Source organism: Bombina bombina, chromosome 4 (assembly GCF_027579735.1).
Source record: "Bombina bombina isolate aBomBom1 chromosome 4, aBomBom1.pri, whole genome shotgun sequence".
Lineage (NCBI taxonomy): Eukaryota > Metazoa > Chordata > Amphibia > Anura > Bombinatoridae > Bombina > Bombina bombina.
The window spans coordinates 1,003,690,806-1,003,834,984 of NC_069502.1; the positions used below are offsets into that span (position 1 = coordinate 1,003,690,806).

At 38.8% G+C, this 144,179-nt stretch overlaps 1 protein-coding gene across 1 annotated transcript; it reads right to left on the reverse strand.

Moving 5' to 3' along the window:
- Positions 1–33,263: 33,263 nt before the first annotated feature.
- Positions 33,264–118,919, reverse strand: SERTAD2 (SERTA domain containing 2). Its single transcript, XM_053712090.1, has 2 exons — positions 118,684–118,919; positions 33,264–35,001 (listed from the first exon to the last, which is right to left on the reverse strand). The coding sequence occupies exon 2, from the start codon at positions 34,995–34,997 to the stop codon at positions 34,047–34,049; it is 951 nt and encodes a 316-aa protein (XP_053568065.1). The 5' UTR covers positions 34,998–35,001; positions 118,684–118,919; the 3' UTR covers positions 33,264–34,046.
- Positions 118,920–144,179: the final 25,260 nt, after the last annotated feature.

Genomic DNA, 144,179 nt, shown 5'->3' on the forward strand with positions numbered 1-144,179 from the left:
TTAGCTTCCTGTTGTCTATCTCCGATGTGATTACTAATCAAATCTGACTCACTTTCTGAATTTGTACCTTCCTCATAAGAGGTAGAAAAATTAGACAGGGAGTCATCATCTGTACTCACATTTCCATTATCCTTAAAAGATATTTTTTTCTGGTTCTTATTCTTTTTCCTCCACTTTCTACGTTTATTACCCTTATTACCTTCACTGCTCAAAGTATCTGGTACCTGATCATCTCTCTGGTTAAATGGTAATGCTCTGCGTCTGTGTACTCTATACCATAAAAAGACATTCCCTGTGGAATAGTCCTTTTGATCACGCAAAAATTTCACATGTTTGGCCTGTATAATTTCACTTTTGTTAGTTTCAATAACCTCCTGCAACATTTTATCATATTCACCATATCCAGCATCTAATTGGTGACCATTTAACTCCTGTTGTAACTGAATAATTTCATTTCTAACAGTAGCCAATTGTTCAGATTTAAATTTAACCAGCATCACCATAAGCCTAATTGAACACTCAGATAGAATACTGTTCCATTCCTTAATAAAATCTTGGTCATGGACCTCAAATGTTGGAAATTTCTTAACTCTTAGGCCCCTCGGTATCATATTTAAAGAAACATATTTGTTCATTATCCATGTGTCAAGTTTGAGTCTCAATTCTTTAAGACGTAAAAGTTCCAAGGAGTGAAAAAGATCACTCAGTTTAGTGTTGGTACAATCCAATGAAAAGAAATCTTCAAATTCTAGTCCCACTAGGTCTTGGTCATCCACAGTAGCCAAATAAAAATAATAATTATGTGATAGTTCCCCTGATGCCTCCATGTTTAAGAAATAATAACGATATAAAGTTCACCAGCCAAAAGGTTGCTTCACTCACAACACATGGATGAAGAGATAATGTGAAAAAAACATACGTGCAAAGTCCCTGTGTGTGATTAAGCAACTGGAAATCGATATGTCCCAAATGTTCTGTATAATCAGATAGTGGCAAAACAATAAATTAAGAACTATGCAGAGTGTACACAGCAAAAAGAACAGAAGCGTCAATACCAGTTCTGACTCACCACTCCAAGGAAGGCTCTCCGGTATCCACCCGACAAGGTAAGTGGGCACACAACCTCCACTCAATCCTTCACAATCGGGGAACGTTCCGCTCACCTCTATGGTGTATATCTGCTCCGTTGCAAAACACCTCTTCACAAAGTCTGAGCGGACTCTTCTCCTCAGCGTCTCCACCCAGCGTGTATTCCTTCAGCACTTCCGGGTGACGTCAGACGCTGCACCAATACAGCTAACATACGTAACGCTTCAAATGCTGTGTATAGCAATAGAACTCACTTTGCCTCTATTCGTCAGGACCAAACTCCAAAGCTGGGAAAGAACTTGTTCCAACAAGGAATAGGAGGGCTCCTCTCCCTCCCAAAACAGTAGAAAAAATGATCCAAGGAACAAAAAGATATATATTAAAAAGTCAATTCTTTATTAAAAGTTAAAACACATGGGCATCAAAGAAATTACACTTACCTTGTCGGGTGGATACCGGAGAGCCTTCCTCGGAGTGGTGAGTCTTAACTGGTATTGACGCTTCTGTTCTTTTTGCTGTGTACACTCTGCATAGTTCTTAATTTATTGTTTTGCCACTATCTGATTATACAGAACATTTGGGACATATCGATTTCCAGTTGCTTAATCACACACAGGGACTTTGCACGTATGTTTTTTTTCACATTATCTCTTCATCCATGTGTTGTGAGTGAAGCAACCTTTTGGCTGGTGAACTTTATATCGTTATTATTTCTTAAACATGGAGGCATCAGGGGAACTATCACATAATTATTATTTTTCTTTGGCTACTGTGGATGACCAAGACCTAGTGGGACTAGAATTGGAAGATTTCTTTTCATTGGATTGTACCAACACTAAACTGAGTGATTTTTTTTCACTCCTTGGAACTTTTACGTCTTAAAGAATTGAGACTCAAACTTGACACATGGATAATGAACAAATATGTTTCTTTAAATATGATACAAGGTACTAAGTAGAAATCCTACGTTATGTTTTCAAAATCAGTTAAGAGATCTTTTGGATGATGCTCTACACCTTGGTATTATTGATAAAGATACATTTGAGTTCTTGTATATTTCAGACCCTGTTACTCCTATTTTCCACCACCTGCCCAAGACTCACAAGAGTGTAGTTAATATTAAATATGAGCTGGCTTACAGTAGATGTGGTGGCTTTGTACACCTCAATACCCCACACTTTGGGCCTGGAAGCTGTGGCTTTTTTTCTGAATTTGCTTACTAACTATTCTAATGAAACTAAAGAATTTATCATTAGATCTATCCGTTTTCTCTTGGAGCGTAACTACTTCTTGTTTGAGGGATCATACTATGTCCAACTAAGAGGTACAGCCATGGGGGCAGAATTCGCCCCCTCATATGCTAATTTATTTATGGGCTGGTTCGAGTATAAATACCTCTTTGGACATGATGTTGATCCATCCAGGGGAGTTATTTGCTACAAAAGATTTATAGATGATCTTATTTTCCTAACTGAATTCAATTCCTCTGAGGCCAAGGGATTTGTTGAATATTTGAACTCTTGTATCCCTGATATTCAGTTCACCTATGAATGGCAAAAAAACAAAATACATTTTTTGGATGTGGAATTAGTAATGGATTGGCAATCTGGGAAAATTGAGACTCAATTATTTCGTAAACCCATTGCTGGAAACTCAATTTTACATTCATCTAGTTCCCACCCGAAACATGTATTTCAGGGTATAGCAAAGGGACAATTTTTGAGGACTAGAAGAATTTGCTCTAATGAACAAGTCTTTAATTCTGAATGTAAAAACTTGGGTGCTAGACTCCGTAAACGGGGCTATTGTAATAAGGTTATTAAACAAGCCCAGGAACAAGCAGCAGAGAGTGACATGAGTAGTCTCCTTCAGGGAGCTGGAAAATCTAGTGGTAGAAATACTAAATTTGGTAATAAACCCAATTTTATTACTAGGTATTCTAACCAATATTACCAAATTTGTAATATAGTCAAAAAGTATTTACCGATCTTGTATGGAGATGATGTTCTAAAAGATGTGGTCAAAGGAGGATGTAGGTTCACCTACAGAAAGAACCTTACACTTGGTAATTTGATTTCACCTAGCCAGCTACGTAAACCTGTTAGCCAAAGTTCCTGGCTAAGACATAATGGAACCTATAGATGTAAAGCCTGTGAATATGTCAAGATAGGTAGTTCCTTTAGTTCTTATGTCACGAACCAGGTGTTTGATACTAGAGGATGTATTAATTGCTCTTCTTCGTTCGTGGTATACCTCATTGGTTGCACGGATCATAAAATACAGTACGTGGGTATGACTACCCGTGACATTCGTACACGTATACGTGAACACCTGGGGTACATCAGGAATGAGTATCACTGCTCGGATCTTGCAAGTCATTTTATTGATATCCATCATGGCAATGTGTGCAGTTTTGAATGGAATGCCATAGAAATTATTAATAAAAACCCTAGAGGTGGGGATAAATAGCCTATTTTGGCTCGACAGGAGGTCTATTGGATCCATAAATTATGCACACTGAAACCTGATGGGTTCAATTCTGAAAATGATCTTATTAATTTTTGGGAGAACTAACTATGAATTTCTTGCAAATTGATCTTTTGATATATATGTTTATAACATTGAGTGAAGTATCTTGGTGTGAGGTATTGAGCCATTTGTGTTTGTTTATTTGTATATATATATTTTGATACCTTACATGAGTCGTAGTGATTTTCCTGCTCATCTATTCAAAATGCTTATTATACTTTAGAACTTTTTACGCAAATGAAATGTTTAGTACTAATTTACTATCCGTCTATTTCTTCCAATTATATCAGTATGTATATATGTATTTATTTAGAATAAGTTGTTTATATTCCCACGTATAGCCATTGAGTAATGGGTGTTAAAATGCCTAAAATATTTTTGTGTGGTGATCCCTTTAACTATAGAAATGGTGTCTAGAAGGCGTGTGATTTTTTAACCAATGGGTAATTTGTGTAAGATATATAAACTTGTATCACCTGTGAGCGTGTATGGTCTATGATTACGGCTGAACCCTGCCGAAACGCGTAAGACCAGCTCTTTGCTTCTCTACGCTATTTCTTTGATGCCCATGTGTTTTAACTTTTAATAAAGAATTGACTTTTTAATATATATCTTTTTGTTCCTTGGATCATTTTTTCTACTAGCAGACTGATGTTTCACAGTCAAAAAAGTTTTTTTTTTTTTTTATTTACACTACTGTTACACCAGATATGAGTGGTGGCACTGTGCAAGTGGCTTGGCAGGCAGGCAACTGCAATTAGATTACACAGGAAAAAAAAATAAAAATAAAAAATGATGTTCTAGCCCTAAAAAGGGCTTTTTGGGGTGCTGTCCTTACAGCAGAGATCAGATGAGTCCTTCAGGACTGTAGTGGACACTAAATACACTAACCTAGCTATCAATATTTTCCCTATTAAATCACCAGCAGCTACACTGTCTCTCCTCTCACTAAGAATGCAGCTTCCAAATGAATCTAAAATGGATGCTGTCCAGGAGGTAGGAGGGTCTGGGAGGGAGTGTCTGCTGCTGATTGGCTGGAATGTGTCTGCAGACTGTGAAATACAGGGTCAAAGTTTACTCAATGATGACGAATAGGGGGCGGATCGAACATTGCATATGTTCGCCCGCCGCGGCGAACGCGAACATGCTATGTTTGCGGGGAACTATTCGCCGGCGAACTATTCGTGACATCACTAGTTATATGTAGGTAATTTATTTAATTAATTTAATGATAGTGTAGTGTAAGGTTTAATTGTAACTTAGGTTAGGATTTATTTTACAGGTAATTTTGTATTTCTTTTAGCTAAGTAGTTATTAAATAGTTAATAACTATTTAATAACTATTCTAACTAGCTAAAATAAATACAAAGTTACCTGTAAAATAAATATAAATCCTAAAATAGCTACAATGTAATTATTAATTACATTGTAGCTATCTTAGGGTTTATTTTACAGGTAAGTATTTAGTTTTAAATAGGAATAATTTAGTTAATGATAGTGTAGTGTTAGGTGTAATTGTAACTTAGGTTAGTTTTTATTTTACAGGTAAATTTCTCTTAATTTTAACTAGGTAGCTATTAAATAGTTATTAACTATTTAATAGCTATTGTACCTAGTTAAAATAAATTGAAATTTGCCTGTAAAATAAAAATAAATCCTAAAATAGCTACAATATAATTATTATTTATATTGTAGCTATATTAGGATTGCCTGTAAAATAAAAATAAATCCTAAAATAGCTACAATATAATTATTATTTATATTGTAGCTATATTAGGATTTATATTAAAGGTAAGTATTTATTTTTAAATAGGATTAATTTAGTTAATAAGAGTTATAATATTTAGATGTATTTAATTAATATTTAAGTTAGGGGGGTGTTAGGGTTAGACTTAGGTTTAGGGGTTAATAATTTTATTATAGTTGCGGCGGTGTAGAGGGGGCAGGATAGGGGTTAATAAATTTATTATAGGTGGCGACGGTGTAGGGGGGGCAGATTAGGGGTTAATACGTTTAATATAGGTGGCGGCGGGGTCCGGGAGCGGCGGTTTAGGGGTTAAACAATTTATTTAGTTGCGGCAGGGTAGGGGATCGGCAGGATAGGGGTTAATAAATTTATTATAGGTGGCAGCGGTATAGGGGGGCAGGATAGGGGTTAATAGGTATTATGTAGGTGGCCGCGGGGTCCGGTAGCTGCGGTTTTGGGGTTAATCAGTTTATTAGAGTGGCGGTGGGCTCCGGGAGCGGCGGTTTAGGGGTTAATACATTTATTATATTGCGGCGGTGTCCGGGAGCGGTGGTTTAGGGGTTAATAACTTTATTTAGTTATGGGGGGCTCCGGTATAGGGGGTAAAACAGTGTAGTTTAGTGTGGGTGCTTAGTGACAGCTTGTCAATAAAGCTGTAAAAAAGCCGAAGAGCAGCGAGATCGGATGAGTGATAACTATTACAGTCCGCTGCTCATCGCCCCGTACTTGGTGCGCGGCTTTTTGACAGATTTATTGATAACTTTGGAGAGCGTATTCAGGTCCGATGGTAGGCGAGCTTAGGCGGGCGTATTGGGGCCGGCGATGGCAGGTAGACATGTTGATAACTAGAGGCCAGGGTGTTTTAGGATGCGGTAAGATGTATAACTAGAAAAAATTGGGCAACAATATTATAGTTTATTAAATTATACTATAGCATAAGGTTAATCCTTAATATTAAATATAGGTGCAATATAATATCAACTAATATTTAAACAAAACATATCTATTTTCAAAATTAGATTAAAAGCCTAAATTTGATATTGTATACATCAGATAGGATCTAATCATCTATTGTTCTAAGGCAGAAGGCATGGTCTATGATTAAGGCACAACTGTTTAGCCGAAACGCGTAAGACTGTTGTTGTCTTGCACATGTATATTTTTTGTTTTATGTGAAGCCAATAAAGTGGATTGTTTTACAAGCAAAAGGATCGCCTATTTTTTTTTCTTCACTTTTTGTATTATACATATTGGAGGTGATCTCTGTAAAGTCTTTGGCACCAATGACGAATGGGAGGCGTTAAAAAGTCACCTCTGACACCCATCCAGTGCTTGGTTATTTTGAATGGAAACCCCAGCAATCATGTTCCTGGCCTGCTCTCCTGGTTTTGACTTTAGTACGTTCTGTCTTTTGTTACCTGTCTGACCTTTACCTGTTCTGCTACCTGAGTTCTGATCTACCTAGGAACTGTTCCTTGACTATTGATATTGGATTTGCGCCTTTTATTGTGATATCTGGCTGCTGACAAATTACCTTTTTTATGACCCCTGGCTTCTCTACTGACAACTAATTTATATAAGAATACCTGTGTGCATCTCTCTCTGCTCAATATTTGTTTTCTGCCTATGTTTGGTGCCTACAACACATCTGCTTCTGTGGGTCCAGTCATCCAATTAGATAATTACCTTATATAATAACCAAGCCCTGATTGAAGCAGTGATGGTGAATGTACCCTGTCCCAGCAACTTTTTACCCTGGCTCACACTATGCAAGAATCACAGACCTCTCAGTTAAACCTGCTGCAATGTGTGAAGAGTTTACAGGCCTAGTAACAGACTGCTGGTGCCACCCCTGAGTGTCTTCTGTTCTGGCTGCTGAGGAAGCTAGTTCACCATTCACTTCTGGTCAACAACAATCTGGTTACCTGACACGTTAAGCCACATTTTCCATTGCCAGAGAAGTTTAATTGGGACAGAAAGCAGTTCTGTACAGTACCTTCATCCCTACCTTCCAAACTCTATTTTCAGTAAAACCAGGAACTTATGCTAGACTGTATAAAGATTCACACTGCTATTGCCTTATCAGTAGGTGAACCTCAGTGTTGGGCTCATAAACTTATCCAGAGAAACAGTTATTTACCACTTGTGACTCTCTTGTATGATTATACTTGTTATCCAGATGAATATGTAAAAGATGTCAGGAAAGACTGGCTTCAAGTCTCTGGTTCCTCAAGTGTTTTCAGATAATGCATATTCTTCTGTTGCTGATCCCTTACCTTAGGATAAATCTATGCAAATTGCAGCTATTAAGGTGCTTATTTCTACTTCTGAACACTAAACATAAAGACTTTAATTTGTGCTTTTATTTCAACAAGTGGCCACTTTTGTCCTGTGAGACGTAGGACTTCTAGACAAGGTAATCAAGTTGCAACAGATGTGTTCCTGAATATCTCTACTGATAATGTGGCATCCTACTTATCTGTTTTCCTTTTGATCCAGTGGTCAACAAGGAGGATCAGAATTTATTTAATTATTTACTCTAGTGCTAGTGAATGTTTCATTGATTCTACTGTGGCTGCAGGCAAATAAAGGAACTTTCAGTGTGAAGTTTTTTATACACCATGACAAAGTCCCCTTTATTTGTAGCACTGGTAAATCCTAACATTTCAAAAATGCTAGGATTTACCATAACTTTAATTCTATATAATTTTGTCACTGTTTGATTTATATCAAAGGGCCAAAAAACAGAGCTTCCAGAAAACAGATGACCAGAAAACCAGCTCCAATGAAGGGGAAAAAACAGCACAGCAACCTCTACCCCATAAGGAAGAGGTATAGTCGCCAAGGATTCACAAAGGACAATCAAAGAAAAAGATTACCAATAGAGAAGATGAGAATTGCCACCTAAACTGGTACCACGGATATCCAAAGAGTCATCTGAACTTGCAACCCCATCGGGAAGAGAACTCTAGCTCCGAGGCCAAAGGACCTCAGGAACCCCCAGAGTAAGCCTTACCAGGATCCGACCACAGTATCCTCCCAACAATCAGGGAGAGGACATTAAGAATTAGGCCCAATCCCCTCTGATGCCCCACCTAAAGGAATAACGAGGACCAGCCTAACATCTAGGAATGAGCATATATCATATCAAGCAAAAACAAACTCCTCACCAGAGTGAGCCAACTCGGCACCCCAACCGGGCCAGCCAGTTATAATGGGCACCATGTGGTTGATATGGACATCAAGGAACAGAAAAACTAGTGCCCGAACAGGACCATCCTGATATATAGGGCACCTCGGAACTGTCCAAGGCCACAGAAAAGTCGAATCCCTAGTAGGGATAGACAAAACAAACGATAAACATTACAAATGTCCTAACACTAATGATCAAACTTCCACAGAAGTGCTACAGCGACCACAAAATCACTAGTATCAAATTCCAGAAAATAAATGTTTTCCAAAAGGAAAAACTATAACAGACATGAGCTTCTCAAAATTAAATATAAACATAATTATGCTTACCTGTTATTTTATTTCCATCGTGGGGAGTAGAGTCCACAGCTTCATTCATTACTTGTGGGAATTAAGAACCTGGCCACCAGGAGGAGGCAGATGCCCCAGCCAAAGGCTTAAATACCTTCCCCACTTCCCTCATCCCCCAGTCATTCTGCTGAGGGAACAAGGAACAGTAGGAAAAATATCAGGGTATAAATGGTGCCAGAAGAACAAATCTAAATTTAGGTCTGCCCACCAGAGCAACAGGCGGGAGCCATGGACTCTCCTCCCCATGATGGAAAGAAAATTATCAGGTAAGCATAATTTATGTTTTCCATCTAAAAGGGAGGAGAGTCCACGGCTTCATTCATTACTTGTGGGAACAAATACCCAAGCTCTAGAGGACACTGAATGAAAAATGGGGGGGGCAAAAAGAAGGCAGACCCTAATCTGAGGGCACCACAGCCTGTAAAACCTTTCTCCCAAAAACTGCTTTCTCTGAAGCAAAAACGTCAAATTTGTAAAATTTTGTAAAGGTATGTAAGGAGGACCAGGTAGCCACCTTACAAATCTGCTCCATAGAGGCCTCATTTTTGAAGGCCCAAGAAGCCACATCTCTAGTAGAATGAGCCGTGATCCTCTGAGGAGGCTTATGTCCCTCTTTTTCATAGGCTAAGCGAATCATGCTCCTTAACCAAAAGGACAAAGAAGTTGAAGAGACTTTCTGCCCCTTGCGCTTCCCTGCATACACCACGAAAAGATATGTAGATTGTCTGAAATCCCTTGCAGCCTGAAGATAAAACTTCAAGGCTTGAACCACGTCCAAATTATGAAGTAACCTCTCCTTAGGAGAAGAGGGGTTAGGACACAAAGAAGGAACTAATATTTCCTGATTGATGTTACGGTTAGACACAACTTTGGGAAGAAATCCCAAACCAGTGCGAAGAACAGCCTTATCAGCGTGAAAGACCAAATAATGAGACTCAAATTGCAAGGCCGCCAGCTCAGAGAATCTGCTAGCTGATGCAATAGCCAACAGAAAGAGAACATTCCAGGAAAGAATCTTAACGTCAATAGAGTGCATAGGTTCAAACGGAACCCTCTGCAACACCCTCAGAACCAAGTTCAAGCTCCATGGAGGAGCGGACTGTCTAAAAACAGGCCTGATTCTAGACAGGGCCTGAACAAAAAAGACTGAATATCCGGAAGCTCAGCAAGCCTCTTATGCAACAACACAGATAATGCCTAAATTTGTCCCTTCAAGGAACTGGCGGCAAGCCCCTTCTCCAGTCCATCCTGGAGAAAGTACAGAATCCTGGATACCTTAACCTTGTGCCAAGGATATCCATGCTTCTCATACCAGGACAAGTCCTCCACACCTTATGATAGATCTGACGAGTGACCGGCTTCCTAGCCTGAATGAGAGTATCAATCCCTCTCTCAGAAAACCCTCTCTTGGCCAAGAATAAGCGTTCAATCTCCACACAGTCAGCCTCAGAGAATTTAGATTTTGATGTTGAAAGGGACCCTGTATCAACAGAGACCTGCAACAGGGTAACCTCCATGGAGGAGAAGATGACATCCCCACCAGATCCGCAAACCACGTCCTCCGCGGCCACAACGGAGCAATCAGAATAACTGAAGCTTGCTCCTGCTTGATGCGGGCCATTACACGAGGTAGAAGTGGCAACTGTGGAAAAATTTAAACTAGGTTGAACCCCCAAGGCACCGCTTAGGCATCTATCAGCTCTGCCTGGGGATCCCTGGACCGCGACCCGTATCTGGGTAGCTTGCAATTGAGTCTGGATGCCAAGAGATCTAGCTCCTGCGTTCCCCATCTAGCATCAATATGTCGCAGGTCCGGATACCGCAGCTACTGTCGCCTGAAAAACCAACCCTGTGTGTTGCCACATTTTTCTTAACATGTTTTCCAACTTTTTATCCATGGGCTCTTTAAACGACAAACTATCCTCAAGAGGAATTATCATCCGCTTCGCAAGCGTAGAGATAGAACTATCCACTTTAGGGACAGTCCCCCATAGCTTGAGCTGAGAGTCCGGGATGGGGAACAGCTTCTTAAAGGAAGAAGGGGAAAAGGAAGAACCTAATATCTCCCATTCAATCTTAATAATGTTAGCCATCTTAACAGGAACCGGGAAGGTCTGAGCACCACCCTGTCCTCATATACTTTATCAAGCTTAGGAATTGAAGGTTCCTCCTGTAGTTTCAGTTCCTGTACTTCGAGAGTAGCAAGCACTTGCTTCATCAAAAAGTGCAAATTTTCCATCCTAAACCTAAAGTCAGACCCAGAAGAGACGGAGTTGCTGGAGTCAGCAGATAATCTTTCCGAAATATCCATTGGAGTATATGACCCCTGGGTTGGATCGCCATATCTTACCTTACGCTTGCGTTTAGAAGAACGTGGTAAGGCACTAATCACCTTAGACACCGCCGTTTGCAGTTGATCCGCAAAATCTGGTGGCCAACGTAGGGGAAATGGTCGTGCCCTGGGGCGCTGCATTTGTAATCGGAGATGAATGTAGGGAACACACCTCACGAGATGGGGAATCCTCAGAGGTGGACGGCTCAGTAGTACTAGACATCCTATTCTTTCTAGATGTCGTTACTTTATCAAGGCATGTGGAACATAGTGGAGCAGGCGGATCTAAGTTGTTCCGGACGGATCCACCAAGAGAGGGAGTCCCTTGTCCGATCGTCCAGAGAAATATGTTGGGATAGGTCTGTATAATTGCCATTCCACTGTCTCAACATGCACAACTGAAGAGGTCTGAGATGGAACCTAGCAAATGGAATGCACACCTGGTCAGAAGGAATGCCTCGCAGGACCGCCCCTGCACTAGAGAGAAAAACGCGCCAAATTGGCCGCGCAAATACTGTTGAAAATTAAACTAAAAGTCCACCCATTGCCAGAGCCTCATCTCACACATATCGCAGCAATGACACAAACAATATTATGTACAGAACCCCCCCTGTTCAATAATCCCCATACCAGGGATATTGACCCTTGATTCTATAAAGATAAAAGGTATCACACTGTGACCCTGTCTTCTGCGTTATCATTATGTGTATAAAAAATTAAATGATCTTAATAGAATCTATGCTGTGGAACAGGAACACGGCCTCTCAAGTGTGAGAGTGTAGTAGCATCGCTCCTGACATGGACTTGAGTGTAGAAAGCAGGCAGCGAAACTCGTCAATGTTGATTGCCTATGGAGCTGTTAAAATGAGTCGGGATGGTTTCGCAGAAAGACTCTCCCTGTATCTCCGTACTCTAAATTTCACCCAAGTTCTCACTGAGAGGTTGACAGGACTACTTAAAACTCCAGTCCCATTCCGGAGTACTACCCTCCATAACAGACTACTCCAAATCTTCTGACACTTCTATGCCAACCCCCTGTGACGAAAGGCAAAGAATAACTGGGGGATAAGGGAAGTGGGGGAGGTATTTAAGCCTTTGGCTGGGGTATCTTTGCCTCCTCCTGATGGCCAGGTTCTTAATTCCCACAAGTAATGAATGAAGCCGTAGACTCTCCTCCCCTTTAGATAGAAATACATCCTAACCGGATCAAAGTAAATGAAGGCAGCACCCACAGGTGAACTCCCAAGAAGAATGGACACACTAACAGGACCAGACAGAGGTCCAATTCTTCCAAAGCTCAGAACTGGAATAAGATACCCCAAAAAAAGAAAAATGGAGATGACAAGTATATTGACTTCATCCCCATGCGTCTAACCCAGCTTGCCATCCGGAATGGAAGACCGAGGATCCATCGACCCATTAGAACTGGAATCCTCCAGCACTGCCAAAATATGGCTCAGAAGGACAAGAACGCGCGCCAGTCTATAACAAAAGGCAAGACTTACCTCTGCCAGGGCAACTGATGACCCCGGCCCCGAGGGTTGGACCCCTGAAGCCTCAGAGGAAACCATTTCCCCAGAGGGCTGATCTGATCCAGACGATCCCATACCTGAGGAGCCCTGGTTAGCAGAACACGGACAATATCTTCCAGGAAGATGTAAATGCTCCATAAATATGGAGGAAACAAGCCGTCTTCCAGAGAAGGGGTAACTGCATTTGGGACACCTGCCTGCGTAGCAAAAGAAGGATCTAGGGCGCATGCTCCATGGGATATGGAATCCTCAGGGGCGGATGGCTCGGCGGACTCTAAGTTCCATGATTCGGGAGAAAAGAGCACTCTAAAGCGGCATTCGGAACATAACTGATGGGCATGAATTAACCTGGTCATTTCATATTTTTCGCAAGAAGTAGAATCTGAATCAGAGACATCTGTCTCCACAAAATCAGAATCCTCCATAACTTGGTGATTGAAATTATGGATAAAAAAAAATAAACGGCACCTTACACCCCATTGGCTGGGGCACTCCCCACCTCCTATGACCCAGACAACTAGCAAAACAGACTCTATCCTTCACCACACAGTCAGGAATATGAAAATGGAGAACAGAAACGTGACCACGCCCGGTCACAAGGTGCACCATGCAGGTCAAAGAAAAGTGCTCCAGTCCATAAAGACCGCGCAGTCTGATAAAAAAGGCCAGTATGTTCTGAAATAGCCACGAGCTCAAGCATAACTACACATTAGCAGACAGAATCACATAACAAACATGATTAAAGCCCTCCTGTTCAATAACCTCCCTGACTTAATATACATTACATACTTATATTAAAAGTAAAATGAAACAAACTTACCGGAATCTATGCCGTGGAACAGTAACATGGCCCTTCAAGTGTGACAGATAGTAGCGTCGCTTCTGACATGGACTTGAGCGAAGAAAGCAGGCAGCGAAACTTGTCAACGTTGATTGCCTATGGAGCTGTTAATATGAGTCAGGATGGTTTCACAGAAAGACTCTCCCTGCTTCTCCGGACTCTAACTTTCATCCATGCTCTCACTGACAGGCTGACAAGACTACTTAAAAATCCAGTTCCATTCCGAAGAGTACTACTCCCCATAATAGACTAACCTGAATCTCTGACACTTCTCTGCCAACCTCCTGTGACAAAAGGCAAAGAATGACTGGGGGATGAGGGAAGTGAGAGAGGTATTTAAGCCTTTGGCTGGGGTGTCTTTGCCTCCTCCTGGTGGCCAGGTTCTGTATTTCCCAAAAGTAATGAATGCAGCTGTGGACTCTCCCTGTTTAAGAAGAAAAACACCTTTTCCATGACTATTTTATTTATGCTGTATGATTGAGATATATATATATATATATATATATATATATACACACGTTTACAGTGTGTTTTAAGGGAGTGCAGAATTATTAGGCAAATGAGTATTTTGAACACATCATCCTCTTTATGCATGTTGTCTTACTCCAAGCTGTATAGGCTCAAAAGCCTACTACCAATTAAGCATATTAGGTGATGTGCATCTCTGTAATGAGAAGGGGTGTGGTCTAATGACATCAACACCCTATATCAGGTGTGCATAATTATTAGGCAACTTCCTTTCCTTTGGCAAAATGGGTCAAAAGAAGGACTTGACAGGCTCAGAAAAGTAAAAAATAGTGAGATATCTTGCAGAGGGATGCAGCACTCTTAAAATTGCAAAGCTTCTGAAGCGTGATCATCGAACAATCAAGCGTTTCATTCAAAATAGTCAACAGGGTCGCAAGAAGCGTGTGGAAAAACCAAGGCGCAAAATAACTGCCCATGAACTGAGAAAAGTCAAGCATGCAGCTGCCAAGATGCCACTTGCCACCAGTTTGGCCATATTTCAGAGCTGCAACATCACTGGAGTGCCCAAAAGCACAAGGTGTGCAATACTCAGAGACATGGCCAAGGTAAGAAAGGCTGAAAGACGACCACTACTGAACAAGACACACAAGCTGAAACGTCAAGACTGGGCCAAGAAATATGTAAAGACTGATTTTTCTAAGGTTTTATGGACTGATGAAATGAGAGTGAGTCTTGATGGGCTAGATGGATGGGCCCGTGGCTGGATTGGTAAAGGGCAGAGAGCTCCAGTCCGACTCGGACGCCAGCAAGGTGGAGTACTGGTTTGGGCTGGTATCATCAAAGATGAGCTTGTGGGGCCTTTTCGGGTTGAGGATGGAGTCAAGCTCAACTCCCAGTCCTACTGCCAGTTTCTGGAAGACACCTTCTTCAAGCAGTGGTACAGGAAGAAGTCTGCATCCTTCAAGAAAAACATGATTTTCATGCAGGACAATGCTCTATCACACGCGTCCAAGTACTCCACAGCGTGGCTGGCAAGAAAATCTAATGACATGGCCTCATTGTTCACCTGATCTGAACCCCATTGAGAACCTGTGGTCCATCATCAAATGTGAGATTTACAAGGAGGGAAAACAGTACACCTCTCTGAACAGTGTCTGGGAGGCTGTGGTTGCTGCTGCACGCAATGTTGATGGTGAACAGATCAAAACACTGACAGAATCCATGGATGGCAGGCTTTTGAGTGTCCTTTCAAAGAAAGGTGGCTATATTGGTCACTGATTTGTTTTTGAATGTCAGAAATGTATATTTGTGAATGTTGAGATGTTATATTGGTTTCACTGGTAAAGATAAATAATTGAAATGGGTATATATTTGTTTTTTGTTAAGTTGCCTAATAATTATGCACAGTAATAGTCACCTGCACACACAGATATCCCCCTAAAATAGCTATAAACTAAAAACAAACTAAAAACTACTTCCAAAACTATTCAGCTTTGATATTAATGAGTTTTTTGGGTTCATTGAGAACATGGTTGTTGTTCAATAATAAAATTAATCCTCAAAAATACAACTTGCCTAATAATTCTGCACTCCCTGTATTTCTATGTATAATTCCAAAAACAGAATTTATGCTTACCTGATATATTACTTTCTCCAACGGTGTGTCCGGTCCACGGCGTCATCCTTACTTGTGGGATATCTCTTCCCCAACAGGAAATGGCAAAGAGTCCCAGCAAAGCTGGCCATATAGTCCCTCCTAGGCTCCGCCCACCCCAGTCATTCGACCGACGGACAGGAGGAAATATATATAGGAGAAACCATATGGTACCGTGGTGACTGTAGTTACTGAAAATAATTCATCAGACCTGATTAAAAAACCAGGACGGGCCGTGGACCGGACACACCGTTGGAGAAAGTAATTTATCAGGTAAGCATAAATTCTGTTTTCTCCAACATTGGTGTGTCCGGTCCACAGCGTCATCCTTACTTGTGGGAACCAATACCAAAGCTTTAGGACACGGATGAAGGGAGGGAGCAAATCAGGTTACCTAAACGGAAGGCACCACAGCTTGCAAAACCTTTCTCCCAAAAATAGCCTCCGAAGAAGCAAAAGTATCAAATTTGTAAAATTTGGCAAAAGTGTGCAGTGAAGACCAAGTCGCTGCCTTACATATCTGGTCAACAGAAGCCTCGTTCTTGAAGGCCCATGTGGAAGCCACAGCCCTAGTGGAGTGAGCTGTGATTCTTTCAGGAGGCTGCCGTCCGGCAGTCTCATAAGCCAATCGGATGATGCTTTTAAGCCAAAAGGAAAGAGAGGTAGAAGTCGCTTTTTGACCTCTCCTTTTACCAGAATAAACAACAAACAAGGAAGAAGTTTGTCTGAAATCTTTTGTAGCCTCTAAATAGAATTTTAGAGCACGGACTACGTCCAAATTGTGTAACAAACGTTCCTTCTTTGAAACTGGATTCGGACATAAAGAAGGTACAACTATCTCCTGGTTAATATTTTTGTTAGAAAAAACCTTAGGAAGAAAACCAGGCTTAGTACGCAAAACCACCTTATCTGCATGGAACACCAGATAGGGCGGAGAACACTGCAGAGCAGATAACTCTGAAACTCTTCTAGCAGAAGAAATTGCAACCAAAAACAAAACTTTCCAAGATAGCAACTTAATATCTATGGAATGTAAAGGTTCAAACGGAACCCCTTGAAGAACTGAAAGAACTAGATTTAGACTCCAGGGAGGAGTCAAAGGTCTGTAAACAGGCTTGATCCTAACCAGAGCCTGAACAAATGCTTGAACATCTGGCACAGCTGCCAGTCTTTTGTGTAGTAAGACAGATAAAGCAGAGATCTGTCCCTTTAGAGAACTTGCAGATAATCCTTTCTCCAAACCTTCTTGTAGAAAGGAGAGAATCTTAGGAATTTTTATCTTATTCCATGGGAATCCTTTGGATTCACACCAACAGATATATCTTTTCCATATTTTATAGTAAATCTTTCTAGTTACCGGTTTTCTGGCCTGAACCAGAGTATCTATCACAGAATCTGAAAACCCACGCTTCGATAGAATCAAGCGTTCAATCTCCAAGCCGTCAGCTGGAGGGAGACCAGATTTGGATGTTCGAATGGACCCTGAACAAGAAGGTCCTGTCTCAAAGGTAGCTTCCATGGTGGAACCGATGACATATTCACCAGATCTGCATACCAAGTCCTGCGTGGCCACGCAGGAGCTATCAAGATCACAGAGGCCCTCTCCTGATTGATCCTGGCTACCAGCCTGGGAATGAGAGGAAACGGTGGAAATACATAAGCTAGGTTGAAGGTCCAAGGTGCTACTAGTGCATCTACTAGAGTCGCCTTGGGATCCCTGGATCTGGACCCGTAGCAAGGAACCTTGAAGTTCTGACGAGACGCCATCAGATCCATGTCTGGAATGCCCCATAATTGGGTTATTTGGGCAAAGATCTCCGGGTGGAGTTCCCACTCCCCCGGATGGAATGTCTGACGACTCAGAAAATCCGCCTCCCAGTTTTCCACACCTGGGATGTGGATCGCAGACAGGTGGCAGGAGTGATCCTCCGCCCATTGAATTATTTTGGTCACTTCTTTCATCGCCCTGGGAACTCCTTGTTCCCCCCTGATGATTGATATACGCAACGGTCGTCATGTTGTCTGATTGGAACCTTATGAATCTGGCCTTTGCTAGTTGAGGCCAAGCCCTGAGAGCATTGAATATCGCTCTCAGTTCCAGAATGTTTATCGGGAGAAGAGACTCTTCCCGAGACCATAGACCCTGAGCTTTCAGGGATTCCAAGACCGCGCCCCAGCCCACTAGACTGGCGTCGGTCGTGACAATGACCCACTCTGGTCTGCGGAAGCTCATTCCCTGGGACAGATGGTCCAGGGTCAGCCACCAACGGAGTGAATCTCTGGTCTTCTGATCTACTTGAATCATTGGAGACAAGTCTGTATAATCCCCATTCCACTGTTTGAGCATGCACAGTTGTAATGGTCTTAGATGAATTCGTGCAAAAGGAACTATGTCCATTGCTGCAACCATCAACCCTACTACTTCCATGCACTGCGCTATGGAAGGACGAGGAACAGAATGAAGAGCTTGACAAGAGCTTAGAAGTTTTGATTTTCTGACCTCTGTCAGAAAAATCCTCATATTTAAGGAATCTATTATTGTTCCCAAGAAGGGAACTCTTGTCGACGGAGACAGAGAACTTTTTTCTATGTTCACCTTCCATCCGTGTGATCTGAGAAAGGCCAGAACGATGTCTGTATGAGCCTTTGCTTTTGACAGGGACGACGCTTGTATTAGAATGTCGTCCAAGTAAGGTACTACTGCAATGCCCCTCGGTCTTAGAACCGCTAGAAGGGACCCTAGCACCTTTGTGAAAATCCTTGGAGCAGTGGCTAACCCGAATGGGAAGGCCACAAACTGGTAATGCTTGTCCAGAAAAGCGAACCTTAGGAACTGATGATGTTCTTTGTGGATAGGAATATGTAGGTACGCATCCTTTAGATCCACGGTAGTCATAAATTGACTTTCCTGGATAGTGGGTAGAATCGTTCGAATGGTTTCCACCTTGAACGATGGTACCCTGAGAAATTTGTTTAGGATCTTCAAATCCAAAATTGGTCTGAAAGTTTCCTCTTTTTTGGGAACTACGAACAGATTGGAATAAAATCCCATTCCTTGTTCCTTTATTGGAACTGGGTGTATCACTCCCATCTTTAACAGGTCTTCTACACAATGTAAGAATGCCTGTCTCTTTATTTGGTTTGAGGATAAGTGAGACATGTGGAACCTTCCCCTTGGGGGTAGTTCCTTGAATTCCAGGAGATAACCTTGAGAAACTATTTCTAGCGCCCAGGGATCCTGAACATCTCTTGCCCAAGCCTGAGCAAAGAGAGAGAGTCTGCCCCCCACTAGATCCGGTCCCGGATCGGGGGCTACTCCTTCATGCTGTTTTGTTAGCAGCGGCAGGCTTCTTGGCCTGCTTACCCTTGTTCCAGCCTTGCATCGGTTTCCAGGCTGGTTTGGGTTGTGAGGCATTACCCTCTTGCTTAGAGGATGCAGAATTAGAGGCCGGTCCGTTCCTGAAATTGCGAAAGGAACGAAAATTAGACTTATTTTTAGCCTTGAAAGACCTATCTTGTGGAAGGGCGTGGCCCTTTCCCCCAGTGATGTCTGAAATAATCTCTTTCAATTCTGGTCCAAATAGAGTTTTACCTTTGAAAGGGATGTTAAGCAATTTTGTCTTGGATGACACATCCGCTGACCAAGACTTTAGCCAAAGCGCTCTGCGCGCCACAATAGCAAACCCTGAATTTTTCGCCGCTAATCTAGCTAATTGCAAAGCGGCATCTAAAATAAAAGAGTTAGCCAATTTAAGTGCGTGAACTCTGTCCATAACCTCCTCATATGGAGTCTCTCTACTGAGCGACTTTTCTAGTTCCTCGAACCAGAACCACGCTGCTGCAGTGACAGGAACAATGCACGAAATGGGTTGTAGAAGGTAACCTTGCTGTACAAAAATCTTTTTAAGCAAACCTTCCAATTTTTTATCCATAGGATCTTTGAAAGCACAACTATCTTCGATAGGAATAGTAGTGCATTTGTTTAGAGTAGAAACTGCCCCCTCGACCTTAGGGACTGTCTGTCATAAGTCCTTTCTGGGGTCGAGCATAGGAAATAATTTCTTAAATATAGGGGGGGGGGGGGGAACAAAAGGTATGCCGGGCTTTTCCCACTCCTTATTTACTATGTCCGCCACCCGCTTGGGTATAGGAAAAGCGTCGGGGTGCACCGGAACCTCTAGGAACTTGTCCATCTTGCATAATTTCTCTGGAATGACCAAGTTGTCACAATCATCCAGAGTAGATAACACCTCCTTAAGCAGTGCGCGGAGATGTTCTAATTTAAATTTAAATGTCACAACATCAGGTTCAGCTTGTTGAGAAATTTTTCCTGAATCTGAAATTTCTCCATCACACAAAACCTCCCTCATGGCCCCTTCAGATTGGTGTGAGGGTATGACAGAACAATTATCATCAGCGCCCTCCTGCTCTTCAGTGTTTAAAACAGAGCAATCGCGCTTTCTCTGATAAGTAGGCATTTTGGATAAAATATTTGCTATGGAGTTATCCATTACAGCCGTTAATTGTTGCATGGTAATAAGTATTGGCGCACTAGATGTACTAGGGGCCTCCTGCGTGGGCAAAACTGGTGTAGACACAGTAGGAGATGATGTAGTATCATGTTTACTCCCCTCATCTGAGGAATCATCTTGGGCAATTTCATTATCTGTGGCAGTACTGTCCTTACTTTGTTTGGATGCTATGGCACAATTATCACATAAATTTAAATGGGGAGACACATTGGCTTTCATACATATAGAACATAGCTTATCTGAAGGTACAGACATGTTAAACAGGCTTAAACTTGTCAACAAAGCACAAAAAAAACGTTTTAAAACAAAACCGTTACTGTCTCTTTAAATTTTAAACAGAAAACACTTTATTACTGAATATGTGAAAAAGTATGAAGGAATTGTTCAAAAATTACCAAAATTTCACCACAGTGTCTTAAAGCATTAATAGTATTGCACACCAAATTTCAGAGCTTTAACCCTTAAAATAACGGAACAGGAGCCGTTGATAAATTTAACCCCTATACAGTCCCAGCTATAGTCTTTGCCGAGACCCAACCAAGCCCAGAGGGGAATACGATACCAATTGACGCCTCTAGAAGCTTTTCCAGCAATTTTTAGATCCTCACACATGCATCTGCATGCCCTGCTCTCAAAAAACAACTGCGCAGTAATGGCGCGAAAATGAGGCTCAGTCTACAACTAGGAAGGCCCCCTGACTGGAAAAGGTGTCTAACACAGTGCCTGCCGTTTAATAAATGTTCCCCAAGTTTATAAATGCAAATTGTCAGCATAAATATGAATAAAATGCCCAAATAAAGCAATTGATTTAGCCCATAAAAATGTCTACCAGTTTTTTTAGCCCATAATAAGCCCTTTATTCTGTTTGTTTGACTAAGAAAATGGCTTACCGGTCCCCATGAGGGGAAATGACAGCCTTCTAGCATTACATCGTCTTGTTAGAAATATGGCTAGTCATACCTTAAGCAGAAAAGTCTGCTAACTGCTTCCCCCAACTGAAGTTACTTCATCTCAACAGTCCTATGTGGAAACAGCAATCGATTTTAGTTACTGTCTGCTAAAATCATCTTCCTCTCACAAACAGAAATCTTCATCCTTTTCTGTTTCAGAGTAAATAGTACATACCAGCACTATTTTAAAATAACAAACACTTGATAGAAGAATAAAAACTACATTTAAACACCAAAAAACTCTTAACCATCTCCGTGGAGATGTTGCCTGTGCAACGGCAAAGAGAATGACTGGGGTGGGCGGAGCCTAGGAGGGACTATATGGCCAGCTTTGCTGGGACTCTTTGCCATTTCCTGTTGGGGAAGAGATATCCCACAAGTAAGGATGACGCCGTGGACCGGACACACCAATGTTGGAGAAACCAATGTTTTCTTTTACAGCAAAACCACTATGCAGGAAAGACACTGCAGATGTTAAAGTAGTAGCATTATCACAATCAGGGCCTGATGATCTAAAGTTCTTTGCTCAGGGGAGATGATCTTAGAAATTTCAACGGCAAAGTCCTCAACAAAATGTGGAAACTCAAATTTTACTTTGAAAGATGTTTATTTCACTACACAGGGATCTGCACATGAAAGAGAGACTTCTACTTTACAATATAAGGTCTTACATAAAATCACAAAGATTGTGTGTGATCTCTCTCCATGGTGACAAGTTTTTGACTATCGGGCCCTCAGAGAAAAGTTTGGCATTTAAGCAAGCATGGTCCTTGGGGTGGGAGACTGGAGGTCTCAACTCCTGTGGTAGTCTCTTCTTTAACGAAAGGCAGATAAAGGCAGTTTAGCTTGTACCTGCTACCCCTGAGGAGGAGGCCAATATGCCCTTTACTTGGATAATAACGTGTTGTTATTATGTAAATATTAGTAAAGAAATTTACTGTGTGATGTATACCAGATGTAAGCCCTCGTACTTTTATGATTGGGTACTTTAGAGAGGGGGGGGGGGTCAAATTTGAGTGAGCAATCTATGGGACCTGAAGCTCAAAAATTTGGTTTTGTTCTACATCTGCATAATCATTTTAAAAGATCTACTGATAAACCACATTTGTTCGGTTAAAAAAATATAAAAAACTAGTCTTTTGCAGGTTCTCTAGGACCTCTGGTTAGGAGCCACTCAAGACGGGGACTTCCCCCTGTCCTATTCTAATTTTTCCATGTAATATGTCCTTGCTTTCTATATTAGACCTATATTCCCCCACTTCAATATAGTCTTAATAACTTTTTAAATGTATGTGATTGTTAGGGTTGCCTGTCCTCAAAATATGTGACAATCTGTAAGTGACTGGGCAGGGTCACACAAAGCCCCCCAAAACCTCTACTTTGGCACCCACTCTTGATCCGATAATGCATATTTTTCATAACCAAGCAGTCATTTTACCCCTTGGCTGCCCTTAACATACAAATAAATAATTGTATCTCTTTGACTGACAGTGACACACGTAAATGTAATTTGACCCCTTTGACTACCCCACTGGACAGCCTGCTAAAATAATGGACTGTCCCGTTGAACACTGCACACCTGAAACCCTAGTGATTGCCACCATTACAAATATTTTAAAGATCATCATTTTTTGTTGACTGGTGAAACTCCAGTCTAATAAGCAGAACTTGGACAAACACATACATATACAAAACACAAAGGCCTAGATTTAGAGTTCGGCGGTAAAAGGGCTGTTAACGCTCCGCGGGTTTTTTTCTGGCCGCACCATAAATTTAACTCTGGTATCGAGAGTTCAAACAAATGCTGCGTTAGGCTCCAAAAAAGGAGCGTAGAGCATTTTTACCGCAAATGCAACTCTCGATACCAGAGCTGCTTACGGACGCGGCCGGCATCAAAAACGTGCTCGTGCACGATTCTCCCATAGGAAACAATGGGGCTGTTTGAGCTGAAAAAAAACCTAACACCTGCAAAAAAGCAGCGTTCAGCTCCTAACGCAGCCCCATTGTTTCCTATGGGGAAACACTTCCTACGTCTGCACCTAACACCCTAACATGTACCCCTAGTCTAAACACCCCTAACCTTACACTTATTAACTCCTAATCTGCCGCCCCCGCTATCGCTGACCCCTGCATTACACTTTTAACCCCTAATCTGCCGCTCCGTAAACCGCCGCCACCTACGTTATCCCTATGTACCCCTAATCTGCTGCCCTAACATCGCCGACCCCTATGTTATATTTATTAACCCCTAATCTGCCCCCCACAACGTCGCCGACACCTGCCTACACTTATTAACCCCTAATCTGCCGAGCGGACCTGAGCGCTACTATAATAAAGTTATTAACCCCTAATCCGCCTCACTAACCCTATCATAAATAGTATTAACCCCTAATCTGCCCTCCCTAACATCGCCGACACCTACCTTCAATTATTAACCCCTAATCTGCCGACCGGAGCTCACCGCTATTCTAATAAATGTATTAACCCCTAAAGCTAAGTCTAACCCTAACACTAACACCCCCCTAAGTTAAATATAATTTTTATCTAACGAAATAAATTAACTCTTATTAAATAAATGATTCCTATTTAAAGCTAAATACTTACCTGTAAAATAAATCCTAATATAGCTACAATATAAATTATAATTATATTATAGCTATTTTAGGATTAATATTTATTTTACAGGCAACTTTGTAATTATTTTAACCAGGTACAATAGCTATTAAATAGTTAAGAACTATTTAATAGTTACCTAGTTAAAATAATAACAAATTTACCTGTAAAATAAATCCTAACCTAAGATATAATTAAACCTAACACTACCCTATCAATAAAATAATTAAATAAACTACCTACAATTACCTACAATTAACCTAACACTACACTATCAATAAATTAATTAAACACAATTGCTACAAATAAATAAAATTAAATAAACTATCTAAAGTACAAAAAATAAAAAAGAACTAAGTTACAGAAAATAATAAAATATTTACAAACATAAGAAAAATATTACAACAATTTTAAACTAATTACACCTACTCTAAGCCCCCTAATAAAATAACAAAGCCCCCCAAAATAAAAAATTCCCTACCCTATTCTAAATTAAAAAAGTTACAAGCTCTTTTACCTTACCAGCCCTGAACAGGGCCCTTTGCGGGGCATGCCCCAAGAATTTCAGCTCTTTTGCCTGTAAAAAAAAACATACAATACCCCCCCCCCAACATTACAACCCACCACCCACATACCCCTAATCTAACCCAAACCCCCCTTAAATAAACCTAACACTACCCCCCTGATGATCTTCCTACCTTGTCTTCACCATGCCAGGTTCACCGATCCGTCCTGGCTCCAAGATCTTCATCCAACCCAAGCGGGGGCTAGACATCCACTGAAGAAGTCCAGAAGAGGGTCCAAAGTCTTCCTCCTATCCGGCAAGAAGAGGACATCCGGACCGGCAAACATCTTCTCCAAGCGGCATCTTCTATCTTCTTCCATCCGATGACGACCGGCTCCATCTTGAAGACCTCCAGCGCGGATCCATCCTCTTCTTCCGACGACTAGACGACGAATGACGGTTCCTTTAAGGGACGTCATCCAAGATGGCGTCCCTCGAATTCCGATTGGCTGATAGGATTCTATCAGCCAATCGGAATTAAGGTAGGAATTTTCTGATTGGCTGATGGAATCAGCCAATCAGAATCAAGTTCAATCCGATTGGCTGATCCAATCAGCCAATCAGATTGAGCTCGCATTCTATTGGCTGATCGGAACAGCCAATAGAATGCGAGCTCAATCTGATTGGCTGATTGGATCAGCCAATCGGATTGAACTATATTCTGATTGGCTGATTCCATCAGCCAATCAGAAAATTCCTACCTTAATTCCGATTGGCTGATAGAATCCTATCAGCCAATCGGAATTCGAGGGACGCCATCTTGGATGACGTCCCTTAAAGGAACCGTCATTCGTCGTCTAGTCGTCGGAAGAAGAGGATGGATCCGCGCTGGAGGTCTTCAAGATGGAGCCGGTCGTCATCGGATGGAAGAAGATAGAAGATGCCGCTTGGAGAAGATGTTTGCCGGTCCGGATGTCCTCTTCTTGCCGGATAGGAGGAAGACTTTGGACCCTCTTCTGGACTTCTTCAGTGGATGTCTAGCCCCCGCTTGGGTTGGATGAAGATCTTGGAGCCAGGACGGATCGGTGAACCTGGCATGGTGAAGACAAGGTAGGAAGATCATCAGGGGGGTAGTGTTAGGTTTATTTAAGGGGGGTTTGGGTTAGATTAGGGGTATGTGGGTGGTGGGTTGTAATGTTGGGGGGGGGTATTGTATGTTTTTTTTTACAGGCAAAAGAGCTGAAATTCTTGGGGCATGCCCCGCAAAGGGCCCTGTTCAGGGCTGGTAAGGTAAAAGAGCTTGTAATATTTGTATTTTAGAATAGGGTAGGGAATTTTTTATTTTGGGGGGCTTTGTTATTTTATTAGGGGGCTTAGAGTAGGTGTAATTAGTTTAAAATTGTTGTAATATTTTTCTTATCTTTGTAAATATTTTATTATTTTCTGTAACTTAGTTCTTTTTTATTTTTTGTACTTTAGATAGTTTATTTAATTTTATTTATTTGTAGCAATTGTGTTTAATTAATTTATTGATAGTGTAGTGTTAGGTTAATTGTAGGTAATTGTAGGTAGTTTATTTAATTATTTTATTGATAGGGTAGTGTTAGGTTTAATTATATCTTAGGTTAGGATTTATTTTACAGGTAAATTTGTTATTATTTTAACTAGGTAACTATTAAATAGTTCTTAACTATTTAATAGCTATTGTACCTGGTTAAAATAATTACAAAGTTGCCTGTAAAATAAATATTAATCCTAAAATAGCTATAATATAATTATAAATTATATTGTAGCTATATTAGGATTTATTTTACAGGTAAGTATTTAGCTTTAAATAGGAATTATTTATTTAATAAGAGTTAATTTATTTCGTTAGATAAAAATTATATTTAACTTAGGGGGGTGTTAGTGTTAGGGTTAGACTTAGCTTTAGGGGTTAATACATTTATTAGAATAGCGGTGAGCTCCGGTCGGCAGATTAGGGGTTAATAATTGAAGGTAGGTGTCGGCGATGTTAGGGAGGGCAGATTAGGGGTTAATACTATTTATGATAGGGTTAGTGAGGCGGATTAGGGGTTAATAACTTTATTATAGTAGCGCTCAGGTCCGCTCGGCAGATTAGGGGTTAATAAGTGTAGGTAGGTGTCGGCGACGTTGTGGGGGGCAGATTAGGGGTTAATAAATATAACATAGGGGTCGGCGATGTTAGGGGTAGCAGATTAGGGGTACATAGGGATAACGTAGGTGGCGGCGATTTGCGGTCGGAAGATTAGGGGTTAATTATTTTAAGTAGCTTGCGGCGACGTTGTGGGGGGCAAGTTAGGGGTTAATAAATATAATACAGGGGTCGGCGGTGTTAGGGGCAGCAGATTAGGGGTACATAAGTATAACGTAGGTGGCGGTCGGCAGATTAGGGGTTAAAATTTTTAATCGAGTGGCGGCGATGTGGGGGGACCTCGGTTTAGGGGTACATAGGTAGTTTATGGGTGTTAGTGTACTTTAGGGTACAGTAGTTAAGAGCTTTATAAACCGGCGTTAGCCAGAAAGCTCTTAACTCCTGCTATTTTCAGGCGGCTGGAATCTTGTCGTTAGAGCTCTAACGCTCACTGCAGAAACGACTCTAAATACCGGCGTTAGGAAGATCCCATTGAAAAGATAGGCTACGCAAATGGCGTAGGGGGATCTGCGGTATGGAAAAGTCGCGGCTGTAAAGTGAGCGTTAGACCCTTTAATCACTGACTCCAAATACCAGCGGGCGCCCAAAACCAGCGTTAGGAGCCTCTAACGCTGGTTTTGACGGCTACCGCCGAACTCTAAATCTAGGCCCAAGAGAGGAACAGGGAGATAGGAACAGGGAGAAAGAGAGGAAATAAAGCTTTTTTTGTAGCACTAAAATAAAAAGTCAACCAACAAAATCCTTAATAAAAAGGTTTCTTTTAAATGTTTATTGTATATTATAAAACTACAAAAAGACTGCTCATTTCAATGTACATATGTCCAATTGTTTTGCTTTCAGCCTATACCTATATATGAATACAGTAATCTGGTATCAGACGTGTCTGTAATATTGCATAGAAAAGGCACAGCTCTAAGGTCTGTGGGAGGAAAATGCAGCCTTCTTTTAGACAATTTAAAAAAAAAAAAAAAAAACTTTCATGCACTGAACAATTCACAGAATTTACACGCTTTCTTTTAAAACACTTAAACTTGCATATGTAAAGCAACAGATTGTTTTGTTTTCCAGTATTCCATGCAAAATTAATGTTTATGGAGGAATCAAGAAACATGTTTCTTTTAAAAATGATGCATTTAAAGAGGACAGTAAAAAATGGAACTAATATACACTGTTATCAGAAAAGTTTCACAGCTATAAAGCAAGGAATTCTGAGCCATTGTAAGGTATTAACAAGGGAGACACTCATTACAACCAGAATCCTTTTCCCAGAGATCTCTCTCTGTCAAGTAAATAATTCACTGCCAAATCAGCTGCAGATCAGTGGATCTCAGAGGCTGGAGATCATATGAGACAATACTATGACCTAGCTTCATGACAACAATGCATATCACAGCAGTGAAAACCACTGATTTGATCTATGGGGCATAATTTAAGATTTTCATTTTTACATCCAATTAAAAAAATGTACCTTGTAAAATTAAACAAAAAAATTACCACAACAAACTATTTTCCGAGGAGGCTAGTTTACACCAATATGGCAAATTGTTGTGTATTTGTGTTTTTATCTTTTAAATGGACAGCAAACACTTTTTTTTCTATGCAACACACAAGATCTGGATTTGCATAGATCATTGTGTGTCACACAAATAAATCTGGCATAGAAAATAGCAGATGCCACTGCTTCTGGCCAATAATCGGCATTCGCTTGTGAATCAACAAATGCAATGCCTAGTAAACACCTTGCAATTACAAGACATTTTTTGTTTTTCTATAGAACATAATATAAGCCAAAGTCTACACATTTTTAAAACAAAGATGTTTCAGATGTATCAATTTTTTACAATAAAATCTTTTCTACAAATCCCTTTAGTGACTGGTTGTGTTTGCTATTAATAATTCAAGTAGATGTGTTGCATGTTTTGTATTTATTTCAGTGTATAATTATGTGTATTCTTGTTCAATTAATGGTTATGGTTATATCTAATTTTCCTTATACTGCAGAATACTGGAAAACAAAACAAGTTGTGTGAATTCTGTGTATACTCAAGGATAAGGCAGCCATTTTATTTGCCTCCCATTAACTTTTAAAATGGACAAACATTCCTAAACAGAGTACATTCCTACCATACATTCTGTACATGTTACAATCCAGATGGTAGCTTCACAATAAAATAAATATATTTACAAAAGGAAAAAAGGAATAAATAACTTAGAAGGGAAAAATCACTTCAAAAATCAAAGCTCATTTGTTCTGCTCAGTTCTTGTCATTTCATTGCACATCAGTGTCAATAAATATGCATTTTTCATCAGCAATAAAATTTCATGGAAACTGTCCTATCATGTCTGATTATATTCAGCCAACTATCTCAAGTACATTTTCACTGCATATGTACTGAGAAATAATAAAGTTAAAGTCAGGCAACCAAACTTTGAAAGTGTAAGGAAAATATAGGCAACAGAAAACAAAAATGTGAATAAAATAATCATACAGTATTTTTTGTTCTGGAAATATGGGGAAGCCATTTTGGACTTATATTAGATTTTAAAAATAGATTTGTCCATTCTTTTCAGTTGTATTAAAAAAGGGACCTTCTAGTACAAACTACAATGACTTAGTTTGTTAGAGCATTTTGTAAACATATGTTCTTAATATGTTTTAACCCCAACAAAGGGGTTAAACAAAGTCAAACTGGGAATCAGCCGAAGCACAATGCCACAGAATTTTACTTTACACAAGAATGCCCCTTTAAGATTGTTTTCTTGTCAAATTTAGATGAAATAAAAAAAAATATGTATGACTAATGTGTATATATATATATATATATATGAAACCATTCCCATGATGGCATATAGAAATAATTCTACATTTGACGTTTTTAATGTAATTCATAAAGATTAAAAATTAAGTACAATATCCCTGGTATATAAAGAGAAAACATATTTTTACTAGAAATATTTAAAAATACCACAACGTTTCATTATTTTCTGCCAAGTGTCTTGAAAAAAATGACATAACATGACTGGGAGCTTTGTTACAGTTCATTTCTTAGTACTGGAGAGAAGGCCCATTTCACTACAAGCTGGAGCTTGAAATAGTACAAGAAACTGTATGACTGCATTGTTTTGTCTCATGAGCAGTGTGGTAATACATTTGCCTGATGGTATTCTGTATACAGTTTATCCACACTTATAATGTACAGTGGGAACTGGAACGTAGCACAATAAATAAAAACCTTGATTTTAACAACAAGGTTTTGCACAAGCCACCTTCAAAACACCAACTGAACCTAGCAACCAATCAGAGGCCAGAGGGGACATTGTACAAGAAAAAAAACAAAACACAGCTATAGATTCAAAATGGCTACCTCCTGATTTCCAATTAGAAAATAACAAATCTCTGTATAGATTTAATATCTATGATTAGTTAATTTTAGAATAAAATAATGATATATTATGTATTTTGATAATAGTTTAAAGTTGTTGCCTGTGCTTTAAAATAATAAAAACGTTTTCCTTTATATTTAATACATATACATACATGATAAATAAATTAATTGAAGGGCCTACAAGTCTACTTCTGTTTAACTGAATTCATTCACATTTTACACAGTATGCTGCACATCTTTCTGAAAGAAAGAATTATATATGTAGCCTTCTTTATTATATATTTTTGTTTGTTTGTTTTTCTTAAAGTGCCTTTTTACAGACAGAACAAGCTGATCTATGGCAAGGAGTGAGCAGATATTGCCTGACAATGCCAAAATGACAAACACATAATTTAATTTTTCTTAAATAAATTAATATAAAAGTCATTCCTAAAGAAGCTATACACATTCCAAATGGAAGTTGTGAAGTGTAGTTAACATTTAATGTACCATTTAGAAAGAAAGAAACAAAAAAGGGCATAGTCTGGAAATAAATGTATAAAAATTCAAAAAGGTACATTGACTCTTGGAGGTTGTAAAAGTTATATTAAAACACATTTTAGATGTGTTCCATTATATACTGATTCAGTTTGTCTAAAATGTTGTTTCACACCATTAAAAATAAAATCAAGATCTCATGAAATGCTCATCAATGGCAAACTTCTCATTGTCTTCAAATAACATAAAATGACATCATTTAGGAATTAGTTTAATAAAAAGAATGAACTTTATAATTACGCTGTGACTTTTACAAATGTAAGAGTAAATGTACCTTTTTTACTACATCTATACAGTAGAAACATATGTGATTAGAATTGCATTTTTCACATTGAAAAAAAGAACATGCATTTAGAGAAAGTATATTTGTAATGTCCCAGTCTCCATTGTCAGAGGATGAGGGTATTCTTTGTCAATATGAAAAATACTTAAAAAAAAAAAAAGTTAATTTGATGCAGGAAAGAGATAAGATATACTTCAGGTCTATCAATTACATTTTAGAGAGATTTTCTTCTATGCTAATACAAACAGCAACTAATTAATCAAAAATTAAATATGCAGAAAGACAAAACTGAATTTAATACTATTAATATAGTGGCACTACATGTTCATAACTTAAAGAAAGTTGGACATCGGCATAACTTAAATAATATGTATATGTGCAGGTTTATAAATTAAAAAGTGGTACCCACTTTGCAGTAATAATGCATTTGGACAACTGCATAGGGTTAAAGTTAAGTTGAATATTAACGATAAATAAATATATCTCCATAGAATTTTCTTAACTAAAAATACTGGACCAAATAGAAAAGGTCCATCATATTTCTGAGTTGAGAACCTGGCAACATGAAAGTGTGCGTGTGTAATACACAAGGTTTTACCAAAACACCTTTGACAGTTTTTCTCTATTAGGCATCACAAAAGATTTTACTTGGTCTTCCATTCATTCAGTATGAGCTTTGAAATGATAAATATTTAAGAAAAATAAATAAAAGGGTAGGAAACTCAAACTCCTGTAATATTTATGATAAAAAATAAAGGGGAAAAAACAATACTGAGATGATGCACAAACTAATTGTTGATTTCATACATGAATGAACACTATTGATACAGACTCTATGGGGCCTATTTACTATGGTGCGAGTGGACATGATCCGATATAGCGGATCATGCCCGCTGCACATCGATAAATGCTGACCGCATACGCTGTCGGCATTTATCATTGCACCAGCGCACCAGCAGTTCTTGTGAACTGCTGGTGCAATGCCGCCCCCTGCAGATTCATGGCCAATAAGCCGCGAGCAGAGGGTGTCAATCAACCTGATCGTATTCGATCAGGTTGATTTCTGTCCGCCGCCTCAGAGCAGGCGGACTGGTTATGAAACAGCGGTCTTTAGACCGGTGCTTTATAACTTCTGTTTCCGGCGAGCCAAACAAGGGGCATCAAGCTCCATACAGAGCTTGATAAATATGCCCCAATGGGCGTTGAGTGTGGGATTTGGAAAACAAACAAAGTTATTAAAGGACATGTTTGCATTAAATAAAACAGTAGGGTTATTTAGTATAGTGGCATTGGTGTTTTGAGTAGAGTGTTCTAAAGTTCTAAAGCTGAGTAAACTGATTATTTCCAATCTCAAAAATTATGCCTGCAAACACTGTAAACGTAACATATATTGTTCTCTTAGACATGACAAAATCTTAGAGACAGTTGTTATTTAATGGGCACACAACATACGGGGTTATGTTCTTAAAACTTGAGAAAAACCTATGTAAACACCTTGGTTATATTAGGGAAATATAAATGGATCATACACACAGACTTGAATAAGATCCACTTAAAAGGAACTTGAGAGTTTCTCTCACTTGAAATACTTTGCTAGTATTAACATATGGATAATTATAGTGCATGGAATAAACATTCTACACAAGTAAATTACCTTATGTTTTAGGGCACCTGAACCAATGTTGATCTTAAAAGAAAACACTGAGTATTAAAAAACAATCCCACAAGTTTCTGTATAATTCCCTCTTTGGTTGTAAAGGGGAATATTCAACCCTTTAAACACATCCATACAAATTTCTGATAAAATGTAGGTTATCTAAAGTGAGTTTTTTTTTATAGTTACAACACTAAGTCATTCTGCTTAACCCCATGGCTGCCAAGGAGATCTGCACCTCAGAGTTATGAGTATTAATGTGTTTAAAGTGTTGGAAAGCCTCTTTAAAGGGACAGTGAGCTCAAAATTAAACTTATTGTTTAGATCATGAAGTTTTTTTGAAAAAACTTTCCAATTTACTTCTATTATTCATTTTGCTCAGTTCTCTTGATATCCTTTCTTCAAGTTTAATCCTAGGTGAGTTCATGAGCGTACACGTGTCTTTAGCCATTTGGAAGCAGTGTTTGCAACACTGTTTATTCATAGAAATGTTATACATAGTTCCAAACACTGCAGCCATAGACTGGTATAGACACGTGCACGCTCCTGTGCTCCTATCAGTCTATCTATATGTGTTCTTCAACAAAGTTTACCAAAAGAAAAAAGCTAATTTGATAATAGAAGTAAATTAGAACTGCATGTTCTGTCTGAATCATGAACGTTTCATTTTGACTTTAATGTCCCTTTAAGCTAGGTTTATATAAGCACTCAAATCAAATATTTGAGGTATTAGCAGATAGGAGACCGTTTACAGCATTGCTTATTAAGTAAGTTGCAGGCCCGCTCCGACACTGAAAATGGCTGGGGATTAAAATACATTTTTTATGGAAGATAAATACTTCAAAAAATAATTTTGGACATCTCAGTTTAACCTTTTTTTTTCCTGTCAAATTTCTCATTATCACTTTGGGATGTCCCTTCCTGTAAGGAAAAGTTTAAGTTCTTTGTATACTTTCTTCTGAGGAAATCTATCACAAGCACAATTTGATCCAATGTCTTATTTGCACCACAGAAACAGAATTTAAATTTTTGTATAAAAGCTCTTATTTTACACTAAAAGTAGAAAGGAACGACATAAGCAAACCCTATCAAAATAACATTTGTGTGTGTATAAACACTACTAGTTTTTATGTTTTTTTTTTTTTTTCCTAGAAAAACAATATGACAGAATCTGTACAAAAATATAAAAACATTTGGGCAGCAGATTCTAAGCAGCCATGTATATGCAATACTTACTGTAAAAGCAGTAATTAATGCCTCTATTTTTTTTTCTAGTTTCAACCTAAAAAAGGGCTAAAATGTCAAACAGGGGCTCTAAATAATAAAATTTACCTCTTGCAATAAAACTTATTGAAAAAATAGACAGTTATGCACATGCAATTTACAGCATTGCCCAAACATATTTCTTGTGCTTAACATATACAGCGTCAACTGATGTCTTCATGGTTTTGAAATCATTTGCAATATGCAATCTTCAATGGACTGTGGTATGATTTTCCTTGGAGAACCACTAATCTTTTTTTTTTCTTCTCCAAAGTGGTCATACAGAAGGCACTCCAGTACAGCGTAATGCAATATTTATCTGATCCTTTTTGTTTTTGCTAAAAGGCAAGAGAGTATACATGCACAGTGCTGTGAGTCTGTAGGGTATTGAGAATGTAAAGTCACTTTCTCTTAAGACCCAACCAGAACCTCCATAATGTGATCTAATTCTGTAAGGTCCATTTTAAAAGGCTGACTTGGCGTTACCGGTTGGCTGCTATAGGGAGATAATGTTTTTAGGAGTTCGTCTGGAGCCATTTTAGAAACTGTTCCAGCATTGGATGTGCAAGGGTCAAAATCATACATGGAAGTGTCAATGTCAGAAAATAAGATGTCATCCAAGGTCAAGTCTGTGAGAAAGCCAGTGGATGTTGTTAATTCAAAATTCCCAGGGAGTGGATCCATTAGTTTTGGCTCACTTGTTCGGCTCTCTTGTGTTCCCTCTGGTTTATGGATGCCAGGTGTAACAGGGTCATCCTTTAGATGTGCCGCTACTTCTGGTGGTGCAGCTGCTTCTGTGGAGGTAGATGTTGGGCAAAGCTCCTCTATTTCATCCAAGGCAGAAGAGAAGCTATCCTTTACTGGCTGGATGAGAGGTGGCGTTGGAGTTGCTGTCATTTTGTTGCTAGGACCATTTTCTTCGACTGTCTGGGAAGTGCAAAAAGTGTCATCCTCAAGCAAGGATGCTGGGGTGAGGCAAGACTCTAGTGGTGTAGTGCTTACTAAGTCAGTGGGTTGAATGGGCTGGGAGACAAGATGGCTGAATGCAGGCTGAGCCTCCTGATAGGTGTCACATAGAGGGTCAGTAGACTGAGAAGTGCTGATAAACACAGATCTCAGGGTACCTTCTTGTTTAAGTTCCTCCTGGATTCGCCTCAGCATATTATTTATTAAAACAGTTTTTTGCAAGCGTGGCTCTGTCAATGGCTTCTGGTTGTATAGTTTCATAAGTGAGATGTTGAAGATAGTCTGTCGCTGTAAGGTGTAAGACACCTTAGATGGACCATCTGTCGGAGATACCACTTTGCCTTCCAGCCCATCTTCATGCTCGTCAAACTTTCGTTTTACTGCTTTAGCCAACATATATCTGCAAAACAGAAAGAGAATAGTCAATAGCTAGCAATATTAAATTATAAAATTTAAAGTCATTAGCATTAAATATTTCAAATTAATTTCCATTTTATATTTAATTTCATATTATTAAATGACAACCTAATATTTTTTAAACGCAATAATGGTATTGTATTTTGAATACATGTATTTGAGTTTCAGCTGTACACTGGCTACATAGTTTGTAAGTCTATTGTAAGTCCTTTGAAAAATGTTTTACAGATAATAAAATAATAATAATAATCATCATCGTCATGTCTACTGAAAGACCTGTTAAACTTAGCACCTAACTTCTAATAGTGGCACCAAAGATCCCTTCTCACATGAGTACCATTTACGATGTTAAATAGGCGTACAGAACAGGGAGGAAATGTCTGTGGCTCATAACCTTACACACCTGCTTAATTAACAGGCAGCAGTGTCAGTATGCACCCGTGAGACACCTACTCTGGTAAATTAAAAGGTAAAAGCAGAATTTTAAATACGTATATACAGATAAAAAAAAAAATCAGTGTAGTGTGCCAATGAGTGTAATAAAAAGAAAGCTGGATTTATTTCTTTTCAAAATACTCTCTGATTACATCAGGTTAATGGGTTTGTAGCTGCGACTTCGGCAGATTAGGCTTGAAGGTGAAATACTTTTTAAATTCCTATTATTATTCAGAAATATATACCTGAGCACGGGAACTAATATGAGTATCGGGAGTAGACACACAGACAGAGTTTAATCAATCCTCAAAAGAATTAGTAGCAAAAACAACAAAAAGTAACACTGAAATACTGTGATGTATAAAAATAGAATGGGAACAACTACAAGACCTCCCTCAAACATTTATATAGGTCACCTGCAATAGTATGCATACTAAGCCAAGGTAAAGGGACATTCCGGTCAAAATTTAAAGGCACAGATGAATTACATCTTTGAATAGAAACATATGTGTAATATACAGGTATTATTAACATTTTTCTCTAATTGTTCATGTGAAGCATAGCTAGATATTCTCAATGCACCAGCATTTTAAATAATGCAGATGCTCAGCACACCAGTGGGGCTTGTATCATGTCAGGAATTACAAAATTGAGTCATTACCAGATGGTAAAAGCACCTTAGGCGGTCTGTGCAAGTGCTACGTTTAAAATGCTGGTGCACGGTGCATACTTAAATACACTTTTGAAACGGCTAGGAGCATTTTTGCTAATACATGTGTATTATAAAAATGCTTCTATTCAAAACTGAAATGCACCCATGCTAATTCCAATTTTGGTTGGAATCTCCCTTTAAAAGCGACATAAAACTCATTTTTTGTTTCTTTCTTGATTCCGATAGAGCATGCAATTTTAAACAACGTTCTAATTTACTTCTATTATCAAAATGTTACTTGTTCTCTTGGTATATTAAATTGAGAAGCAGGGATGTAAGCTTAGGAGCATGCACTAGGAGCTGGAGCACTATATGGCAGCAGTTTAGCAAGAATGTTATCCATTTGCAAGAGCACTAGATGGCAGCACTATTTGTTGCCATTTAGTGCTCCAGACACCTACATAGGTATCTCTTCAACAAAGAATACCATAGGAACGAAGCACATTTCATAATAAAAGTAGATTGGAGTTTTTTTTTTAAATGCTATGCTCTGTCTGAATCACAAAAGAAAGCTGTTGGGTTTCATACCACTTTATGTATAGAAGCAAAATTCAATCTGACAAATACATCTCATTCTGCATTTATTTAAAAAATGGAAGTTTGTTCATCATCATAAAATAATCAAAATCTGATATCTAAAAGTACCTAAATGATTGCTAAACAAACAGTTAAATCTCCTGCACTATATATTTCATCTAGAAGGCACAATCCCAAGTACTTAAAGGGATAGAAAAGTCAAAATTAAACTTGCAGGATTCAGATAAAGCAGGTTATTTTAAGACACTTTTAAATTCACTTCTATTTTCAAATGTGCTTTGTTCTTTTGGTATCCCTTGTTGAAAAAGAATACGCACATATCATACACTAGTGGGAGCTGCTGCTGATTGGTGCCTGCACACATTTGTCTCTTATGATTGGCTGACTAGATGTGAGAATTAAAGGGACACTCAGGTTTTATTAAATTTCCATGATTCAGATACAGCATGTAATTTTTAAACAACTTTCCAATTTACCTTCATTAAAAAAAAATGTGCACAGTCTTTTATATTTACACTTTTTTGAGTCACCAGCTCCTACTGAGCATGTGCAAGAACTATACGTATATGCATTTGTGATTGGCTGATTGCTATCACATGGTACATGGGGAGTGGAAATATACATAACTGAAATTTGTTAGAAAAGAATCTACTACTCATTTGAAATTAAGAGTAAATGCTATTGTATTGTCTTGTTATATTGCATTTGTTGATTATGCAAATATATTGTGTTTACTGGTCCTTTAAGCAAATTTGATATTAGAAGTAAATTGGAAAGTTGTTTAAATTGGTATGTTCTATTTGAATCATGAAAGAAAATCTTGGTGTTTCCTGTCCATTTAATAAAATAGATGAGCATAAGATTACAGCAAATAAAATGTACCGATACTTTGTATCTTTCTGGGCATAGGCCAGTGTTTATAGGAAATCAAATAGAAAATCTAAAAATGCTTTTTCTTCCCTTATTAAGATTTTAACTTTTTTGCAAAACCATTAAACAGATCAAACAACTAAAATGTGAACAGTGAATGCTTAAAAAATCCTCATAATATGTCTAGCAAGCCTGTACTAGACAGTACTTAGACTTGTTCAAGGTCATAGTGAGCCCTTCAGAAATAATAGGACTAAAATAAAATTCCAAACTCAACGGCCTTAACCCCTTAATGACCACAATGTATCCTGTATGTCACTGGTCGTTAAGGGTTTTTTCAGGACATGATAGCACAATTCTAACAAGAACACCCTATTATTAATGCCCTCCCTCCAGAAGGCTTTGTGGAATAGAGCAGTCTTAACGCTGGTGGCAAGACCGCGCTATAAAACAAATCCCAAAAAAAGGCCAGCGACATACAGGGTACGTCGCTGGTCCTTAAGGGGTTAAAAATCAAAATAAAGAAATGTGTTTGTTCAGCTTTTAGCATCCCATGAAATGCATTGCTATGCAAAGCAATGAAGATTATTCTGGCAGCTATGGTGCAAAATTAATGACAAGAGGATTGAAAAAAAAAAGCACATTTAGTAGTTTATTAAAGTAAACAATTTTAATTTAGGATAAAAAAAAACAATCCAGCGCCATTTATCAAGTGTGTTCTGAATCCCCCCCCCCCCCCCCCAAAAAAAAAGGCTTTATGTAAAGTAGCAGGAAAAAGGAATCTGAAATGCACACAGTTCTCATAAATATTAGTCCATCTGGTCGCTGGAATTCCTAGAAACACACAGTAGAGCAGTGTCCATTTAAAGGGACAGTCTAGTTAAAATTAAACTTTCATGATTCAGATAGGGCATACAATTTTAAACAACTTTCCAATGTACTTTCATCATCAAATTTGCATTGTTTTCTTGGTATTTTTTGTTTAAAGCTAAACCAAGGTATGCCTATATGCTGATTTCTAAGCCATTGAAGGCCACCTCTTATCTCAGTGCATTTTGACAGTTTTTTTTCACAGCTAGACAGTGCGAGTTTATGTGTGCTATATAGATAACATTGTGCTCACTCCCGTGGAGTTATTTATGAGTCAGATCAGCACTGATTGGCTAAAATGCTAGTCTGTCATAAGAACTAAAATAACATAATTTATACTAACCAGATAAATTCATTTCCTTCCTGGCAGGGAGAGTCCACGACTTCATTCATTACTGTTGGGAAATACACCTGGCCACCAGGAGGAGGCAAAGACAACCAAGCCAAAGGCTTAACTATCCCTCCCACTTCCCCTATCCCCCAGTCATTCTGCTGAGGGAACAAGGAAAAGTAGGAGAAACATCATAGGTGGTGTAAAGGTGCCAGAAGAAATAATATAAAAAGGGAGCCGCCCAAGAAAAAAGAAATTACGAGCGGGGTCGTGGACTCTCCCTGCCAGGAAGGAAAGGAATTTATCTGGTAAGCATAAATTATGTTTTCCTTTCATTAAGCAGGGAGAGTCCATGACTTAATTTCTTACTGTTGGGAAAACTATAACCAAGCTCCAGAGGACACTGAAGGAATAACAGGAGGGGACAAAGAGAGGCGGACCCTATTCTGAGGGCACCACAGCCTGCAAAACTTTTCTCCCGACAGCTGCTTCAGCCAAAGCAAACACATCAAACTCCTACATTGAGGCTTCATTCTTAAAAGTCCAGGAGGAAGCCTCTAGTGGAATGAGCAGTTATCCTCTCAGGAGGTTGTCTCCCCGCTGTCTCATAATCTATTCTAAGCGGATGACACTCCTCAACCAGAAAGATAGGGAAGTCGTAGTAGACTTCTGCCCCTTACGCTTCCCCGTATAGATGACAAACAAAGAGGAAGATTGTCTGAATTCCTTAGTAGTCTGAAGATAGAACTTCAAGGCACGAGCACCACATCTAGATTGTGAAGCAAACGTTCCTTTGCTGAAGAAGGATTAGAACACAAGGAAGGATTAGAACACAAGGAAGGAACAACAATTTCTTGATTAATGTTATGATCTGAGCCCTAATTTAGTGTTTAAAACAACCTTATCAGCATGGAAAACCAGATAAGGGGGGTCACATTGCAAAGCAGAATTCTCAGAAACTGCACGCAGAGGCAATAGCCAACAAAAAAGAACCTTCCATGATAACAATTTAATGTTAGTAGTATGCATAGGCTCAAACTGAGCCTGCTGCAAGACACTAAGAACAAGATTTAGGCTCCAAGGTGGAGCCCCGGTTCTAAATACAGGTCTGATCCTAGTCAGAGCCTTAACAAAGGACTGCACATCCGGAAGCTCAGCCAATCTCTTGTACAGTAACACCGACCGGGCCGATAACTGTCCCTTCAGGGAACTAGCAGATAGACCCTTCTCCAGTCCATCCTGGAGAAAAGATAAAATTCTGGCAACCTTAACCTTATGCCAGGAAAAGCCACGCTCTTCACACCATTACAAGTAAGTCCTCCACACTTTATGGTAGATACGACAAATAACTGGCTTATGAGCTTGAACAAGAGTGTCGATAACACTCTCAGAAAACCGTCTCTTGCCTAAGACTAAGCGTTCAATCTCCACACAGTCAGCCTCAGAGAATCTAGATTTTGATGAAAGAAGACACCCAGTATCAGCAGATCTCTGCGACAAGGTAACCTCCACTGAGGAGATGAAGACATCCCCACCAGATCCACAAACCCCGTCTTTCACAGCCATGATGGAGCAATCAGAATCATTGATGCTCGCTCCTGCTTGATGCAAGCCACCACACAAGGGAGAAGCAATAATGGAGGAAAAAGACATATGAGTCTGAACCTCCATGGTACTGAAAGGGCATCTATCAGTTCCGCCTGAGGATCCCTCTGCCTCGACCCGTACCTGGGTAGCTTGGTATTGAGGCGGGATGCCATGAGATCTATCTCCGGCGCCCCCACTCGCTGCATATCTCTGCAAACACACTGGAGAGACCATTCCCCTGGGTGAAAGGATTGCCTGCTGAGGAAGTCCGCTTCCCAGTTGTCCACACCCAGAAAGTGGTTTGCCGACAGCGTACATCTGTGAGTATCCACCCACTCTAGTAGCTGAGATACTTCTCTCATCGCCAAGGGACTTCTCATTCCCCCCTGATGGTTGATGTAGGCAAACAAGGTTATATTTTCTGATTGGAATCTGATAAACTGGGACAAACCCAGAAAGGGCGAAGCCTTCAAGGCATTGAAGATTGCCCGGAGTTCCAATATATTGATTGGAAGGGAGGACGACTCCTGAGTCAACAGCCCTTGTGCCTTCTTGGCACCCCAAATGGCTCCCCAGCCGGAAAGGCTTGCGTCCGTAGTCACAATCTCCCAAGAAGTCTCAAGAAGCACGTGCCAGATGGATCTGGACAGAGCCACCAAGAGCGAGCAAAAGGGAATGATGTCCATACAGGACACCATGAGTCCAATCACCTCCATACACTGGGCCACTGAGGGTCTCAATGAGGCCTGGAGGGTAAGACATGCAGTAGTTAGCTTGAAACGTCTCTGATCTGTGAGAAATATAGTCTATTACTGTCCCTAGGAAATTCACTCTGGTACTTGGAGTAAGAGAACTCTTTTCCAAGTTTATCTTCCATTCATGTGATCGAAGAAGACTGAGAAGGGACTCAGAGTGTACTTCTGCTAGACAAAAAAGATGGTGCCTGTACCAAGATATCGTCCATGTAAGGCGCAACTGCAATACCTTGTGTTCTGGCAACGGCTAGAAGAGCCCCCAGAACCTTCGTAAATATTCTTGGAGCAATAGATAGGCCAATTGGAAGAGCTATGAACTGGAAGTGCTGGTCCAGAAAGGCAAACCTCAGGAAATGAAAATGCTCCCTGTGTATCGGAACGTGAAGGTATGCATCCTTCAGGTCTATAGTGGTCATAAACTTTCCTTCCTGAACCAGAGGAAGGATTGACCGAATTGTCTTTATCTTGAAAGAGGGAACACTCAGAAACTTGTTTAGGCACTTTAAGACCAGAATTGGATGAAAAGTTCCCTCCTTTCTTGGAACCACGAAAAGGTTTGAATAAAACCCCAAACCTCTTTCTGCTGTAGGTACCGGGGCAATTACTCCTAGAGAGAAGAGAACCCGTACGCAACCTAAAAAGGCAGTCCTCTTCTCTGGTCTTGTAGACAGCCTGGAGAGTAGGAATCTGCCCCTGGGCAGATGAAATTTGAATCCTATCCGGTATCTCTGAGATACATTCTCCAGGACCCAAGGATCCTGTACATCCTGGAACCAAGCGTCTGAAAAAAGAGACAGTCTGCCTCCTACTCGATCCAATCCCGGATCGGGGGCCGGCCCTTCATGCCGATTTGTTATCGGCGGGCTTCGTAGTCTGTTTGGACTTATTCCAGGACTGAGCCAGCTTCCAAGTACTCTTGGGCTGCACAGACTTGGATGAGGATTGGTGTTGTTGTAATTTGTCAGGACAAAAGAAGTGGAAATTAGATGATTGCCGTCCCTTAGGCCTATTCTTCTTATCCTGCGGTAGGAAGGCACCCTGCCCTCCGGTAACCATAGAAATGATGGGAATCCAGCCCTGGACTGAATAAAACCTTCCCCTTGAAAGGAAGAGAAAGGAGTCTGGATTTAGAAGTCATATCCGCAGACCAAGACTTCAACCAGAGAGCCAGGCGGGCTAGAACCCGCAAAGCCAAAAGCTTTTGCATTTAGGCGAATAATCTACATATTCGCATCACAGATGAAGGAGTTAGCAATTCTCAGAGCTTTAATTCTCTCCTGAATATCCTCGAGGGGAGTTTTCACCTCAATGAGCTCAGACAGAGTGTCGCACCAGTAGGTAGCTGCTTCAGCAACTGCGGCTACAGCTGCCACCGGTGTAAATAAAAACCCTGTATGTTGAAATATCTTCCTCAGAAAAGTTTCCATTTTCTTATACATAGGCTCTCTTAAAGAAGAACTATCCTCCAGGGGGATAGTAGTACGCTTAGCCAGCATAGAAATAGCGCCATCCACCTTAGGAATGGAGCCCCACAAATCCAATTGAGAGTCAGGGACCAGGATTTTTATTTAAAAATAGACAAGGGGGAAAAAGAAGTTCCTATTCTTTCCCATTCGTTAGTAATAATGTTTGCCATCTTAACAGGCACAGGAAGAGTCAGAGGGACCTTCCTGTCTTCATAAACCCTGTCTAATTTAGGGATCTTAGGTTCCTCAGGGAGTGTAGCCTCTGGAACCTCTAGCGTAGACAGAACCTCCTTTAATAAAAAACGCAGATGCTCAATCTTAAATCTAATGGAGGGTTCCTCCACTGAAGGAGGTTTAGAAACTGAAGTCTCCAACTCAGAAAGTTCACCTTCTTAAGCTACAGAGGTTAACTCATCCTCAGATAGCTGGGATATAGTAGCTAAATACGACAATATTTAGATGACTATAGGTCAGGAGAACTATGTTTAACCTTTCTCTTACGTTTGCTAGAGGGAGGTAAGGCACTCAAGCCGCAGACACCGCCACTTGTAACTGCGCTGTAAAGTCCGCAGTAAAAAAGCCCCCTCCAGATGGAGGATTAATTGAGCCATGGGGATCTGCATGTGGAGCGGGTAGTGTAGAAAGGGTAGTAATCTCTCGAGACACAGATTCCTGAAAGGTAGATGGCTCAGAGGGGCTAATAGCACTATGAGTATTAGCAGGTTTGTCTCCCTTCTTAGACTTTAGATCAGTGATTAGGCAAATGGAACAAAATTGAGCAGGCGGGCAAACCACGGCCTCCTCACAATACAAACAGAAATTATTAATCAGTACAGAAGGAGCGGAACCTTCTAATGTAGTATCAGAGTCCTCCATAGCTAAGATATATCCACAGAAGGACATACAAAAAAGAAACGCAAACGGCACCTTTATAATCCCAATGGCTGGGGCACTCGCCATCTCCTAGACCCAGGCAGCCAACAGTGAAAACGCTCTCCTTAGGAGTGATGCCCACAGTAGGATTGTAGAAAAATAAGAAGACCGTACTGGGTCACGTGGTGCATAGGACAGGACTTCCCCTGCTATGAAAAAGGCGCTAAGTTATTATGAGCTGCACAACACTCAAAAACGAAAGTGAAACCTGTTTGTTCCAAGCCAAAAGCACACAGTCTATGAGCCCAAAAACTCTCACATTAAAGCAGTTATAAATAACCCCTAGCTTTTCAAATAATCTCCCTGAAGAAGATATAAACCCTTGATCCTATCGAGGCATAAAGGAGCAACACTGTGACCCTATATACCAAAGTGTATACAGTATATAAAACGGTCTTACCCTCCAGGATCCATGCTGTGGAACAGGCACAGCCTCTTAAGTGTGACAGTCAATGCTCTGACATGCAGCAATGCTCTGACATAGACTCCAGTCCTTTCTTGAAGGGAACATACCCATTACAAGACTATCCAAATCGTCTGCCCCTTCTCTGCCACCTCCTATAGTGACGAAAGGCAAAGAATGACTAGGGGATAGGGGAAGGGGGAGGGATATTTAAGCCTTTGGCTGGGGTGTCTTTGCCTCCTCCTGGTGGCCAGGTGTTGTATTTCCCAACAGTAAGGAATGAAGTTGTGGACTCTCCCTGCCTTATGGAAGGAAAAGGGGGAAGTCTGCATAGGCTTAGATACAAGGTAATCACAGAGGTAGAAAGTATAATAATATAACCATAATGGTTTTGCAAAACTGGAGAATGGGTAATAAAGGGATTATCTATCTTTTTAAACACTAACAAATTTTAAATAGAACGTCCCTTTAAAGGACAAAATCTAAAGACTAAACAAATATAAAATACAAAGCACAAAATTTTAATGCAGCAGAACCATCATGTGATGCAGTGCCATACTGGGCTAGTCTCCCCTTTGACTGTCCATTTAATCTACTTAATGCTGAATGAATGAGTTAAAGGGACACTAAACCCAATTTTTTTCTTTCATGATTCAGCTAGAGCATGCAATTTTAAGCAACTTTTTAATTTACTCCTATTATCAGATTTTCTTCATTCTCTTGGTATCTTTATTTGAAATGCAAGAATGTAAGTTTAGATGCCGGCCCATTTTTGGTGAATAACCTGGGTTATTCTTGCTGATTGGTGGATAAATTCACCCACCAATAAAAAAGTGCTGTCCAGAGTCCTGAACCAAAAAAAGAACCTTAGATGCGTTCTTTTTCAAATAAAGATAGTAAGTGAATGAAGAAAAATTGATAATAGGAGTAAATTAGAAAGTTGTTTAAAATTGCATGCTCTATCTGAATCACAAAAGTAAAAATGTGGGTGCAGTGTCCCTTTAAGCAAGAAGTCACTAAATCAACAGTTTGTTTATGAGGTTAGCTGCACTTTTAACAAATGACAAATACTGTACAGATAACCTAACTTCCCTTACTAGTTTTACAAACTCATTAAACAATAATGTGTGTGCTGGAGAATGCAGATTGTTTTTCATATTCTTCAAATACAACAGTGTTTTAAATAATCTAAATAGCTCATCATAAGCAGAGCTTAAAAGGGACATGTTACCCATCTGCTGTAGCACTTGAAAGTGATTTAGTATATATATATGTGTGTGTATATATATATATATATATATATATATATATATATATATATATATATATACACACGCATACACACACATACATACAACATACATACACACATATATATATATATATATATATATATATATATATATATATATATATACACACACTCACACACTGTATAAATAATCAAACTCAACTGAAAATCTGGACCTGATGTGGATTCAATTCGTAGGCACATAGGATACGGAGTAAAAGATGTTTTCTAAGTATCCTTTGTGCCTACTAGTGATGTCCAGTTCATGAACGAATCGTTCATTTGAACTGGATCTTTTCAGTGAACTGTATGAATCAGTTCACCAGACTGAACTGATTCGTTTCAAACAGTTCACTTCCTGAGTCTGCAGCAGCTCTGGTAATACGATCCTAGAGTGTGTAGCCTACGTTATTTAAAAATTGAATATGATCCACATCAGGTCCTGATTTTTAGTGGAGTTTGATTATCTGTTTTGAGGTAGAGCACCGGGCTGTTGGATGAACAAGAAAATATCACATGAATATAAAATGATGGAGTAAAGAGTAACTGTACTGGAAGTGTATGCCATACCTTCACCTCACGGTGACCATAAAGGGCTGACCTGGACCCAAAAGATATAACAGGCAGTCAAGAGGTCCAATCACTGTCTGTGTGGTTTGTAGCATTGATTTAAACTTTTGATTGTCCATGTCGGTTTTGAACATACCCACATATATATTCTAGCTATCATGCTCTGTCCCAGTTTGATGTAGATGATATGCAAATGATATTCAGATTGCAGAAGATATGGCCTTGAAAGGGATTACCAAAAACCTGGAATCCTGTCTGGATACAAGGTGCGTAGAGCCTACAAAACTAAATTATACTGTAATAGATAAATGTAGAGTTTTCCTTAAAACTATTTACAATTATTTGGACATTTCACTTGCAATCAATAAGCCTTAAAATAGTTGGCTGCATTTTGTAAGTCCCATTGGTTTGAATACAGGTTTAGAGATGGGCCTCCTACTGGAGTTGACTGGATAGCCCCTTAGTGCCAGCTATGAGCTCCCTTGTGGGAAATTAAGTCAAAATACAGCATGTCTGAGATGAGACATGCCAGAGGGAAATGTAATAAATTAAAGGTTTGACGCTTTAAAAGTACACATTTTTAAATGCCTACTGGGCCTTCAAAAAATATTTTTTGTCATTGAATAATTTAACATATAAAAAGTACTAAATAAGAGTTTTAGAAAAAGAACTGGAAAACAGTATAATTGTGCTATCCTGTGAGCGAAATAAAAGTGTTACAGACTGTTATACAGCTATTACACCAGGCACGAACAATCAAAAAGCTTGAGGGCCACAAGCTGACTAGCCAGTGCTTAAAGGGACACTGAATAAAAAATGTTATTTCATGATTCAGATAGAGCATGCAACTTTAAGCAACTTTCTAATTCACTCCTATTATCAATTTTTCTTTGTTCTCTTGGTATCTTTATTTGAAAAAGCAGGAATGTAAGCTTAAGAGCCAAACCATCTTTGGTTCAGCACCTGGGTAGCATTTGCTGATTGGTGGCTAAATGCAGTCACCAATCAGCAAGCGCTATCCAGGGTCCTGAACCAAAAATGGGCGGGTTTGTAAGCTTACATTCCTGCTTTTTCAAATCTATATGAATCATGCTCTATCTGAACCATGAAAGAAAAAAATTGGGTTTAGTATCCCTTAAAGGGATACACCAATTATATATATTTTACACATAGTCCTTTGTTTGAGCAAGCATCTATCTGAATTTCCATTTTTAGGTTTGAAATGACAAAAACTGAGGACAGAGTGTAGTACTTCTGGAATTCTCGTCTTTATTTTAAAGGGGCATTATAGTGCAAAAGGACAGGTCATTTAAGGACTAGCAACCCAGCAAGGCTATGTATTTAACCCCAACAAAGGGTTTAAACACACAGTTTAAAGACCATTTGGGAGCCACAGAGCACTACTTGAGTGAATACTGTCAGTAAGGCAATCATCAGCAGTCACATGACCCAGCTGTGCCCCTTGCACCACTGAGTGGCTCAGTAGCAGTATTTGTTCAGGATTAGCAGTGTTCTGTGGCTCAAGAGTGGTCCATTTATTGGGATTAAACACATAGTACTGCAGGATCATTAGTACTAAAATTACATGTTCTAACAAATTAGAGCATGTCATAATTGCACCTCACTATAACAACCCTTTAAATACTTGTAGAAAATAAACTAGAGACAAAACAATAGTATTGTACTTGTCCTCTATGTTTGTCTCAGTGGGTGAGTTCATTAAGAATACTTTTATTTTGCACATACCCATGGTACAAATGGCAAGTTGGTTCTGGTAATATCATAACGGTCAAGAATAAATATCAAGTACTTTTTTTTCCAAATGTCACCAAAAGTCAAGGTTCCATTTTACAGCTTGATTATGCATATATGTTGTTTTAGTATAATTAGGCCTAGCATTAAAACTCATGCTAGACGAAATTTCAATAAACTTAATTTTTTATCTCACTTCATTAATGTGACCTTAAGCCTTGACCAATCACTACCTAACACTTCATTGTCCTAAAAAGGGCAATGTTTGGCAGCTGACCTATATAAAATAATTGGTACAGTATTTAACAGCTTTGTAGAGTTCATAAATTTATAGCCAATGTCTCAATGTTTAAAAAAACAACAACAACAAAAAAAAAGACTTCGGGGTTGATCACACAAAAAAAAGCTTATCAAAACAATTTATCTAAAAAAAATCTGAATAGACTTCAATGGGCTATTTTGCAGTAAAATCAGTAGATAAACTTTTCTAAACAACTGTAATAGACCCTTTAATTGTCTAACCTTTTACCATTATTTCAACCATTCTAGATTTAGCCATATCAAGATCATTTCATAATGATTCCCTTCTTGGGCTTAATGAATCTAGGCCAGTATAACCACTCCATATAGACAGCATCTGCAGGAAAAAGGGTCAGTATCACCACAGCATACAGACAGAATAGAAAAACCTCTGCACTTGGCAAATAAAGGTGGAACATAACAAGAATAACCACAACTTTGTTTAAAGCACAGCAGGGAAAGCCTTTATGGTTTCCTTTGAATAAACTTTATTGATTTTTATTTGAATAACAATTAAGGGTTGATACAGGGTTTATTTTTTTCCAAAGGACGAAGCTAAGTTTGGATAAGCATTCACTGAACTTATAGCTATTACAGCCATTATATAAGAAATCACAGAATTAGAGCATTAGGGCTGTCCAATTTTTGAAAGAAACTAATTATTTCTTAAAATGGGCATTAAAATAAAAATGTAATACCTTATTAAATGTCTAATTGTGTGTGGTAAAATAAAATATTGCAACATCTTTGTTGAAAAAAGATACCTAGGTAGACTCAGGAGCTGCTGACTGGTGGCTGTATGTATATGCCTCATCTTATTGGCTCACCAGTGCATTCAGCTATCTCACAGTAGTGCATTGCTACTTCTTCAACAAGGTATACTAAGCAAATTAATATATTAGATTTTAAATGGAAAGTTGATTAAAATTGTATGCTCTATATGAATTATGAGAAAAAAAATGAGGTTTCAAATACTTGAAGCATCAGTAAAATTATCCAAATTGTTGTTCCTTACAAACACTTATGTTTGAAGCATAAAAACTGCCCACCAACCTCATTTGACACATTTAATTCAGAAATTGCTTGGATTCAGGAACAGCAGAAATTTACCATAAATATTAACTTTGACGATCACGATTAGATAGAGGGGGAAACCCCCCCCCCAAAAAAACACATACTTTGAATAACAAGACTGAAAAACTTGGCTTTACTGTCCACTTTATGTAGCTGAAGTGTATAAATCATCACACGTTAAACATGACTACAATGAATTTCTGTCAGACATTTACAGTAAATGACTCATTTTAAAGCTACAACTTTTTCCCTGTTAGTCCAAAGGTTGAAGCAGAATAAAAAAATAAATAAAAAAAAAGCAGTAGGCGTAACTGCTTCCTGAGTAAAATATATGCATTGCAACATTAATTGTACAAGGCATTTAAACAGACAGTCTATTGTGGAATAAACAGAAAATAATATTACAATGTAACATCTTTTCCTTAATTTCACCTATACTGAAAGAAAAAAAGAAAAATAGTAGTAAAAAAATATAAATATTTTAACAGTAATAAGTGAAATGGATGCCAGTTGGCAGGCAATCAAAAAAAAAAAAGGGAGTAAGGGCTATGGGTGTTATTATCCACAGCATGGTCTGTATTTTGGATATAACGTGAGATGGGACAACTGTTCAGGCAGTGAGCAATCTATCCAACGCACCACATGCATTTCCTGTTAATCAGTGGCGGACCTAACCAACAGAGGCCCCTGATGCAAGCTCTCCCCCCCCCCACAAGACATTCTGAATTTGTATATTATTCATTTATAAATATTTTTTTTATTAATCTCGCCAGCCTAGAGACCTTTATATTATTGGGTCATTTGATCACTTAGCACACTATTTTGGGTGCTTTGGGCCCAGACACTGCTTCTGGCACCTTTCAAGACTGGCAAGATTCATTAACTAGTTACCTAGTGTCCACATTAAAGAGACGCAGAAGAATAATCCGGAAGCAGATCGATAAGGGCCCAGGCCTTTGCTTAGAATAGATTATTATTTAAAGTCTCTTTTACCAACAGATTACAGAAAAGTCCATTTTCTTATTATAATATTAGAATAAATACAACAAAAACATAATTTATGCTTACCTGATAAATTCCTTTCTCCTGTAGTGTAGTCAGTCCACGGGTCATCCATTACTTATGGGATTATATCTCCTCCCTAACAGGAAGTGCAAGAGGATCACCCAAGCAGAGCTGCTATATAGCTCCTCCCCTCTACGTCATACCCAGTCATTCGACCGAAACCAAACGAGAAAGGAGAAACTATAGGGTGCAGTGGTGACTGGAGTTTAATTTAAAATTTAGACCTGCCGTAAAAACAGGGCGGGCCGTGGACTGACTACACTACAGGAGAAAGGAATTTATCAGGCAAGCATAAATTATGTTTTCTCCTGTTAAGTGTAGTCAGTCCACGGGTCATCCATTACTTATGGGATACCAATACCAAAGCTAAAAGTACACGGATGACGGGAGGGACAGGCAGGACCTTTACACGGAAGGAACCACTGCCTGAAGAACCTTTCTCCCAAAAACAGCCTCCAAAGAAGCAAAAGTGTCAAATTTGTAAAATTTTGAAAAGGTGTGAAGTGAAGACCAAGTTGCAGCCTTGCAAATCTGTTCAACAGAGGCCTCATTTTTAAAGGCCCAAGTGGAAGCCACAGCTCTGGTAGAATGAGCTGTAATTCTTTCAGGAGGCTGCTGTCCAGCAGACTCATAGGCTAAACGTATTATGCTACGAAGCCAGAAGGAGAGAGAGGTAGCCGAAGCCTTTTGACCTCTCCTCTGTCCAGAATAAACGACAAACAGGGAAGAAGTTTGTCGAAAATCTTTAGTTGCCTATAAATAGAATTTCAGGGCACAGACGACGTCCAGATTGTGCAGAAGTCGTTCCTTCTTTGAGGAAGGATTAGGGCACAATGAAGGAACAACAATCTCTTGATTGATATTCTTGTTAGTGACTACCTTAGGTAAGAACCCAGGTTTAGTACGCAGAACTACCTTGTCTGAATGAAAAATCAGATAAGGAGAATCACAATGTAAGGCTGATAACTCAGAGACTCTTCGAGCCGAGGAAATAGCCATTAGAAACAGAACTTTCCAAGATAACAGCTTGATATCAATGGAATGAAGGGGTTCAAACGGAACACCCTGTAAAACGTTAAGAACTAAGTTTAAACTCCATGGCGGAGCAACAGATTTAAACACAGGCTTAATCCTGGCCAAAGCCTGACAAAAAGCCTGAACGTCTGGAACTTCTGACAGACGCTTGTGTAAAAGAATGGACAGAGCTGAGATCTGTCCCTTTAACGAACTAGCAGATAAACCCTTTTCTAAGCCTTCTTGTAGAAAAGACAATATCCTAGGAATCCTAACCTTACTCCATGAGTAACTCTTGGATTCGCACCAATGTAAGTATTTACGCCATATTTTATGGTAAATTTACCTGGTAACAGGTTTCCTAGCCTGTATTAAGGTATCAATCACTGACTCCGAGAATCCACGCTTTGATAGAATCAAGCGTTCAATCTCCATGCAGTCAGCCTCAGAGAAATTAGATTTGGATGTTTGAAAGGACCCTGAACCAGAAGGTCCTGTCTCAGAGGCAGAGACCATGGTGGACAGGACGACATGTCCACTAGATCTGCATACCAGGTCCTGCGTGGCCATGCAGGCGCTATTAGAATCACCGATGCTCTCTCCTGTTTGAACCTGGCAATCAGTCAAGGAAGTATCGGGAAGGGTGGAAACACATAAGCCATGTTGAAGACCCAAGGTGCTGTCAGAGCATCTATCAGAACCGCTCCCGGGTCCCTGGACCTTGATCCGTAACAAGGAAGCTTGGCGTTCTGGCGAGACGCCATGAGATCCAGATCTGATTTGCCCCAACGCCGAAGCAGTTGTGCAAATACCTCCGGGTGAAGTTCCCACTCCCCCGGATGAAAAGTCTGGCGACTTAGGAAATCCGCCTCCCAGTTCTCCACGCCTGGGATGTGGATCGCTGACAGGTGGCAAGAGTGAGACTCTGCCCAGCGAATTATCTTTGAGACTTCCATCATCGCTAAGGAACTCCTTGTCCCTCCCTGATGATTGATGTAAGCCACAGTCGTGATGTTGTCCGACTGGAACCTGATGAACCTCAGAGTTGCTAGTTGAGGCCAAGCCAGAAGAGCATTGAGAACTGCTCTTAATTCCAGAATGTTTATTGGAAGGAGACTCTCCTCCTGAGTCCATGATCCCTGAGCCTTCAGGGAATTCCAGACAGCGCCCCAACCTAGTAGGCTGGCGTCTGTTGTTACAATCGTCCAGTCTGGCCTACTGAAGGGCATCCCCCTGGACAGATGTGGCCGAGAAAGCCACCATAGAAGAGAATCTCTGGTCTCTTGATCTAGATTCAGCATAGGGGGACAAATCTGAGTAATCCCCATTCCACTGACTTAGCATGCACAATTGTAGTGGTCTGAGATGCAGGCGTGCAAAAGGTACTATGTCCATTGCCGCTACCATTAAGCCGATTACCTCCATGCATTGAGCCACTGACGGGTGTTGAATGGAATGAAGGACACGGCAAGCATTTAGAAGTTTTGTTAACCTGTCTTCTGTCAGGTAAATTTTCATTTCTACAGAATCTATAAGAGTCCCCAAGAAGGGAACTCTTGTGAGTGGCAAAAGAGAACTCTTTTCTACGTTCACCTTCCACCCATGCGACCTTAGAAATGCCAGAACCAACTCTGTATGAGACTTGGCAGTCTGGAAACTTGACGGTTGTATCAGAATGTCGTCTAGGTACGGAGCTACCGAAATTCCTCGCGGTCTTAGTACCGCCAGAAGAGAGCCCAGAACCTTTGTAAAGATTCTTGGAGCCGTGGCTAACCCGAAGGGAAGAGCTACAAACTGGTAATGCCTGTTTAGGAAGGCAAACCTTAGGTACCGATAATGATCCTTGTGAATCGGTATGTGAAGGTAGGCATCCTTTAAATCCACTGTGGTCATGTATTGACCCCTTTGGATCATAGGTAAGATTGTCCGAATAGTTTCCATTTTGAACGATGGAACTCTTAGGAATTTGTTTAGGATCTTTAAGTCCAAAATTGGTCTGAAGGTTCCCTCTTTTTTGGGAACCACAAACAGATTTGAGTAAAACCCTTGTCCGTGTTCCGACCGCGGAACTGGATGGATCACTCCCATTAATAAAAGGTCTTGTACACAGCGTAGAAACGCTTCTCTCTTTAACTGGTTTGCTGACAACCTTGAAAGATGAAATCTCCCTTTTGGAGGAGAAGCTTTGAAGTCCAGAAGATATCCCTGAGATATGATCTCTAACGCCCAGGGATCCTGGACATCTCTTGCCCAAGCCTGGGCGAAGAGAGAAAGTCTGCCCCCCACTAGATCCGTTTCCGGATCGGGGGCCCTCACTTCATGCTGTCTTAGGGTCAGCAGCAGGTTTTCTGGCCTGCTTGCCCTTGTTCCAGGACTGGTTAGGTTTCCAGCCCTGTCTGTAGCGAGCAACAGTTCCTTCCTGCTTCGGAGCTGAGGAAGTTGATGCTGCTCCTGCCTTGAAGTTACGAAAGGCACGAAAATTAGACTGTCTAGCCCTTGGTTTCTTTAAGAAACACCAATAAACTGTCACAGTTGAAATCACAATGAACCAAATTTGTTATAGCAACCAAATTTTCACAGTAAATGCATTAAGTTAGCAAAGGATTGCACCCACCAGCAAATGGATGATTAACCCCTTAATACCCAAAAAACAGATAACAGAATATAAACGTTTTATCACAGTCAAAAGCACAGTCTCACAGGTCTGCTGTGAGTGATTACCTCCCTCAAAACTAGTTTTGGAGACCCCTGGGCTCTGTAGAGACGTCCTGGATCATGGAGGAAGGAATAGGAAGACTGTGACTGAATTCTTGCTGCGCAAGAAAGCACCAAAATAGGCCCCTCCCACTCATATTATAACAGTGGGGAAGCTCAGTAAACTGAATTTATTCATAAATAAACGACAGCCATGTGGAAAAATAATGCCCAAAATTTTTTATCACCAAGTACCTCAGAAAAAAACGATTAACATGCCAGTAAAACGTTTTAAAATAAAATTATGAAATGATACTAATAAGCCTGCTGCTAGTCGCTTTCACTGCAGTGGGGGCTCAAATATAAGTTAAATGTATACAGTATTTTCTTAGTGAAGTTCCATTCCCCAGAAATACCTCAGTGTAACATACATACATATCAGCCTGATACCAGTCGCTACTACTGCATTTAAGGCTGCACTTACATTATATGGGTATTAGCAGTATTTTCTCAGTCAATTCCATTCCTTAGAAAATAATATACTGCAACATACCTCCTTGCAGGTGAACCCTGCCCGCTGTCCCCTGTTCTGAAGTTACCTCACTCCTCAGAATGGCCGAGAACAGCAAATGGATCTTAGTTACGACCGCTAAGATCATACACAAACTCAGGTAGATTCTTCTTCTAATGCTGCCTGAGAAAAAACAACACACTCCGGTGCTGTTTAAAATAACAAACTTTTGATTGAAGATATAAAAACTAATTTTAATAACCACAGTCCTCTCACACGTCCTATCTATTAGTTAGGTGCAAGAGAATGACTGGGTATGACGTAGAGGGGAGGAGCTATATAGCAGCTCTGCTTGGGTGATCCTCTTGCACTTCCTGTTAGGGAGGAGATATAATCCCATAAGTAATGGATGACCCGTGGACTGACTACACTTAACAGGAGAAAAGTATTTACTTTTTTCAGTATAAAAAAGACCAAGCATTTAATTTCTGAATTAACAAAATTATGTAATACTGTTCACTGAATCATAATCTTACATCCTGTTTTACATTTTTTGTACCAAATTTCTCGCTAGCAAAGCGATTATGAGCAGTAATGATAACTAGACAGCATGTTACACCCAAGATCACTCTGCTAAGCAAAAGATATCAATTTCAAAATGGCAGATGTTTCTCTGAGAAAATAACACCAGCAGTCAGTGATTTGCAGACAATGCACTTAGAATACATTTTTTTTACAAAAGCTGTATGTGTATAGCATATGGCATTGTAAGGGTTAAAGCATGAGAGGTATAATCCTTTAACAAAAGCTCTGCAGCATGAAGATTCACAAAACATTTGTGCTCTGCAGTGAGTCCTGTCTCTGGCATATTTTATAGTGCATAAAATTTATCTATATAAATGTTATTTTTTATTTTTTGCTCCAGCTAAACTTTAATACTTTTAGCACTTACATTCTTCATATTCAAGGTTGCAATTTAAAAATAAAATAAAATGACATTTTGATGCAATAAGAATAAAATAAAATGACATTTTGATGCAATAAGAGTGTTTGGGCTGAAAATATTAAAATGAGACTGGCAACTAATCATTTACCTCACAGCCCCATAAGCCTAAACACTTATGAAGCTATGTTGTGAAACCCTTTCAATGTAGATTTCTAACCAGGTAACCACAGTGGCTAGTGATGTATTTTTAGATACAGGATTTTAATACTGCACTCAAAATTAATTGTAAAATGTTTATTTTGTATCATCATCAGCAACACACACATATATAATATATATATATATATATATATATATATATAATATATATATATTATATATATATATACACACACACTAAATACATACATATATATATATATATATATATATATAGTTCTGTTAAAAGGACATTATACACTAGATTTTTCATTGCATACATGTTTTGTAGATTATCCATTTATATAGCCTATACAGTTTTTTTTTTTTTTAAATGTATAGTTTTGCTTATTTTTAAATAATATTGCTCTGATTTTCAGATTCCTAACCAAGCCCCAAAGTTAGGAGAATACCAACGTATACATTCTCCAGCTTGCTTCTGTTTGTGTAATGGGTTTTTTCATATGCAAAGGAAAGGAGTGTCTGTTATTTCCCACTTGCAGTGGGTGTTCCAGTAACCTTTTAAACAGAGCTAAACTGGAAGCTTCTAAGTAAGTTTTTAAACGGTTTTATATTGGATTTTTATATCAGTATCTGTGCATATTATTCTTTATAGTAGTGTCTATTAAATGCAGTTATATGAAAATTGGTGTATACTGTCCCTTAAAAGGTAGAATTCTGCACAGCACTGTGTAGCCTACAATGCTTGTTTTGGTGATTAACAAAGCAGATAACCCCAGCATGCAACAAGCAGAACTAAACAATGATAATTATGCATCATTTAAAAAAAAAAAGATAATATATATTAAAAAACCTACAATATGTGCAAATCTATTTCTTCTTAAGACAGAGTTCCTTTATTAGGATATATAGTGCAATATACTTTATTCCGTTACATGTAATGTATGTTTCCTTTGTTGATATAATTATTTGCAAAACATGGAGTCTTCCACGGTAGCATATGAATGAATGTACTGTGCTTTTCTATGTGAAGTGTTTTAGAATTGTTGTTTAATAAGCAGAAAGGACTCCTTAAAAAGAGAGTACAAGAGTCTATTCATAACTACATATGGGCAAAAGGTCAATTTTTTTTTCTCTTTACGAAGAAAAAAACAAAACAACTTTCATTAAATTGTCATCATTTTCCATCAACCTTTTACTCTCTTCAAAATATAAAAAGTTTTTTGTGTTTATAAAAAAGAATTTAAAAATATGTCATTTCCAGTTCGCATGGAGAAGGAAAAATCACTTTTAAAAACAGAAAAATGTATCATCTTAAAAAGGGACATAAACCATTTTTTTTTCTTTCATTATTCAGATAGAGCATACAATTTCAAACAACTTTTCAATTTATTTCTATTATCAATTTTTCCTCTATGTTCTTGTTATCTTTTGTTAATAATCAGGAAGGTAAGTTCAGGAGTGCATTATATGGCAGCAGTTTTGCAATAATGTTATACATCGGCAAGAACACTAGATGGCAGCACTATTTTCTATCACAGTGATGGACTTCAGAGTGCCTAAGCATCATGGGAACTGTAGTGCCAAGGTTCGCCATCACTGTCCTATCATGTTTTGCTTCAGCCATGTGCACCTATCTAGATACCTCTTCAAAAAAGAACAAGAGAAATAAATTGGAATTGTTTGTTTTTTTTTTTTTTTAAATGCATTCTCTATCTGAATCATGAAAGAAAAATTCATATCCCTTTAAATTGGGCAGCAAATACCACTGTAGGCTTCGGAAAGGGTTAATGTTCTTTTGTCAAATGATGTCTAATGCACATTAAATACTGACATTTATGTGGCAATGTATAAACAGACACACTCAAAAAAGTAGTAGGCGGGAAGGGTGCACAATTTGTACATTACATACAGGTAAACTGTACACCACTATTTATTTTTTTCAATGATGAGAATATTTTTTCTTTGGAGCTGGGGTTTGTAAATATTTTTTCTGTAAAGCGCAGGATAGAAAATATTTTAGGCTTTGTGGGATAATAGGCAACATTTAGGATATTATGTAGCCGATTCAATAAAAAAAAAAATAATTCACAAATGTATTGACAAAATTAAAAATATGACAAATAAACAAGCCACTCAGAACCATTCCTTGTAATTAAGGATGTTATATTGATGTATATTGTGGTGCTCCAAGCCACAGTTCACAGTAGCGCTGCATACACTCTACTTAGCTCTGCATTTGTGGCGTTAAAACAGCCATAGACAATACATAAAAAATTAGATTGTCTGTGTTCTAATAAAACTTTGCTTATAGAATTAAAATGATCTAATGAAATTGAAAACAAACAAATATTATTAACTATAAGGCCATACAAAAACACATACTTCCCCACATTTAAAAGAGGGACACTTCGCCACTAATAGAGCTCAAACCCCCCACCTCACGGTCCTCCTAATGGGCTTCTGATTCCCATAACTGCCCTGCCAGCACAGATAAACTTAGCACCACTTTAAAAAAAATGAGGTATGATGTACATACTTAGAAAGAGACGCACCACACATTTTGAAATATTAAATACATAAAAAATACAAGATAACCAGATTGCAACTGAACTGTAAAACTAACATGGTAACCAATTAATCATACATCCCACCAGGTTTCACCCTATCTTCCTTTTTTCCAAAAACCCACACACTCCCCAATCTGACACACCCTCTGATCATCTCTTTGTGCTGATATATCACTCAGACCTTATCTGCTCCTGTCTCTCACCATCACACAGCCCCCACCCCTGCTCACCACACAATTTGATCCTCTCCCCCACACCATCACAGTGCTCATTCCCTATCTGCCCTACTGACTCCCCACACCATCACAGTGCTCATTCCCTATCTGCCCTACTGACTCCCCACACCATCACAGTGCTCATTCCCTATCTGCCCTACTGACTCCCCACACCATCACAGTGCTCATTCCCTATCTGCCCTACTGACTCCCCACACCATCACAGTGCTCATTCCCTATCTGCCCTACTGACTCCCCACACCATCACAGTGCTCATTCCCTATCTGCCCTACTGACTCCCCACACCATCACAGTGCTCATTCCCGATCTGCCCTACTGACTCCCCACACCATCACAGTGCTCATTCCCTATCTGCCCTACTGACTCCCCATACCATCACAGTGCTTATTCCCTATCTGCCCTACTGACTCCCCACACCATCACAGTGCTCATTCCCTATCTGCCCTACTGACTCCCCACACCATCACAGTGCTCATTCCCTATCTGCCCTACTGACTCCCCACACCATCACAGTGCTCATTCCCTATCTGCCCTACTGACTCCCCATACCATCACAGTGCTCATTCCCTATCTGCCCTACTGACTCCCCATACCATCACAGTGCTTATTCCCTATCTGCCCTACTGACTCCCCACACCATCATACAGCCCCCCATATCTACCCCTCTCTCCTGCAAACCCACACACAGTGAGTCGCCTATCTAACACACTAAGATCTCTTTGTGATTTGAGTGCTGAGAAAAAGATCATAAAAATCTACTTACTAGCGAAAACTGCTGACAACTTTAGTACAAGAAGCACAGCTGGTGTCTAAGAGCGCGACTATCCTCTACTCTGCTCAGACCGGCCGCTAGAAGTGCCGCAAACCGGGTCAGAGTGGGTCACACGGTCACCACAGTCTCTGTTCAGAGCCGCAGCAGTAACTTGCAACTTGTGCAGTCAGACGGTCACCCCTGGACCCGGACAGTCACTGTCAGCACCGTGACCCACCTGAGCTTGTTTCCACAGAAGGCAGTCTGTATCAGCAGCAGACTTGAAGAGTCTTATGCCTGCGTCGATCCACGTGCCAAAGTAACTTGAGCCACGTGCAGCAGCAGGTATACATGACAATCTAGACGAATAGGAGTGGCCTGAGGGCCGGGAACAATGCGGGGCTGAAGGGTGTCTCTGCGGAACAGACCCTTGAATTTGGGACTGTCCTGCACAAATTGTAACGTTTGGGAGGTATGAAAACATGCGGTGAGCCTAATTTGTAGTTTGCCGAGCCCTGCGTTAGAGCATCACACACATTTAGCAAAATATGACAGATTAGGATATTGCAAGTCATTTTTCTACCAATAAGGGGAATTGAGTTAGGAGTAATATTGTTTACAGATTCAAAAAAAAACAGAGATTACTTTATTTCAAATGTTAAAAATAGCATAGGAGATGCAAAAACATGGACAAGAATCCAGGACAATGGCTATTCTGACGTGTTTCGCGCCTCTGTTGGCGCTTAATCATAGGATATTGTTTACAGATTAACCAGTGATTAGTCATTGATTAGAGTCAGTCTGGATATAAGGAAGCTACTCAGGGTATATTTAGAAATTGCATTAAAATAGTTAAAGCTGAAAATATTTTGTCTGAAAAAGTAAAAGGGTTCTCATGTATTCAGTACTAATCTGGATAGTATAGTATTTTAACCGGAAGTCTGGTTAGCACTGATGAGGTCTACAGATGGGGTGACATTACTACTGGTGTGTCTCCTATTGTAACATATCTACTTAGCTTTTAGAGAATGCACAGGTTAGTCATAAAAGTTGTCCAATCACAAACCCTATGTGTAGCTAATGATAGACAATGCAGCACATGCAGAGCAAACAAGAACAGCAGATAACGGCAGGCTCAGGGGATATTATGATAAGGCCTGTAGGGTGAGGGCATGTGGCTAAGGGGCTTGTAAAAGGCTTTAAGGCCAGTGGTCTGATGTGGGTATGTAGCTTAGAGAGGAACTGCAGCTCAAGAAGTCTGATATAGGCTTGTAACTTCAAGACAGACTACAGGATCATTTGAGTCTCACCTGAGGCCTAAAAGGAGGCTGCAGGGTCATTGGAGTCTAATCTGGTGTATGGGTATGGAGACTATAGAGAAGAAAATAGGGTCAGTTGAGTCTGAATTGAAATCTGATACAAATGTGCAGCTTTTAGGAAGGACACATTCATAAGGGTCTGATCTGAGGTCAGCTATAGATAAAGGGCTTCTAGAGAGGATAAGGGGTCATATAGGTCTGCTCTGAGGTCTGATACAGATATGCAGATTCTAGACAGTATACAGGGTCATTCATATAGGTCTGATACAGGTCTGCAGAATCTAGAAAGCATACAAGCCATATAGGAGATGAAAGGGTCATCTAGGTTGTTACAGTATCTAGAGAGTGGTCATATAGGTCTGATAGAGGTATACAGCTTCTAGAGAGGATGAAGATTCATCAAAGTAGGATACATGTATCTAGAGAGGATACAGGGTCATATACTGTAGGTCTGATCTGAGGTCTGAAACAGGTATGCAACTTCTAGAGAGAATATAAGCTCATATAGATCTGAGGTCTGATGAGTATGGGGCTTCTAGAGAGGATGCAGGTTCATCTAGGTCGGATACGTGTATCTAGAGAGGATCCAGGGTCATTTATGTCTGATCTGAAGTCTGAAACTGACATGCAGCTTCTAGAGAGAACATAAGATCATATGGGTCTGATCTGAGGTCTTATAAGAGTATGGGGCTTCTTGAGAGGACACAGGGTCATCTAGGTAGGATACAGGTATGGGACTTCTAGAGTGACAGCAGGGTCATTTATATGAAGTCTAATATTAGCCCCAACAACTGCTTCCAGCCATCTGCTGGTCATCAAATATGTTTATAGCAGACAGCTGGCTATCCTAAACATTACCTAAAAACATTTTTCAATTTAATTTCAAATTAACACAGCAGTGTCTGTATATAATTCCTAAATATGGCCTTAAAAATAAAAAAACTTGTAATATTGGATGTAAAAAATTAGGAATACACATTGTTAAATAAATAAAACTTATTTTATGACTATTTAACTCTGAGATTGTCTCCATTTTAACATCTTCTGAGATGATCTGAGGCTACTTGTACACGGATTAGCCTTATTCCTATTTGACCTGTATGCTCCTTGTATGCACTTCAGAGACAAACAACAAATCTGTATTCTCTGATATTTGTTTCAAAGCAATGGAAATGTAGCCACTCTTAAAAAAATGCTCAAAAAGGAAACCATCCCTCTTTTTAAATTAAATTTATTACTAAGCGTTTACATGCCATATGTCCCTGCACTAAATGAGTTCTATGTCCCTTTAATTTACTTTTAAAGCACTAATTCCTAGAGAGTTCTTTGTAAGCAGGTTTAAAGAATGACATTTCATTATACATAATGCTTGAACTCAGCTTGTCAGTGTAAGATACCTCTCCTAGCTATTTCACATATGTGTGTGATGCTGTACTAGTCATTGCTTGACACCCACAGCAAAGTGAAACTACTTCTGTTCACATGACAGACTGAAAACAAAAAGTAAAATAGGATACACTGCAGCTAAGCATACCACAAGCACAAATGATTGAAACTTGCTTAGCAGTGATACACTACATTGGCTTTACTAAACTTTATTAAAGGGGCATTGTAGTCCAAAAATAACATGTTCTAAGACCTTTTTTCCCCGTTACTGGCCATAGGACTAAAACCCCTACAAAAGGGTTAAATACCTAATAAAGTCCCACTCGGGAGCCACAAGCATTGCAGTTCCTGAGCTGTATACAGGGGTTGTGTGCCTGTCAATGCTGATTGGCTCGCCAGCTGTTTTCGGTTGGGGGCAAGAAATTCTCTTTGGCTCCTGAGCAGGACTGTATCTATGCGCTTAACCCCTTTGTAGGGGTTTAACAATAGAATTCCAGAGTGAGCAGTGCAAACATTTCATGCTCTAACAAATTAGGACATATAATTTTTGAACTACCGTGTACATTCAAATGATTAGACTCCATTAAGAAAAGCTAAAATGATTTGGAAAATTTACATGAATCTATATTCATCAATAAACCTCCAAGTCTTATAATTACCTAATATATTTAACGTGCACAAATCTAACCTGTAAAGGATGTTCAGACTAATGAAAAGCAGATATTTCACAATCATTTCTGTGTGTTCTTGCTTTAAAAGGCAAATCTAGTGTAAAATATAAACTACTACATCTCATTAGAACCGTTTTACTGTTAATATTATTCTTATTTATAAAGCGCCAACAGATTCCGCAGTGCTGCCCATGCGTACAAAGGTAAAAGTACAACAGAAAAACAATACAATACAAGACAACATTTTACAGACAAATACAGGGGGAATTGAGGGCCCTATTCCCGTGGGAACTTACAATCTAGATGGGTAGGAGGATGGGAAACAGGAGTTGGGGACTAATGATGTTAGTGCGGAGATAGATGAGGGCAACTGTTAGGTAAATGAAGTTGATTTGTTAATGAGTTGGGTGATAAACGTCTCTGAACAAAAAGGTCTTTACGGAACGTTTAAGAAGGAGAGGTTAGGGGAATGTATGACAGCTCGAGTAAGTGCGTTCTAGAGGGTTGGTGCCACACGAGAGAAGTAGTGTAGTCTAGCATGAGAGGAGGTGATGGTAGAGAACGCAAGAAGCAGTTCATTGTTGGATCTTAGGGGGCGGGCTGGAGTATATTTGTTGATGAGTGAGGACAGGTAGGGTGGGGCAGCATTGGTGAGGGCTTTGTAGGTCAGGGTGAGAATTTTGAATTTAATTCTGCTGTTAATGGGGAGCCAGTGAAGGGACTCACAGAGAAGTGCAGCAGAAACAGAGCGTTGAGAGAGGTGGATTAGCCTTGCAGATGCATTTAGGATGTATTGAAGGGGAGAGAGGCGGGAGAGAGGGAGGCCAGATAGTAAGTTATTACAGTAGTCAAGTCAGAAAATTACCAGGGAGTGGATTAGCTGTTTAGTAGTTTCAGCACTCAGAAACGGACACATTTTGGAGATATTCCGTAGGTGGTTGCGGCAGGATGAAGAGAGCAATTGGATGTGGAGAATGAAGGACAGATTTGAGTCAAGTGTGACTCCAAGGCAGCGGACTTGGGGTGATGAGGAGATAGTGGTGCCACCAACAGTGATGGAAAAATTAGAAACTGGAGTAGAGTTAGAGGAGGGATAAGAAGTAGTTCAGTCGTGGACATGTTTATTTTTAGGTGGTGAGAGGCCATCCAGGAGGAAATGCCAGATAACCAGTCACTGATGTGAGAATTGACCGAAGGAGAGAGTGCAGTGGTGGAAAGGTAGATCTGGGTATCATCAGCATAGAGATGATAGTTGAAGCCATAGCTGTTGATGAGTTTACCCAGTGAAGAAGTGTAAATAGAGAAGAGTAGAGGACCCCTGACAGAGCCTTGAGGTACTTCCAACAGACAGAGGCAATGGAGAGAAGGAGTCACCAGCAAAAGAGATGGAGAAGGATCTGTTAGAGAGATAAGAGTAAATCCAGGAGAGAGCAGTGTCACAGAGCCCAAGAGAGCTGAGAGTCCGTAGGAGAAGGTCAACAGTGTCAAATGCAGCAGAGAGGGCAAGTAAGATGAGTATAGAGTAGTAGCCTTTGTTTTTAGCAGAAAGGAGATAGTTAGTAACCATGGCGAGGGCAGTCTCAGTTGAGTGTTGGGGACGGAAGCCAGATTGCAGGGGGTCGAGCAATTAGTTGGAGTACAGGAAGTGGGTTAGGCGATCAAAAGCTAGTTTTTCCAGGATATTTGAAGTTAGCAGGAGCAGTGATATGGGGCGGTAGTTTGCAGGAGAGTTAGGGTCAATGGAGGGTTTTTTGAGGATGGGGTGACATTTGCATGTTTGAAGGGAATGAGCCGGTAGAAAGGGATAGGTTGAATATATGAGTAAGAGCCGGAATGAGGGTGGGAGACACCCCTTCTTTTACTTTGTTTTTAACTCCTTGCACTCCAGTAACACCCATTCTGAGATTGAGGAAAACATAAGTAGCCCTGATTCTCTTTTGCTCACCAGCCGTGTCTTCCCCTGGATTGAAGCAAAGTAAAGCTTTGACTATGTATTTAACCATTTGCAGTGTAAGAAAATATAATTGTTTAACCGATTAAACACCGTTAGGACATTCCATGGTGTCCTAAAGACATTGGGCTTTAACTCCATTTGGACAGCATGAACGTCCTACCTTTTTTTTTGGCGTCGACAAAGTTGAAGATCTGCCTGGGGGGACATACCTAGGCAGTCCCCCAGGATTTGATCCCAGTGTTAAAATCACATGATTTTCTTTTTCCTTGTAATGTTTACATCAGAACTTTGTTCTGATCGTTAATATCTGCTCCTGATCTGAAGGGGTTAAAAAAAAAATACCTGAAATAGAATGTTCTATTTTTACACTAGACTACCCCTTCAATATATTATGATAAACTTTACATTTATAAGAGAACAAAAGCAAAAGAATGTCACTAGCAATGACTTCAAGTGTAACATCAGTAAGGATGGTGCCAGTGTCCCTTTAAGAGACGTTCTGTTTATTTTAAAACCAACCAAATAAAGCCCAGTATTTGTTCTGAAGACACCTAAATACACCAGCCCTGCATAATAATTACAAACTCAATCAGGCTCAAGTTTTATTATAAGTACCAATTGCATCTTAAAACAAAGTATTTTTCCCTACTTTATTTATAAATAAAGCAAGAACCATAGGAAAATATCAAGGCTCAGATAAAGTCAATAAACAACTATTTTGGACCTGAATATAATTATTAGAGTTTTAGCCCAGAACCACATGCTTCTTAGTAGTTCAAGTCCCAGCAGAAACATCCATGTTAATTAGAAAGTAAGACAAAACCTTCTTTAACAAATAAGCAATGTAATTATAAAGCCAGTTAATAGCGTAGAGGCAGCTAATGTGTTCCAGCGATATTTTGAAACTGTAATCCGATACGACTGTTTCCATCCTCGTGCTGCGATCCTCTCTCCCTTGTTGAATGCTGTACTATTTGAAGCCCAGGGGGCATAGCAAGCTCTTGCTGTTTATTAATGTTCAGACACTAGGTTTTGACTCTGAGGTACAGTATGCAACACCCACAGCAGCCTGTCCTCTGGTCTGTGTTACAGCTCTAGACGGGTGCTAAAGAGGAGTTAACAAGCGAAACTATTTTGTCAAATGCCCACAAAGCGTTCTGCGACTAGTGGAGCATGCAGTGAGTGTGCTGTCCCTATATTGTCACTAGTATAGGCTGCAGACCCCTCTAGTGGCAAACAACAAGGTTGTATTCACTTATTTTCAAGCTGATTTCCAATAGAATTGTCCCAACATATAGCAGAGAATTTTATCTGGACAGAAAGTAGTGACAGTTTTTTTTTTAGTAAAGTAAATTTATGATGTGAAAAGAACAGAACTCTAAAACAAAACTAAACTTTAGCCACTTGTTGGGAAAAGTACCACAAAAATAAAACCTTGGAAATAAAATCTGATAAATCGGTATGCTCCTGAGTGATAATGCACTGCAGTATTTTAGCTAATTTGTGACCATTTCTAGACATTAGTCTGTATTTTCCTAGTGATCACAATCCCAAAATGCTTCTGCCATTTATACCCCTGATGCTTGAAATTGTTAACTCCTGAAAACCACACAAACTAGTTATCTGCGTCATTCATTTTTTTTTTATTCTAAAAATGTAAAGATAAATGAACACAATTAATGGCAAATAAACTGGTGATCACAGATTAAAGGGCCTGTGTGTTGATTTTACTTTTTTAATAGCATGTAAGGAAGTTTATAGAGGACACAGGCAATTAACCTGTACTCCAAAACCATAGAGATGTGTCTGATATCTCTCTAAGGGATTTTTTTTTTTTTAAAGTGATTTGAGCAAGAAGCATTTGTATCTGTTTGGTCACTTCATCCAATATGGGGGGGGGGGAGCGCAAAAACAGAATTTATGTTTACCTGATAAATTACTTTCTCCAACGGTGTGTCCGGTCCACGGCGTCATCCTTACTTGTGGGATATTCTCTTCCCCAACAGGAAATGGCAAAGAGCCCAGCAAAGCTGGTCACATGATCCCTCCTAGGCTCCGCCTACCCCAGTCATTCGACCGACGTTAAGGAGGAATATTTGCATAGGAGAAACCATATGTTACCGTGGTGACTGTAGTTAAAGAAAATAAATTATCAGACCTGATTAAAAAAACCAGGGCGGGCCGTGGACCGGACACACCGTTGGAGAAAGTAATTTATCAGGTAAACATAAATTCTGTTTTCTCCAACATAGGTGTGTCCGGTCCACGGCGTCATCCTTACTTGTGGGAACCAATACCAAAGCTTTAGGACACGGATGAAGGGAGGGAGCAAATCAGGTCACCTAAATGGAAGGCACCACGGCTTGCAAAACCTTTCTCCCAAAAATAGCCTCAGAAGAAGCAAAAGTATCAAATTTGTAAAATTTAGAAAAAGTGTGCAGTGAAGACCAAGTCGCTGCCTTACATATCTGATCAACAGAAGCCTCGTTCTTGAAGGCCCATGTGGAAGCCACAGCCCTAGTGGAGTGAGCTGTGATTCTTTCAGGAGGCTGCCGTCCGGCAGTCTCATAAGCCAATCGGATAATGCTTTTAATCCAGAAGGAGAGAGAGGTAGAAGTTGCTTTTTGACCTCTCCGTTTACCAGAATAAACAACAAACAAAGACAAAGTTTGTCTGAAATCCTTAGTAGCTGCTAAGTAAAATTTGAGAGCACGAACTACATCCAAGTTGTGCAACAAACGTTCCTTCTTTGAAACTGGATTAGGACACAAAGAAGGCACAACTATCTCCTGGTTAATGTTTTTGTTAGAAACAACTTTTGGAAGAAAACCAGGTTTAGTACGCAAAACCACCTTATCTGCATGGAACACCAGATAAGGAGAAGAACACTGCAGAGCAGATAATTCTGAAACTCTTCTAGCAGAAGAAATTGCAACCAAAAACAAAACTTTCCAAGATAATAACTTAATATCAACGGAATGTAAGGGTTCAAACGGAACCCCCTGAAGAACTGAAAGAACTAGGTTGAGACTCCAAGGAGGAGTCAAAATTTTGTAAACAGGCTTGATTCTAACCAGAGCCTGAACAAAGGCTAGAACATCCGGCACAGCTGCCAGCTTTTTGTGAAGTAACACAGACAAGGCAGAAATCTGTCCCATCAAGGAACTTGCAGATAATCCTTTTTTCAATCCTTCTCGAAGGAAGGATAGACTCTTAGGAATCTTAACCTTGTCCCAAGGGAATCCTGCAGATTCACACCAACAGATATACCAAATTATGTGGTAATTTTTCTGGTTACAGGCTTTCAGGCCTGAACAAGAGTATTAATAACAGAATCTGAGAACCCTCGCTTTGATAAGATCAAGCGTTCAATCTCCAAGCAGTCAGCTGGAGTGGGTCGAACGGACCTAGAACAAGAAGGTCTCTCAAAGGTAGCTTCCATGGTGGAGCCGATGACATATTCACCAGATCTGCATACCAAGTCCTGCGTGGCCACGCAGGAGCTATCAAAATCACCGACGCCCTCTCCTGATTGATCCTGGCTACCAGCCTGGGGATGAGAGGAAACGGCGGGAACACATAAGCTAGTTTGAAGGTCCAAGGTGCTACTAGTGCATCCACTAGAGCCGCCTTGGGATCCCTGGATCTGTACCCGTAGTAAGGAACTCTGAAGTTCTGACGAGAGGCCATCAGATCCATGTCTGGAATGCCCCACGGTTGAGTGACTTGGGCAAAGATTTCCGGATGGAGTTCCCACTCCCCCGGATGCAATGTCTGACGACTCAGAAAATCCGCTTCCCAATTTTCCACTCCTGGGATGTGGATAGCAGACAGGTGGCAGGAGTGAGACTCCGCCCATAGAATGATTTTGGTCACTTCTTCCATCGCTAGGGAACTCCTTGTTCCCCCCTGATGGTTGATGTATGAACTTGGCCCTCGCTAGCTGAGGCCAAGCTTTGAGAGCATTGAATATCGCTCTCAGTTCCAGAATATTTATCGGTAGAAGAGATTCTACCCGAGACCAAAGACCCTGAGCTTTCAGGGATCCCCAGACCGCGCCCCAGCCCATCAGACTGGCGTCGGTCGTGACAATGACCCACTCTGGTCTGCGGAAGGTCATCCCTTGTGACAGGTTGTCCAGGGACAGCCACCAACGGAATGAGTCTCTGGTCCTCTGATTTACTTGTATCTTCGGAGACAAGTCTGAATAGTCCCCATTCCACTGACTGAGCATGAACAGTTGTAATGGTCTTAGATGAATGCGCACAAAAGGAACTATGTCCATTGCCGCTACCATCAAACCTATCACTTCCATGCACTGCGCTATGGAAGGAAGAGGAACGGAATGAAGTATCCGACAAGAGTCTAGAAGTTTTGTTTTTCTGGCTTCTGTCAGAAAAATCCTCATTTCTAAGGAGTCTATTATAGTTCCCAAGAAGGGAACCCTCGTTGACGGAGATAGAGAACTCTTTTCCACGTTCACTTTCCATCCGTGAGATCTGAGAAAGGCCAGGACAATGTCCGTGTGAGCCTTTACTTGAGGAAGGGACGACGCTCGAATCAGAATGTCGTCCAAGTAAGGTACTACAGCAATGCCCCTTGGTCTTAGCACCGCCAGAAGGGACCCTAGTACCTATGAGAAAATCCTAGGAGCAGTGGCTAATCCGAAAGAAAATGCCACGAACTGGAAATGCTTGTCCAGGAATGCAAACCTTAGGAACCGATGATGTTCCTTGTGGATAGGAATATGTAGATACGCATCCTTGAAATCCACCTTGGTCATGAATTGACCTTCCTGGATGGAAGGAAGAAGTGTTCGAATGGTTTCCATCTTGAACGATGGAACCTTGAGAAACTTGTTCAAGATCTTGAGATCTAAGATTGGTCTGAACGTTCCCTCTTTTTTGGGAACTATGAACAGATTGGAGTAGAACCCCATCCCTTGTTCTCCTAATGGAACAGGATGAATCACTCCCATTTTTAGCAGGTCTTCTACCCAATGTAAGAATGCCTGTCTTCTTATGTGGTCTGAAGACAACTGAGACCTGTGGAACCTCCCCCTTGGAGGAAGCCCCTTGAACTCCAGAGAATAACCTTGGGAGACTATTTCTAGCGCCCAAGGATCCAGAACATCTCTTTCCCAAGCCTGAGCGAAGAGAGAGAGTCTGCCCCCCACCAGATCCGGTCCCGGATCGGGGGCCCGCATTTCATGCTGTCTTGGTAGCAGTGGCAGGTTTCCTGGCCTGCTTTCCTTTGCTCCAGCCTTGCATAGGTCTCCAGGCTGGATTGGCTTGAGAAGTATTACCTTCCTGCTTAGAGGACGTAGCCCTTGGGGCTGATCCGTTTCTGCGAAAGGGACGAAACTTAGGTTTATTTTTGGTCTTGAAAAGACCTATCCTGAGGAAGGGCGTGGCCCTTGCCCCCAGTGATATCAGAGATAATCTCTTTCAAGTCAGGGCCAAAGAGTGTTTTCCCCTTGAAAGGAATGTCAAGCAATTTGTTCTTGGAAGACGCATCCGCTGCCCAAGATTTTAACCAAAGCGCTCTGCGCCACAATAGCAAACCCAGAATTTTTTCGCCGCTAACCTAGCCAATTGCAAGGTGGCGTCTAGGGTGAAAGAATTAGCCAATTTAAGAGCACGAATTCTGTCCATAATCTCCTCATAAGAAGAAGAATTACTAATAATCGCCTTTCCTAGCTCATCAAACTAGAAACACGCGGCTGCAGTGACAGGGACAATGCATGCAATTGGTTGTAGAAGGGAACCTTGCTGAACAAACATCTTTAGCAGACCTTCTAATTTTTTATCCATAGGATCTTGGAAAGCACAACTATCTTCTATGGGTATAGTGGCGCGCTTGTGTAGAGTAGAAACCGCCCCCTCGACCTTGGGGACTGTCTGCCATCAGTCCTTTCTGGGGTCGACTATAGGAAAACAATTTTATAAATATGGGGGGAGGTACTAAAGGTATACCGGGCCTGTCCCATTCTTTACTAACAATGTACGCCACCCGCTTGGATATAGGAAAAGCTTCGGGGGGCCCCGGGGCCTCTAAGAACTTTTCCATTTTACATAGTGGTTCTGGAATGACCAGATAATCACAATCATCCAAATTGGATAACACCTCCTTAAGCAGAGCGCGGAGATGTTCCAACTTAAATTTAAAAGTAATCACATCAGGTTCAGCTTGTTGAGAAATGTTTCCTGAATCTGAAATTTCTCCCTCAGACAAAACCTCCCTGGCCCCCTCAGACTGGTGTAGGGGCCCTTCAGAAACCATATCATCAGCGTTCTCATGCTCTACAGAATTTTCTAAAACAGAGCAGTCGCGCTTTCGCTGATAAGTGGGCATATTGGCTAAAATGTTTTTGATAGAATTATCCATTACAGCCGTTAAATGTTGCATAGTAAGGAGTATTGGCGCACTAGATGTACTAGGGGCCTCCTGTATGGGCAAGACTGGTGTAGACGAAGGAGGGGATGATGCAGTACCATGCTTACTCCCCTCACTTGAGGAATCATCTTGGGCATCATTTTTACTAAATTTTTTTATGACATAAAATACATATAGTTAAATGAGAAGGAACCTTGGTTTCCCCACAGTCAGAACACAATCTATCTGGTAGTTCAGACATGTTAAACAGGCATAAACTTGATAACAAAGCACAAAAAACGTTTTAAAATAAAACCGTTACTGTCACTTTAAATTTTAAACTAAACACACTTTATTATTGCAATTGCGAAAAAGTATGAAGGAATTGTTCAAAATTCACCAAAATTTCACCACAGTGTCTTAAAGCCTTAAAAGTATTGCACACCAAATTTGGAAGCTTTAACCCTTAAAATAACGGAACCGGAGCCGTTTTTATATTTAACCCCTTAACAGTCCCTGGAATCTGCTTTGCTGAGACCCAACCAAGCCCAAAGGGGAATACGATACCAAATGATGCCTTCAGAAAGACTTTTCTATGTATCAGAGCTCCACACACATGCAGCTGCATGCCATGCTGTCCTCAAAAACAAGTGCGCCATACCGGCGCGAAAATGAGGCTCTGACTATGATTAGGGAAAGCCCCTAAAGAATAAGGTGTCTAAAACAGTGCCTGCCGATATAATCATATCAAAATACCCAGAATAAATGATTCCTCAAGGCTAAATATGTGTTAATAATGAATCGATTTAGCCCAGAAAAAGTCTACAGTCTTAATAAGCCCTTGTGAAGCCCTTATTTACTATCTTAATAAACATGGCTTACCGGATCCCATAGGGAAAATGACAGCTTCCAGCATTACATCGTCTTGTTAGAATGTGTCATACCTCAAGCAGTAAGAGACTGCACACTGTTCCCCCAACTGAAGTTAATTGCTCTCAACAGTCCTGTGTGGAACAGCCATGGATTTTAGTTACGGTGCTAAAATCATTTTCCTCATACAAACAGAAATCTTCATCTCTTTTCTGTTTCTGAGTAAATAGTACATACCAGCACTATTTTAAAATAACAAACTCTTGATTGAATAATAAAAACTACAGTTAAACACTAAAAAACTCTAAGCCATCTCCGTGGAGATGTTGCCTGTACAACGGCAAAGAGAATGACTGGGGTAGGCGGAGCCTAGGAGGGATCATGTGACCAGCTTTGCTGGGCTCTTTGCCATTTCCTGTTGGGGAAGAGAATATCCCACAAGTAAGGATGACGCCGTGGACCGGACACACCTATGTTGGAGAAACCAATGTTACATTTGAAAACTTTTGGGGTACTGGGTAAGAACTCAAAAAGTGTTGTCCAATGTTTATCAAGTCCTTTTACATGTTTAATTTAATAAACGAAAAATGGTTCCATAAATGTGATGTTAAAGAGACAGTAAACTTAAAAAATAATGTTATATAATTTTGCACATACTACCTGGTCTCCTCTCCAGGCTCTTCTGATCAGGTCTTCTTTTTCAAAAGCAGTTCGCGTACGCGCTGTCTAATCGCAGCACGCCCAATCGCGCTATTGAACTAAATGTAGCTCGCTCCCACAGCGCACCCACAAACTGCTTTTGATAAAGAAGACCTGATCAGAAGAGCCTGGAGAGGAGACCAGGTAAGTGCAACTTTGAGAGCTAAAATCTCTCAAATCTTTTGATTTTTAAAAGGTGTCGCTAAGATAACGCTACATAATTCTGCACTCTGTGCAGAATTATATAACATTAGTATTTAAGTTAATTGTCCCTTTAAGCAGTGAGCATTTCAATTGTTATCAGAAAAACAGGACTGGCATGTTAAAGGGACAGTCTACTTGAAAATTGTTATTGTTTAAAAAGATAGATAATCCCTTTTATTACCCATTCCCCAGTTTTGCATAACCAACACAGTTATATTAATATACTGTTTACCTCTTTGATTACCTATTAGCCAAGCCTCTGCAGACTGCCCCTTATCTCAATGCTTTTGACAGACTTGCATTTCAGCTAATTAGTGATGGTTCGTGCATAACTCCACAGGAGTGAGCACAATGTTATCTATATGACACACATGCGCTGTCTAGCTGTAAAAAGCTAATCAAATGCATTGAGATAAAAGGCGGACTTCAAGTGCTTAGAAATCAGCCTATGAGACTACCTAGGATTTGCCTTCAACAAAGAAAACCAAGTTAGCAACGCAATTTTGCTGATAAATGTAAATTGGAAAGTTGTTTAAAATTGAATGCACTATCTGACATTTTAATCTCACGTGAAAGTGCCCGTTTTTTAAAAAAACTATTAAAAACAGGGGCACTTTTATTTGATGAAAATTGACATTGCATTGCATTTTAAAAATATTTACCATTTTCTTCTGTAACGCCGGATTGCCGTTCTTAAATGATGCCCCGCCTGCTTCTTCCTGGTTTACTTACTCAGCAATGACGAAACCGGCTTCCTCCAATCACGGCGTTGCCTCAGGCAATGATTCCCCCGGGAGGTGGGGGAAGCCCTGATTGGAGGATGCCAGAATCGTCATTGCTGACATATGAAGAAGCTTGCGAAGGGCTGGTGAAGCACTGGAGCGGCTTCAAGAAGAAAAGGTAAGTATATTTTAAGAAAACCGGTGAAATGTCAATTTTCATGAATGAAAGTGCGCCCCTGTTTTTAATCTTTTTTTTTTTTTTTTAAACCGGGCATTTTCACATGAAAATTGACCTTCACTAAAATTTGCTGCAGATAAACAATAAAAGTTGCGGATTGTGATGAAATTGACATGCAAAACGGTTGCTGATAATGATCAAACAAGAGACTGATCATCATATATAGTTACCAAGACACATTTGGAACAGAATTCATAAGAATATTTTTGTTATTGTATAATAATGTCCCTTTAAAGTTGCCAAAGATCTGCTAATGTGTTGCCATAGTTTCCAAATAAAGATAAGAAAAATAATTGTTGTCATTATTTGGTTACACTTACATAAGTCATTTTAAAAATGCATTATTCTTTTTTTTTTAATTTGATTAAAACGGATGTGCTGAGAAAAAGATAATTTATGCTTACCAGATAAATTCCTTTCCTTCCTGGCAGGGAGAGTCCATGACTTCATTCTTTACTGTTGGGAAATACAACACCTGGTCACCAGCAGGAGGCAAAGACACCCCAGCTAAAGGCTTAAATATCTCTCCCACTTCCCCTATCCCTCAGTCATTTTGCAGAGGGAACAAGCAGAAGTAAGAGAAACATAAGGGTATAAAAGTTGCCAGAAGAAATAATCTAAAAAGGGAGCCGCCCAGCAAAAAAAAAAAAAAAAAATATGGGCGGGGTCATGGACTCTCCCTGCCAGGAAGGAAAGGTATTTATCTGGTAAGCATAAATTATGTTTTCCTTCCATAAGGCAGGGAGAGTCCACAACTTAATTCCTTACTGTTGGGAAAACTATACCCAAGCTCCAGAGGACTCTGAATGAATAACGTGAGGGAACAGAAAAAAGACGCGGACCCTATTCTGAGGGCACCACAGCCTGCAAAACTTTTCTCCCGAAAGCTGCTTCAGCCGAAGCAAACACATTAAACTTGTAAAATTTAGAAAAAGTGTGTAAGGAGGACCAGCCTTACAAATCTGATCTATTGAGGCTTCATTCTTAAAAGCCCAAGAGGAAGCCACTGCTCTAGTGGAAGGAACCGTTATCCTCTCAGGAGGCTGTAAGCGGATGACACTGCTCAACCAGAAAGATAGAGAAGTAGCTGACGAAAGGCAAAGAATGACTGGAGGATAGGGGAAGTGGGAGGGATATTTAAGCCTTTGGCTGGGGTGTCTTTGTCTCCTCCTGGTGTCCAGGTGTTGTATTTTCCAACAGTAAGGAATGAAGTTGTGGACTCTCCCTGCCTTACGGAAGGAAAACAACCTTGTTTTTATATTTGTGAAATGTGTCACTGTCCACCAATGGGGAGTGTAAGCCAGTGACTAATTAGTTTAAAAGGGACATTAAAGGGACATGAAACACAAATTTTTTCTTTCATGATTTAGAAAGAACATGCAATTTTAAACAACTCTAATTTACTTCTATTATCTAATTTGCTTCATTGTCTTGATATTCTTTGCTGAAAATAATATCTAGATATGCTCAGTAGCTGCTGATTGGTGGCTGCACATAGATGCCTCGTGTGATTGGGTCACCCATGCGCTTTGCTATTTCTTCAACAAAGGATATCTAAAGAATTAAACACATTAGATAATATAAGTAAATTGGAATGTTGTTTAAAATTGTATTCTGTACCTGAATCATAAAGGAAATTTTTGGGTTTAGTGTCAGACTGTTTGCTTTTGTATAACAATTGTGCTTTGTCCCACACTCCCTAGAAAGGTGAAAAAACTAATTCTGTAAACTATATTCTCACAATAATGCACATAGCCCACAACAACTATTTGATTTGCAGGTTACACCTTTTTGGGCTAATAGGGACTGTGTGACAAAGCACATTTGCTTTACAAAAAATGTCCTTTAAGTCCCAACTGTACACGGTAATACATTTCCTATTAAGTGTCAAAATCAAAATAAACAGCCTTAACATAAAAATATTTTTGCATGGAAAAAAAAAAGGCTAATAAAAGTTAAACAATACTCTTTCACATGCACAATAAACATTTGTAGAGGAACTAAGATCTCACAACAGGTTATATAGTGTGAATAATCTTTGGTTCAAGTTCAATTTTAGCATCCTTCTAAACAGAAAAAAGGTCTTTCATGACGGCATAACAATATTCTTCTTCAAGCAGAAAATGTGTATTGACAGAGGTGTAGGAGAAACTGGTGGAGATCATCTGTGTGTCTGGTCTGGGCATGTACAATAATAGACACATTGCTACTTGTGCATGCCAAGACAACAAACATTATTTCACTAAAACACAGAATATTTATATAGAAGTAAGCTATATATTTTTTCTCTTTTGATTAGCTGTATTTTTAATACTTGCTCATGTCATGAAAAGATAAAAATTACAATGTGGCCCATCATGTGAAAAGTTAACATACCCTCCGACAAAAGCCAGGTCTACTGGTACAATTTACTAGCTGTTGGCTTAATTTCTTCTGTTATTCAAACATATTTAAAGATACATGAAAGTCAAAATTAAACAATAATGGTTCAAATAGAGCATGTAATTTTAAGAGAATTAATCATTTAGTACAATGATTAAATTGACTTTGTTCTCTTGGAATCCTTTGTTAAAATGCATAATTAGGATCAACAAAACACTACTAGGATATAGCTGGTGGTTGGTGTCTACACAGATATGCCTCTTGTCATTGGCTCACCAGGGCCTCAATCACATACTTGGCAACATGCACAAAAACCACCAAAGGCAACGCATGAATTTACGTGTGCAGAATGGATTTATTTCACAGCAGTTTCAGCTAGCCACACATAGGCAGGCGCAGCAACCCTTGCGCCCAGTAAAACTGCGTAAGTCCCTGGAAGGCTCAACAAACACCTAACGCATGTGCACTCACATACATTTCAGTCGCACATAAACATTTAACCCTTACACTTCTCACACCACACACACACCCCAGTCACTCCCACACAGTTCCAGTCTCACACAATCGCAACCAAGCTTTCATATTGTATAAAACAAAATATTAAATGTGTCAGGTGTATGAAAATAAAAGTGTGGTGTATTTGTATATTATGCATGCAATGTGTGCAATATGTGTCCTACTCCTCCTCAATTAAATACTAACTCACTCTACAGCTCTGGCGTTTGCTCCTCTCTCTCTCTCTATACCTCCTCTGCTCCTGGGCCCGGTGTTGTAGCTCAATTAACAATCCAAACACAGGCAAAATATGGCGGTTACACATGAGTTTACATAGCAGTTTTGAATGGCGTTTTGATGTGTCGGTTTATTAATTGGTTTTGGTTTGAATTTTTAAGTGTGATGTCAACACAAACACTCCTACTCGTTGATCTCCAATCGTGCGTGCAATATACTGGCATAAAGTACTGGCGACGCTATAAATGTGTAGTTGCGAACATTTTCTGAACGTCGTCAGTTTGGCCTACTTACGCCAGTATATCATCTGGCAGCGTCATGTGAGTCAGGCGACGTGGGTTTCAGCATTTGCGCTGAAACTTATGCAAACTTATGTGATCGCACCCCCTAGGTCCCAGTAACAAGTTGCTGCTGTGGAGCTGTCTTTAACCCCTCTGTAGGTGTAAACACAAATATATACAATCAACAGCACACTAATAAAATGTTCTAACACACAGGCTCGCTAAGGATCCCTGCTGAACTTTGACCTAGGTCACTCCGGAGAACCTTTGCCCGAGAGCTCTGCTCTTTTGGGACCTTGTACTACCCTTGAGAGGCAAGTGTTGGGGTGATTGCCAGGAGGGAGCTCACCCCTCCCTACCTCTGGCTTACCCGGCATACCCTTTGACTAACTGCCGCTCCGGGCCCCAGCGATGGATCATGATGCTTTTTGGACTGGGACATCTCGGGGGCCCGGAGCTCTCCAATGGTAACTGGGAACAGCCGCTGCTTCCCTTGGGATCACCCCGAAACCACGACCTAGCTATTATGGGATCCCTATGTGACTATTATTCCTATGGAGGCATCAGCCTGTCTGGAGGGGCGGGAATCTTGGGATCAGATAAGGCTTTTATCAAGATGGCCAATGTGTATATAAGCAGTGTGTTTGTCCCAATAAAGTCTGTCGGTGTTTCACCTTAATACTGGTCTTGTCTGGTTATTAGGGTGGACTCTTGCTAAAATCACTTTTCCCGCTCTACAGCTACAGGTTCCAGGCTAGAGGAGGACCGTTTGGCTGAGATAGCTAGTCGGGGTAGCCAGAGTCCGTCACATATACATATGTATTTATAAGTGTATGTATGTTACACAGTTCTCACCATTTAATACATTAGTTCACTAAAGGTAAATAATTTATCACTTCTGGTCCCTTTAAAATACACATTGTTACTTGTTATAGCTTCTAGTGCCCACTCCTATTGAAGATAATAGCTCACTAGATACAACCTGTCACTGGTTTTTGATTGCAGATTTTCACCCCATAATTGCATTTGAAATAGGATGGGCTTAATTTAGAGTATGCAAACATTAAAGGGACTGTATACACCGATTTTCATATAACTGCATGTAATAGACACTACTATAAAGAAGAATATACACAGATACAGATATAAAAATCCAGTATAAAACCTTTCAAAAACTTACTTAGAAGTTCCCAGTTTAGCACTGTTGATGAGGGTAGGCTGGGACACCCACTGAAAGGGTCTGGGAGAGCAAGAAGAGCCAATACCCCCCTCCTCTGCATATGAAAAGACCCATTAAACAACCAGGAGTCTGTAGAAATCAGTATGCATCTATGACTTTGGGGTTTGATTAGGAGTCTGAAAATCAGCACAATGTATTTTTTTTTAAGTTATTTATTACACTTACAGGGGCATAAAGTGATAATGAAACCTTCCGATGTGCAAGATGTTCTTATGGCAGGAATACTTGCTTGTAACTATACGTTTACATTTAGTTACATTTATCTGTCCCTTTAAAATATGTTCTTTTGTGATTTGGACAGAGCATATCATTTAAATAAAAAGTTTACTTCTATTATCAAATTTGCTTGGAAATATATTTTCCCCTACCTATCAAACATTCATTCCTATGTAGTATATATTTTTGTTAACTCCTGCTTTAAAGTGATGTGAAAGTAAAAAAAAAAAAAAAAGTTGCACTATTCAGATAGAATAGACACTTGTAAATTCACTTCTATTTTTAAATTTACTTTATTCTTTTGGTATCCTTTGCGGAAAACAGAATATGTACATTTCCTACACTACTAGGAGCTAACTGCTGATTGGTGCCTACACTCATTTGTCTCATCATTGGCTGACTAGATGTCTTCAGGTAGCTCCCAGTAGAGCAATCCTGCTCCTTTAACAAAGGATACCAAGAGAATGAAGCACATTTGATAACAGAAGAAAATTGGAAAGTTGTTTAAAATTGTATGTTATATTTTAATCATGAAAGGAAAAACAATAGTCCTCAAAAGAATGTTTAAATTAAAATGGCCAGGACTTACAACATAAGGGGCTACTCCATGTATCTACTACTTTTTTTTCTACAATTGCAATTTTTTTCCTGCATTTTCTACCTATTATATCAAATCACAAATTCTAGTTATTTTCTCTCCACAAACATGGTTTTCCTATAGAACTTTATTAAATCACTTTATATACTTGTAAGTTTGCAATAGATTAACATTTTCCCTTCTTACCTCTCAACCATACATAGTAAAGTTATGACATATTTACTAAGTTTCATTATTATATATCACTAGGCGATAAGCTTGCCTAGAGGACAGTCTATGTTTAAAAACTTCCATCCCCAAGCTAAAGTTACAAAAAATAAAAAAGGTAAATTATAGGAAAAAATAAACAACTCTATCCAAAATAAAAAATGTAAACCTAAACTAATGCCCCTATAAAAATAAAAAAGCCCCCCAAATAAAAACACCCCCTAATCTAATACTAAACTACCAATAGCCCTTAAAAGGGCCTTTTGTAGGCCATTGCCCTAAGTTTTAACAGATTTTTACCTCTAAAAAATACTAATACTAAAAAAAAATAAAACTACCAATTCAGCTCTTTTACTGCCCTTAAAAGGGCAATCAGATCTTTTTCAAGCCCAAAAAAACCCTAATCTAAAAACAAAACAAACAAAAAAATAAAAATGAAAATAAAAAAGCCTAAATCTAAGCCCCAAATAGGTACTCACTTTTTTTAGATTAGGGTTTCTTGGTCTTGAAAAAGAGCTGATTACCTTTTTAAGGGCAGTAAAAGAGCTGAATGTTCTTTTAAGGGCAATGCCCATACAAATGCCCTTTTAGGGGCAATGGGTAGTTAAGTTTTTTTAAGTGTTAGGTTTTTTATTTTGGGGGGTTTGGTTTATGGTTTTTGCTGTTAGGGGGGACTTAGTATTTTTTAGAGGTAAAAGAGCTGTTTAACCTTTTTAAGGGCTATTGGTAGTTTAGATTAGGAGGTGTTTATTTTGGGGGGCTTTTTTATTTTCATAGGGATTAGGTATAATTTTTTTTTATTTTTGATAATTTTGTTTATTTTTTTCTGTAATGTTTGACTTTTTATTTTTTGTAATTTAATGTTAGTTTTCTTTTATTTTAATATATTAATTAGGGTTATTGCGATGTGGGGGATTGACTGTTTATGGGGTTATTAGGTTAATTAGGGTTATTGCGATGTGTGGGTTTGGTGGTTTAGAGGTTAATTAGCTTTATTGCAATGTGGGGGTTGGCGGTTTAAGAGTTAATAGGTTAAATAGGTTTATTGTGATTTAGGGGTTGGCGGTTTAGGGGCTAATATTTGAATTATGTTATTTGCGGATTAGGAGTTAATTACTTTATTATTTTGCAATGTGGGGGTTGACGGTTTAGGCGTTTGTTAATACTTTGTGCGGGAGGTTAGGTTTTTTTGTTATACTTCGTGCGGGTGGTTACGTGTTTTTATTTTTATTTCTTGCGGGCGGTTATGTGTTTTTTAGTTATTTTGTGCGGGTGGTTGTGTGGTTACGCTGCATTAAGGTGGATTCTAAAAAAGGGCCGGGTGGTGAAAGAATCCACCTTTGGTGGATTCTTCCACCACCCTGCTATTTCATCCAGGTGGAGTCTTTTGGTTGCACGCGCAGCCAACATTTCTTTGAGGATGCATGCACAACTGGCGACGGACACGTTACAAACGCGATTATAGTATAGATTAGGGGATTGGACAGGTCATGTGACTTTCACAATAGAGTGGCTCACCAGCCGGGACTTTACTTACGTATTTTGCTGCCCTGCTGCAGTTAAACACAGTCACAAATTAGAGCATATAATGTTTGTATTAAAATGTCCCTTTAAGTCACATACTCCTTTGGGTATATTATACGTTTTGGATATATTTGATTTATCCAGGGCTGTATAGTTTCTATTTTTTTACAGCGAAATCTTCATCAGGAACTTAACATACTGTATACAGGGAGTGCAGAATTATTAGGCAAATTAGTATTTTGACCACATCATCCTCTTTATGCATGTTGTCTTACTCCAAGCTGTATAGGCTCGAAAGCCTACTACCAATTAAGCATATTAGGTGATGTGCATCTCTGTAATGAGAAGGGGTGTGGTCTAATGACATCAACACCCTATATCAGGTGTGCATAATTATTAGGCAACTTCCTTTCCTTTGGCAAAATGGGTCAAAAGAAGGACTTGACAGGCTCAGAAAAGTAAAAAATAGTGAGATATCTTGCAGAGGGATGCAGCACTCTTAAAATTGCAAAGCTTCTGAAGCGTGATCATCGAACAATCAAGCGTTTCATTCAAAATAGTCAACAGGGTCGCAAGAAGCATGTGGAAAAACCAAGGCGCAAAATAACTGCCCATGAACTGAGAAAAGTCAAGCATGCAGCTGCCAAGATGCCTCTTGCCACCAGTTTGGCCATATTTCCGAGCTGCAACATCACTGGAGTGCCCAAAAGCACAAGGTGTGCAATACTCAGAGACATGGCCAAGGTAAGAAAGGTTGAAAGACGACCACCACTGAACAAGACACACAAGCTGAAACGTCAAGACTGGGCCAAGAAATATCTCAAGACTGATTTTTCTAAGGTTTTATGGACTGATGAAATGAGAGTGAGTCTTGATGGGCCAGATGGATGGGCCCGTGGCTGGATTGGTAAAGGGCAGAGAGCTCCAGTCCGACTCAAATGCCAGCAAGGTGGAGGTGGAGTACTGGTTTGGGCTGGTATCATCAAAGATGAGCTTGTGGGGCCTTTTTGGGTTGAGGATGGAGTCAAGCTCAACTCCCAGTCCTACTGCCAGTTTCTGGAAGACACCTTCTTCAAGCAGTGGTACAGGAAGAAGTCTGCATCCTTCAAGAAAAACATGATTTTCATGCAGGACAATGCTCCATCACACGCGTCCAAGTACTCCACAGTGTGGCTGGCAAGAAAGGGTATAAAAGAAGAAAATCTAATGACATGGCCTCCTTGTTCACCTGATCTGAACCCCATTGAGAACCTGTGGTCCATCATCAAATGTGAGATTTACAAGGAGGGAAAACAGTACACCTCTCTGAACAGTGTCTGGGAGGCTGTGGTTGCTGCTGCACGCAATGTTGATGGTGAACAGATCAAAACACTGACAGAATCCATGGATGGCAGGCTTTTGAGTGTCCTTGCAAAGAAAGGTGGCTATATTGGTCACTGATTTGTTTTTGTTTTGTTTTTGAATGTCAGAAATGTATATTTGTGAATGTTGAGATGTTATATTGGTTTCACTGGTAAAAATAAATAATTGAAATGGGTATATATTTGTTTTTTGTTAAGTTGCCTAATAATTATGCACAGTAATAGTCACCTGCACACACAGATATCCCCCTAAAATAGCTAAAACTAAAAACAAACTAAAAACTACTTCCAAAACTATTCAGCTTTGATATTAATGAGTTTTTTGGGTTCATTGAGAACATGGTTGTTGTTCAATAATACAATTAATCCTCAAAAATACAACTTGCCTAATAATTCTGCACTCCCTGTATGTAGAAAACATGCAGATAAAATGGGAATCATTTTAAAATCATATGTTCAACATTTCTTCCCATTAATTAAATTATTGGATTAAACTTGCTGAACTTATGTTGCTAACAGATAACAACTATAGCCTCTGACAGTACCAACAGCCTGTAAACAAAAAAGGAAAACACATTCTTCTAAGATTTAATGAAGCTAATACATTAAAAATTAAGCAATGGAGCAAAACAGAATCTTACACACTTTTTTCATCCCCAGTTTACTAATATTTGCTTCCTGTTTAACAGGAGATGTGGCTTTAAAATGCCTTTCAGATGACTTAATAATGAATATGCACGCTAAGCATCAATCCTAAAATAGTGTGCATGTTACTCACCATAGTTTTATTTTGGTTCAGCTATGTCAACATAGACAACACCTACATATTTACACAAACACACATCTCTCTCTCTCTCTAGAAGGCTTTAATGTGGTACCATTTGTCCAAACACTAGGGATGGATGAATGTGGTGAAATTATTTCGGACAATCGAATGCTGATAAAAAAGAAAATCCATTAAAATTCAGTAATCAAATGTTATTTCCGGTTTTCGAATGTTACTTTAGTTTTTGTATGTCCATATTCACAATTTTGAATGTAACATTCAATTTAACATATACTATTTAGAAGTTCAATAGCTCATGTGGTAGGGAATTTAGTTAATTGATACATAGTAGATACAAATATTTATTCAAATTTTTCTATTTTGAATATTGCATAATTTGAATAATACATTTAAAGAGAGCATTAGAAATACTTAGAAATATATCAATTTGAAATTTTCTATTCAAATTATGCAATATTCAAATTACTGTAATTCAAATTGAATATTACACTGGATAGCTTTAGAAATAATATTACATTCAACTAATTTTAGAATGTTGTACAAACATTTAAAATATGAAACAAACAAACATAAATGTGTTAACATTTGTTTCATTTTTCGAATGCTGCAAAACATTTGTTCATCCCTAAACATTCGCTATTCTAAGCACTATAGCTAACTATCCCGTGTGTTGCTTGTATTGTTATTATTATATTTCTTAGAAAATCATCTAACACTACTATATTTTATATAGTTTTTCTGTGTACAAAGGAGGGAGTGGCAGATTTGACAAATGCTATAAAGATTTGTGAAATATTTAATTTAAAAAAGCACTCTAAAACTTTGTTTTTACTTAGAACTTTTTTGATTCTTGCTGTGCGCTGTTAACAATAATAGTATACATAAGGTTGCTCAGATTGGCTTGACTGAAGTTGATTCTTGAAGCAACCAATGATAATGTCAATTTGTACAAGCCTGAAAACCTTGCTTGAAACAATATTATTAAAAAAACGTGCCTTAGGTTACCTTTCATGTCCTGGCAAGCGCTGGTAGGGTTGATGTGACATTAAACAGGCAGCACGGTAAAGAAGCATTTCCTTGGAACTTCTTCAGGCAGTGAAAAGATTAACACCCAGAAATAATATTTAAGGATTATTAAATATGAAAAATATTTATGCATATGACATAAATATTACCATATTCTAAATATTTTTTAAAATTGAGTTTTGAAGTTGTTTAAGTTGATTTTGAAGCTAATACCAAGGGGCCAATTTATTAAAGTGCGGATGTAGCGTATCATGTCCGCCGCACATCGATAAATGCCGACAGCATATGCAGTCAGCATTTATCATTGCACAAGCAGTTCTTGTGAACTGCTTGTGCAATGCCACCCCCTGCAGATTTGTGGCCAATCAGCCGGTAGCAGGGGGTGTCAATCAGCCCAATCATCCCAAAAAGTGAGACACTACTTAGTGGATAAAAAGGAAAACTCTATGGGGTAGATTTAATAAGCAGCGGATGCTGCTTTCTAAGTTTCCGGCTCGCGGGAAAATTAAGTTAAGAAGCAGCAGTCGTAAGATTGGCCGCGAAAAATGTGCAGGGGGCGGCACTGCACAAGCATTTCACAAGAAATACTTGCTTGGCGATGTCAGGCGGACATGATTTGCTAGAGCAAATCATGTCCGCCCAGCATATGATAAATTGACCTCTATGAGTTATATTGGTAGAAAGTGAGAGAGAGAGAGAGAGAGAGAGAGAGAGAGAGAGAGAGAGAGAGAGAGAGAGAGAGAGAGAGAGAGAGAGAGAGAGAGAGAGAGAGAGAGAGAAAGAAAGAAAGAAAGCGAAAGACAGAGAGAGATAGAAAGAGAAAGAGAGAGGGGGGCGAGCGAGATAGAAAGAGAAAGAGAGAGAGAGGGGGAGAGTGAAAGAGAAAGAGAGAGAGGGGAGAGCGAGATAGAAAGAGAAAAGAGAGAGGGGAGAGCGAAAGAGAAAGAGAGAGGGGGATAGAGCAAGAGAGAGAGATAGAGAGGGGGGATAGAGAGAGAAAGAGAGAGAGGGGGATAGAGAGAGAAAGAGAGAGAGGGGGATAGAAAGAGAAAGAGAGAGGGGGATAGAAAGAGAGAGAGGGGGAAAGGGAGAGAGAAAGAAAGAAGAACCCCTTGACCCAATGTAATGTATATATACATCATGCAGTACATTGCCAATCGTACCATATAACGTATATAAACATCATGCAGTACATTGCCCATCGTACCATATAACGTATATATACATCATGCAGTACATTGCCAATCGTACCATATAACGTATATAAACATCATGCAGTACATTGGCCATCGTACCATATAACGTATATAAACATCATGCAGTACATTGCCCATCGTACCATATAACGTATATAAACATCATGCAGTACATTGCCCATCGTACCATATAACGTATATATACATCATGCAGTACATTGCCCATCGTACCATATAACGTATATAAACATCATGCAGTACATTGCCCATCGTACCATATAACGCATATAAACATCATGCAGTACATTGTCCATCGTACCATATAACGTATATATACATCATGCAGTACATTGCCCATCGTACCATATAACGTATATAAACATCATGCAGTACATTGCCCATCGTACCATATAACGCATATAAACATCATGCAGTACATTGTCCATCGTACCATATAACGTATATAAACATCATGCAGTACATTGCCCATCGTACCATATAACGTATATAAACATCATGCAGTACATTGGCCATCGTACCATATAACGTATATAAACATCATGCAGTACATTGCCCATCGTACCATATAACGTATATATACATCATGCAGTACATTGCCCATCGTACCATATAACGTATATAAACATCATGCAGTACATTGCCCATCGTACCATATAACGCATATAAACATCATGCAGTACATTGCCCATCGTACCATATAACGCATATAAACATCATGCAGTACATTGTCCATCGTACCATATAACGTATATATACATCATGCAGTACATTGCCCATCGTACCATATAACGTATATAAACATCATGCAGTACATTGCCAATCGTACCACATAACCTATATATAGATCATGGAGTACATGAACTTGATACTCTTCCTTCCCTATGCGCTAACATTGTTTTTACTAACACGTTTTGGGAAAATATGAAACATGAGCTTTAAAAAAAAAAAAAAAGTACCAATTGATTTCTCATTTCATTAAATAATTAAATGATGGCAGAGAGCAGGTTTAGGTGACATCTTGTAACTTGCCAACAGTTTTCTCAATTACAAGTTGTAACGTACCAACAAAAAGGTAGTTTCCTTAAAAATCACTTTTTATTTCCATAATAGAAGTTGTGTAGTTTTCTGGAAGAAATCTTACAGGATACAGGGTGCAGAAGTAGATTCAATTCTGTCAAGTTTCTCATGTTGGGACATGCGCAAAAAAGCTGTGTCTTTGTGGGAACATACATGGAATATTGGGAAAATTAACCCTGTATTGATGCCTAGTTGGTAATTTTTCTGTAGAATTGTGCTTCTTCCTGTCCCCAGAGGCCAAAGTGCATACTATGTACTTAAAGGGACAGTCAACACCAGAATTGTTGTTGTTTTGAAAGCTAGATAATCCCTTAATTACCCATTCCCCAGTTTTGCATAACCAACACAGTTATAATAATATGTTTTACCTCTGTAATTACCTTGTATCTAAGCCTCTGCAGACTGCCCCCTTATTTCAGTTCTTTTGACAGACTTGCATTTTAGCCAATCAGTGCTGAAAAACATGAACTAACGCCTTCTAGTGGTAAAAAAACTGTCAAATGCATTTAGATTAGAGGCAGCCTTCAAGGTCTAAGAAATTAGCATATGAACCTCCTAGGTTTAGCTTTCCATTAGGAATACCAAGAGAACAAAGCAAAATTGGTGATAAAAGTCAAATGGAAAGTTGTTTTAAATGACTTGCCCTATTTGAATCGTAAACGTTTTTTTTTTTTACTTGACTGTCCCTTTAAGACAATGCTCAAAATTGTTTTATTTGAAAAAGAATGTTATAAAAACTTACAAAAAAAAACATTTTTTTATGGATGTTCCTGTGCTGAATAAAATCTGTGTGAGTTCCCTATTAGCCAGAGACCAATACAGTCTAGGACTCAGCTGAACAAACTCATGCATGGTTATATATTCGCTTTAAAATTTAAAAATCAATCTTCTTTCATAAAAAAATTAACATGTATAACTGCTGCTCTTTTATAAACATATACAGAATTTTACAAATTATATGAATCAACAAATTTTACATTGTTATATTAATATACTTTATAACATTTAAACCTCTAAATTTCTACCTGTTTCTAAACCACTACAGACCGCCTCTTATTACATGCTTTTTTATTTGCTTTTTCACAACATGAGACTGGTAGTTCATGTGGGCCATATAGATAACATTGTGCTCACGCCCGTGGGTTGTGGATGACACTGCACTTATTGGCTAAAATACAAGTCTATAGATAATAAATAAAAAGTCATGTGATCATGTCAAAAGGCTTAGATACAAGGTAATCACAGAGGTTAAAAGTATATTAATATAACTATGTTGGTTATGCAAAACTGGGGAATGGGTAATAAAAGGGATTATCTATCTTTTTAAACAATAACAATTTTGGAGTTGACTGTCTCTTTAAGGGCTTTTCATAAAATGTGGTTTGTTAACAGACCATTTACAATGTAGAAATGGTGATACATACAGTAGAGAATAAAAAAAACCCTGCAAGGAGTAAGGTCAGAGAAAGCAGTTATTACATTATAGCTTTCGTATTCTGGTGAGTCGGATCCCCTGGGCGCCTATCTGTTGTGGTATATCTATACATTGAATACATTCCAAAAGACAAACTGCATACAATACCCTGTATTGAAGTGAAATCAACTATTGTTATTTCTCCTGTGTCAGAGAGCACAAACAAGTTTTCTGAACAGTTTTGAAATTACACCCATTTGGGGTTTTTACTTTTGGGAGCAGTCTCTCACAATCCCCCTTTCAGCTCCCAACACGGGCTATCACAAGTGAACATTGTCTCAGCTTGAATCTTTTTTCTGGAATTTTATTTGATCATTTATAAGGTGCACCTTATTTTTGTAGTATTTGTGTTTAATGTGTTTTTAAAATTGTTGTTATTAGAATTGATACGTTGTAGCTACTTCCTTGTGTTTAATAACTTTAAAGTGTTATTTTTAAAGGGCCATAATACCCAAATGTTTAAACACTTGAAAGTGATGCAGTATAGCTGTAAAAAGCTGACTAGAAAATATCACCTGAACATCTCTATGTAAATAAGAAAGATATTTTACCTCAAAAGTTTCTTACTAGCCACATCCCATTGTAAAGGACTTCTAAGCAGCAAATCAGTATGTCTGCGCCGGGACAGGTGAAGGAGTGAGCTTTAGTGCACACTCATCTTATTTACCTATTCGGTGTAAGGAAGTTTACTATGAAATCTCATGAGCGTTAAAGGGACAGTATACACTCATATTCATATAACTCCATGTAATAGACACTACTATAAAGAATAAGATGCACAGATACCGATATAAAAATCCAGTATAAAACTGTTAAAAAACTTACTTAAAAGCTCTCAGTTTAGCTTTGTTGAAAAGGTACCTGGAAAGCCCACTGCAAGTGGGAAATAAAACACTTCCCCCCTCCCCCTTCTTTTGCATATGAAAAGACCCTTTACACAAACAGGAGCAAGCTGGAGAAGGTAGCTGACGGTATTCACATAAAACTTTGGGGCTTGGTTAGGAGTCTGAAAATCAGAGCCATGTTATTTAAAAATAAGCAAAACTAAACTTTTTTTTTTTTTTTTAAAACTTCATGGGATATATAAATAGATCATCTACAAAACATTTATGCAAAGAAAAAATGAGTGTATAATGTCCCTTTAAGTGAAATCTCATGAGATCACAGTAAAAGAGTTCATGACCTCAGCACTGTTGATGCTGTTAATGCTGATTGGCTGCTGTTCATTTCTTCATTTTATTTATTTTTTTACCTGCAGCTGGGCTGCAGTTGAGTATAACTTTTTACACAGAACTTACTCTGGTGAGCTGAGGAGATTGAGAGGTAAAATAACTTCCTTTTTTACATAGAGATGCTCAGGTGATAAAGGTGTCCCTTTAACGGTAGTTTACCTTTTTTGTTTTTTTATGAATTTATCTATAGGATCATTTATCTGTATCTTTTGATCTATTCCTAAGATTTTAATATTCGGTAGAGCTTTTGATAGCGCACTCTTATTTCTGGTTTTTAATCTAAAGGAAATACATAGGGAAGTTGTGGGGGTTAAATATACAGTAGAGGAGGATCAAAAGTGTTACAATTAATTATGATTTCCATCTCATTCTAAATGGACACAAATGTTAGAGTCAGTCACAAAATCCTTAAGAAACTTTAGACTTTAAAGGTGAATAATAATTAAACTTTTTTAAAGGATTGTGCTCATCCCCTTTATTAGCTGGTAAAATGTACATATAGGTCATACTGACTGAATGGTGACAACAGCAGATTTTCACTTTAACATTAAAGAAAAATTATATACGATCTGCCTGACAAGGCTTTCCTTCTGGGAGTACGGCTATGAAGCCAGTTTGAATTGTTGCAGCGGCTATGAGCGAATAACATTTTTGTCTTGAAGAAGGCCCAAACAGGGTCCAAAACGTTGACTACCACATTATGAATTTGATATATAATCAATAAAAAATATTATTTGGATTACTATTTAAAGACCTGTGAGTGCCCTTGAAAAAATTTTGGCTCACCTATGTGTAATATTGAGGACAGCGCCTGGGTAGTGAGTACACCCTAAAGGTTATATTTATATAACCTATAATATATAAATATACAGTATATATATATATATATATATATATATATATATATATATATATATATATATATATTATAGCAAGTAAGGACCTGTGCTCCAACTCTCAAGTTTTGAGAAACATCCACCAGGGTGCTATATCACAGGATACAAACAGTCATATAATAAGATAGCACTCACTGGATTGTAAAGTAAAACTTAGCTTTTATTGTAGAATATCAAAAATAAAATGCTCCCATGACGTTTCAGTGCCAACTAGCACCTTTATCAAATGGATCAATCAGTTCATCAGGCAGATGACATAGCCTGACATTCGAAAATGAGCAAGTTAAAAACATAAGGATCCTGCAGCCTTATATACACTGTATCCAGCTCAATTGACTGAAGGTAAAAATGCGTGTTTGCACGGTCCGAGTGCACGTCACAAAGGCCATGCCCCTTCTTGAACTATAATGAACTGTAATTGGTGCAACCAGCACCATATTAACATAGACCTTTTCATCCGGAGTCGGGTATGGCACATGGCTAATATTATTATAAATATAAGAAGAAAGGGTTAAAAGGGAAGCGCTAAAACAAAAGCTAAAGGTAATCTCTCACTTAATATATATACAGTTTATTTAAACATATATAATTCACATCAAAGGGACGTCTCCCCAAATGACACTGTCATAAAAATGTTGGTACAGTATATAACAAGGCCGCTATATATAAAATCAATAAAATATATTGCACATTGATTGACGGTTCTAAAACATATCATAAATCAGAGTTCAGTTAAAAGTTCATGAAATTGACAATTAAAACCACCAAGCTGCCAGAGGAAAAAGTTAATATGGTAGGTCTACCAATCAAAGTGTTCTGAATACTTTACACTTCCTTAAGAGAGATACAAGACCAGCGTATGCACAGAGATGTTATGTTATGAGTTCTTGACAGTTACTTTACCCACGATCTCCTGATCGTCTGCAGTACACGTTCCCTGTTCGGTATCTCCCTCGAGTGGATCAGACTGGGGTTTCTCGGCGTCTGACGTCACGGAATCGAGATCCGGCAAAGAGAAGCGGTCAGAGCTTAGCGATTCACAGGTGCGATTCTTTCACATCCACGCTGCACTTAGTGCTTAATGCACGCAAGGGTGTATACAGGTATTGTAGAGAGATGTTGTAGAGAGGTATTGTGGTGAATATTCCAACTTCATTCAAACCACAAAACATTTCGCCCTCTTCAGGGCTTTATCAGGGCGAAACGCGTCGGCTGTGAAGGCAGGACTACCCTTTGTCATATGTGCAATATATCTACACCATTTGGATTCCTTAAACTTAACCCGGGTTATAAGTAATGGAACTCATTTTCCTATTTGGAATTTCTACTACATGTTTTGTGGTTTGAATGAAGTTGGAATATTCACCACAATACCTCTCTACAACATCTCTCTACAATACCTGTATACACCCTTGCGTGCATTAAGCACTAAGTGCAGGGTGGATGTGAAAGAATCGCACCTGTGAAGCGCTAAGCTCTGACCGCTTCTCTTTGCCGGATCTCGATTCCGTGACGTCAGACGCAGAGAAACCCCAGTCGGATCCACTCGAGGGAGATACCGAACAGGGAAGATGTACTGCAGACGATCAGGAGATCGTGAGTAAAGTAACTGTCAAGAACTCATAACATAACATCTCTGTGCATACGCTGGTCTTGTATCTCTCTTAAGGAAGTGTGGAGTATTCAGAAAACTTTGATTGGTAGACCTACCATATTAACTTTTTCCTCTGGCAGCTTGGTGATTTTAATTGTCAATTTCATGAACTTTTAACTGAACTCTGATTTATGATATGTTTTAGAACCGTCAATCAATGTGCAATATATTTTATTGATTTTATATATAGCGGCCTTGTTATATACTGTACCAACATTTTTATGACAGTGTCATTTGGGGAGACGTCCCTTTGATGTGAATTATATATGTTTAAATAAACTGTATATATATTAAGTGAGATTACCTTTAGCTTTTGTTTTAGTGCTTCCCTTTTAACCCTTTCTTCTTATATTTATACTTTGTGACAATTTTAGGGATATTGTCATTTAGGGGGAGTTTGTTAATCTCTTTTTTGTCTTAGCGCACCTTAGACCCCTTTTTTTTTCTAATATTATTATAACTGTGTTGGTTATGCAAAACTGGGGAATGGGTAATTAAAGGATTATCTAGCTTTCAAAACAACAACAATTCTGGTGTTGACTGTCCCTTTAAGTACATAGTATGCACTTTGGCCTCTGGGGACAGGAAGAAGCACAATTCTACAGAAAAATTACATACCAACTAGGCTAATTTGCATATCTGATGCTGCGTGACGTATGCGGTCAGAAGAGCGTCTTTCTATAGAACTGCAGATATTCAAAGCGATGTTAAAAACAACACTGTGAGCAATGAACACACTTAAAAAATCTCCATGTGATGTTATGTGCACTCAGATCATGGTTTCCATTATTAAACCACAGACATGCCATCAGGGAGGCCATCAAGTAGGGCACCTCAGATCAGACAGTGGCACGCCACTTTGCACAGCTGAAACACAGTGTCTCCATCCTGAGGACCATGATTATAGACCATATACCACCTCTGGCTAGGGGAGGTGACCGCAATAGAATTCTACTCCAACGCAAGACAAAATGGATCTATACTTTGGACACAGTGGAACCTAGGGGGCTTAACATACAATTGGATTATGGCGCCTTCATAGGATAAAGATTGGCACTATATGTCTATGACCCAGTTATCGTCTATGATACAGCTATCGTCTATGCAGAGATCAGCTTGAATGCACCAGCTTTTTTATGTTTTTTGTCCTGGTATGATCGCCTTCTAATCTGATTGGCTGATTGGATTCAACCTCTACCAAAGAATCAATGTCTGGTGCAGGTCTGCACTTCCTGCATAATAATCTTTCATACCCTCTAAACCTTAATGGAGACCATGATCTGAGTGCACATAACATCACATGCCAATTTTTTAAGTGTGTTCATTGCTCACAGTGTTGTTTTTAACATCGCTTTGGATTTCTGCAGTTCTATAGAAAGACGCTCGTCTGACCGCATACGTCAAGCAGCATCAGATATGCAAATTAGCCATGTGCCATACCCGACTCCGGATGAAAAGGTCTATGTTAATATGGTGCTGGTTGCACCAATTACAGTTCATTATAGTTCTGGAAGGGGCGTGGCCTTTGTGACGTGCACTCTGACATGCAAACACGCATTGTTACCATCAGTCAATTGAGCTGGATACAGTGTATATAAGGCTGCAGGATCCTTATGTTTTTAATTGATTGATCCATTTGATAAAGGTGCTAGTTGACACTGAAACATCATGGGACCGTTTTATTTTTGATATTCTACAATAAAAGCTAAGTTTTACTTTACAATCCAGTGAGTGCTATCTTATTATATGACTATATATATATATATATATATATATATATATATATATATATATATATATATATATTTATAATGGCTGCATACAAAATAATTTTATAAGCATTTCATTTGTAAGCAAAATCTGACTTTTTTCTCTCTCAGAACAGTTCAGCCCTTGAAACGTCTCAAGAACTACTTTTTATGTTATCTCTTCTGCTGTGGCCAATTAAAACAGAGAAAAAAAAACTGGCCCCTGAACTGGTCAAGCAATCACTTTGTAGTATGTTAAGCTGGTCAGAGTTCAGAATCATGCATCGTGCACTCAAGCCTCTCTGGGAACAGTGGGAAAAATGTAAAAGTTTTATTTTAGGGAAATCAAGTAAAATAAATAAAATATATTGAAAAGTTTTTCCTACCACTCATATTTAAATGTTTTATAGGGAATTCAAATTTAAGCGTATTAAAGAGCTTCTAAGGGTTTTGCAATTTTCAGGACGATCCTTTTTTTGATAACTCTGTTCAAGGTCACACCAAAACCAGCCCTCCCCAACACTGGATCACTCTAGATCCGACCTTGGCCCCTCATCTAGGCAACCCAAATTTGGCCTCCAATCGCGTTATGCAAGGTGTAAAAATGTGAATGATGTGAGGTGTCTTTATAAAGGTAGTACTAGTGTAAGGCTTCTGTTCACATTATTTTGCGTTGCCAGAATGAGAGATAAAGAATTAATTTTACAGAATAAGCAAAAAAACATTTCTTCAATATATCACAAGTTTAAAGGAATTTTGATTCCGATGCTTATTACTGATGTGTGGTGTGTGTCTTCTGGGAATTTAATGAGTCCAGTCGGGCCTTCTAGTTTACATTTAAAAGGTCTATTTAGCCCAAGAATATTGTTTTATAAAAGCTAATTTATAATACATTACAATACTGTTAACTCTTAGAACGATGAATACTACACACCTCTCCGCCAATTGCGATTTACAGGTAAGAGAAAGATCAAGGTATTGCTAAAAGATAAAGAAACCCTTTTAACACATTCATACTACATGTCCGTAAAATACTTTTTTTACATGCCTTTTAAGAGACAGTGAACTGTAAAACTCATTTCTTGTTAAAATCGCAACCCATTCAAATAAGCTGAGCTTACAGGAAAGCAGACATTCTTATCTTTTTTTCCTATACAGTACAGAAAGGCCTTCTTATCTTAGGTTTGTCTGTATACACAAAAGTCAATACTTAGAGAGAGGTACTAAAATTGTCATTTCAATTAACTATTTCTCCCACCCCTACTGGGAATGTGGTTTTTATTTTCTGCTTCTTCTTTAGATCGCATTTGTTTAGCCAATACTGCAGTACTGGTATTGTTAGTATAGCTGAGGATACAGCAGGCAAAAGCAGCTATTTTAAGTGATAAAATAAAGGATATATTTGTCAACAATTTAACCCCTTAACGACACATGTCGTACAGGGTACGTCGCACACAACCTGGTCTTTAAAGACCAGCGACGTACCCTGTACGACATCAGGGTTTAAAGCGGCTGGAAGCGATCCTGATCGCTTCCAGCCGCTTTCAAGGTATTGCTGTGATGCCTCAACATTGAGGCATCACTGCAATACCTTTTTTCCCAAACCGATGCAGAGAGAGCCACTCTGTGGCCCTCTCTGCACCGGTAGCGATGGGCCCGATCGTTGGTGGGTGGGAGCAGCTTCAGGGAGGCGGGTGGGCGGCCCATCGCTACCCGGCATCCGGTTCCTGAATGTGCAATGTGCACGCCGGGTGCCGGGAGCGTGCGGGGGCCTGCAGGGAGCGCGCGTGCGCGCGCATATGTGCGCGCGATCGCGTAACAGCCACTGCCACCAATGAATTTATGAATGGGAGAGAGGGAGAGGGAGGGGGGGAAATAATTTTCAAAAGGATCTGGGAGGGGGAGAGGGAGGAGGGTATTAGGGGGGGCAGCTACACTACAGAAAACATTTAATTACATGAAAAAAAATAAAAATAAACATTTTTTGGAGGCAAATTGGGTACTGGCAGACAGCTGCCAGTACCCAAGATGGCAGCAAATAGGATGTGGGCAAGTGTTATAGAGCTGTTTGGGGGGGATCAGAGAGGTTAGGGGCTAAGGGGGGGTCCATCACAGCTAAACATATATATTTTTTTTTTTTAAAATTCATAAAAAAAAAAAAAAAGCCTTTTATTTTAGTACTGGCAGAGTTTCTGCCAGTACTTAAGATGGCGGGGACAATTGTGGGGTGGGGGAGGGAAGAGAGATGTTTGGGAGGGATCAGGGGGTGGGATCTTTCAGGTGGGAGGCTGATCTCTACACTAAAGCTAAAATTAACCCTGCAAGCTCCCTACAAGCTATCTAATTAACCCCTGCACTGCTGGGCATAATACACGTGTGATGCGCAGCAGCATTTAGCAGCCTTCTAATTACCAAAAAGCAACACAAAAGCCATATATGTCTGCTATTTCTGAACAAAGGGGATCCCAGAGAAGCATTTACAACCATTTATGCCATAATTGCACAAGTTGTTTGTAAATAATTTCAGTGAGAAACCTAAAATTGTAAAAAAATTTAACATTTTTTTTTATTTGATCGCTTTTGGCGGTGACATGGTGGCATGAAATATACCAAGATGGGCCTAGATCAATACTTGGGGTTGTCTACTACACTACACTAAAGCTAAAATTAACCCTAGAAGCTCCCTACATGCTCCCTAATTAACCCCTTCACTGCTGGGCATAATACATGTGTGGTGCGCAGAGGCATTTAGCGGCCTTCTAATTACCAAAAAGCAATGCCAAAGCCATATATGTCTGCTATTTATGAACAAAGGGGATCCCAGAGAAGCGTTTACAACCATTTATGCCATAATTGCACAAGTTGTTTGCAAATAATTTCAGTGAGAAACCTAAAGTTTGTGAAAAAAAATTATGAAAAAGTGAATTTTTTCTTTATTTGATCTCATTTGGCGGTGAAATGGTGGCATGAAATATACCAAAATGGGCCTAGATCATTACTTTGGGATGTCTTCTAAAAAAATATATATACATGTCAAGGGATATTCAGGGATTCCTGAAAAATATCAGTGTCCCAATGTAACTAGCGCTAATTTTGAAAAAAAGTGGTTTGGAAATAGCAAAGTGCTACTTGTACTTATTGCCCTATAACTTGCGAAAAACGCAAAGAACATGTAAATATTGGGTATTTCTAAACTCAGGACAAAATTTAGAAACTATTTAGCATGGGTGTTTTTTGGTGGTTGTAGATGTGTAACAGATTTTGGTGGTCAAAGTTAGAAAAAGTGTGTTTTTTCCATTTTTTCCTCATATTTTATAATTTTTTTTATAGTAAATTAAAAGATATGATGAAAATAATGGTATCTTTAGAAAGTCCATTTAATGGCGAGAAAAACGGTATATAATATGTTTGGGTACAGTAAATGAGTAAGAGGAAAATTACAGCTAAACACAAACACCACAGAAATGTAAAAATAGTCCTGGTCCTTAAGGGAAAGAAATTTAAAAATGGCTGTGTCCTTAAGGGGTTAATATACTCCAGCAGGTAAAATTATTGAGAACATTTTACAGTACAGCGTCCCTTTAAATCCAGTACTTTAACACCACATAAGCATAGCTTCACACCATCTTTACATACGCTAAGCTGTCAAACATTATAACTGATAATATTCAGATTCTACAGCCACTTTTTTCATCCCATATAACCCACCAATATTTCTGATGGTAAACTTGCAAACAACATATACCATTTACGAAGAGAGTAGTCTGCAGAATAAAGCCTCTTATTGTTCACAAAAATAAAAGAAGAAAAAACTAGAGAAGACTTGAAGATTCAAATAGATGGCATTTTGGTTAGATTTAAAATACTTCAGTCTGTAGCTCCTCTTCGAAAATCTCCCTCAAGGCAATTAAAACTAGTCAGACCTGCTGTGACAAGCTTGCAGTGCACTTCAGAGAAGAAAAAAAAAGTATTACCAGCCCCCTCCTTCATGATCTGCATAGTTTACCTCCGCTGATAGGCGTTCTTTCTAATAGTGCAGCTCACTCGACAAAAGGAAAAAAGAAAAAAAAAATGTTTTAACCAGCATCTGACAGTAGCAGATATTAGGGCTACATCTGATTACTATTTGAAGAGACTTCTCAGGACACTTTAATATTGCAGCTTAATGAACATTACAGATAAAAATATTTTGTTTGCAGATATTCCTGATATATATTAAAATGGTTGAGAGAAAAATAAAAAGGACAAAATGGATTTCAGAGCAAGAAAATGTTTTTTTCTCTGTATTTATAGATTTTGGGCTGTAATTTAGATACTGGGTCCTTGTACATACGGTTAATTGTTATATTTATTAGCAGGATGAACAGTAACAATTGTACGTTAATAATAGATGCTGGAAAAGCCATTTTTATATGTAATGAATTATTAGAGCAACTGGATAAAAGAGTAAAAGGTTAGAGCAACAACACAATGTTCTAATTAATTAGAGCATTTTATAGTAGCACAAATGTTTGCAGCTAACTATGTGTATGACTCCAACAAACAGGTTAAATCTGCTCAGGAGCCGTAGTGCATTGCCTCTCATGAGCAGCTCAGGGCCGGTGAAACAATCAGGGTTCCTATTCATGTAGCTGTCACTCACCAGCCGTGTCCTGCTCTGGACCAGCTCGGCAGAGATTAACTATGTGTTTAAACCCTTTTTTTAAAGGGCTAAACAAACGTTTACCTGCATGCATTTGTGCAATAATCATTTCATCATGGCTCTAACTTTGACTACAATTGAATTCACAAGAACCATCTCTGTTGGGTGCGACTTGTTTCCATTTATCATTAGCCAACATGATCATTAGCTAAAGCACCAGTACAGGGCAAGATAAAGGCACACTCAGGCATACTGGCACCTGTGAACACCTCCAACCCTCAGAGGAGCTAATACTGCTGAATATGCCAGACAGGCATGGCTGCTGGCACTCTCTCCAATCTAGTTCAGGTTCCCAGTTCTACATAGAGCAGCAACTACTGCCTAAAAGCAAAAGGACGATTTTATGTTTGGAACTAAACAAAGAAGAAAATGTAAATTATTGTCTATCATAAAAGGTAATAGAGGGAGAATAAGATATTTAAATAAGAAAGTGGGAACTGGAGGTAAAAAGTGAGTGATATGCACCAGCCATCGCCTTTATATTTAAAGAGACAGAAAACTTTAAAGGGACAGTAAACTGTAAAATAGTTTTTCCCTTAATGTGTTTACAATTGCTTTTTTACCAACTGCAGAGTAAAAAATGTATGGAAATTAGCTTTTTAAGGTTTATTTGTGTATATTAAAGCTCTGATTTTGTGTTTTGAAGCCACAACCTAATAAAATGGGTTGAGCTTGTAGATATAATCAGATCTCATTACTGTATCACACTGTGTACATATTCCTGCTTCTTTATCTTATATCTGTCCATAAACCAATCACCAGTACTTGGAGAGAACAATGGAAAATCAACATTTTATTACCTTATCTCTGCTATATCCCACTGGGAGTGTAATTTCTTCTGCTGGCTGTGTTTACAAAGCTTATCTATAGCTTGGACATGCAGCCACAGACTTTTAGAATAGGTGGGGATACCACATGCTAAATCAACTATTTCAAATGCCAATATAAGGGTAAAGGAGCTACTTGTAAACAATGTAATACACTCCATCAGGTAAAGTGGATCATTGGGAACAAATTAAAGGGGAGAAAAAAATTTGAGTCAACTGTCCCTTTAATGGTTCACGTAGATCATGGAATTTTAATCCCTTTAATGTGGAGCCATTTCACACCCCTGTGCTGAGCTGTTCTGGAGTTTTTAGATGCTGTTAACATTTAAGCCCCCCTGTAGGTGATTTCTCACTGAGAAACCCATATTACATATTTTTTTTTTCCTTTCATCAGACCCAGCAGATTCAAACTATACTGTTTATTTTATCTATAGATCATGACGTGAAAAATCTACAATGAAAAGTACGAAAACATAAAGCATATTTTAACAAGTAAACAAGGTTGTAAACAATAGGATGTGTTACTTTTTCTAAAAACCTTATAATCAAAAGGAGTTATCCTCAAATAAGGGCCTTTGGGTAGATTTATCATTTTGATCTGCTCCCATGAGCGTCTACTCATTTATGGCAGGTGATAACTTTTACCATAGTGATCACCTAGCTAGTGAAACCTATTTAGGGCTTTATTGAAAAAAAAAACAGGCTTCTGGGCTTTAAAGCAAGGGGTCTTGGGGTCTCTAGTCCGTTTTGCTGACCTATTATAAGTGCTTAGAGACCCAGCCCAGGATGATGACACATAGTCGCCATCTGCACTTAAAGGGTCAAAAGGTATTTCAATGTTATGCTATCAAATTTACCTAATTTGCTTGGTATCCTTTGTTGAAGATCTTACTAGATAGGCTAAGGAGCAGCAATGCACTGTTGGGAACTATCTGGTTATTGGTGGCCACATGCATATTTAAGCCTTCTGTCCTTGGGTTGCCAGATGTGTTAAGCTAGCTCCCAGTAGTGCACTGCTGATCTGGAACTGACACCTACTTTAACACATAGGGCATCACATCAAAGTATTTTATATACACTTTAATATACCTTATTTTTTCTAACTACCCTTCAAAGTACTTCAAGCTAGAAGGCCTATCTAAGGACGTTTTCACATATGAAGGATTATTTTTCCCATTTTAAATCTAATAAATGGATTACACCAACATAATCTGATAAACCAAAACAAATATAATTTATAAAATAAAGAGATGGATCAATACTAACATTTCTATATACTAATAAAAACAATAACAAAAATAATAAATTATTCAATTTTATTTATACATACATACAGTATATACACACACATATATATATATATATATAAAGATAGACCATTTTAAAGTTCAAATGACATAAAAACTAAGTACTTTGACATTATCAGTCAATTGTGATGTGATGCTACTCCATAAGTATGAAGAGAATGAAGGTATTAAGGGCACGTTGCTTATATTATTAGATTTTTACACACAAATAGATCGTTTGAGGAGCTATAGATTGTTGCTTTAACTTGCCCATTCTAATTCCCCTAATAGAATATAATGATTTATCTAATTTTACATAACCAGACAAAAAAAAATAAAAAATAGGATTGCTTCCAAGTTTCTCTCTCCTACACACATTTCTCTGTGCCCCCTCCATCAGCGTGTACTTTATGCTAATAGAAATATTACTGGTTTAAAGGGATAGAAAGGTCAACAATAATAATATGAGCATGAATGCATTTCAACTTCACATAGAAGAATTTTTGAAATACACATCCATTAGCAAAAATGTCTATAGAGAAAGTTATTAGCGTTTTTCAGTGACATATGCACATATGCTCGGTGTGACTATAACATCAGGATGCTAACATCGTGTTTGCTAAGGGAGCTGGAGGTGTGTATTGGGCCAGTGAAGACTTCATTTGTGTCACACATGCAGAAAATGTGTGCTATTTGATTCACAGGACACTCACAGTTTATGGGCTTATGTCTCTGAAAAAAAATGTACATACGCTGTGATTTTCCTGTGAACCAGTACTCATACACCACCCATGAAACCAAAAAATAAAATATAAGTATTATTACTTATTTTATCTAATTTGATTAATTCTCTTTGTATCCTTTGTTGAAAAGCATGTTGAGGTAGGCTAAGGAGCTGAGAGCTAGCAGCTGATTGGTGGCTGCACATATAATGCTTCTTGTGGTAAGCTTGCAAATGTGTCCAGCTAGCTCCCAGTAGAGCATTGTTGCTCTTTCAATAAAGGATACCAAAAGAATAAAGCAAGATTGATCGTAGACGTAATAAAATTGATAACGGGAGTAAATTGTAAAGTTGTTTAGAATTGTATGCTCTATCTGAATTATGAAAGAAATTAATTAATTTGAGTCACTGAAGTGGACATCATTTCTTTTAGTAAAGTCTGGTGAATATCTAAAATCAAGCTTCAGTCATTTTTATTGATCTGAGGCAATTTATTTTCGTTACTAGATTAAATGTATTGCAAGACTCTCAGACCCTGCTGTAAACCTGTCAGGTGGACATCTAGAATATCTCAGGAAATATGTTAATCATTTTTATGTTACTGGGTAACCAAATATGACAGACAAAATAACCCCAATGGTTCCACTATGAGTGATCAACAGTGTATTGTTTCTTAAAGTGAATGTAAATTTTGATGCTAAAGTGCCCGGTTTTTAAAAATTTGATTAAGAACAGGGGCACTTTAATTCATCAAAATTTACATTTCACTCATTGTGAAGAAATATTTGCCTTTTAAACTTGACAGCAGCTCCAGCTTCCTCCGGTCGTCGCAAGCCATTTCTGTTGTCAGAAATGATGGATAGGTCATCCTCCAATCACGGCTTCCCCCCGGGGAATCAGTGTCTGATTCAATGCAGTGATTGGAGGAAGCCGGATTCATTATTGTTAGGTTTTTTTAAGGGTTTTTAGGTGGGGGGGTTAGGTTAGGGTTTTGGGCAATTCGTAAGAGCTAAATGCCCTTTTAAGGGCAATGCCCATCCAAATGGCCTTTTCAGGGCAATGTTTAGCTTAGGTTTATTTAGGTTATACTGTTGGGGGGTTGTTTGAATTTTTTTATTGCAATGTAAATGATGTGGTATCTTTGGGGCAATGCCCGCAAAAGGCCCTTTTAAGGGCCATTGGCAGTTTAGTGTAGGCTAGGGTTTTTTTATTTTGGGGGGCTTTGTTATTTTGATAGGGCTATTAGAGGAGTAATTTGTTTTTATTTTTGATAATTTTGTTTTTTATTTTTTGTAATTTGGTGTTTATTTTTTTTTTGTAAGTTAGTAAATTGTATTTTATTAATTTAATTTATTTTATTGTAATGTTAGGTTTTAGTGTAAGGCAGGTTAGGTTTTATTTGACAGGTACGTTTGTATTTATTTAAACTAGGAAGTTAGTAAATAGTTAATATCTATTTAATAACTAGTCTACCTAGTTAAAATAAATACAAACTTCCCTGTGAAATAAAAATAAAACCTAAGATAGCTACAATATAACTATTAGTTATTGTGTAGCTAGTTAATGTTTTTTTTTTTTTACTGGTAAGTTTGTATTTAGTTTTAAATAGAAATTATTTAGTTAATAATTGTAAGGTTAATTTAGCTTTATTTTAATTATATTTAAAGGACCAGTCAACACTGTAGATTTGCATAATCAACAAATGCAAGATAACAAGACAATGCAATAGCACCTAGTCTGAACTTCAAATGAGTAGATTTTTTTTCTGACAATTTTAAAAGTTATGTCTTTTTCCACTCCCCCTGCACCATGTGACAGCCATCAGCCAATCACAAATGCATACACGTACCATGTGACAGCAATAAGCCATTCACAAATGCATACACACTTATTCTTGCACATGCTCAGTAGGAGCTGGTGACTCAAAAAGTTTAAATATAAAAAGACTGTGCACATTTTGTTAATGGAAGTAAATTAGAAAGTTGTTTAAAATTGCATGCTCTATCTGAATAATGAAAGTTTAATTTTGATTGAGTGTCCCTTTAAGTTAGGGGGTGTTAGGGTTAGATTTAGGCATACGTTAGGGTTATGCTTAGGGTTACGTTAGGGTTATTTTTAGGGGTTAATAACTTTAGTATAGTGGCAGCGACATTGGGGGTGGCAAATTAGGGGTTAATAAGTGTAGGTAGGTGGTGGCGATGTTAGGGGCGGCAGATTAGGGGTTAATAACTGTAATGTAGGTGGCAGCGATGTTAGGGGCAGCAGCTTAGGGGTGTTTAGACGTGGGGTTATTTTTAGGGGTTAATAACTTTAGTATAGTGGCGGCGACATTGGGGGTGGCAAATTAGGGGTTAATAAGTGTAGGTAGGTGGCAGCGATGTTAGGGGCAGCAGCTTAGGGGTGTTTAGACGTGGGGTTTATGTTAGGTTTTAACGTTACTTTTTCTTTTCCCCATAGACATCAATGGGGCTGCATTACGGAGCTTTTCATTCAGCGATCGCAGGTGTTAGGCTTTTTTTTGGCGGCTCTCCCCATTGATGTCTATGGGGAAATAATGCACAAGCATGTCAAAGCAGCGCTGGATTTCGGTGCGGTATGGAGCTCATCACAACCATATCGCCCGCACAAGCCTGCTTTTTGTAAACTTGTAATAGCAGCGCTATAGGGAGGTGAAATAACGATGAAAATGTTGCAGTCGTTAATTTCCCTATAGCGCTCAAAACTCGTAATCTAGCTGATTGTCATTTGACATGGGAAGCTACAGGCAATAGTGTAATAAACATTTCTTCCTCCAATTTCCCTTGGTCAGAGACTGTAAAGTTATGGGTTGTCTTATTTTCTCCTTTTTATTTTAAACTGTTTGCTTTGTGTAATTGTGTTTGTTAAAAAAAATTATATAAATGCACTGATTATTTTTGCTCATAAAAAATATTCCTTTTATTAAAGGACTACTAAACACAGTATTATATAATTTACACTTTATTGCATTCAGATGTAACTGCTTAAACTAGTTTAAGGGCTTATAACTCAGGGTCAATATCCCTTTAATTTGAGCCACATTGTCTGCTGGTCGCAAGAAATAAGGAAATCCCAAAATTTTGTGATCTACTGTCAGCACTTACAGAATTACTGGTAGATCCTGATCTAGTTTTTACCCATACACTAGACATATGTTTAGCTAATTATTGAAAGCGTCCACTTTAAAATACAGTACAGGCTTTCTGTGGCATACTTTTTTCATTAAAGGGCCATTACAGTTGACAAATGACATGATGTAACCCCTGCATTACTGTGTGTTTAACCCCAGCAAAGGGGTTAAAACACACAATAGAATTACCAATCGGAAGCATTGCTGATTCTGTGCAGAAAATGCAGCTGATCCAATCAGCAGCGCTAGTTCCACATCCGAGTTGTGCACTGCGGGTCTTTAACGGCACTTCTACTGTGTGTTTACAAATTAGAGCAAGTCATTTTTCTATTATTATGACCCTTTAATATATTGAAAATGTTTATTCTTTATACTACACTACAGCATACCCAACTCCTATATGACAGTTTGCACACATTCCAGAAATGTATTGGGAGAGCTGTATGAAAAGAACAGTCTCATTCCACCAACAACTGGTTTTATTTTATTATTTATGAAAACGTAGTAAAATATCGTAATCAGTTGATACTGAGACTAATCAATTTGTTTTCTCTGTTAAAACTTATAAATTTCTTCTTTACACACCATTTCCATATAGAATTTGAAAACTGCTGTGACACGATAGAATTTGATTAATAAACAAAACAAAACAAAAAAAACATTATGTGAGTTGTACTTGTATTTTAATGATTAACACCTGATATTCATTATATTAGTAAGGTTTATTCTAGTGTCTCTTCTGCAAATGCTCCTGTTAGGTCCCATGAAGAAGGAAATTAGTTTAAATACCTTTTATAATCATATCAAAGGAGATTAGTAAATCCACTTGAAGACATGTTATTCTCCGTAGTACTGAAACATTCCCAGGACCCAATCACAGCTAAGTTGAATGTGTCTATGAGCATTATAACACACACACACACACACAAGGTTTTCTTAATCCAAATAATTTTCATCCAAAGCAAGACCGGGCAGACCTATAGTGACCAAACCATCAGAAGACAAGTAGATCAAGATTAATAATGTGCATAAGGTGTGGAAGCTGGTCGCCAGTGGGTTCTCATGTAGGGATCCAGAGCTTTTGGGACATTTAGAACTAGAGATGGGGAGTCACCCTCCCACCCGCCCTCCTCACCCTTTACCCTCCTCCCCCCCCCCTTTTTTTTTTTTTTTGTCTTCCCCTTCTCTCCCTTCTTCTCTTTTCCTAAACTATGTGGTATACATTTGTTGAGTTGCTCTTTTTCTCGCTTGATATCAATAACCAACTCGTTAATTCATGTTTATATTATATAGTGTTGTCTATTGACTGTTAATGAACCATTGTGTTCAGTACTACAAAAGTAAAAAATTATATCAGGTTTGTCTTATGTTGGAACTCTACATATGATTTAATATCGTCTAATCTTACTCTGTCATTGGAAACTATTATATAATATGCTACTAGTGACCTGTAACTGATAGCTACTGAGCTTTTACTGTATAATGATGTTTCCCGTTGTTACATGAGTTTCGCCTGTTATTGTATTTGCATGTCATTTTATCATAAACCTCAATAAAAATTATTTAAACAAAAAAAAAAAAAAAGATTAATAATGTGGAATAAAGCAGCATTTGCATCCACAATTCAAGCCCAGCTGAACCTGAAAAATCTTTCTCCAGAAGACAAAAGCATAGTCAAGAGGCAACCAGCAAAATGGTCTTAATGGGTATGTATGTAGTGGTCCCTAAACAAAGTCTTTGGTGAAAAAACAATTCTAAACATATAGCATGGGCAAAAAATAAAGATATTTCACATCAAAAGACTGGAAAAAATATCCCATTTACTGACTAATCAAACTCTGAAATTTCTGGTTGCAGTCAAGGAGTTCAAGTGAGGAGATGGTAGCACAAGAGGATAACACCACGTAAAAGGGGAATCATTTTTTAAGCAGGACACCAATTGTAAAAACACATTCAAACTGTGAATCTGAAATCCAGGAAAGAGCAATGAGTACTAATTTGCATGGCTTTCCCTGCACAATCACTGGACCACAACCGCTGAACATTTTTGGAAACATTTGAAAAAGGAGAAAGCGAAACTTGACAACGCTAGACACTTTCTGGAATGCTCCAACGTATTGCTGGAATAATGTCGAAAATGATGAAAAATGCTGCACAAACGTATAGAACCAATAGCTAATAAAACAGACGAGTCAAAAGTCATTAAAGGGAAATTAAAGTGCAAGATATAAACTACAGTAGCACAGTTACTACTCACCATAAAGTTGTTTTATCTCCTGTGCCTGCACCTCTATTCAAAACTATTCTTTGATTGTAGCCCCGTAAAAGTGCTGATTAGCGAAGTTTTCACTTTGTGCCGCCATCTTGGAATGTAGGTATTCTTGTACCCTGTGACAAGCATGCACATTCACAGATGTTGCCTTGACAAGCCATATCATGCACAATAGAGATACAGAGCTTTACCAACTGTCTTCTTTGATTAGCTAAAGTAAGACAATTTCTTTAGCACTGTTAGGACGGCATGGAAGGTCCTAGCCGTTCTGCTGTACTGAAACCATAATGGCTTCCTAACTGGGATTGGGGGCTGGAGGGCGTGTATAGCGTCATAGGCACTCCCCCCAGACCCGATCCCATCATTGAAATCACACGTACAATTGCATGATTTCAAATTTTTACTTATTTGTTAACATCGGAACTTTGTTCCGATGTAATAAATAAGTACCGGCAGAAAGGGGTTAAAGAGAGCTGCAGGTATAGTAAAAAAAATAAAAAATAGCATGGTGAGTATTAATAATGCTACTATAGTTGTACTCAATAGTTTAATGTCCCTTTAAGGCAAATGGCGGTCATATAAAATAATGAGAATTTTTTTTATTCTCATTATATAGTAAGAAATGGTTTTATCTTTTTGGGTGTAAATTATGTGTTTAAGTGATGTATAGTATGTAAAAGAATTTTTTTATTTATTTTTTAAATGCTGAAGTAAAAGCAGATTTTGATAGTAGACTTTTATATCCTACTGTATAATACAGTAGTGCAGCTCTTTAAAGAAAGAAAAAAAAAGAAATAAACCCCAATACAAAGCCAATTATTTTAAAAGGGACAGTATACTCCAGAGTTGTTATAGTTTAAAAAGATAGATAATTACCCATTCCTCAGTTTTGCATAACCAACACAGTGATATTAATACACCTTTTACCTCTGTGATTACCTTGTATCTAAGCCTCTGCAGACTGCCCCTTATCTCAGTTCTTTTGACAGACATGAATTTTAGCCAGTGCTGACTCATCAATAACTATATGGGAATGAACAAAATTTAGTCTATATGGCACACGTGACTAGTGCTGTCTAGTTCTGAAAAACTGTCATAAGCATAACAGAGAATACCAAGAGAACAAAGCAAATTTGATGAGAGAAGTAAATTGGAAAGTTGTTTAAAATTGCATGCCCTATCGGAATCATTGAAGTTTAGTTCTGCCTAGACTGTCCCTTTAAAAAAAATAAATTATTTTTTTGCTGAACTGTACTTTTTTTCTTTGGGTTATTATACTGCTTGTAAATGGAGTTTACAACAGCACCATTGAAAACTGTGTTTTCTGGTAAGTAAAACTATAATCACAATCCAACAACCAACGTGCTTTATTCCCCCAGAATGAAAACAGTATTCAGTATATGCCAGTGTTCTAGTTGGAAAACAGATCTGTGCTGATGAAGTGGAGCAAGTGAGAAAATCAAAACCTGCCAATTTAAATAAAAATAGAAAAAAAAACAGTTTGGAGGGAAAAAATGTTCCTTAAGAACCTTGTTTAGATATTGGATAAAAATGAGGTTGTTTCACTAGAAACGTCTTTGCTGTTATTTAATATATTGCTGTTAATAATTTATTTATAAATAAATATATAATATACTTAAAAAGGACAGTAAAGTTAAAATTAAACTTTCGCAATTCAGATAGAGCAACTTCCTTATTTACTTCTATTATCTAATTTGTTTCATTCTTTTTGTATCCTTTGTTGAAAACCATACTTAGGTATGCTCAGGCACAACAATGTACTATTGGGAGCTAGTTGATAATTGGTGGCTGCACATATATGCCATTTATCACTTACCTGATGTCTTCCGATAGTTCCCAGTAGTGCATTGCTGCTCCTTCAATAAAGGATACCAAAGAAAATGAAACACATTTGAAAATAGAAGTAAATTGGAAAGTTATTTTAAAAAATGCATTCTCTGTCTGAATCATAAAATAAATATTTTGGGTTTTATGTCCCAACAACAAAATTTACCTGAAAACCTAGACTATTGGAAAAAAAAAAAAAAAAAAAGAGCAGACAAGTTATCTAGGATTAAAATAACTGCAGACTCAAACTAAAATTTAAGGGACAGTCAACAAAAGAATTGTTGTGGTTTAAAAAGATAGATAATCCCTTTATTACCCATTCCCCACTGTTGGTTAATATACTTTTTACCTCTGTGATTAACTTGTATCTAAGCATCTTCTGACAGCCCCCTGATCACATGAGATTTTATTTTTTTATCTATTGACTTTCATTTTAGCCAATTAGTGCAGTGTCTGCCACCAGCCACAGGCGTGAGCACAATGTTATTTATATGGCTCACATGAACTAGCTCTCCCTTGTTGTGAAAAGCAAATAAAAAAGTATGTGATAAGAGGCGGCCTTCAAGGGCTTAGAAATGATCATATGAGCATTCCTAGGTTTAGCTTTCAACTAAGAATACCAAGAGAACAAAGCAAAATTGGTGATTAAAGTAAATTGGAAAGTTGTTTAAAATGACATGCCCTATTTGAAACATGAGTTTTTTTTTGGACTTGACTGTCTCTTTAAAGCAGTGTCATAACCCCTTGACTGCACAGAAAAACCCATGCAGTAGTCTTAAAGGGATGCTGAACCCATATTTTGTCTTTCTTGTTTAAGATAGAGCAACAATTTTATGCAACATTCTAATTTACTCCTATTATCAATTGTTTGTCGTTCTCTTGGTATCTTTATTTGAAAAAGCAGGAATCTAAGGCTTACAAGCCGGCCCATCTTTGGTTCAGCACCTGGGTAGCGCTTGCTGATTGGTGGCTCCATTTCTAGCCCCTGATGGGTTTATAGGAGTTTTCTGCCATTAACATATTTTCAACAAATACAAAAATGGGCATCTCTCAAACTAAAATAGCTTCCTCTTCCTGCCATTGTACTTTCTTTTGGCTACAGTAAAGGGGGTGTGAATAAATATGTGGTTGTCCTGGAAGTGCACGCACACAAAAGGGAGAGGTGCACCAGTCATTCAGCCTCTTTGTAAGGAGAAGTTAAGGTCCATTTCCCTGGCGCCAGGGCCCATATTCACTAGCACCCTGGTTAGTTGAGCCCTTCCACACGGTATATGATTGTGTAATAATAACATTTGTTACAGCATTATGCCATTAACAGATGTATGTGTTTAACCCAAACAGTGGTGTTAAATGCAAAGTTGAAGCAAAATACTGGTTAAGCCGCCGAACCAGTCCTAAGCTGGACACACATGGATGCCACTCCTGATTGGTCAAGCCAAGCTCAAAAGTGGCAATGCATTGTAACGCCTGATCCGATGTAACTATGTGTAAAACCCTTTACGGGTTAAGCACAGTTCCAAGCAAAGCAATTCTCTAACACAGTAGTTTTTTTAATTCTTGCTCTAACATGTCCCTTTAATGAAGAACTGTGTATAAAATATGTTCATTTGTGAAACTTATTGAATTGCCCCGAGTATAAGGAAATAATTGATAGTTGTGGATGGCTATACCATTTAACATTAGTTGACCATGATCCAATACTGAAAAACTATTGGCATACTCACCAACTCTGTACAAACAAAAACAGTAAAACCTTTGGGTGCCATGTAAGAAAACTGTGTCAATTACTGTATATTGCTGCAGTTATAGTTACAATTTTGGAAAAAATTTTTAGCCACAGTGAAAGTCCTGTTTTATTTCTAAAAACTTGTATTGACAAAAGCTAACTTGTTTGGTACAGGTTTAATTATTTTTTTTTCTACATTGCTAGTTTCTACAGATACAATTCAATTTAACCTACCAATCTTACAATTAAAGAGACAGTCTACTCCAGAATTGTTATTTTTTAAAAAGCCAGATAATCCCTTTAATACCTATTCCCCAGTTTTGCATAACCAACGCGGTTATATTAATATTCTTTTTACCTGTGTGGTTACCTTGTATCTAAGCCTCTGCAGACTGTCCCCTTATTTCAGTTCTTTTGACAGACTTGCATTTTAACCAGTCAGTGCCCTATCATAAGTAACTCCACAGGCATGAGCACAATGTTATCTATATGGCACACATGAACTAACGCCCTCTAGCTGTGAAAAACTGTCAAATGCATTCGCATAATGGACAGCCTTCAAGGGCTTAGAAATTAGCATATGAGCCTACCTAGGTTTTGCTTTCAATTAAGATACCACGAGAACAAAGCAAATGTGAAGATAAAAGTAAATTGGAAAGTTTTTTAAAATGACATGCCCTATCTGAATCATGAAAGTTTGTCCCTTTAAATATACCCTTCCGGCTGTACACGGCACACAATCTCTGCAGTTATACAATGGGTTACACGGGGCTAGGCACACAACACAAGGAATAACGCTCTGCCTACATTTAAATGGACCTTGCTCCTTTTTTGCTCTCTCTATATAAAGTCTGTATGCAATCTTTGGACTTAGACATTCATTTCAGCTACAATTTCACTTTTTTGCCAAGTCCTGTTGCAACTGGAGCCATCTCCTCTTGTGTCCAACACACAGAAAAGCGGAGTTGTGAGCGGCTGTTAAGAAATCATTGCAACCATTATTAATGTGCATCAAGCAAGTTAAAAAAAACGTTAGACAACACAGCTTTTATTTAATGCCAGTCAAGTCTCTGAGCATTTCAAAATCCATTAAATAAAAAAAAAAAGAATAAAAATGTAATACACATTCAGATTATGAACAAACCAATTTTTCTTGTCCGGCCTAAACAGATGTGCTCTTCTCTACCGACACAGCAGCCGGGGTTGTCTTTAAATCAGTCAATCAGCATTAGTAGAAAGTGCACAACTAGTACTGCTCTATTGGTTTCAATTTGCACAGCTTTTACTTTACTTTTTTCCTAGTCAAAAAAAGTTGTTTCAGTAACAAGCCCCTTTAAGCTACAGATCAGCAAGAAAGCTATTATTTTATTTCATATTCTTAAAGGGGTATGAACCCAAAAACATTTCTCTTTCATGATTCAGACAGTTTAAACAACTTTCTAATTTACTTCTATTCATTTTTTCGTTATTCTCTTGGTATCTTTTGTTGAAAAGCAGGGACACATGCTTAGGAGCCAGCCAATTTCTGGATCACTATATGGCTTCAGTTTTGCAAGAATTTAATCCATTTGCAAGAGCACAAGATAGCAGCACTATTTCCTGATGCCTACCTATCTGTGTTATCGCTTTAACACAGAATATAATTGGAACGAAGCAAATTTAATAGTAAATTGGAAACTTTTTAAAAATGGTATGCTCTGTCTGAATCACAAAATAATTTTTGGGTTTTTTTTTATCCCTTTAAGTATGTAAAGACCAGAAAAAGGTTTGGATTACAGAATAGTTTGGACTATATGTTGCTGTAAAATGGGACAGTTTGAAGAGAGGATGGAACCAAGGGGCCGATTTACTATGCCCGAATGGGGCCAACTCGCCCTCTTTCCGCGCGAGGCTTCAGGCTCGCCAGAAACAGGAATTAAGACCGCTGCTCCTTAACTGGTCCGCCTGCTCTGAGCGACGGATAGCAATTAACTCGATCGAATACGATCGGGTTGATTAACACCCCCTGCTAGTGGTCGATTGTGCAATAATAAATAGGCATTCATCGATGTCTGTCGGACATGATCTGCTGAGCGGATCATGTCGGACAGACCGATGATAACGGCCCCCAAGTGTAAACAACAATATCTTATGTTATTTAAGCAATATTTACATATCATAATACAGCTTATACATGTAACGGTAGTTTTATATTATTTTTAATACTTTTGTATACATAGTACCCTTAGAAAGATTGTACAGTACTGTAATCAGAAATGTAATAGTTGCTGTTTTAAATATATATAGGCTATTATTTGCATTTTAGAACAAAAAAAAATCAAACCAAAGACGCAGGCAGAGAAGATTGTGACTTACAGGCAGGGAGAATAGTAATTTTTGATAAATTTTATTTTTTTTATAAAATATGGATTTCAGAATAAGTTTGGATTTTTGAATTCCGGATTTGGGGATTTCTTCCTGTATATCATATATTTCTTCCTGTGTCCTCGATACGTTCTAATTAAATACAAAGAATTAAATGGATATTAAAGTAATTTACAGTGACTTTTTTTTACATAGACACATAGCATAGTATATTTCTGCAGATAGGCACTATTTGAAAAAGGTTTGCAAATTGTTTTATAGTTGGTTTTGAGGCATAAACCTTGAAAACCTTCTTCAGTTTGATTAGTGCAGCTCCTCAACTAGACCTATATGTGACTTTTATAAATGTGTAGAAAGGTCAGGGGTCAGAATCCCACAAGATAAATTCCAGCCTCTTTTAGGGCAAAAACTAAAAAACAGATTTTTTTAGAAAAAGGAAAATACATGAAAAAATTAGACAAGATAAAATAATCTTAAATGGGCAAAGTACTGTAAAATTGGTTTATGTCAATGTGTTTCCAAATACTTATACGAACTGCATAGTATAAAATATTGTATTTTTTCCCATTATGCTTGTTTTTGTATATGATATAGCTGATTTACCTTTTTTGCAATACCCCAATTAAGTGGACTGAGCTTGCAAGGAAATCCAATCTCCTCCTTTTATTGCTGTCTATACACACACACATACTACTTTATCTTATTTCTGTATGTATAGTACCAAAGCCCAATACTTAGAAATGACCACTAAAAATCAACATTTTATTACTTCTACAACAACATTGTATTACTATCTCTCCTACATCCCACTGGGAGTGTAATTTCTTCTGCTGGCTATATCTACATAGCCTTTTATAGCCAATGTTTAAGTACTAAAATTTTCTTTACAGCTGGAAATGCCGTGGGCAACAGCAGTTTTTTCAAATGACAAAATAAAGTTAAACTAGCTATTTGTAAACAATTTATTACACTCATAAATGGATGATTTACCATTTATGAAAGATTTAATTCATAAATTAAATAACTTAAAGGGATAGGAAAGTCAAAATTTAACTTGCACGATTCAGATAGAGCATTTCATTTCATAACACTTTTAAATTCACTTCTATTTTCAAATGTGCCTGATTCATTCTCTTGGTATCCCTTGATGAAACAGAATACGCACATATCCTACAGTAGTGGGAGCCTACACACATTTGTCTCCTGTGATTGGCTAACTAGATGTGTTCAGCTAGCAGCCAGTAGTGCAATGTTGTTCCTTCAGCAAAGGATAACAAGAGAATTAAGTAAATTTGATAATAGAAGTAAATTGGAAAGTTGTTTCAAAATTGTATTATCTATCCAAATCATAAAAGAAAATGTTGGGGTTTCCTGACACTTTAACAAAAATATCCATATTCCATTTCTCGATGCATTGTGTTATAATCTACAAGTTACCAATTACAATTCTTAAATCAGAATTAAAGGGATATGAAACCCACATATATTTTTTTTTTTCATGATTCAGATAGAGCATGCAATTTTAAGCAACTTTCTAATTTACTCCTATTATCAATTGTTCTTTGTTCTCTTGGTATGCTTTGTTGAATGAGCAGCAATGCACTACTGGTTGCTGACTGAACACATGGGTGAGCCAATGACAACCAGTATATATATATATATAGCTACCAATCAGCAGCTAGAACCTAGGTTCTTTGCTGCTCCTGAGCTTTCCTAGACAAACCTTTTAGCAAAGGATAACAAGAGAAGGAAGCAAATTAAATAATAGAAGTAAATTGGAAAGCTGTTTAAAATGGTATTCTCTATCTGAATCATGAAAGAAAAATGTTGGATTTCATGCCCCTATAGGTTTGCTAACTATTTATTCTGTTGTCCCTACATTGGAAAAAAAAAAAGCATTAAAAATCCAGGCAACCATGAGATGACTATTTTGTGTTGTTATGTATCTCACTGGCCTCTATTCTGAGAATTTCTGGGGTTCCCCCTGGCAGTCTTTTACAGCTGTCGAATGCGGAGATACCTGGCTGGGTGACACTTGTCTGGCTACACAAGAGCCAGTGTAATTGTTTGGCACCACACGCTGTTTCATTTATACCTGCTCCAATAAGCAGACAGATATTGTGCAGCCTTGTTAGTAAAACAAGACATTACCTACAATGGCTTGTTTCTGCTTCTATTTCAAGAACTTTCCTATATTTCCAACATCACAAGTCACTTTATGTTTTGTCTTATTTCCCATCCCAATAAAAATATTTATCTTATCAAATTAAAAAAAATGAGGCTTGGCTAAGCCCCATGCTATTACTGCACAAATATATAGTAAATGTAATTTCATTATCTTTTACTGAGGTAATACCCCCTGTATAGTGAAAAGACGTAGACACAGAGGCGAAGACGATCGCTTGCGAGAGCACAAATAAAGGTATTAAAGAGACAGTAAACTTTAATACTCTTGCAGATGTTAAATATGTCATGATTTCATATAATAAATGAACACAGAAGCAGAAAAGTAAATTATAACACCTTTATTTTATCACCAATGTTCTCCTTTCAGACAAGCCACCTGCTGCCTACTTCTTTTTTCTATAGTCACAAGAACAGCCAATGGGAATCTGTACCACTGCCACAATTTGAAGCTTTAGGTGCACACCCCTGACCTCTGCTATAGAAGCAGTGAACTTCCATAGCAAGGATGCATCAGATCTTTAGCTTATCGTCCCCTGTGACAAGAAGTGACCAGTGAATCGCTATCATTTAGCAGATTTTTTTTATTTACTTTTTCCCGACTTGAGAAACCCTATAGAACTTCTTACTGTACCGTGTTTCTTGTAACTATGAGAAAAAAAATAGTCGTATAGGGTAATGGCTTGTTAATAAGGAGAAATCAGAGGTAAAATAAAAAAGGTTATATGTAATATATCTGCTTCTGTTTGTAAGTTTATTTTATGTAAGCATGACACACTTTAACATACTGGTTTGCACTTTACATAAGTTTACTATTTCTTTAATGATCAACAGTTTGGTCCTTACAAAAGCCTGATGATTATCAGATCTGTACCAGCAACTGAAATTAGCTATACCAGAGTGTCACACATGGATTAATGTTATTTTAGGTACAAGGAAAGTATTCATTGAATTACCAATAAAATGCAATATGTATCCATAAGTGATCATAATGCAATTTCTATAAAGATGTAGTATTAAAATGGAGTATTAGCTTTAAAATATGATTAAATGGCCTTAGGAGTTCTGCAGTCCAGGTAAGTATTTAAATTAAGCATGTTTTCTTCAAGCATATTTTAAATTAAATGTACATACACTGTACACAACTACTATTACTATCCAGCTGCCGACTTGGTTAATTCCGAGAGCGAGCACTGAAAAAGCGCTTTGAGTCCCACTGGGAGAAAGGCGCTATATAAATACCAGTTATTATTACTTAAAAATATTATATTACAGTCCATCAGAAGTTATAGCGCCCAAGCTATTATTTTCTATGGTGGTGAATTACATGTATGAATTCAAATGCATTTATACATAGAGATCATAACATTGATAGATTACTGCAGACTGACAACTACTTTTTCCAAACAGCTGAACTTCAGGGATATTTTCTGCATTATGAGCTTTCAACTTGATGCACCAACACGTTACACAGCCATACAGCTGCTGTCTTTTCTTTCTATTGGAAATAGGTAAAAGTGTCAAAATAATGCAATTTCTATGTAGAACGGGACATTCATAGGAAAGTGTACAAAGCGCTTATTTATCAATATTTTGGCAACGCACATACCTTTCTCAAGGTCATTTACTTCTACTGCAAATTGAATGATTAAGTTGATTGCTTAGAATTAATATGTTGGTATATTTACCAATATATGGCTGAACAACAAAATATACATTAAACTTATGAGCCAGGTAGATTATTAAAGAAATAAACTGAACTTTTGGGAAAAGGGAACAGTGGATCTACATAGATATACATTATATATTCCAAAAATAGTGGGGAACCTAGGTTAAAAACTCTGGAGACTGTGTTTGACTAAATTTTACTAGAAGCACTTTTGTTAATGGAAGTATATTGCAAAAATGCTTCTATTTAAAATTTAAATGAACCCATTCACATTTCATTTTTGACCTTTCTATCCTTTTAAACCTCATTAAAATGTTGATATTGGTACAGGTACATGTCCTATATTTAGCTAAAGTATTAAGTTTCATTTCAGTTGTATCATTTTGGTATATAAATGTGTGTTAATAAATAGCATAAAAACACAAACAAACCCTGACAGTGGAAAAAAAAGATGTTCCAGTGTAGACTCTTCTGATTTACAATTTTGGAGCTTGACAAATGTTGTCAGCAGCCAGGAAGGAGGGATAAGATATACATACAATTTAAAATAATCCAGGAGCCAGGACTCATATTTGTATGCCCGGCACCTTAATTTTAGTATTATTTTACATATATCTACAGATTAAATTGTTTCTTGGCTCCTATAAAGAAAACATAGGAAATATGAAGTTTTTCCAAAATTGCTTTCCTGTATTGTAGCTAGAACTGAGCAAATTCACAACTTGTCAGTCAGTGCATTATATATATTGATAAAAATCTTAAAACACACTTAGCAGACAATCATTCATTCATCACTGTTGTTAAATGTGAATAGAAAGAATTGATAAAAGCATACAGGGCCTTTTTCCCAATCAGGATCACAACTAAAATGATAAAAAGATCACTTTTTATTTTTACAATTACCACCAAAAACCTTGATTCTCTACATTGTCCTGAATCTCTTCCAAGACTGTTGTGATCAATCCATGTGTCCCATCAACTCCAGTGTAGCAACCAACAGAATCTTCTCTCATTGTGTCAGGGTCAGGAAAGGGGGTGAGGTCATTTGGGTAGAGAACATTTGTATACAGCAGCTGCACTATTTTCTGAGTCTCTGTTAGTGTCAGGGACCAAAAACAGCTAAATATGTCTTACCATAAATTCAAATGCACAACATAAAAAACATGGTTTACATGATTAAATTATACTAACCTCCTCTACAAATGGAATTGGTGTACACAAACACAATAACTTTTCTTAATGATTACACTACACTAATCTCATCTAAAAATGGCACATTAAGTTAACTTTTTTTGTAAAGTAAAAAAAAGCCCCCAAAACAAAATATCTAAATAATCCAATGTCACTTAAAGAACATCTACAACTATTGATGTATACCAATAGGACAGAACTGTCTTAATTCAATCAAAAATCAAATTAATACACTTCTTTGCACAAGTGTAGAATGCAAGGTTTCTAGTTAATGTATAAACCCCACCAAAAAAAAAAAAAAAAGGTTTTGGGAAATAAAGTGCTTTAACAGTTACTTCATAAATATTGCTAATATAAATGAGTTGGATGGGGGCAACTATTACACAATTCTCTTCACCTGCAGACACAGAAGTAATGGGGAGTAGCTCTTAAATAAATAAATAAATATATATATATATATATATATATATATATATATATATATATATATATATATATATATATATATATATATATATATATATATATATATATATATGAGACAGCAAAAAAAAGCTGATGCCTTCTAATCATTTCCTAACTGTGTACAAGGATCTCATGTGAGGTGCTAATACACAACTAGAAACCTGCTGCTACGCTGAGTCATATTGAGGAAACCCACATCTCACGGCGACAAAGATTTTTTCACTACAGACAAAGGTCCACTAGAACATTGTTGATTTGTAGCCATCTGTCTTCAACAGCCGATACCCACAGCCTGTCTGCCTCAATGTCTCCTAACATGAAATGATGCTGCTCTCTGTGGGCTTTCCTTGTACATATATTTGTTAGGGTATTTTCCTCATCAGATATAAAAATAAACTCTGAAGCAGAAAAGGAAGAACTGCTGAAAAAAAGCACCCATTATGTAAATCATTATGCTTTTTTTAAAATTGTCCTGAATTGATCCATTTTTAATTTTTCTAATAATCTTATTTGACCTTTATTTCTTACACACTGACATGAAGAGAAACTAACTTCTGTAGGAGCCATTAACTGCTGTCACTAATGAGCTATAACTGCAGTCAGAAGCAAGTCTCAATAAATCTGGAATTATTCACTATACAAGTGAGTCTCCCTAAACTCCAAAAAGTATTTGATCCGAAACAGGACAATACACTAGGACTTTCAGCTGCTACTAGGGATGACACCTTACAGCAGAACAAACCATGTGTCCTTGCTTTTCTTTGGGGAAAAAAATGAACCCCCTTTTCTATCCAAATGTTCCAATATTGTTCCTTGTTTACAAATGATGTAGTAGCATACACAAGACCTATAGCACCACAACACAGCACCATAGTAATGCATGCAAGAGTTCACCCTTAGTGTGCTGTATCAGTGCTGCAGAGTTAACTCCTTGGCTGCCAGAAAGGCCTGCAGCGCATTGCGTAGAGATGCGTTGCAGCCCTCTTTGGTAGTGCAGGCGTTAATGTGCAAGGAAGTCCCATAAAGCAATAAAGTGACAATAAAGAAACTAGTGCATAAAAATGTATATTAGGGGAGAAAAAAAACAATGAGCAAATATGATCACTGTGTAAAATGAATTTTCAAGCACTGCAAGATCGTTCCTACTTGCAAGTAGAAAATTAATCTAAGTGACAAGAGGAACTTCAGGGCACAGAAGAGAAAGCTGTCTGGAAATACCCCGGTGTGCTTGTCATTCATCATAGTAGCGGTCATACAGCGAAAACATAGAGAGAGTACAAACTGGAGTTTGTGCAGAAGATATAAAAAAAATACAAGGTACACAACAAGAATTAACTTACCACATGCAGTTTCACCTGAGGTCTACAGCATCAGGATCTCCCCCTCTCCCCTAGTGTAGCACCAGCTCCATATGTCGGTAGGGCTGCGCGATTAAGCTAGTGCTTTTTCCTGGCTGGAAAGGCGAAGCATTATACAATGGAGGAGGTGGGGAGAGGGATGAAAAAAACCCACTGGCTGTGAGGCTGCCTGTGCTCCCAGCACTTGCCATGAAATAAAATGACGTGAAGACAAGCTCTTGCAAGCTCCTTGCCCTGTGGCTCACGTCAATGCTCCTCCTCTGTCCCTAGTAAATGTCCCCTCCTCTAGCAGACTTGCTTCCCCTCCCTCCTTGTGTGCTCTCTCCCTTCCCCCCCTCCTCCTCCTGCTGCTCCTCCCTGCCTCTGCTGAGCTCTGATCTGCAGCTTCCAGGCTAGAAAGTACAGCACATGCCCCATTTGGAGACACTGGCCAATTGCAGGGAGGCCTCTCACATATCACTTACATGTGTCTTTGTCCCAAGAGATCAAGATATGTTAATGCAAGTCTGCTGCAATGGGAATGTGTGTGGCTGAAAGCTGCATGCAGGGGAGCTGACCTGTCAAATCTCACTCCTGCTAACCAGCCAGTCTATCTACCTTGTATTTGTTTTGAGACACTTTCTGCATACTTTTAACATTTACGTTCTCCTAAATAATACGACAGTGACACCCCAAGAGTTCAGTTAATGTAATACATCTAATCTAATACGAATGTGTCACCCTGTTTGTTGAGAATCACAGCTTAATCCCCGAGAGGACCGATGTGCATTGCGTTGAAATTCATTGCAGCCTTCCCCATAACTGGGTTTAAAAGAGGGATTTGAGGAGGTTTTCATGTTAAGAGCGAAAGAATATTATTCACTAAATTAATAGCACAGCCATTCATTTATAATAATATAGAGGACATACTGTACATTATTTGGATTAAAATGTTTTTTGGGGTTTTTTTTTCAACTTTTGCACTCTGCAGTTTCCTCCTCATGCCCCTTCATATGTCAAATTCTAAACATTCATTTGAAGTAGAAAATTGTTTTTCCTTCTTCCTTTTTCCTACTTTGCTCTACTGCAATAAATGTATAAATTCAAGGTGTAATATAAACATGAATATTATTTATTATTTTGTCATTTTTATTTGTAATTTAATGCAAAGGAATAGATTGAACAATTTCCTTTTTTTCTGCCATGCCAGTTCCATAATGTTGATGTGCAGCCCTAAAAACTACAAAACATAAATTCCAGCAGCTGGTGTTGCCCTCACAAAAGGATAAAGCAGACCTGCCAATTAGCATCTGTATGTTTTTGTCCAAGTCTACACAAATATATTGTAATTATGGACTATTATGGATTAATCTTTGTTTCTCAATCTTCCTACAAATGAGTTTCTACAAGATTATATGTGCCTTTCATCTGGTTTCCCCCTAAATCACATCTAACCACCATTCTGCTGTTTTCCTCTTTATTGTGTACATTATTTTTTATCTTTGCCATATTTCCCTTTTCCCTATTAAATTTGATATTTAGATAACCTAGAGCTGTCCAGTTTATATTATTTTATAAGGATGAATTGTGTTCTAAAACAGTCAACTTTTTAAGTGTGTTAAAGCAAACTGTGCTAGAATACTTAATGATCATCATACATACGAGAAGTAGGTTATCTGAGCCAACTAAGTCACATGGCCTCCAAATTCATATATATATGTACACTGCAAACATGTATACATAGAAGCAAAAAAGCACACCACTTCTGTATGCCTCCAGGACACGAGACTGGATGACAGCTAACCTGCACTAAAAACAGGTTTATTTCAAAATCACCACTCTCACTAGAAAATAAAATATTTTAGCTTTATTATAGTAGTCTAGTTTTATCTTCATTTGTTAAAGCGACACACTTTTAGAATTATAATACTGTATAAAAATTTTAATTATATGTAGTAAAACCACTTTACAATACCAGTTCTTGTCCCCTATTACTGTTATTTAATTCTGAAAAATATGTGCTTTCAGTTTATTTTAAAAGTGTTAGTACACGCACTCCACACTCAACACTGTCATACTCCACAGCCATTGGTTGCATTCTCTAGTAACTGTCCTTAATTGGCCTCAGCAGTGAAGAAAACCTAGGTTAAAAAATGGCGGTCAATGCTTTATGGAGACTAAAGCTTTACACTTATATTTTTTCAATATTTAAACAGCTAATATTTGTTATTCTTAGGGTAGTCTTTGCTTTGTATACATCATTCTATCTAGCATTTATTTGGCATTTAATGTCCCTTTAAAGTCCCTATGCTAGTACATACACAAATAAATGCTGCATGTTTACAAGCATATTTTCCTACAATTTGTGCTTCATGCCATCATCATATTTTCACGTTTATTTAAACGCAACTGAATATGCAACCTGTAAAACACACTAATTAGTTGTTGCATCACTGGAGGGAGAAGAAAAAAAGAAAATAGAATGCACTGTGAATTTGATTTGCAGAGCTGCCTGTAAAATAACACCAATGCGAGTATATACAGTACATTTGTATGACACTTGCTATGGTTGCTGTTTTGGTTAAACACATAGTTAAAGTCCTGCTTCAGCAGGATAGCCCAGTGACTGGTTCATGTCTATGCCTCTTCCTAACTTGTGCACCAGCAGTGTTCTGCTCAATTCCTGCAGAAACTTTAGCTATGTGTTTAACACCTTTTGTGGGAGTTAAACACATTGGGGTTGATCACAATCTATTGATCAATTTGTTTTTGGTGGATTTTCTGCCCAAAAAGGGCAATTTTAGTTTTCATGCAATCACAATAGCAGGTTTTTTGGCTGTTACTCTGAGCCACAAGTATACTTTCGGCCCACCGATAATAGACCTATTTTTAACTTGGAGCCAAATTTCTCGTCAATTACAGTCCATTTTATTGATACATTTCAAAAGGTTTTGAGACTATTTTACACTTATTCAATTTGACACCTAAAGGCATTTTATAAAACTTTGAAATGGATTCTTTGACACCTTTACAAATATTCCAAGACAATTTGATATCATTCTAATAAGTTGTACAAGGCAGTGTGAAATGGCCACAGACAACATTTTAGAGGTGTATTTGCATATATGGTCTAGATTCATTAAAGCTTTCTTCATCACTTTTGTATATTTCTTCAGCTGTGGGCAGGGTAAACATTTACATATGTATCTATATTTGAGTATGTATCCCATACAGCTAAGGTGGTCTTCAGGGAACGTTATGATCAGGACCCCAACATCTATAAATGGCGCGTATCACTTTCTGTTAATGTCTGTTTCTAGTTCACAGTTGCATTGTCGTGATTGTCACTTTCAGTAAAGGCGTCTTCATAACTGGGTTTTCAAACAGGAATGCACATTCATTACTGGAATTTCAAAAGGAACCTATTGTAATCCAAATCCATCCTGATCTCTGCTAAATAATGTAAATGTAATTTGTATATAGGCATAATGATTATATTAACAATTTTAATATTTTAAAATTATTGTTTTTTTTTCAATAATTCCATTTTTTTTTTTAAAGAACTGTATTCTGGATTTGGAGAGATATACATCTGATATCAAAAAGAAGACTATAGGTTTCCATTAGAAGGACTTATGTTTAACAGTTCTGACACTGTAAACTCTAAATCATTTGCACAAAAATGTTCTAGCAATAGGATTGTGTTTTCTTCGCCATGTTTTCAAAAGAAAACGCGACTTTCTGACAGGATTTTAAACGGGATCACATTTTTCTTACCACAGTTAAAACACATTCACGACCAGTTTTGACTTTGCAGTCACAAATGCACAATCCAGTTTGAAATCCTGGTGAGGAAGGCACGCTTTCTTTTGAAAACTCGGTTTATGGAAGCACTGTCCGTTAGATATTTTAACAGTTTATAGTGTCAGAACTGTTAAAGTCCTAATAAAAATCTGTAGCCTTCTTCTTGATTTCAGATGCTTCTTTTATAATAAAAAAATAAAAATATTAAATAAAACAATACTTTTAAAATATTAAAAGTGTCAATATAATCATTGAGCAAACATGCCCAGTATACCCAGCACGCCTATATACAAAAAAAAATCATGTTGCTTAACAGTTTTCAGGATGGTTTTGGATTACAATAGGTTAATCTCACACATACAAATGAGTATTTCCCTTTCTCTCAGTACAAAGAGGTTAATTCAACTTTAAAGGGACACTCCTGTCAAATTAAAAGGGCATTAAAAGTAGATGAATCCCATTTTTTTTATTTTATGGTTCAGATAGCACATACAATTTTAAACAACTTTCCAATTTGCGTCATTCTCTTGATATCCTTTGTTGAAGGACAATATTGCACTACTGGGAGCTAGCTGAAAGCCAATGACAGGAGGCATATTTGCTCTGCCACCAAACAGCAGCTTGCAATCCCATCTTTGTATACTTTTCAACAAAGGATGCAAAGAGAATTAAACAAATGACATATAAATAAATTGGGAAGTTATTTAAAATGATATTCTCTATCTGAATCAAGAAATTGGTTTCATATCCCTTTAAACACAAATTGTAAGGTGCACAATAATGTACCTTGATATCTGAGAATAATTTTGCAATGAATATTGCAGCTTTATTTTGTCAAATGAGCATATTACTTTATCTTTTCACAGATTTTCCTGTCCCCCAGAAGAAAAAGAACCTTTGCTAACCAATCACAAACTAATATGCAGACATAGGGGGTTGATTTATCAAAAGCTTTGCAAGCCTTTCGACCCCTTATGACTTCAGGTTCTCACTAGAGAACCTGCAGTCCATATTTAATAAGCAGTCCTAATCTTTCGCCACCTCTAAGGTGGCGAATATCAATCTCCCAGATCTCATCCGACCAGGGAGATTGACAGCTCCTGCCCACGCATGATTGGCTGTGCCCGGGCAGGGGGCGGGATTGCATTCCAGCGCAAAGGCGAGCTGAGGCGGACAGGGGCGCGTATATGCGCCTGGGCGCCCCTGTCCGTCGCAGTTTGATAAATCGACCCCATAGCATGAGCACTATTTGCACATATGCAGTTAAGGAAAGAGACAGGAGAGCCTTCCCTTGTTCTATTAGAATTGCAAATATATCAGATCTCCAATAAGATTAAAACAGTGAAATTTATTCCAGTAATATTAAAAAAGAAACAAAACAAGGCATCACAGAAAAAGATTAGCTGGACTCAGCAAGTTGAACAGCCAAAGTGAAAATGGTCTAACCGGTTTCGGTCTTTCCGACAGTAATCATAGACCTACATTACTTCCTGATTAATGAGTTTAAAAAGACAAGTAAAAACATTGTCATTGGTTGTTCGACTTAATTAATTAATTGTTTGTTACAAATCTTAACCCTTAAAAGAGCTTGACAGAACTATTTCTATGGTAAATAAATACACCATCTGCAATAACATATTGAACATATTAAACAGAAAATTGCGTTTTTGCAACCCTATCTCTAGTCCATGTTCATATTCATATTTAACACTCTAGATGACTTACATATATTATGTTATTTATGCACAAAGTAGTATATCAAAACCATATAAATATAGAGCTATAATTATGTCTTGTGTAAATACTCTATATATACATGTATGTGTTTATATTACATACATATATATATATATATATATATATATATATATATATATATATATACAGTATATATATATATATATATATATATATATTGTTATTCTATTGATAGAATACAAGGACTATTTGTTGAATGAAGTCAAAACTAAATTGATACATTTACAATCTGCAATGAACAAGTTTACTAAATATGATATATTTCCCTTATATGATGATATCCTTAAGAAAACAATAGAGGAATCTAGGAAACTAGTATTGCAAGTTAAACATTCAAAGTTTCTTAGGGATCAACAGGATTACAACTCAGGAGTAGTATATATATGGCGTAAAAATCAGAGAAATAAGTTTTGGCACAATTCAAATGTAGATACTGAGATATCAGTATCAAATGAGGGGAATAACCGTGGGCATCGGAATAGGAACAAAAAATACTGATGAGGACAGGTTTGCCTCAAGTTTTGAGAAAGATGTTTATACTGGCTCTGAGTCCAAAGACACAAGAAATGTAATTATAGCACCCACAATCAATCAAGGAGATCCCCAACACAATACACAGGTTAAGGGCATTTTGAAAAATCAATATCAGCTAGGGGCTAGCCCGAAAGCCATTAACCAACAACAGTATGTAGAGCCCCACTATCAATCTACCTCCACTATAACCACTCCTATACCTAACCAATTAGCCATTGACACTCAGGTTTTTCAATGGGGCCCCAAACAACCTCGGGGAGGGGGTATTAGTAGAGGGAGAGGAACAAGGGGCAACAGAAGGGGAAGGGGTGGAATAAACCAACATGTAAATATGGAAGGGAACCAACGATACCCCTTACGAGAGAAGAGAAACCCAATAATGAAATACCAATAACATCCAGTTTGGTTATTAATTTATCTTCAGTTAATCTAACTAAATCTGAAGAAAGAGTACTGAGTTTGGGTTTAGGTTTTGTACCCTCAAGAGAATTTGACTTATTTCAGATTCTTGACAAATTAGTTAGGGATTTAACTCTGAAAAATTATTTTTACCAAACAGAAAATAGAGTAATCACCTGTTCAGGTAACATACAGTCTAGAGATGTAGATACAGAGCATACCCATTTAGATTTTGCAGACACCTACACCCTTACAGCCTTGGAGGATCTCTCTTCCATAAATAATTCAAAGAGGGATAGCAAATTACCCAAAATTGCCGCCAAATATAAATCTAACTTCTACCCCATACAGTCTAGAGGGAAACTACTAGAGGTTTTTCACAAGAGAACTGTAGAAGATTTAACCCATCTAGCAAATAGCCAACAGAGACACACCCCAAATATGACTAAAATGGAGAGAGAGGCAATTACTACCCTACAAAACAATAAAGAAATTGTGATAAAAAATTCAGACAAGGGAGGAAGTGTAGTGATTATGGATAGGAGTGCCTATATAGCCGAGGCAATAAGGCAGCTTGGTGATACAGAGACATATTTACCACTTGGAGGGGATCCCACAGAGCGCTTTAGGGCAATTCTTGAGAGCCTACTGGATGATGGTGTAGAGATGGGTTTTTTGGATAGAAAAATCTTTAACAGTCTTCTAGTGGATCATCCCATCATACCCATTTTCCACCATCTTCCGAAGGTTCACAAGAGCCTTACTAACATCAAGGGTAGACCAATTGTGGCAGGTATAGGGTCACTATTAGAGCCACTATCCAATTGGATGGACCAATTTCTACAGCCACTAGTGCACAAACTCCCTAGTTACATAAGAGACACAACTCATGCCTTAACAATAATGGAGAATACTGAATGGAGAAATGGTTATAGTTGGCTAACAATTGACGTGGTATCATTGTATTCCAATATCCCTCACCAATTTGGGTTGAGAGCCATAGAATTCTTTCTCGATCTCTACACTGACATAGCAGAAGATTTAAAGCAGTATATTGTAGAAATTGTTAAATTCCTTCTTGAACACAACTTCTTCATGTTTCAGGGATGTTTCTATCTCCAGAGGCATGGAACCGCTATTGGGGCAAAATTTGCCCCCTCGTACGCCAACCTCTTTATGGGGTGGTGGGAGCAGTTCCATGTCTATGGAGATGGGAACCCCTTCACTACAAAAATAGTGAGATATATGCGCTATATAGATGATCTTTTGCTAGTCTGGTCAGGAGACAAAGGTTCTGCGGAGGAATTTGTGCAATATCTGAACGTCAATGATGTAGAGATTAGCTTCACACATGAATGGGATAGAAGAAGTATTAACTTTTTGGATATTACCCTCAGTACAGATGGAGTATCTACCAAAATAGTCTCCACTCTCTTCAGGAAGCCCATTACGGGAAACTCGATTCTACATGCAAGAATCAATCACCCAAAACATGTTTTTGGGGGGATTGCAAAGGGTGAATTTATGCGCATTAAAAGGAACACTGGAGGGAGATTTCCTGATAGAAAGTGGTGACTTGACTAAGCGTTTACGCCGGAGAAGATATCCAAAAAGGGTGGTAGCAGGAGCTTTCACCAAAGTTAGAAACATGGACAGAGAGGTTGTGATTAAAGGAAATTTAAAGAGAGATTCAAAGAAATTTGAGAGAGGTAGGGGTGAACCTATCTTTGTTACATCTTTCTCCAATCAGTACAGAGAAATATGCTCTATAGTAAAGAAAAATTTGCCAATTCTAAGGGGAGATAGAAATCTAAGACCCTTTATTGAAGACGGATGCAAATGCAAATATAGAAAAAATCTAACCTTGGGCAACATCTTGTATCCTAGTCTCCTAAAAGATGAGGGCCGAGCAAAATCTTGGCTAAAACATAAGGGAACCTTTAGATGTGGCAAAAGAACCTGTGGCTCTTGTGACCACGTATGGGTCACAGACAAGTTTTATTCATCAAATCGTTTGGAAGAATATGAGACAAGAGGCTGCATTAACTGCATGAGTAAGTTTGTAGTCTATTTAACAGAATGCACCATTTGTTTACGGCAGTACGTGGGAAGAACCACCCGAGAGGTGGGTACACGGATAAAAGGAACATTTATCTAACACCTCCGGTGAGAGACCATGTTCACCACTCTCCAAGCATTTTATAGAGATACATCATGGCAATGTCAAAACCTTTAGGTGGCAGGCTACTGAAAAAATAGTGAGACCACCCAGGGGTGGAAATAAGTTACAAATTCTTAGTTGTCAGGAAATATATTGGATCCATAAGTTAGATAGTCTAGTACCGAAGGGATTCAATTTTGAATTTGATATAATCAATTTCTGGCAGAAAAGGTGAGGGGGATTTAAACCTATGACATCTCTGTGGATAGATTAAACACCTAACAACTAGAATTATATAGATATATATACTCTTATATACCTTAATTGATTGTGTTTAATAATGTATAGATAGGAGATAGGACATTAGTATATATGGGAGTAACTGTCTCTCCCTGGGATGGCCGAGGTCAGGAGAGGAGACAATGTAATAATGATTTCCTGGGACTCGTTTCAGGTTCAGACAGTAAACCCTTGATATGTCCTATATATACACTATATAAAATGTACACCATAGAGTATATATATATGATATAGGATCAAATAACAATATATATATATATATATATATATATATATATATATATATGTATGTAATATAAACACATACATGTATATATAGAGTATTTACACAAGACATAATTATAGCTCTATATTTATATGGTTTTGATATACTACTTTGTGCATAAATAATATAATATATGTAAGTCATCTAGAGTGTTAAATATAAATACGAACATGGACTAGAGATAGGGTTGCAAAAACGCAATTTTCTGTTTAATATGTTCAATATGTTATTGCAGATGGTGTATTTATTTACCATAGAAATAGTTCTGTCAAGCTCTTTTAAGGGTTAAGATTTGTAACAAATAATTAATTAATTAAGTCGAACAACCAATGACAATGTTTTTACTTGTCTTTTTAAACTCATTAATCAGGAAGTAATGTAGGTCTATGATTACGGTCGGAAAGACCGAAACCGGTTAGACCATTTTCACTTTGGCTGTTCAACTTGCTGAGTCCAGCTAATCTTTTTCTGAGATGCTGTGTTTTGTTTCTTTTTTAATATTACTGGAATAAATTTCACTGTTTTAATCTTATTGGAGATCTGATATGTTTGCAATTCTGATAGAACAAGGGAAGGCTCTCCTGTCTCTTTCCTTAACTGCATATGTGCAAATAGTGCTCATGCTATGGGGCCCGTGACGTCACAGCATCAAGCACAGACCACGGACATTTGCATACAGCAAACAGCGGATCTGATCAAGGGAGAGGGAGACGGCAGGGCCTGGAGTGGAGATTGGAATGATGATCCCCTCGGCTGACTGAAGATGCTGCTGCCCACCTTGTATAGGTCTGGATGAAATCAACTAAGGGCGAGTCCTTCTTGTACTGTATACGGAGCAAGACAGAGCTCTATATTTTCAACGTATTGAGATATATATACATGTATACTGCTGCCCCTAGTCCCACGACAAACACACTGAGTACTTTAGCACAGAGGTAGGAGGGACAAGGTTCCGGTCCTCTAAGATTGCTTTTATATACGAGTGCGGAAATAAAGACAATTATACAATGGGACATACAAGATTTGGACTCCCCTAAAAACGGTTTTAATGCGGTTTTAAAGCTATACTAACTCTGAATGAGAGGATTTAATACAGGCATACTCACATATGGATATATCTTTTCTCTTCTGACTCAATAAAGCTATTAACCCCTAAACCGCCGTTCCTCCACATTGCCTACACTAACTAAACCTATTAACCCCTAAACCGCCGTTCCTCAACATTGCCGACGGTAACTAAACCTATTAACCCCTAAACTGCTGCCCCCCCACATCGCCAATACTAACTAAACCTATTAACCTCTAAACCGCCGTTCGCCCAACATCACCGACTAAAGCACTAAATAAATATATTAACCTCTAAACCGCCATTCCCTGACATCGCAGACACTAACTAAAACACAAAATAAAGCTATTAACCCCTTAACCGGCGTTCCCCGACATCGCCTACACTAACTTAACCTATTAACATCTAAACCGGCGTTCCCCGACATTGCCGTCACTAACTAAACCTATTAACCCCTAAACTGCCGCCCCCACATCACCAACACTAACTAAACCTATTAACCTCTAAACCGCCACCCCCCATAACGCCAAAATTAAATGAACATATTAACCCCTAAACCGCCACCCCCCACATTGCAAAAATAAAAAAATAACCGCTTAACCACCATCCCCCCACATCGTAAACTAGCGAAATTAAACTATTAACCCCTAAACCTAACACCCCCTAACTTTAACCTAATTAAAATACACCTAAAGTAAAGTTAAAATTATTAACTACCTATTTAAAAATAAATACAAACTTACCTGTGAAATAAAAATAAAACCTAAGCTATTTACAATATTACTATTTACTAACTACCTAGTTAAATAAATACAAACTTACCTGTGAAATAAAAATAAAACCTAAGCCTAAACTAAAAAAAACCCCTAACATTACTTGTTTAAAAAACAAAAACCTACCATTTCTAAAAATAATAAAACCTACCATTACTAAAAATAATAAAACCTAACAATACTAAAAAATTAAAACTACAATTACAAAAAATAATAAACACTAAAATTACAAAAAATAAAAAAAATAACATTACAAAAAATAACAAACGAAATTATCGAAAATAATAAAAATTATTCCTATATTAAAACCTCGTATAAAAAACAAAACACCCCAAAATAAAAAAAGCCTATTCCTTTATAATAAATGGCTAAGTATGTTTGTCCGAAGCTGTCATGCACAGTAGTGTCTGCGCAAGAACAAACATACCTGGCCTTAAGGATCAGCCAGCAGAGAGGGGCGTGGCCATGTGGGAGTTTCGTGATGGGGGCGTGGCCAGATGGCTGCAGCCATTATGAATGGACGTGGCCTGACGGGAGCACCATGATAGGGGCGTGGCCATATGGAGCGATCGTGATGGGGCATGACCGGGTGCGACCGGTGGGCGTAGCCGGACGGGAGTCGGCGTGGTCGTGAGAGAGAACATGCAAAACAGTGGGGAGAGTGCCAGGAATCAGACTGAGACGAGAAGTGCAAAAATAATCACACCTTTATTAATAGCAAAAAATAATAAAAAGTCCACAAGTCAAATAACAAGCCAGGAATCAAAAGCAGAGCTGGTAGTCAGATGAGTCGAGTCAGGAGCCAAAGCGAATAGTCAGACGAGCCGAATCAGGAGCCAAAGCGAGTAGTCAGACGAGCCGGAATCAGGAACAAGGAGAACAGCAGAGTCAGGAACAAGCCAGGGATCAGGAACCAGGAGGGACGTCAGACAGCCAGGTAATACACAGGAGCTCTCACAAACAGGTCTGAGACAACGCAAGGGCGAAGCATACTGAACAGAGGCCCTTTAAATAATAAGTGATGACATCACAATTCTGAGACTGCATCCTGTCTCACACGGATGATGTACACCAATCTGGCCATGCAGGAAATGAGCAGCATCACACAGTATGCACCAGAGTCAGCAAGAGAGGTGAGTAAAATGGCTGCCAGTAGCACATGGCAAACAAAGCAGGGAAAAAACCCTGACAGTACCCTCCCCTCAATAACCCCTCCCCCGTGGAAGGACAAAAGGCTTATTGGGGAAACGGGCATGGAAGGCACGGAGGAGGGCGGGAGCATGAACATCAGAGGAGGGAACCGATGAACTCTCCTCCGGACCGTAGCCCCATCCAGTGAACCAAATACTGTACGCGGCCCCTGGACATACGAGAGTCAATAATGCTGCTGACCTCATACTCCTCATGGTTGTCAACAAAGATAGACGGGGACGAGGCAACACAGTGGTAAACCGATTACAAACCAATGGTTTCAAGAGGGAGACATGAAAAATATTGGAGATGCGCATTGCAGGAGGAAGGTCAAGAACGTAGGCCACAGGATTGACCCGTTGGAGTATTCGAAAAGGACCAACATAACGGGCCAGTTTATTGGAAAGCACATGAAGGTTCAAGTTGCAGGAGGACAGCCAAACTCTCTCACCAACCTGGTAGGAAGGCACGGGCAGACGCCTACGATCAGTCTGGAACTTTTGGCGCTGCATAGAACGATGAAGGCAATCCTGAATCTGCACCCACGTGGAACGGAGTTGCCAGAGATGCTCCTCCAAAGCCAGAATACCCTGAGACATGAATGAATCGGGCAACAAGGATGGTTGAAACCCATAATTCACCATGAATGGGGATAACTTGGAGGAAGCATTAATAGCACTATTATGAGCAAACTCTGCCCAAGGTAACAGTTCAGACCAATTATTGTGGTGATCTGAGACATAGCCACGGAGGAACTGTTCCAGAGCTTGATTAGACTGTTCCACAGCCCCATTGGATTGAGGGTGATATGCCGAGGAGAAGGAAAGCTGGATCCCCATTTGAGCACAAAAGGAACGTCAAAATATGGAGACAAACTGGCTACCCCAGTCCGACACTATCTCCTTGGGTAACCCATGTAAACGGGCAAAAAATGAAGCAAGATCCTGAACGGTAGGCAACTTCTTCAAGGGAATGCAATGTGACATTTTAGAAAAACGGTCAACCACCATAGGGATAACAGTATTGCCATTGGAAACAGGGAGCTTGACAATGAAGTCCATGGAAAGATGTGTCCAAGGACGCTCACCATTATCAATAGGTTGAAGAAGACCCACAGGAAGACGTCTGGAGTCTTATTCTGTGCACAAACTGAGCAGGAGGCAACATACACAGCAACAGCTTGTCAAAAACGTCTAGGAACTCTCGGTACTCCTCTTGCAATTGAGATACCGAAGAAGTGCACAAGACTTTAACTGATTTCCGAAGACAATTGGAAATACATTGCGGAGACCACGACAAAATTTTGGACCTGCGCCAGTTGAGACTGGGATTGTGCTTTTGGAGCCAGGGATAACCCAGAACAACCGGAAAATGTGGAGAGTTTATCACCTGGAACTGGAGGGTTTCAAAATGGAGAGCCACAACAGCCATGGATAACGGAGTAGTTTCATACGTAACAAGTGCGGGCTGAAGGGGCCTGCCATCAATGGCCTCAATAGCAAGTGGACGGACTGAGGCAAAACAGGAATGGAGTGCTTTGATACAAAAGCACTGTCAATGAAATAGCCCACAGCACCGGAGTCAACAAGAGCCTGGGTGACTATGGAGGAGTCCACCCAAGAAAGGACGACCATGACCAAAGGTTTCTCCTTTAGGGGTTCTGGGGATGAGGATAAACCACCCATGGTCTGCCCCCGACAGGACCTTAGGTGTGAGCGTTTCCTGGCCATGTAGGACAAGACTTTAAAAGGTGGCCCTGTAACCCACAATAGAGGCAGAGCCCCTCCCTCCTAAAGGCCCTCTCTGCCGCGGAGAGACGCATGAATCCCAACTGCATCGGCTCAGCAGTACCTGGTGACTTGGGACCAGGAGGCATGGGAGGAGAGGGAGGCATGGGTGGGAACGAACACGTAGGAGATAACGGAATGGGAGACTTTCGCAAGCGCTCCTTGAAAGAGGGCCTCTCACTTAGTCTGATGTCAATTAGGATAAAAAAGACACCAATGGCTCAAGATCTTCTGGTAAATCTCTGGCAGCAACTTCGTTTTAATCGCATAAGAGAGCCCATGAAAGAAGGCGGCAACAAGGGCTTCATTGTTCCAACCTACCTCTGCGGCAAGCGTACGGAACTCAATGGAATACTGAGCAACAGATCTTGTACCTTGCTGAATGGACATGAGTCAATTAGCAGCAGAGGAGGAGCGAGCCGGAACATCAAATACCCTTCGAAAGGAGGCCACTAATTCAGGGTAATTTGAAATCACAGGTTTATTAGTCTCCCACAAGGGATTAGCCCAGGCAAGAGCTGTGTCAGGCAGTAACGAGATGAGAAATCCCACCTTAGCTCTGTCAGAGGGAAACGCCTGAGGTAACATCTCAAAGTAAATGACCACCTGGTTCAAAAACCCTTTGCACCAATTAGGATCGCCTCCAAATCTCTGAGGTAGAGGTGTAGAACTGGACATGCTCCTGGTAGGACTAGGTGCAGCAGCGAAAACAGGAAAAGCCATAACTTGAGGGACACTTTGGTCCAAATGTGCAGTGCGAGTCCGCAGGGTTTGCAGGGCTAGTGCAAATGGATCCAAGCAGTGATCCTGTTCATCCATCCTGGAAATTATGGCAGGTAAAGGTGTATTATTAGCACGATCAGGATTCATGACCGTTGCGTAATGTCAGGGTGCCAGGAATCAGACTGAGACGAGAAGTGCAAAACTAATCACATCTTTATTAATAGCAAAAAATAATAAAAAGTTCAAAAGTCAAATAACAAGCCAGGAATCAAAACCAGAACTGGTAGTCAGAAGAGCCGAGTCAGGAGCCAAAGCGAATAGTCAGACGAGCCGAGTCAGGTGCCAAAGTGAGTAGTCAGATGAGCCGGAATCAGGAACAAAGAGAACAGCAGAGTCAGGAACAAGCCAGGGATCAGGAACCAGGAGGGACGTCAGACAGCCATGTAATATACAGGAGCTCTCACAAACAGGTCTGAGACAATGCAAGGGCAAAGCATACTGAACAGAGGCTCTTTAAATAATAAGTGATGACATCACAATTCTGACACTGCATCCTGTCTCACACGGATGATGTACACCAGTCTGGCTATAAAAGGAAGTGCAGGAAATGAGCAGCATCACACAGTATGCACCAGAGTCAGCGAAAGAGGTGAGTAAAATGGCTGCCAGCAGCACATGGCAAACAAAGCAGGGAAAAAACCCTGAAAAAGAGAGGTGAGAGAGAGAGAGAGAGAGAGAGAGCATAAAAGGGGGGAGAAAGCAAATGAGTGGGGGAGAGAAGAAAAGAGAGGGGAGAGAGAGCAAAAGAGGGGGGAGAGAGAAAGAAAGGGAGAGAGAGAGAGCAAAAGAGAGGAGGAGAGAGAGAGTAAAAGAGGGGGAGAGTGAGAGAGAAAAAGAGAGTGGGAGAGAGAGCAAAAGAGAGGGGGAGAGAGAGAGAGAGCAAAAGAGAGGAGGCAGAGAGAGCAAAAGAGATGGGGGAAGAGAGCAAAAGAGAGGGGGGAGAGAGAAAGAGAGCAAAAGAGAGGGAGAGAGAGAGAGCAAAAGAGAGGGGAGGGAGAGATAGAGCAAAAGAGAGGGTGAGAGAGAGAAGGGGGAGAGAGAGCAAAAGAGAGGGGGAGAGAGCAAAAGAGAGGGGGAGAGAGAGCAAAAGTTGGGGGAGAGAGAGAGAGAGAGAGTGAGAGAGAGAGAGAAAAAAAGAGAGGGGGGAGAGCGCAAAAGAGAGGGGGAGAGATAGCAAAAGAGAGGGGGAGAGATAGAGCAAAAGAGAGGGGTGAGAGAGAGCAAAATAGAGGGGGGGAGAGAGAGAGCAAAAGAGAGGGGGGAGAGAGCAAAAGAGAGCGGGGAGAGAGAGCAAAATAGAGGGAGGAGAGAGAGAACAAAAAGGAGGGGGAGAGAGAGCAAAAGAGAATGGGGAGAGTGAGAGATTGAGAGAGAGAGAGCAAAAGAGAGGGGGACAGCGAGAACGCAAAAGAGAGGGGGGAGTGAGAGAGCAAAAGAGAGGGGAGAGAGAGAGAGCAAAAGAGGGGGGGGAGAGAGAGAGCAAAAGGTATGGGGGAGAGAGAGAGAGAGATTAAAAGAGAGGGGGAGAGACAGAGCAAGACAGGGAGAGAGCAAAAGAGAGTGGGACAGAAAGAGAGCAGTATAGAGTGGGGAGAGAGAGAGTAAAAGAGAGGGGGGAGAGAGATAGCAAAAGAGAGGGATAGAGAGCGAGCAAAAGAGAGAGGCGTGAGAGAGGGAGCAAAAGAGAGAGGGAGAGACAGTGCAAAAGAGAGGGAGAGAGAGAGAGAGCGCAAAAGAGATGGGGAGAGAAAGAGTAAAAGAGAAGGGGGGAGAGCAAAAGAGAGGAGGGAGAGAGAGAAAGCAAAAGAGAGGGGGGAGAGTACAAAACAGAGGGGGGAGAGAGAGTAAAAGAGAGGGGGAGAGAGAGCAAAAGAGAGGGGGGAGAGAGAGAGCAAAAGAGAGGAGGTAGAGAGAGCAAAAGAGATGGGGAAAGAGAGCAAAAGAGGGGGGGAGAGAGAAAGAGAGCAAAAGAGAGGGGGAGAGAGAGAGCAGAGAGAGCAAAAGAGAGGGGAGGGAGAGATAGAGCAAAAGAGAGGGTGAGAGAGAGAAGGGGGAGAGAGAGCAAAAGAGAGGGGGGGAGAGAGTAAAAGAGAGGGGGAGAGAGAGCAAAAGATGGGGGAGAGAGAGAAAAAAAAGAGAGGGGGGAGAGCACAAAAGAGAGGGGGGAGAGAGATAGCAAAAGAGAGCGGGAGAGATGGAGCAAAAGAGAGGTGGGAGAGAGAGAGAGCAAAAGAGAGGGGTGGAGAGAGAGCAAAATAGAGGGAGGGGGAGAGAGAGCAAAAGAGAGGGAGAGAGAGAGCAAAAGAGAGGGGGGAGAGAGCAAAAGAGAGCGGGGAGAGAGAGCAAAATAGAGGGAGGAGAGAGAGAACAAAAAGGAGGGAGAGAGAGAGCAAAAGAGAGGGGGAGAGAGCAAAGAGAGAGGGAGAGAGAGAGCAAAAGAGAACGGGGAGAGAGAGATCGAGAGAGAGAGCAAAAGAGAGGGGGAGAGCGAGAGAGCAAAAGAGAGGGGGGAGTGAGAGTGCAAAAGAGAGGGGAGAGAGAGAGCAAAAGAGGGGGGGAAAGAGCAAAAGGTATGGGGGAGAGAGAGAGAGAGTAAAAGAGAGGGGGAGAGAAAGAGCGAGAGAGTAAAAGAGAGTGGGACAGAAAGAGAGCAGTATAGAGTGGGGAGAGAGAGAGTAAAAGAGAGGGGGAGAGAGAGCAAACGAGAGGGGGGAGAGAGATAGCAAAAGAGAGGGATAGAGAGCAAGCAAAAGAGAGAGGGGTGAGAGAGGGAGCAAAAGAGAGAGGGAGAGACAGAGCAAAAGAGAGGGAGAGAGAGAGTGAGAGAGCGCAAAAGAGAGGGGGGAGAGAAAGAGTAAAAGAGAAGGGGGAGAGAGCAAAAGAGAGGAGGGAGAGAGAGAAAGCAAAAGAGAGGGGGGGAGAGTACAAAACAGAGGGGGGAGAGAGAGTAAAAGAGAGGGGGAGAGAGAGAGCAAAAGAGAGGGGGGAGAGAGAGAGCAATGGGTGGGACCGTTGTACTGCAAAAAATGGCCCAATTTTTTATATCCAGAGCCACCTCCTAAAGTCCAAATTAAGGGCCAGATTACAAATGGAGCGCTAACAGTTAAATGCAAGCGATAAGGGGTTTATTGCGGGTGTTTGCGCTCGTCGGGTTTACCACTCATATTACAAGTTGAAATGATTACCGCTTCCTCAGAGCTGTGGTTAACTGTTTCGCTAAACAAAAAAGTTGCACAAAACACATCAAAAATATATTAAAGTACAGTTACACTCATATAAACACATAAATATATATGTAAACATTGTAGATGAAAACATTTAATAACATATTTATGCAATTTTTATATTTAATAAAGTGTTATATAGTGTATTTACTGTAAATATTTCATATTCCAATATTCGGCACATAGGGGAATATGTTCTAAGTATGTATAAATAGATCTATCTATCTATCTATCTATCTATCTATCTATCTATCTATCTATCTATCTATCTATATATATATATATATATATATATATTTATGAATACATAGAGCATACTATTCTGTGTGAAGAACATTGAAATATGAAATATTCATATTTTCATTAGCGCACTTGAGAATATGTGAACCAGTTTGCGTAGGGTGTTCATTTTTTTCCTCTTTTTTTGCTCCATTGACTTCTATGGGGGAATACTTAAACACGCACAAAATATTCTCAGTTTGTCCTAGTCGGGTTAGCGTGAGAGTGAAAATAGTTGACTTTCAACTCATAATACGAACGCAACCTGACAAGTGCAAAAAAAACGTACTTCTAGCCCAGTTAACACTAGATTGGGAGCATTAAATAACTCTCCACTTTCATGATTTATACAGAGTAGAGCATCTTAAACATCTTTCCAATTTACTTATATTGTCAAATTTGCATCATTCTCTTTGCATCCTTTGGCCTAGATTTAGAGTTTGGCGGTAGCCGTGAAAACCAGCGTTAGCGGCTCCTAACGCTGGTTTTAGGCTACCTCCGGTATTTGGAGTCACTCAAAAAAGGGTCTAACGCTCACTTTTCAGCCGCGACTTTTGCATACCGCAGATCCCCTTACGTAAATTGCGTATCCTATCTTTTCAATGGGATTTTTCTAACTCCGGTATTTAGAGTCGTGTCTGAAGTGAGCGTTAGAAATCTAACGACAAAACTCCAGCCGCAGAAAAAAGTCAGTAGTTAAGAGCTTTCTGGGCTAACGCCGGTTCATAAAGCTCTTAACTACTGTACTCTAAAGTACACTAACACCCATAAACTACCTATGTACCCCTAAACCGAGGTCCCCCCACATCGCCGCAACTCGATTAAATTTTTTAACCCCTAATCTGCCGACCGCCACCTACGTTATCCTTATGTACCCCTAATCTGCTGCCCCTAACACCGCCGACCCCTATATTATATTTATTAACCCCTAATCTGCCCCCCACAACGTCGCCGCCAGCTACCTACACTTATTATCCCCTAATCTGCCGTCCGCACGCCGCCGCCAGCTACATTATCCCTATGTACCCCTAATCTGCTGCCCTAACATCGCCGACCCCTATATTATATTTATTAACCCCTAACCTTCCCCCCACAACGTCGCCGCCACCTACCTACAATAATTAACCCCTAATCTGCCGACCGCAAAGAGCCGCCAGCTACATTATAGCTATGTACCCCGAATCTGCTGCCCCTAACACCGCCGACACCTATATTATATTTATTAACCCCTAACCTGCCCTCCCTAACATCGCCGACACCTAACTTCAATTATAAACCCCATATCTGCCGAACGAATCTCGCCGCTATTCTAATAAATGTATTAACCCCTAAAGCTAAGTCTAACCCTAACACTAACACCCCCCTAAATTAAATATAATTTTAATCTAACGAAATTAATTAACTCTTATTAAATAAATTATTCCTATTTAAAGCTAAATACTTACCTGTAAAATAAATCCTAATATAGCTACAACATAAATTATAATTATATTATAGCTATTTTAGGATTTATATTTATTTTACAGGTAACTTTGTATTTATTTTAACCAGGTACAATAGCTATTAAATAGTTAAGAACTATTTAATAGCTAAAATAGTTAAAATAATTACAAATTTACCTGTAAAATAAATCCTAACCTAAGTTACAATTAAACCTAACACTACACTATCAATAAATTAATTAAATAAAATACCTACAATTACCTACAATTAAACCTAACACTACACTATCAATAAATAAATTAAATACAATACCTACAAATAACTACAATTAAATAAACTAACTAAAGTACAAAAAATAAAAAAGAACTAAGTTACAAAAAATAAAAAAATATTTACAAACATAAGAAAAATATTACAACAATTTTAAACTAATTACACCTACTCTAAGCCCCCTAATAAAATAACCAAGCCCCCCAAAATAAAAAAATGCCCTACCCTATTCTAAATTACTAAAGTTCAAAGCTCAAACCCCCCTTAAATAAACCTAACACTAAGCCCCTGAAGATCATCCTACCTTGTCTTCACCATACCAGGTTCACTGATCCGTCCTGGCTCCAAAATCTTCATCCAACCCAAGCGGGGGCTGGCGATCCATCTTCCGGCGGCTGAAGAGGTCCAGAAGAGGCTCCAAAGTCTTCATCCTATCCGGGAAGAAGAGTAGATCCGGACCGGCAACCATCATCTTCCAAGCGGCATCTTCTATCTTCATCCGATGAGGACCGGCTCCATCCTGAAGACCTCCACCGCGGACCCATCTTCATCCGGCGACGTCCAACTGAAGAATGACGGTTTCTTTAAGGGACGTCATCCAAGATGGCGTCCCTCGAATTCCGATTGGCTGATAGGATTCTATCAGCCAATCGGAATTAAGGTAGGAATATTCTGATTGGCTGATGGAATCAGCCAATCAGAATCAAGATCAATCCGATTGGCTGATCCAATCAGCCAATCAGATTGAGATCACATTCTATTGGCTGATCGGAACAGCCAATAGAATTCGAGCTCAATCTGATTGGCTGATTGGATCAGGGCTGGTAAGGTAAAAGAGCTTTGAACTTTAGTAATTTAGAATAGGGTAGGGCATTTTTTATTTTGGGGGGCTTTGTTATTTTATTAGGGGGCTTAGAGTAGGTGTAATTAGTTTAAAATTGTTGTAAGATTTTCCTTATGTTTGTAAATATTTTTTTATTTTTTGTAACTTAGTTCTTTTTTATTTTTTGTACTTTAGTTAGTTTATTTCATTGTAGTTATTTGTAGGTATTGTATTTAATTAATGTATTGATAGTGTAGTGTTAGGTTTAATTGTAGGTAATTGTAGATATTTTATTTAATTAATTTAATGATAGTGTAGTGTTAGGTTTAATTGTAACTTAGGTTAGGATTTATTTTACAGGTAATTTTGTTATTATTTTAACTAGGTAACTATTAAATAGTTCTTAACTATTTAATAGCTATTGTACCTGGTTAAAATAATTACAAAGTTACCTGTAAAATAAATATTAATCCTAAAATAGCTATAATATAATTATAATTTATAGTGTAGCTATATTAGGATTTATTTTACAGGTAAGTATTTAGCTTTAAATAGGAATAATTTATTTAATAAGAGATAATTAATTTCGTTAGATGTAAATTATATTTAATTTAGGGGGGTGTTAGTGTTAGGGTTAGACTTAGCTTTAGGGGTTAATACATTTATTAGAATAGCGGTGAGCTCCAGTCGGCAGATTAGGGGTTAATAATTGAAGTTAGGTGTCGGCGATGTTAGGGAGGGCAGATTAGGGGTTAATACTATTTATTATAGGGTTAGTGAGGCGGATTAGGGGTTAATAACTTTATTATAGTAGCGCTCAGGTCCGCTCGGCAGATTAGGGGTTAATAAGTGTAGGCAGGTGGAGGCGACGTTGTGGGGGGCAGATTAGGAGTTAATAAATATAATATAGGGGTCGGCGGCAGCAGATTAGGGGTACATAGGGATAATGTAAGTAGCGGCGGTTTACGGAGCGGCAGATTAGGGGTTAATAATAATATGCAGGGGTCAGCGATAGCGGGGGCGGCAGATTAGGGGTTAATAAGTGTAAGGTTAGGGGTGTTTAGACTCGGGGTACATGTTAGAGTGTTAGGTGCAGACGTAGGAAGTGTTTCCGCATAGCAAACAATGGGGCTGCGTTAGGAGCTGAACGCAGCTTTTTTGCAGGTGTTAGGTTTTTTTTCAGCTCAAACAGCCCCATTGTTTCCTATGGGGGAATCGTGCACGAGCACGTTTTTGAGGCTGGCCGCGTCCGTAAGTTTGAGGCTCACTCAGGAGCAAGCAATTGTCTTTCACATTCTACAGAAGCAGTGTTTGTAACAGTGTATAACATTACTATAAACATTTTTGCAAATACTGCTGCTGTAAAATGCTCACTATCGCCTACATTACAAGTGGAGTGTAAAAATAGTAGCACTATGTTGCGCCAAGATCGCTAGAGCACAATTTTCATTTCCATATTACAAGTTAATAAAGTAAAATGTTATTGCTCAAGCAAAAGCCTCAGGTGTTCTAACATCTGGAGGTCGGATATGGTAGCCACACTAAATTCTTCACCTTATTCTATGAGGAGTGCTACAAAACTCAGGTCTAGGTTTTGCTTGAATGCTAACCTGAAGGTGTGCTAAACAGAAGTTGAGCTAAAAAAGAAAAGTCGGCACTTTGCATTGCACAAGCAGTTCTGGTGAACTGCTTGTACAATCCCGCCCCCTTCTAGCAGGGGATGTCAATCAACCTGATTGTATTAGATCGGCTGATTGCTGTTCACTGCCTCAGAAGTGGCGGACCTCAGAAGACCGCTGCTTCTTAACTGCTGTTTCCGGCGAGCCTGAAGGTTTGCACGGACATAGCTACATTGGGGCCGATTGACCGCTTGGTAAATCGGCCCCATAGTATAAAATTATATATATATATATATATATATATATATATATATATATATATATATATATATATATATATATATATATATATATATGGTACATATATACATACAGAAAGAGAAGCACTCTCTCAGGAACGAACAGCAGCTAAGTAGCTTGTTCTATGGTGAATTACCACCTGGGAGCAGCCTCTTTTAGCCCAATAGTGCTTTTAACAGAGAAGAACTTTCCTGAAGCATATCAGTCTGACTCTGATCCCGCCTAACAAGTTCAGCCCAGCCCCGAAATACCAGGCAATACCTCTCTGTACAAGGAACTTAGCAACCCCAGACAATTAATTTGGCCTTTTTTTGGGCCTCGTCATTGAGGTACCGCCATATTTAGTGCTACAAAATTTGCGGCGATATATGCAAATAAATTATAATAATAATATTCCACTGGTTTCCCCCATTACCCTTAGGGAGACTTCCCCAGGGTCACATAGCAAATGCCTACAGAATAAGAAGCGCTCTTTTAGGAACGAATAACAGCTTAGTAGCTTATTTTATGAGGATTAACCGCCTGGGAGCATCCTCTTTTAGCCCATTTGTATATATTGCCTATTTGTACACACTGATGAGCTCCTATCAACATACATAGGTTTACTCTTTAACAAAGAATATCAAGAAAGAAAAGCAAATTTCATGATAGTGCATATATTATTGAACTTGTAACCTGGAACAAGAATTTGTGACTGTGAGTTTAATAATATATGCACTGTCTTGAACAAGCGTGTCCCCTATAAAACATTCACTATTGTGCAATATCGTTTAAGGGTCTCTTATAAAGATACTAAGCAGCAAGGACACTGCATCAAAATTTACAGTTTTAATGAAGTGAATATCCTTTAAAAATATATATATTTTAAGTGTTTTACATAGAAACTCACAGTCGCCATTTTGTGTACAGTTCATGCCAAAATGGAACCAGGTCTTTAGCAAACACTAGAAATAAATCTTGTTTAAAAACATTCCTTGTGAAAGTTATCAAACGCCCATATAGCAATAGAAAAACAGTGCACAGTCTGCCTATACCAGCAACCTAGTAGATGTATTTAGGTTTGCAGTGGTGAGGATGGAAACGGATTTCAATAGTTAACTCTGAAAGCCGAGATTATGTGATCTTCTGTAAAAACATTATTTTAATTATGCCTGTTTGTGACAATCACGACAGTGTGAGTGAGAAATGCATTAAGATTTGAAATATGAGATATATATATTGTAGATGTAGGTGTCCTGAAGTGAGTTTTCCTGCAGATTCCCTTAGCTGTACATGATATCACTGCCTATTCTGTTGACTGTATACAGCCTCTCCAATAGGGATGAATAGAGCTTTAATGAATCGATACCATGTATATTAACAATGTATATTAACAAACCTGCCGCTAGAAGGGGGTGTAAATCAACCCGATCGTATGCGATCATGCGGATTGCTGTCCACCGCCTCAGAGGTGGCGGACGAGTTAAGGAGCAGCGGTCTTAAGAGCGCTGCTTCTTAACTTATGGAAACAGCTGCATATAGCAGCATTCGGCCGTTAATAAATCGGCCCCTAAGTATTCTTTCACACTGACAGGAGCAGTGTGCATCTGTGATATTGTTATCTTCTTGACAAGTATTACTGGGCACTTCAATTTAAAATGCACAACATAAACCCTGAATCTAAACACCCCTAATCTGCCATGCCCAATTTTGCCGCCACCTACATACAGTTATTAAACCCTAATCTGCCACCTACATACAGTTATTAAACCCTAATCTGCCACCCCCAACATCACCGCCACCTACATACAGTTATTAACCCCTAATCTGCCCTCCCGATGTTGCCGCCACTATACTAAAGTTATTAACCCGTAAACCTCTGACCTCTCACATCACTACCACTAAATAAATCCATTCACCCTAAACCTAACCCTAACGTAACCCTAACCCTAACGTAACCCTAAGCCTAACACCCCCTAACTTTAACATAATCAGCCAATAGAATGAGAGCTCAATCCTATTGGCTGATTGGAACAGCCAATAGGATTTTAGCAGCTCTAATCCTATTGGCTAATTTAAATCTTTCAGCCAATAGGAATGCAAGGGACGCCATCTTGGATGACGTCACTTGCATTAAAGTTCCAGTGTACGGCGGAGACCGTATAAAGTATGAAGAGGATGCTCCGCGCCAGATGTCTTCAGGATGGATCCGCTCCGCGCCGGATAGATGAAGATAGAAGATGCCGTCTGGATGAAGACTTCTTGCCGCCTAGATGAGGACTTCGCCGGCAGGATGGATCCTTCAAGTGGGACTTCATGAACTGTAAGTGGATCGTCAGGGGGTTAGTGTGTTTTTAAGGGTTTTTTGGGTCGGTTTTATTTTTAGTTTAGGATCTGGGCATATAAAAGAGCTAAATGCCCTTTTAAGGGCAATGCCCCTACAAATGCCCTTTTCAGGGCAATGGGGAGCTTAGGTTATTTTAGATAGTTATTTTATTTGGGGGGGTTGGTTGTGGGGGTGGTGAGTTTTCCTGTAGGGGGGAGTGTTTTTTTTTTTTTTACAGGTAAAAGAGCTGTTATCTTTGAGGCAATGCCCCACAAAATGCCCTTTTAAGGGCCATTGGTAGTTTATTGTAGGCTAGGTTTTTTTTTTATTTTTTGGGGGGGGGGGGCAGGCTTATTATTTTGATAGGGCTATTAGATTAGGTGTAATTCTTTTTTATTTTTGATAAATTGTTTCT

Excerpts from the sequence above, each read along its gene's own strand:
- SERTAD2 (XM_053712090.1), bottom strand. The coding sequence starts at position 34,997 with ATGTTGGCTAAAGCAGTAAAACGAAAGTTTGACGAGCATGAAGATGGG.